At 35.7% G+C, this 144,179-nt stretch overlaps 2 protein-coding genes and 1 long non-coding RNA gene across 7 annotated transcripts; 2 read left to right on the top strand and 1 right to left on the bottom strand.

Annotated features, from left to right (window-relative positions):
- The first annotated feature begins 42,430 nt into the window (after positions 1 to 42,430).
- CCNYL1 (cyclin Y like 1) lies at positions 42,431 to 100,573 on the top strand. Of its 5 annotated transcripts, none has more exons than XM_074298899.1 (11): positions 42,431 to 42,841; positions 43,714 to 43,883; positions 67,521 to 67,595; positions 71,631 to 71,665; positions 74,668 to 74,768; positions 79,704 to 79,739; positions 80,941 to 80,992; positions 92,787 to 92,906; positions 94,854 to 95,020; positions 97,215 to 97,377; positions 100,203 to 100,573. In XM_074298899.1, exons 3-11 carry the CDS (start codon positions 67,529 to 67,531, stop codon positions 100,317 to 100,319), a joined length of 858 nt encoding a protein of 285 aa, XP_074155000.1. In that variant the 5' UTR covers positions 42,431 to 42,841; positions 43,714 to 43,883; positions 67,521 to 67,528; the 3' UTR covers positions 100,320 to 100,573. The 5 variants fall into 5 exon arrangements, with proteins under 5 accessions (XP_074155000.1, XP_074154999.1, XP_074155001.1 ...); XM_074298898.1 differs by lacking the exon at positions 42,431 to 42,841 and adding an exon at positions 42,858 to 43,030; XM_074298900.1 differs by lacking the exons at positions 42,431 to 42,841; positions 43,714 to 43,883 and adding exons at positions 42,995 to 43,030; positions 61,441 to 61,518.
- A 4,497-nt stretch (positions 100,574 to 105,070) lies between these two features.
- Positions 105,071 to 115,679, bottom strand: FZD5 (frizzled class receptor 5). Its single transcript, XM_074298894.1, has 2 exons — positions 115,047 to 115,679; positions 105,071 to 114,748 (listed from the first exon to the last, which is right to left on the bottom strand). The coding sequence occupies exon 2, from the start codon at positions 114,474 to 114,476 to the stop codon at positions 112,698 to 112,700; it is 1,779 nt and encodes a 592-aa protein (XP_074154995.1). The 5' UTR covers positions 114,477 to 114,748; positions 115,047 to 115,679; the 3' UTR covers positions 105,071 to 112,697.
- A 416-nt stretch (positions 115,680 to 116,095) lies between these two features.
- On the top strand, positions 116,096 to 122,642 carry LOC141560536 (uncharacterized). The gene is made up of 2 exons (XR_012487741.1): positions 116,096 to 116,475; positions 120,359 to 122,642. It is a non-coding gene; the product is annotated as an uncharacterized LOC141560536 (long non-coding RNA).
- Positions 122,643 to 144,179: the final 21,537 nt, after the last annotated feature.

Here is a 144,179-nt window from a genome sequence, read left to right as displayed (position 1 = left end):
TTCTGTCCAAAGTCTAGGGATTGCTTTGCATCACTGAACAACTGAGAGGAACCAAGCTTTTCATAGTTGATTGCCAAAAGGTTTGTGGCAGCCCTTTTCGTAGTGGCTAGAAACTGGAAGATGAATGGATGTCCATCAATTGGAGAATGGTTGGGTAAATTATGGTATATGAAGGTTATGGAATATTATTGTTCTGTAAGAAATGACCAACAGGAGGAATACAGAGAGGCTTGGAGAGACTTACATCAACTGATGCTGAGTGAAATGAGCAGAACCAGAAGATCGCTGTACACTTCAATGCTGTATGAAGATGTATTCTGATGGAAGTGGAAATATTCAACATAAAGAAGATCCAACTCACTTCCAGTTGATCAAAGATGGACAGAAACAACTACACCCAGAGAAGGAACACTGGGAAGTGAATGTAAATTGTTAGCATTACTGTCTATCTACCCAGGTTACTTATTCCTTCAGAATCTTAATGTGCAACAAGAAAATTGGATTTACACACATATATTGTATCTAGGTTATACTGTAACATATGTAAAATGTATGGGATTGCCTGTCATCTAGGGGAGGGAGTAGAGGGAGGGAGGGGATAATTTGGAAAAATGATTACAAGGGATAATGTTATAAAAAAATTACTCATGCATATATACTGTCAAAAATTTTTATAATAAAGTGACTTTGTTTTCAATAAAAAAATCTTTTCAGAGCTCTCTAAAATCAGCTTGTTTGTTATTTTTTAATAGAACAATAATACTCCATTACCTTTATATACCACAACTCATTCAGCCATTCTTCAAATGATGGGCATTTACTCGTTTTCTAATTCTTCTTTGTTACCACAAAAAGAGCAACTGAAAATATTTTTGCATATGTTGATCCTTTTCTCTCCTTTATGATTTCTTTGGAATACAGATCCAGTAAAGGCACTGCTAGGTTAAAGGGTATGCAGAGTTTTATAGCCCTTTAGGCATAGTTCAAAATTGCCCTCTAGAATGATTAGATCATTTCACAGTTCCACCAACAATGTATCAGTGTCCCAGTTTTCCCACATCCTCTCTAACATTTTTCATTATCTTTTCCTGTCATCTTAGCCAATAAGAAAGGTGTGAGGTAGAGGCCACACTGTTTAAAGATCTTTGATGATTCCTACATAAAAGACTGATTTTTGTAATGTGAATTTTTCCCTATCAAAAGGTGGATTTTTTTTTCTTTTGTTTCTTAAAAAATTTCTTTTAAGAATATCTGTCTGGGAGCAGCTACATGGTGCAGTGGATAGAGTAGCAGCTCTGAAGTCAGGAGGACCTGAGTTCAAAATTGCATCATACACTTATATACTTCCTAGCTGTGTGATACTGGGCAAATCACTTTACCCCAATTGCCTCAGCAAAGAGAGAGAGAGAGAGACAGAGAGACAGAGAGACAGAGAGAGAGAGAGAGAGACAGAGATCTCTTAGTGTGTCACTGCATTGTTGGGTACAGTCTAATGATGGTTGATAATGTTAAAGATGTATGAAGGAATGTGATGTTATAGAAAAATCCCTGTCCTAGATATCAAGAAAGTAAGATTTGAGACATGGCATTATGAATTGCTAATTTTATGGCTTTAGTCAAATCAATTCAAAAAATTCTATTTCCAGTATCAATAAACTGGGATAAGAATGTTTCCATTAAAAGAAAACCTGCCTTAGTATTAACGACCAAAAATATTAAAGAACCCAAAGGTAAAGCAGATTCCAACTCCTCAGGACAAGAGAAAAAACGAATACATGGTCTTTGGGCTATTTTTAGTTAGATCAGAAACTTCTTTATGTTACTTTGAAATGTCTAAGCCCTTTGAGTCTATAAGATTTTCAGTGCAAATCTTACACTCACTCAAAAATAGTAAGAGATTTCCAGTTTGCTTTTGAAACCACACAATAATTGCAATAACCTATCACTTGTTTTTATTCATGAGATTAATTTTTAGAGGTATAACTAGTTTCAGAGCCAGGAAGATGGGGGTTCAAGTCCTGCTTCTAAACATATAGGCTGTAGGACTCCCAAAAAGTCACTCAACCTCTAAGGTTAATAGGCTTTCTTTCTTTCTTTCTTTCTTTCTTTCTTTCTTTCTTTCTTTCTTTCTTTCTTTCTTTCTTTCTTTCTTTCTTTCTTTCTTTCTTTCTTTCTTTCTTTCTTTCTTTCTTTCTTTCTTTCTTTTCTTTCTTTCTTTCTTTCTTTCTTTCTTTCTTTCTTTCTTTCTTTTTTTTCTTTCTTTCTTTCTTTCTTTTTCTTTCTTTCTTTCTTTCTTTCTTTCTTTCTTTCTTTCTTTCTTTCTTTCTTTCTTTTTAAATAGCTTTTTATTTTCAAAATACTTGCAAAGATAGTTTTCAACAAACCTTGTGTTCCAAATTTTTCTCTCTCCCTTCCTCCCACCCCCTTCCTCTAGACATCAAGTGATCTACTATATGTTAGATATGTATAATTCTATACATATTTCCACATTTATCATGCTGCACAAGAAAAATCAGATTAAAGAGAGAAAAAATTAACTAAGCCGATTTCTAAGACAAGAATTTTCAGAGAAGGTGCTATCCTATGCTGGCAAAAGGGAGGTTCCTTATCTGAGGGTTTTTTCTAGCAATGAAATCAAAAGTATTCTATAATTCATATTAAGAACTCTGAAGAATGATATCTATTTTGAATATGTATACACTAATTTTAAACAAAGTAGAGATGTTTTTAGTCACACAGTCTTACAAAAATTTATATAAAATATGTGCACAAGAAAGAAACTGAAATTGAAATTAAAGATAAGGGAAAACATTAAACATATACTAAACAAACTCTAAACATCAATATAGATGTCTAAGGAAGGAAGGAACACCATCAAATTGATACAGAGAAAGCAGACTACAGCATGAACTTTGAAGGAAGACAAGTTAAGTGATACATTAGCTTATGGTATTCTGATATATTTCTAAGCCACCAGTAATTGGAGAGGCACATATTTTAAAATCATGTTTATTAGCACATTAAAATTATAGCTTAACAGGTTTAACTTATGTCTTGGGGAGTGGGGGAAAGGAAAGAGGGGAAATAAAATTTGGAATACAATGTTTTGCAAAGGTGAATGCTGAAAACTATCTTTGCACATATTTGGGAAAATAAAATACTATTAAAAGATTTTTTAAAAATAAATTATAACTTAAAAATTACTTCAGGAAAGTTTCCAGGATAAGTTTTTGTTGTTTTTTTAATTTTTTTCTTTTTAAAGCTTTTTATTTTCAAAACATATGCACAAATAATTTTTCAACATTGACTCTTGCATAGCAAGCCTTGTGTTTCAGATGTTCCCCCTTTAACCTCCACTCCCTCCCCTAGATGGCAAGCAATCCAATATATATTATACATGTTAAATACAATATGTGTAAACATATTTATACAATTGTCTTGCTGCACAAGAAAAATCAGATCAAAAAGGAAAGAAAATGAGTAAGAAAACAAATGAAAGCTAACATAAATAAAAAGAGTGAGAATGCTATGTTGTGATCCACTTTTAGTTCCCACAGTCCTCTCTCTGGGTATAGATGGCTCTCTTTGTCGAAAGATCATTGGAACTGGCATCAGTCATCTCATTGTTGGAAAGTCATGTTTATTAGAACTGGTCATCATATGATATTGATTTTGCTGTGTACAATGATCTCTTGGTCCTGCTCATTTCGCTCAGCATCAGTTCACGTACAGGCGTCTCTGAAATCATCCTGCTGGTTGTTTCTTACGGAACAATAATATTCCATAACATTCATATGTCATAACTTATTCAGCTATTCTCCAACCAATGGGCATCCACTCTGTTTCCAGTTTCTAGCCACTACAAAGAGGGCTGCCACAAACATTTTTGCACATATGAGTCTCTTTCCTTCCTTTCATATCTCTTTGCAATGTAAGCCCAATAGAAACACTGTTAGGTCAAAGGATATGTATAGTTTGATAATTTTTTGAACATAGTTCCAAATTATTCTCCTGAATAACTGGATCCATTCACAGTTCTAGGGTAAGATTTTGATACTGTTACTATATCATGCTGTTATTATACCCCATCGACATTCTATGGAAATGTGAGCCTATTCACTCTCCTTTTCTATGAATTCTAGGTATTTTTTTGAAAATGTATCAACAAAAAAATAAAGAAAAGAAAAAAAAAAAGAAAAGAAAATGTATCAATAATTCAATACACATTTATTGTATCTAAAATGTACAAGACAATTTTCTAGGTACTTGATAAACAAAGACCAAAATAAATAAATTCTTTCCCTGAAGGAAGTTATATTCTAGGGGAGATGATCATCTATCTGTTGTTGGAAGAGATGTCAAAAGCCATCCAATCCAACTGCATAATTTTGCACACAAAAGAATGGAGAATCAGTGAGTTCTAGGGACTTGTCAGAGATGCAATTTGAATCCAGGTACATATTTTTTTAGCTACAGAGTCAGGTTTTTTTCTATAGAACCACATTGTCTTCATGACCAGAATTGAAAGTAGATGGTTCTTCAGCTCTAAAGGAGCAACTTACAAGATCTTGGTCTTAGAAAGATGACAAAGAAAGATGAAAAGATGAAAGATGAAGGTTCAAGAGAGTTAATAAGAGCTGCTAAGTGTGGAAATTGGAATCCCAGCTTGTATCTCCACGGGCTCCAGCTTCTTCTATTCTATGATACTGTCTTCAGAACATAAAGCCTGGAAGTGGGCACTTACACAGCACATTTTATCTCATTGTGTACTAGCTTCTTGCCTTTGGGGTAAGAAGTGAAAATGCTATCCCATTTCATCAGGTTCCCACTTCCCTTTTCACTCTCTTCTTTACTGTTTATAGTCTGCATCTGACTTTATCATTCAACAGAAATTGCTCTGTTCAAAATGACCAATGATCTTTTGTGAAACCTTATGGCCTTTTTTTTTTTTTTTTTTTTAATTCTTGAGATCACTCTCTGCTCCTAGATGCCCTCTTCTCTTTAGGTAACATTACTCTCTCATGTTTCTCTTCCTGTCTGAGTAGTAGAGTCTCATGTACCTTTGCTGGATCTTTGGTCATATATGTTAAAGGGTCCTCTAGGGTCCTATCCTGGATCTTCTCTTCTCTGCTCCTATGATTTAATTATCTTCATGCTGATGATTCCAAGTTCTACTCATTTAGCTCTAGCATCACCTAATCTCCACAATGGCATCTGCAACTGCAAATCAGACATCTCAATCTGGATGTCCCATAGGCAATATAAGTTCCAGATGTCCAAAAGTGTTTCCACTCAAACTTTCCCTTTTTCCTAACTTCCATGTTATTGTTGTGGGCTTCACCTAGACTTGCAATTGGGGTGTTATCCTTGACTCCTCACTCTCTCTCAACACACCACCATAATTTTGTGCCACAGTCTGTAGCTTTTACCTTTACAACATCTCTAATAGCTGCCATTTTCTCTCTTTTAATATTGTCTCCATGCTGGTGCAGGCCCCATCACCTCATGGCTGAACTGCTGAAGTAGCCTGCTGGTTGGTCTTTCTGCCTAAAATCTCTATCCATTCTAATCTGCCCTCCACTCAGCTGTCAAAGTGATCCTTCTAAAGGACACATCTGACCCTCGGTCTCTGCCTCTGTCTGTCTCTCTCTCTCTGTCTCTGTCTCTGTCTCTGTATCTCTTTTGTCTGTCTCTCTTTCTCTCTCTCTCTCCTCTCTCTCTGTCTCTGTCTCTGTGTATCTCTGTGTCTCTATCTCTTTCTCTTTCTGTCTCTATCTCTGTCTTTCTCTTTGTCTCTCTGTCTCTGTCTCTGTCTCTCTCTGTGTCTCTCTTCCTCTCTCCCTTCTTCTCTCTCTCTCTGTCTTTTTTTCTTTCTCTCTCTCACACACACACCAACACAATAAACTTCAGTGGATCCCTAAAACCTCCATGATCGAATATGGAGAACTGGCAATCAAAGCCCTTTGCCATCTGATTTCTCTCTACCTTTCCAGTCTTTTTACACCTTACATTGCCACTCCTCCCTACACTCTGTGATACAGGGATGCTGGCCTCTATTCTGTTCCTCATACAAGACACTCCACCTACATTGTCTGTCTCTGGAACACTCTCCTTCTCTGCCTCCTGGCTTCTCTGGTTTCCTTCCAAGTATCAGCTAAGTACCATCTTTGACAAGACATCTTTTCTGATCTTTCTTAATTCTAGTGCTTTTGCTTGATGTTCCTCCTCCCCCAATTTATCCTGCACATAACTTGTGGGTGCACACTTGCATATTGTCTGACTCATCGGACTGTGAGATTCTTGAGAACAGGGGCTCTGTTGCCTTTCTCTCTGTTCCCATCACAATACCTGGTACTTAATTGGTGCTTAATAAATACTTGTTGACTGACATAAATATAAACATAGTATATACACAGTAATACAAAATATATACATAGTAATACAAAGTAATTTCAAGCGAGCAGTTAATAGTTGGGAGCATCAGCAAAGGCCTTGTTTAGGGGGATTTCTGAGCTTTGTGTTGGAGGAAGCTAAGGTTTCTCCATGGTGGAGGTGAGGAAGAAGTACATCCCAGTCCAGATAGCCCATTTGGGCAAAAGCACAGAATTGGTGGTGAAATGTTATGCATAGGGAGCAAGGAGCAAACTAATTTGACTAAAACACAATGTTGGATGGGGAGTGATATGTAATTAGTATAAAGTTGTAGATGAAAACCAAATTATAAAGGCCAACTGGATTTTGCATTTTATTCTGAAGATATAGGGAATTTTTAGGGATTTTGTGTGTGAGTCATATATGTCAACAGGAATATTGATTTGGAAGCTGTGAGGAGAATGAATTGGAAAGAGAAGAGACAAGGCAGGGAGATAAATTGGGGCATTATTGGAACAGTCCAGGCAAGAGTTCATCAGGCCTGAATGAAAGGTGAGCTTGTGGACATAGCAAGCAAGGGGGAGGTGTGAGTTCTCATAGCAGAGTACTCAAGTCAGTTAAATGTTGGGTATAATTTATATGTCCTCACATTAATATTACGTGGGGCTTGATTACCTCATAAAATCATAGTTATAGAGGTATAGTTTTAGAGGAAACACTCAAGGAATAAGTAGCCACAAGGTCAAGTCCTTGGGAAGATTCCTCTAAATTCCTTGGGGGCAAGAAGCTGTCTGTGTTCTATCAGTATGTTCACTTGCCTCTAGCAGCAATCGATCACAGTGTAAGATAGTACTCAAGGGCTATCTCTGTATCCAGGGATATTGGCATATCTGGAGACAACTGGAGACACTGGAGACAACCTGTTCAGGGCATGACATTAAAGAAAGCCACAGAGTGCTTCATCATCAATAATGTTGTATTAAATTGAGATAAATGTTCATTGTCCTTGAGAAAGTATTGGGCCTTAAATATTTAGAAAAAAGACATAAAATCAGTGTCACATTTCAAGAGACACCACATGAACCCAATAGTTCTAGCTGTCTCTCTCTCTCTCTCTCTCTCTCTCTCTCTCTTTAAATATAATGGCATTCTTAGGAGACTAATTCTAAAAGGAACATATTTGAACATGCAATGACATTTAAAACAAAAGGGCTAGAGAAGCATAAATGAAGAGGAAGCATTGTTAGAATTATACTTCATCTAAAATATATATCAAAACATAATGTTAAAAACAACTTATTTAGAACCTATTATTTTTGGCATCCAGACACACTGCTGTAAATGGTGTTGCCTAGCAAAATAGAGATATATGTGATCTCAAATTCTTTTTCTTTTAAAAATAGCAATTATTAACAGAGGCAGAGAATTAAAAAAGAGACTTAAATTTGTCAAATGTATTTGCCATTGTCCCAGAGGAGGTCCTTTATGAAGGAGAGATCCCTAATAGGTGGGGCAGGCTTACAGATACTTCTTTTTGTAAATGACATGGTTCTATTAGCGTCAAGCTTCAGAATATTCTAGAACCTCCTAAGTGAGATCCACCATCATACAAAAGAGTTTGGACTAGCACTTTCAAAAGGAATTCAAAAATTCAAAAGGAAAATGCCTTTTGTTCAATGTGTAATAAAGTTCGAGCCTATTGGGCTTGATTTATTAGTGTAAGTATATATACACACATATATACATATATACATGCTACCTCCACTCTACTCCCCTACATACACACATACACACATACATGTAAAGGTATCTGTGCATATGTATATATGTATGTATGTATGTATAAATTACACATACATCTAATATAGGCACTGCCTATAAAAATGAATTTGCCTAGAACTACATAAAAGGAAAAATAAGCTATATTGCATTTGTGAAATCATATAATACTATTAATAACCCCAAGCTTCACCTTGAAACAAAAAGCCATTTTTGGTAACAAGTAGTGTGACAGGGCAGAGAAGGCTGTCCTTGGAGTAAGAAAGAACTGAGTTCAAGCCTTATCTGTGAAACATATTGGTTATGTGATCCTGAGCAAATCAGTAATGACCCAATGCCCCAAGCAAATTACTAAGTCTATATATTACAGACAAATTGACAAACTACATTGTTGGAGGGAGTTTATACACTGGGAAGACTCCACATTGATGAAATCCCAATTGTGGGACAAAAAAACCAAAAAGTATTCTGGTAATGCTTTATGACTATGTATCATTAAATACCATAATTTCTGAGAAATCAAAATTGCAGGTCACCAAGAGATATAATATGGCATATCACCTACCAAGTATTATATGCAAACATGGCATAAAAAAATCATCCAAGAGATGTATAACTGGGAAAGGAAAATAAAGAGTGAAGGGTGGCTGGTAAAGTTCATGCCATCTACATAGTATTAACAGACTTTTTCAAAAGCTTCAGCATATGACGGATCCCACATACAGAATTTATGGGAAGATGTGAACAAAATCTCAACAGATGGAAAGGAATAAATGGATTATGATTCCTATAGAAGAGAATGAAGCTCCAGTGGAGGAAATGTAAAAATAATCTAATTTCTTATCAATGACGGTTACTGCATATTTCTGGTGTAGATGATCTGGGGAATGCCTCTTAAATTCTATGATTTTTCAATCTCCCACTATCATTATCCTGAAATCCTTATTCATGCTAAAACTACATGATACCTCAAAAACTTGTAGATGAGTTATTTTATGATTATTTTTAAAAGTAATATTCCTATTTCACTCAGACTGAAAAGGGAGGGGACTACTCATGAGCCCAATTCCCATAACTAATTGGGACAGAAGCTTTTACTTTTCCATCACAGAATTAGTATGGTTCACCCTTCCTTGGATAACTTGCTTGCCATTAGATTGTAAGATCCTTGAGGGGAAGAGTTGCCTTTTTGCCTCTTTTTATATCACCAGCACTTAGCAGTGATTGGCACATAGAAAGTACTTAATGTTTATTAACTAATTGAATGATTGATTTGGTGGCCTCCCTGCTCCTAAGGACTCCAAATTATTTTAAAATCAATGAATAAATGCTGAAAAAATGTGACTTGTGCAATACTAGTAGGGCAGGGTTTAAAATATTTGATGGAGGCAAAGCACAGCTGGTTTTCCCATCCCCAATTTCAGATATCATTACCAAAAGATTTTTCTCCCAAGTAGTTTGTTTTACATAATAAGCACTTACACTTTGAGACTGGTTGCTATTTTATTCTTGGCAATGAAATAAAGGGAAATTAAGATGTTTTTAGAGTTGACAGTCTTCTGTTTGAATATGAATGCCAAGTTCCTCTTAAAATTATATGATCTAGATAACATAGCAACTGTGAGGGAAAAATGAAGTGAAGAAGGGCTATATTAGCCCTCTGTCCTTATTAGATACTTGTACACAAATTTTGAGTGAGGATTCACAAACTTTTACCCTGTGGTATTTTTGTTTCCATTACCATATTATTGATATTATTTATGAGAGTGAATTATGTCTTATAAGGCAAGAAACATCCATCGATCCTAATCCCTTAAAAAGAACAGATTATGCCCAAACAAAATTGGATCGTATATGTTCAGAACCTTTCATTTTCCTCCCTCTAAATCATCCTTTAGATGAATTCAACATAGTTGACTAGTGACTAGCTTCCTACAAAGTTTAGGAAGAAAAATATTGAACATATTGAGTTTAAGATGTCTACTGGACATCCTTGACGAAAGGCACTATTTTTTGCCTAGTGTTTAGCACAGTGTCTGGCACAATAATGTTTGTTAATTGATTGTTTAAAAACAAAATAAATTAGTCACTTCTTACAAGAAGCCTTTCTTGATTTTCTCATTTATCGCGCTGAAATTACACACACACACACATACACACACACACTGCTGCAGGAAAAAATAAGTAATTTGAAGATAGGTCTGTGTTGGTTTTGAATTCTCAAATGGGGTCCTGGAGAATGGAATGCATTTGAAACAACTCAATAACAAAATTTCCTAGCACCTCGGACGGAGGCACTGAGCCTTGTAGGGCACTTATTAAAAAAAATTTAGTAGAGGGGGCAGATAGGTGGCACAGTGAATAGAGCACCAACCTTGAAGTCAGCAGGACCTGTGATGTCAGACACTTAACACATCTTAGCTGTGTGATCCTGGGCAAGTCACTTAACCCAAATTGCCTCAGCACAAAAAAAAAAAAAAAAAAAAAAAAAAGAAAAGAAATAAAGAAAATTTCTTTCACTGACCCAGCCCAGACCAACAACCTGATTAGCCACTATCTATTCTTCCTTTGTCCTCAATGAGCTGCCTTCCTTTGTGCCATTAGTTTCTGTGGGCCTTGCCTCTAGTACTGCCCTCTAATTGAATTCCCTGGCTACCATATTATTGATTCTCATGAAACTTTAGCACCTGCAAACACAGAGATACAAGGCTTTATAAAGAATTGTATTTGAAAAGCTTCAAAACCCTGGCAACAAATTTTTTCCCTCCCCTCTCTTAAAATAGAGATTTGGATTTTCACCCTATGAGTCTTGAGTGGGAAAACTGTATTTGGGGGTATTGTTTCTTAGAAATCTATTACACAGATAGATAATTGCCGGGAGGAAACATAGATTTTTTTCTTCTCTGTGGAATCCTTGAAGGAAAATGAGGAACTAGAGAAAATTCTTTACTCAGGATATATAATCAAAACCTATTTATGAGATCACTCAGAGTTCACCTTGGGATTAAAGCACTACTCAGGTTTTCCATGTCACACTAAATTGCCAAGTTCTTTCACTTCTGGGCTACTACAGGATAGGAAGGAGCCAGGAAGTCAAAACCCAGATGATATAACACTACATCCTTGGAGTCATCAGAAGTTTCCAGGGAGAGCTCTGGAAAAATGTTTTCTGGAATGGCTCCCTTTGGGTTCATTAAGTTTCCACCAAACCTGGCATATAATAAGTGCTGAATATTTAAATACTTGCTGATTTATTGAGTAAGATTCATTTTATTTCTTCTTTGTTTTTCTAGTGTTTCTGGTCAAAGTAGAAGCATTTTAAATAATTCTAGATTTCACTGAGTAGACTTTGTAGTATTTCTAGGATTGGTACAATTTTGTACAACATTATTGGTAGATAGAAGCATCTGGAGAACATTGCTATTAATAATGAACCATCTGCTTGGATTCTGAACAGAACATTTACATGTCACCGGTGAGCATTTAGCTAAGCATATAGGTTATCCTGCTTTATACTTTGATTCATATTACTAAGTATTCAGAACATGAACAAAATTATCTCTAGTTGTGTTTGTCCTCAAGTTTTGTACTATTTTAATAGTACAAGTAAATTGTACAATTTAATAATCTAACATTAATAGTACAGTGTTCCCTAATTGATAGAGAGTTGGTATTGGACTCAGAAAACCCTGCATTCAAGTTCAGCCTTTGACACACAGTCAGTTAGTCAACAAGAATGAAGTCCTTGCTATGTGCGTAAAGTGCTTAAACTGGGGATACAGAGAAAGGCAAAAACATATTCCTTCCCTTCAAGGGGAATTCATTCTATAATAATTCTATAATACATTCTAATGTAGAAAGAGGGGACCCAGACAAGTCAAAGAAAAAAAAGGGAAATGACTTGCTTGAGAACAAAATTGGTTTGAGGGATTTTTTTTTTGAAAGTCAAATGCTCTTTAAAAATCAATCATACGCAGAATGAAATTAAATATTATTTATGTTCTCACTTATGTAACTAGAAAAATATAGTCTTCTTGGGAAAATTGTCTATAAAACTTTCCTTCTTTATATTTAATTATTATTATTCTATCCTTACTGAGAGCATAGAGGATTTTCTTTAAATCTTATTTTTTCTTATAATAGCATCTTTATATAGATGGAAAAGTTATAATAAGGATCAATATTTGCCCTTGATGGTAATGATCACTGAATCATTTCTAATCTTTTCCAGTCTTATGGAATCTTTCCTTCTTTGAGAAATCCTGAAAATAAGTTCCTGAATAGACTTACAATTATATTACCTCTAGGAAACAACTCTCCTATATATATTTATTTAGGTCCAGGTATCCTCCCTAACTTCAGCTTTTTAAATACGTGACACATCTGGTACTGAGAGTACAGATTTGATATTTCAGCTATTATCTGGTCTATTTTGACGACACTTTGTCTTGTTTTTAAGCAATCAATTAACAAACATTTATTAAGTATTTACTATGTGGCAGACACTATACTAAACATTAGCCAAAAAATAGTGCCTTCCATCAAGGATGTCCAGTAGACATCTTAAATATGTTCAAAATTGAATTATTTTTCTCCCTAACCTCTTTCCACATCTGAAATTCTACATGGCAACACCATCTTCCCAGGCCCTCAGTCACACAACCTAGGAGACATCTTGGACTCCTCACCGTCTCTCACTACAAGATCTAATGATTTCATTTTTGAAACAACTCTCCAACATGCTCCTTCCTCTTCCTTAACATTGCCCTCACCCTAATACAGGCTCTCATCATATTATTGCTAGATTACTACAATAGTCTGTCAATTGGCCCACTTTAAGTCTCATACCACTTAAATCATTCTTCATTCAGCCACTAAAATGATTTTTCTAAAGTGTATGTCCAAACATACTCCATACCAATAAACTGCAGGACTTCTCTATTGCCCTTAGGATTAAATACAAAATACTCTGTCATTCAAAGCCCACCATAATACAGACACCATTATCCCCATGTACCTACCTTCCAGCCTCCCTTCACTTTATTCCTCAATGCATATTCTTCAGTGACACAGGGTGTTCCATGAATGACACTTCATTTTTCAGCTCTGGACAGTTTCTCTGGCTATCTCCCTCATTTGACATATTCTCCTTTCTCCATTTTGAATACGGATTTCCCTGGCTTCCTTTAAGTCCCAACTAAAATCCCATCTTTTCCTGGAAGTAAAACTGATCCCTCTTAATTCTAATCCATTCCCTCTGTTAATTATTTCCTAATTATTTTGTATATGTCTTTTTTTGTACATATGTGTTTTCATATTTCTTCTCTCATCAAATTGTAAGATCTTTCAGGACAAAATCTGTCTTTCCTTTTCTTATTTGTCTCCCCAGAACTTAGCATAGTGCCTGATGGATAGTGGGTACTTAATAAGTATTTATTGAATTAAATTGGAGTCTAATTAACATTTTTTAATCTTGATTTAGTTTCAGTATAATTTCAGTATAATAGATTTCCTTTGTAATATTTTGTTTTAAAACATTATTTAAAAACATTTTATTCTGACAAGGAGGTTGATAGGACTTCACTACATTTCTATCAAAGAGATCCATAATACACACAAAAGCTAAGAATCCTTGCTCCAGAGACTGTCTAATAAAAAATATCTCCTTTTATATTTGAGGACACTGATGCTTTCTCATGATAAAGATGACCAAAATAATAATAGGTCGAATTTACACAGAACTTTAAGATTTACAAAGTAGTTTATGGATTTTATCTCATTTAATCCACACAACAACCCTGGAAGGTAGGTGTTATAACTATTCTCATTTAACATGTGAGGAAACTGAGCCTCAGGGAGAGATATGTGTCATATAATTATTGGGTGCTAAGGGGGGGAGCATTTAAACTCAGATTTTATTGCCCCTATTTCCAGTGCACTATCTGGTGTACCACTTGCTGCCTAATCTTATGGAGAAGACTTTGTTAAATGATTTATGTTGAATACATATAATTTTTATTTTGTTAAGATATATCAAACATGAGGGTTTTTAAAACTAAGTAATGCTGTGTAAATTTTATTTTTTCCCTTTAATTTCATTCATTTAATCTTATTTTCACCCTAAAATTAACTTAAAGTTTATATAGTTTTAGAAACATAGTGAAACTTTAAATTTGCTATATGTTATAACTTCTCCACTACTAAACAGAGTTTAAAGGCAATTTGTGTGAAGGAAATTATTAAGTTTATTTTTATAACAACAATGTACAAATTTTTAAATTTAGTTTAGTGAGCAAGTTTCAAAGATTGAAAGTTCCTCTCTGTCCCCAGGTTCTAAACTCTGAATGATAGCCTTCATCTTTGCCCTCTATTACTTTCAGATTCCCACCCCTACTTCTGCCTCCACCCTGTCCACTTCCTATTTTCACTCAGCACATGTGTCCTTGGCCAGGCCTTTCTTGGCAGGACTGGACCAATGACTGGAAGGCATATTCAGTATTCACTTAGCTAATCCTTTGTCCTTACCCTAAACTTAGGGTAATGTTAGTTTACTGAAATTAGAATGTAAAGCAGAAGTGTAGTCTAAAATAATCATTTTAGGGAACTATTGGGGAATATCTAGCAGTATGCAAATAATTTTAAACTATTCTGGGTTTTAGGACTAAGCTAACTTACTACTTTATAATGTGGGCATATTGTAAATGAAATTAATTATAAATTACAAGTATTCAATGAATATGGGAATTAGACTCTAAGGTTCCTTATGGTTATAGAATTATGTGAGTCTATAAAACCTTAAAACAGAATAGTTTATAGTCTTAGGCAGCAATAAATGACTAGGGCTAACATGCAAGAGAGTAATATAATTTTTATCAAACTATGACAAAAGTTACCACATATTAGTAGTTACATTATTGTTATGCCATGCCAATAAATGTCAGTGTCTATGATGTGTTAGGTTGTTTTCCCATCTCTAGTAAAGTAGCAAAGTGATGTTTATTTTTCTATTCTGTCTTTTCAAAGATTTATAACTTTTATTCCTATAATTTTTGCATGTCCCAGTACTTCAGCTGTGCTGATTTTATTGTTATATAGGAGGTTTGTACTGAGTCATCAGCATATGAAGAAGTGATAGATGGGCATTAGAAAGCAGTTGGCTCATGTGGAAATCCATATAGATGCATTTCATGAGCAAGAGAGACAAGATTTATGAGAAGAGAGTCAGTGGTGAGCATGAGAATTGTAAGAGAGAGAAAACAAGTCCTGAAACAATGTCAGAATGAGAGGTTAGGCAAGACTTCAGAATTCTGATGGGATCAAGAACGCCTTGGTTTGCAAGCTTGGTTGCAGCTCTGTGATTTGGGCAACTTACCACACTTTCATTTTCCTTGCTGTCATAGAATGATAATAGCTACCTCTCCCTTTCTTTTTGGGATGTGCTAAGGGTAAATGAGATAACAGATGTAAAAGTTATTTAAAATAGGGTACATATAGAAATCTAGGTGCTGACATACCCAGAGAAAACCACAAATTTATTTTTATTTTCAAGAAGAATAGTTCTTAAGAAGGGCAAAATGGTTCAGTGGAGGGAATCTTGACTTTGGAATCATAAAGCCTGGCTCTGTCATTTATTTATTACCTGCGTAACTTTCCAGATCACCTCTCCTCTCAGTTTCCTCATATATAAAATGAGAGTGTTGGTAAGAGAGCTTCAAAAATCCCTTCCAGCTTTAAATCTTTACTCTTAAAATCACCCTCTGATACATATATCTTTTTTTTTTTTTTTTTTTTTTTTAACAAGGCCTTTGACTTTACTGATATTGGTAACATTCAGTGAGGAAAGGAACCAATGCAGACTAGCTTTTTCTCTGTGCAGAGAAAAGCACAGAGAAAGGAAAATGTTCTGACATATGGGCTACTTAGATCCAGAGGGTAGAGCAGAGTGTGGGACCTGAAGAGAAAGGTGGCTGGAAGCTAAGCAAGGGCTATTTCTTTAAGAATTCCTTCGGATCTTGCTGAGATTCCTGCTTCCCACTGAAAAGAAGCCCACCCAATAGTCCACCCAGCCTCTGAATGAGTGGAGGGAAAAGAATGAATAGGGTATTACAGGAAATATAAGGAAATAGTAGAAACACAAATTATCAAAAGAAAAAGTGAATAAAAGCCTAATTTACAAACCTAAACCAATAGGTAGTATCCTAAAAATGGAGATGAAGTGGGGAGGGAAGGGGAAAGCAGGGCAATGAATAAAGCCTTCAAAGAGAAATAAAAAGCATGTTGAACAAGCATTATAAAATAAAGAAGAGTGAATATATATTCCCTAGTGAAAGATATAATCCTGTGGATTCAAAGATCTAGACGGTAAAGAACAATTGCAAAAAATTCCAGAATGGTTCAGAAGTAAAATAAAATTCATAAAAGTAGAAATTAGGAATGAATTTAGATCTGATAATAAAGCTTTCAATGCACAAGTTAAAACAATTAGCAGAGTTGGAAAATTGAAAATATGGTAGAGAATTTTTCTGAAAAAATAGAAGTTGTGAGCAAATAACAGATGTGGAATACAAAAATACTGAATTGAAAGAAAATTTGGCAGAAGAGAAGTAAAAGACAACTACATTAAAAGTAACCAACACTAGCCTTACTTGCCAACTGAAGTAAAAAATGTCAGCCAAAGACAATAGCAGTTTAGAATACAAAGTCATTATAAAATCTTATGGAGAAGTAGGATGGAAAATTATGAACAGTATTGCCTCATAAAACAAAGAAAAGCAGTGGATATGAAAACCAATTTAAAGAAAGCTTAGTGAGAGATCCAAATGTTAGTCATGTGATGTAATTCAATCCTGTACAATTCTTCAAGACCCTGTGACTATATTGTCTGTGGTGCTTTCTTAGCAAAGATAGTAGAGTGGTTTGCCATTTTCTTCTCCAACGAATTAAAGCAAATAGATTTTCAATGATTTACCTAGGGACACACAAATAATAAGTATCTGAAGCTGGCTTTGAACAGAGGTCTTCCTGACTCCAGACCCAAGCCATCAGATTGTGCTCACCACAAGTCAATCTCCCCCCTCCCTTACCCTCTTCCTTTTTTTCTTTTCTCCCTTGCTTTCCCCTTCTCTCTTCCTTCTTTCCCTTTCTTTTCATCCTTTTCTCTGCTTGTCACAGGTGAGGACTCCACTACACATTTTAGGACCTATTTTGAGGAAGGCCCAGGTATCTTCAAAAGACTGAGGAAAGACTATAAAAATGGCCTAAACAACAGTTAGGAAAAGAATGAAGGAAGTGAGATGATTGAGTCAAAAAGAAAAATGAGTGGGATGGGGAAGAATGTGATCATACTGTAAAAATATCTTTAGAGTTACTTATTCATAGTAATCACTGAGAGAAAGAATACATCAAGGAAAACTGTGCTGATATCCTAGAACCAGAGAGTAAAATAGTCATTGAAAGAATCCACAGATCACTTCCTGAAAGAGGCCCCAAAATAAAAACACCAAGGAATATTGTAGCTAAATTCCACAATTATCAGAAGTAGGAAATACTACAAGTAGTTAGAAAGAAATAACTATTGAGGAGCCACACACAATCAGGATTACCCAGGACCTAGCAGTTTCCACATTAAGGGAGAGCCTGGAATATGATATTCCAGAAAGCAAAGGATCTTTGACTACAACCAAGAATTAATTACCCAGAAAAACTGAGCATTACTTTCAGGGGAACAGATGGACAATCAATAAAATAGGGGCTTTTCAATAATTTCTGATGAAAAAACCAGAGCTGAACAGGAAATTTGATCTTCAACCCAAGACTCAAGAGAAGTTTTTGGTAAAAGAAAAACAACAACTATCATTTGGGGTTGGAATTTTTTTTTTAAGGCAATTGGGATTAAGTAATTTACCCAGTGTCGAACAGCTAATATATGTTAATTGTCTGAGGCCACATTTGAACTCAGATCCTGCTGAATTCAGAGCCTCTATGCACTGAGCCATTAACTGCCCCAATAGCTATTTTTTTTTAAAGGTTAAAATGTTTACATCTCTACATGGGAAGATGATACATGTAACTCTTAAGAATACTAGATTTAGACTGATGCAAAGGAAGTGTAAATTAAGAGTTGGGGAAGCATTTTTGAATGACTCGCAATTTGGAAACATTTGTCTACAAGAGATTTAGAATCTCATTTATTTGAATCTATTAGAAACTGATGACTCTCTGACAGTAAATTCTTCCCCTTGTCTGGAATACTCCCTCATTATCCCTTTTTATATATACCAATTTGATCTATCAATCAATAGATACTATTCAGTACCTACTGTATGCTAGGCTGGGAATGCGAGTACAGAGAATGAAACACTCTCTAATGGGGGAGATAACAAATACATATATAAAAAATAGACTGAATAAATATAAAATTAATCAATATGAATATACAAAAAGAAGTTCTATGCAAGGGAGTTTGGGAGGGAGAGTACTAATAGTTGGGGAAATCAGTAATAGCTTCTTACATAAAATGGTGCTTGAAAGGAGTCTTAAAGGGAGGGAAGGAGAGAGAGTACATTCCATGCATGTGAGACAGTTGCTGCAAGGGTGGAGATAGGAAGTAGGATGTTGTATATGAAAAACAGACAGAAGACAAGTTTGGCTGGAGGGCAACTAATATCCAGTGTACCTAGACAGACAGGCTAAGGCCAGGTTGGGTAGGGTTTTAAAAGCTATTCAAAGAAGTTTATATTTGATCCTAGAGGTTGGTTGAGTGGAGGGAGTCACATGGGCAGATCTGTTTTTAAGGAAAATTTCTTTGGCAGGACAGTATAGGATGAACTGAAATGAGAAGAAATTTGAGACAGTGAAACCAATGAGGAGGATGTTCAGTAATCGAGGCAAGAAGTGATGGAGTCCTAAATAAAGAAGTCGAATCCTGTAAAACTCAATTCCAATCTGCCTTTCTTCTGGAAGCCTTGCCTGACACCTTCCCATTCCTCCTTAGGAGCAGTTTTCTCTTTCATATCTCACATAAGTCAATTCAGTACAACTCAATTCAATTCAACAAGTATTTATAAAGAGTCCTATCATATACAAAGCCTTTCCTGATACTAAAAATACAAAGAGAAAAGCAGCATAATCCCTCAAGAAACTCATATTCAAATGGAGAACTACACAGAAAAGTAAATGTGAAGTCATTTGAAGAAGGAGTCAGGGAAAGAAATCCAAGCTATCTTCATAAAGGAGGTAGCTTAGAAGAAAGATAAGGATTTAAGAATTCTGAAAGAAAGAGATAAAAAGAAATTGCATTCCAGCAACAGGAGATGCCTTAGACAAGAACACCAAGGTAGGAGATGGAATGTCAATTTGAGGAAACAGTAATCCATTAGTGTAAATAAGGCTAGAAGAGTAGTTCTGAGGCAGATCAATCAATCAACCAGCATTTATTAAGCTCTTATTTTGTGCCAGGCATGGTGATTTATACAAGTTTTAAAAGCCAGGCTGAAGAGCTTGTATTTTATCTGAGAGGCAATAGAAAGCAAAGGTTTTCAAGCAAGAGAGTGATGGTCTGAAGGGAGTGGTTTAGATCCTTGAATCCTAGATTTTCATTGATTATGAGCTGTTGTGAAATTTTAAATCAGATGGCAAGTCTTATTTGGTTGCTGTAACATGAACTGATTTGGGCCCACTCTCTGGGAGCTGGACAAGGCACACCTCTTCCCTACCCCTTCCAGGGTTCTCAGGGACCTTGGGAGATTTGGAGTACCTCTTTCCTCTACCATCAACTCCAACCCCCTTTGGCTGTGTTCACCCCTTTCCCTTTCACTCATTATTTTTAGGGGATCAATAACTAATGCCCTAGTTCCATTTAACAGCTTAAAGGTATCAGTGTTGCGCTGACTGTGAAACCCAGATTATGGATTGACAAAATACCAAGGAAGGTTCCACTTTTTTCATACTTTAGGATGTTAGCTTCAAAATCTGAACTCTGGAAAAATGGTATACCAAGGAACCCTCTGAATCTTTCCTGTTGCTTCCCTCATTCATCACTGAGATTCCCAAGAGCCAAGAGAGTATAATTAAAGTTGGTAGGCCATTTTGAATGCTTCTGCAACCAAGGGACCTCCTTTTCCATCAGTTACAGAATACCTACTCATACTCCAAGTCTTCTTTTTCAAGGCACTTCCTTACACATTATCACAATTCTCCCAGAAGCAGCTTCCGAGCATCCCTCATGTGGAGATATGCCATCTCAGGGGGTCTGGACATACTCCAGACATTCATTATATTTCATATAGTTCATAGTAAATCATTTATTTATAATTCATGAGTATATTATATATATACTTATAATTCATAAGTAAATCAATTCATTTTAAAAGCTTTCATGTGAATTTGAAGGGTATCAACCTCAATCTCATTCATATAGAAGATAACTAAATCTCATAAAGTTGAGGTATCTACTCCATTCAGCAAGAAGCCTGCTCAGTGGAGTTATGATTGAAAGAAGGAAAATCTGGTCATGAACTATCACAGAATCTTTTAAGTTATTGCAGTTACTTTAGATGAACATTGATTTGTGTATCAACATCGATCAAATGAGATAATATCTGTAAAGTGCTTTGTGAATTTTAAAGTGCTATAAAATGTTAGCTATTATTATTGGAAATAATGATTTATATCTTGAATAATTCTGCACTAAACCATTTTGGTAGGTTAAATAACCTTGAAGTCCTTTTCAATATTACCTACCCTTAATTTATTCTATAATTTGATAGAAATTTCATGGTAACTTCATAGGACCCTATCTTTAGATAGAGAGAAACCTAAGAAGTCATTTGTATTGTCCAAATCTCTCATTGGATATCTAAATCCAAAATCTTTTTACAGAAGAAGTATCTGAGTCTCAGAGAAGTTTAGTGTTTGTTCAAGGTCCCACAGCAATAAGTAGATGGATTGGACCTCAAATTCAAGATTATACTCCAAATCCAATACTTTCCACTCTATCACATAATCTCTCCTAAAAACAGTTTTGAAAAGTTAGTTGCAAAAATACCTACCCAACCAAAACCATTTGATCATCTCTAATTGTAAAACTGTGAGTATCTCCTTTACCCCTCCAACTGTGTTCCATGACAAGGAAGGAAGGAAGGAAGGAAGGAAGGAAGGAAGGAAGGAAGGAAGGAAGGAAGGAAGGAAGGAAGAAAATAAACATGTATTGAGCACTGCTATATTCCATGCACTGTGATAAGTACTTTACTGACAGTATTTTATTTGATCCTCACAACTATCCTGACAAATATATGCTACTATATATTGTCCTCATTTTTTGCATTTGAGGAAACTGAGGCAGACGAGGTTAAATGACTTGCCTAGGATCACACAACTAGTAAATCTATGGGGTCATATCTGAACTCAGGTCTTCCCAACTCCATAACCAGATCTATTCACTGGTAACACTACAGACCAAGAATACAAGCTCACACATGCTTCAGTTAAACCAACAGAATACTCACAGAAATACAAATTTTCAGGAAAATTTTAAAAATGAAATCAGTTGAGCTTATTTTATTAAAACTGATGATGGATTTCAGGGCCTGAATAGACAAACACTCCTATTTCACAGACCTGTGCTATCCTTTTTCAATAGCAGGAAGACAGTTAAAAAGTCATCACTAAAAATTAGTAATATGATAAAGAGGAGCAGGCAAATGTAGAATGCAAATGTAGAGTTTTTAATGTCAGTGTTCCCTCTCCATATTTTCTCACTGCTTTCTCAATCATTAAATACAAGTATTTGCAGGGACTTAAGCATTATGGAATGTCTGAGTCCTGTGGTTTGTGATAGATGAAGACAACTAGATAGAATTCAGAGACAGCATAACAAAGTTGCTGAGCTGGATGAAAGAATTGAACCTACCTTTTAAGTCTCACCTCCTGCTACTTTCCTTTAAAAGCTTGTACTACAAGGGCATAGAACTCTTTCCAGACTAAGCCCCCTACCTAAACTCTCCAGGTTCTTTCTCTCCCTGACTGGTATTTGTTTTCTCATTACATCTGCACACATGCTGATTGATTGGTATAATTCTCTAAAGATGTGGCCTTGTAACTATAATTCATTTTCAGGGTCCTATAGAAATCTCTGGTGTAGTGAAATGCATACATACATTTATATCTATCTCTATATATACATAAACACACATTTGCATTTATCTCGTTATTAGTGATTTCAGAGCATTCTTTCCTATGGATTGTTAATAGTTTTCAATTCTTTTATTACATCATATTTCTTGATCAATATTGGTTGTCTATATATTAAATACCAAACTCTCCTACCTGGGAAATTTGATGCAGAGATTTTCCCCCCATAGTTTGCTACTTTCCTTCTTAATCAGGATGAATTATTTTGTTTGGGCAAAAGCTTTTCAATTTCATACAACCACAGGCATGAGGAAACAAAATGATCATTCTTTGAAAATGATATGATGGAATACTTAGAGAATTAATCAACTAAAAAAACTAGTCAAAATAATTAACAATTTAGTAAAGTTGCAGAATATAAAATAAATTCACATAAAGCTTCAGTATTTCTATATATTATCAACAAAGTCCAGCAGCAAGAGATAAGAAGAGACATTCCATTAAAAATAACTGCAGGCAATATAAAATACTTGAGAGTCTACCTGCCAAGATAAACTCAAAAACTGTATGAACACAATTACAAAACACTTTTCACATAAACAAAGTCAGAGCTGAACTAAAAAAAAATTACTTATTCAAAGTTCAAGCTAACATAATAAAAACAATAATTTTATCTAAATTAATTTAATTATTCAATGCCATGTCAATCAAATTACCAAAAAAAATTTCTAGAACTAAGAAAAAATAATAACATTCATTTGGGAGAACAAAAGACCAAGAATTTCAAGGGAATTAATAGGAAAAAATGTGAAGAAAAGTGGCCTATTTTTTTTTCCCTTGAGGCTGGGGTTAAGTGACTTGCCCAGGGTCACACAGCTAGGAAGTGTTAAGTGTCTGAGACCAAATTTGAACTCAGATCCTCCTGAATTCAGGGCTGGTGCTCTATCCACTGTGCCACCTAGCTGCCCCAAAAGTGGCCTATTTATATAAGATCTCCAACTATATTATAAAGCAGTAATCATCAAAACAATTTGTACTGGCTTATAAATAGAGTGTTGGATCAGTGGAATAGATTAGATATATAAGCTACATAGCAGTGATTAGTAGTAGTTATCAATAAATGACTAATTTACTATTAGTCATTAGTAAATGTCTAATAATCTAATGTTTGATAAAAAGCAAAGCTATAAGCTTTGAGGACAAGAACTCACTATTTGACAAAAACTGAAAAGTAGTTTACCAGAAACTATGTATAGACCAGTATCTGACTATATAGACCAAATGGCTACTTGATTTAGATGTAAAGGGTGATATCAAAAGCATATTAGAAGATCATGGAACAGTTTGCCTGGCAAATCTATGGATAAAGGAAGAATTTGTGACCAAATGAAATAGGGAACACTAAGAGATATAAAATGGATGATTGTAATTATATTAAATGTGTGAAGTTTTTTGCACAAACAAAACCAATGAACCCAAGATTAGAAAGAAAAAAGAAAATTGGAGAACAATTTTTATAGCAAATTGTCTCTGATAAAAGCTTCATTTCTTAAATATAGAGAAACTGAGTCAAATTTATAATGCAAGTTATTCCTCAATTAATAAACAGTCACAGAATGTAAAGTATATGAACAGGAGTTTTTCAGACAATCAAAGTGATCTGCAAGCATGAAAAAAAAAGTTCTATATCACTATTGATTAGAGAAATATGAATTAAAATAACTTTGAGGTACCACCCATACCTATCATATTGGCTAATAGGACAAAAAAGGAAAGTGAAATATGTGGGAATGTGGGGAAAATTGGAACACTAATAATGTACTATTGAAATTTGAAGTGATCCAACCATTCTGCAAAACAATTTGGAACTATGTTCAGAAGACTATAAAACTGTGCATATCTTTTGACCCAGCAATATCACTACTAGTCTATATTTCAGAGAGATTTAAAAAAAAAAAAAAGGAAAAGAATCTATTTGTGTGGCAAAGAATTGGAAATTGAGGGAATGCCTATCAATTGGGGAATGGCTAAGCAACTTGTAGTGTATGATTGTAATGGGATACTACTGTGCAATAGGAAATAATAAGCAGAATGATTTCAGAAAAACCTGGAAAGACTTACACAAACTCATGCATAGTGAAGTGAGCAGAACCAAGAGACCATTGTACACAATAACAGCACTACTGTATGACAATCAATTGTGAATGATGTAGCTATTCTCCGCAATACAATGATCCAAGTTGAGGCCAGTTCCAATGATCTTGTGATGAAGTGAGCCATCTGAAAGTGGATCATTATAGCATTTTCACTCTTTTTGTTGTTTGCTTGCATTTTGTTTTCTTTCTCATTTTTCCCCCTTTTGATCTGATTTTTCTTATGAGGCACAATCACTGTAGAAATATGTATAGAAGAATTGCACATGTTTAGCATATATTGGATTACTTGCCATTTAGGAGAGGAGGGTGGGAGGAAGGGGGGGGGGAATTGGCGCACAAGGTTTTGAAAGTGTCTATGTTGAAAAATTATCCATGCATGTGTTTTGAAAATAAAAAGCATTAATAATAATAATAATAATAATAATAATATACCATTAACTTAATCATCAAACTTAATTAACCAAGAAGGCAAAAGCAGAATAATCAAAACATAACCGTCTACTATAAACTATAAACCCAAGTCACACTCCCCCTCCAATGTACACGATAGTCATGGAGAGAGGATTAGAGTAAACATAAATGTTCATAAAAAACCGAAACAGTAGGAAATACTAGTATTACTAGTTACAACCTAGACTGAATACCTGCATGTCTGTAGTCTGTTTAGAGAACAGTGAGAATGCTCCTCTTGTCAGGTCTGCTGAGCATCATAAAACCATTTCTCTGATATTTTGAACCAATGAAGCAATGTTGAGCTCTTTTAACTAATTGTAGCCTTAGGGATCTTCAGAGCTTTACAGATTTGCTTCTTTGGCTAGGTATTAAGGCAGCATGACTTTCTCTTAAGGGGAAAAAATTCCCTTTCAGTTCTTTTCTCTCTAGGCTTCGAGAGGATTTTTTTCCCTTTCAAGCCATGAAAAGTAATAAAAGGCCACAGAAGCAAATCTCTGGGGAACTTCCCTTCTCTCAAGTTGTAGATGACAAGAGAGCAAAACAGCCTTTGCCAGCAAGCTCTTCCCACAAAACAGGAAGGCTGCTTTCTCCAGCCAGCTCCACACAGGTCAGCTTTGTCAATGACAAAACCTGCCTTTCTTTATGCAGGTGTGTTCAACTCTACTTAGCTTCTCTGTTCCATATGTGTGTTCAATGACTTCTCTCTTAATATTCCAGCTCCAGTTTCCATGTTCTGTCTTTCGTAAACAACATTTTCTCTTTCCCTTCTTTGAGTTTTCTCATCTGATTTCCTAACACCCTTCTGCCTCCTGTCATGTATAGGGAACTACTTCTCTCTTGGCATGAAAGCCCCTAAAACCCATATTTCTGTCATAAAGCATGCAATTAATTAATATAGAACGTCCTCTGTAGTACCCCAAAAGTTCTTTGATTTGGGATTTCCCCAAAATAAACTCCAAAGTCATGAAAATCAGATTCAGATTAGCTTCTGGGACACAATGCACTGCAGCCAGATCTTACCTCAGTCAGCATTTTTATCTTTCCTTTAATTTTTATTTTTATTTGTAATTTTTGTTAATTAAAGCTTTTTTTATTTTAAAACATATGCATGGATAATTTTGAACATTCACCTTTGCAACATCTTGTATTCCAAATTTTTTCTCTCTTCCTCCACCCCCTCTCCTAGATGGCAAGTAATCCAATATATGTTAAAAGTGCAATTCTTCTATACATATTTCCATAATTATCACATTGCACAAGAAAAATCAGATCAAAAAGGGAAAAAATGAGAAAGCAAACAACCACAAAAAGAATGAAAATACTATGTTGTGCTCTCTCAGTCCTCTCTCAGGGTGCCAATAGTCTCTCTTCATCACAGGACCATTGGACTTGGCCTGAATCATCTCATTGTTGAAAATTTTGGCTAAATTTTTAAATTCAAATTTATTTTATTTTCAAATCTGCATTCTCTCTCTTACCCCCTTTTCATCTTGCCATAAAAGATGGGAAGCATATTGTTGTTCAATTATTTTTGTCATGTCTGTCTCTACATAACGACATTTAGGGTTTTCTTGGCAAAAATATTGGAGTGATTTGTCATTTTCTTCTCCAGCTCATTTTATAGATGAGAAAACTGAGGCAAACAGGGATAAGTGATTACTCAGGGTCACACAGCTGTTAAGTGTCTGACGTCAGATTTGAACTCAAGAAGATGAGTCTTTCTGACTCCAGACCCACATGGCACTCCAGCTGCTGCTTCATCTGGCTGCCCTAACAAACATGTAGCTGATTCTGTCCATCATTGATCATTTGGAACTGAATTAGATCTTTTCTTTGTTGAAGATATCCACTTCCATCAGAATATGTTCTCATACAGTATTGTTGTTGAAGTGTATAATTATCTCCTGGTTCTGCTCATTTCACTCAGCATCAGTTCATGTAAGTCTTTCCAAGTCTCTCTGTATTCATACTGCTGGTCATTTCTTACAGAACAATAATATTCCATAACATCCATATACCTCAATTTATCTAACCATTCTCCAATTGATGGGCATCCATTCATTTTCCAGTTTGAACATTTATTTTTAAGGAGAATCTTTTTTTTTTAATAGTTATTTTTCCAAATACATATAAACATAGTTTTCAGCATTTATTTTTGTAAAACTTTGTGTTACAAAAATTTTTTCCCCTTACATGTCACTTCCCCAAGACATCAAACAATCCAATATAGTTTAAATATGTATAATTTAGGTTAAAAAAATTTTTTACCACTATACCATGATGATAGGCCCTCAATAACAGTTGTTGAATGAATAGATACATGGATGGATGACAAAATATACCTTAACTAATGATTAGTTATACAGTTTCTTTTAAAGAATCTGTGTATCCTATTTCAAAGGCTCATTCTTTTTGTACAGCAAAATAACTACATAGATATGAATACATATATTGTATTTAACTTATACTTTAACATATTTAACATGTATTGGTCAACCTGCCATCTGGGGGAGGGGGTGGGGAGAAGGAGGGGGAAAATTGGAACAAAAAGTATTGCAATTGTCAATGCTGAAAAATTACCCATGCATAGATCTTGTAAATAAAAAGCTATAATAAGAAAAGAATCTGTGTGTCAAAAGAAAAATACTTTACACAGTACATCAAATTAATCAAGCCTTATAGATGGGGTGTGTGTGTATTTAAGTAGTTTTTATTGAGGATTTTCTTTTTTATATATCACAGTAATTTCTGGGAAATACTCCTACACCTCTTTTTCCTTGACAAAAATAAGCCCTGACACTTGTAACAGAAAGAGTTTGGGAAAAACACCCAAAGTAGCTGCCCTATCTAACAATGCACCCATCTTTCTGCCCTTGTTTCATGTCTGCTGAAATAGAGGCATGTTTCATTATTTTCTCTCTAAGATCATCCCTGGCTTTTCAAACTCAAGAGTTTGGCTTCCATTTAGTGATCTATTCCTTCACATTGTTGTAATCATCATCCATACCATTCTTTTGGTTTTGCATATAGCACTTTTCATCAATTCACACCCATCTTTCAATGCTTTCAAATGCATTTCTCATGTTCATGATTTCTTACTACCCAGTAGTATTCCATTATGTTCATTTGCTACAATTCATTCTGTTTTACCCCCATCAGTTGACACCCATTTTGTTTCCATTTCTTTAACATCACAAATTACTGCTATGTTATAACAGATGTATGCAAAAAAGATTAAAAGTAAATAAAAATGTCTGTAGGTTAGGATAGTTGGAACAATCTAGCAATATTAAAATAAAAACTCTAAAATAATTCCTTTAATAGTTATGAAAAGGAAACTCAAAATGAATTAACAGGAAAAACCTAGCAACTATTGAGATCTTAAATTATTTTTTAAAAAATTTATAATCACTTTTTATTTTTCAAAATATATGCAATGATAGTTTTCAACGCGCACTTCTGCAATCTTGTATACCATGGGTTTTTTTTTCTCTCTCTCTCTATCCTAAACAGCAAACATGCCAATATAGATTAAAGATGTTCAATCCTTTTAAACACATTTCCATATTTACCATGCTGCACAAGAAAAATCAGATCAAAAAGGAAAAACAATAAGAGAGAGAAAAAAAATAAACAAGCAAGCAAATAGCAACAAAAAAGGTGAAAAGACAGGACAAAATAGTCTGTGACTATAGAGATATAGTATTTGACAAACTCCAAAACCCCAGCTTTTGGGATAAGAACTCACTATCTGACAAAAAATTGCTGGGAAAGTTAGAAACTGGTTTGGCAGAAACTAAGCATTGACCCATACCTAACACCATATGCCAAGATAAGGTCGAAATGAGTTCATGATTTAGACATAAAGAGTTAAAGTATAAGCAAACAAGAAGAACATAGGATAATTTACCTCTCAGATCTGTGAAGGAAGGAATTTGTGACCAAAGGAGAACTAGAGATCATTATTGATCACAAAATAAATGATTTTTATTATATTAAGTTTAAAAGTTTTTGTACAAACAAAACTAATATAGATAATGTTAGAAGAGAAACAATAAACTGGGAAAATATTTTTATATGTTTGAGATAAAGGTCTCATTCAAATTTATAAGAATTATAAGAATTTGGGGCAGCTAGGTGGCGCAGTGGATAGAGCACCAGCCCTGAATTCAGGAGGACCCAAGTTCAAATCCGGACTCAGATACTTAACACTTCCTAGCTGTGTGACCCTGGGCAAGTCACTTAACCCCAGCCTCAAAAAGAGGAAAAAAAAAAAAAGAATTATAAGAATTCAAGCCATTCTCCAATTGATAAATGGTCTAAGGATATGAATAGACAATTTTCAGATGAAGAAATTGAAAGCATTTCTAATCATATGAAAAGGTGCTCTAAATCACTATTGATTAGAGAAATACAAATTAAGACAACTCTGAGATACCAGTACACTTCTCTCAGATTGGCTAAGATGACAGGAAAAGATAATGACATATGTTGGAGGAGATGTGGGAAAAGTGGGACATTGATACATTGTTGGTGGAACTGTGAACAGATCCAATCATTCTGGAGAGCAATTTGGAACTATGCTCAATAGATTATCACCCTTTCACCTAGTAGTGTTACTACTGGGCCTGTATCCCAAAAAGATCTTAAAGGAGGGAAAGGGACCCACATGTGCAAAAGTGTTTGTAGCAGTCCTTTTTTTAGTGGCAAGTGGATGCCCATCAGTTGAGGAATGGCTAAATAAGTTATGATACATGAATGTTAAGAAACGATCATCAGGATGATTTCAGAGAGGCCTGGAGAAACTTACATGAACTGATATTAAGTGAAGTAAGTAGAACCAGAAGAATATTGAACACTGCAACAGTAAGATTATATGATGATCAATCCTGACGGACGTGGCTCTTCTCGACAATGAGATGATTCAGGCCAGTTTTTATGATGAAGAGAGCCATCTACACACCCAGAGAAAGTCTGTAGGAACTGAGTGTGCATCACACATAGCATTTTCACGCTTTTTGTCATTGTTTGCTTTCATTCTATTTTCTTTCTCATTTTTTTCATTTTGATCCGATTTTTCTTGTGTAGCAAGATAATTGTATAAATAAGAATGCCTATATTGGATTTATATATATTTTTACCATTTTTAGCATATATTGGATTAATTTCCATCTAGGGGAGAGGGTGGGGGGGAAGGAGAAGGAAATTGGAACACAAGGTTTTGCAAGGGTCAGTGGTGAAAAATTATCCTTGCATGTTTTGAAAATAAAATAAAAAAGGTGAAAATACTATATTGTGATCCAATTCAGTTGCCAGTTGTCTATCTGGATGCAGCTGGCTCTCTCTATCATAACTCTACAGAAATTGGCTTGAATCATCTCATTGTTTTAAAGAGTCAAGTCCATCACATTTGGAGATCCCAAATTATTAAAGCACAATATCTTCAGATTTTCTACCACTTCCCTATGATTTCAGCCTTTTAGAACTACAAACTTGAACAAATGACTGCAAAATTAAATTACAAGAGACACGGAGCTTAAGTACAAGTAGAGCATAGCAGTGTAGTCCACAGACAGCTTCCAGTGAACCATGGCCATTGAGTCATTACAGGAAGGGCAGTGATAAGGTATAGTCTTCCATTGGTTTCCTGAAGGTTGTTGCAATAATCCATAGATGTCAAGCTATTCTCTGTGGTGTCATCTCTCCATATTTGTTATGTATCTTTTTTTCTGGAATGTGATTAATTTAAAAATCTATGCATACATGGTTAATATGGAAATATTTTTTGCATGACTCTACATGCATAACAGGGACCACCATAGCCTTCTTAATTGTTGGGGGAGGGACTAGAAGGAGAAAGAATTTAGAACTCAAAAATTTTTAGATGAATGTTTTAAAATTAACTTTTAAAAACTGAATGACAAGCTAGATTTCTCTGGGACCATGCACTTTTATTTTTTATAAAATAATTTTTATTGATATCTTTTGTTTTTATTTATTTCTAAATATATTTTAGCTTTTGCTTCTCCTCAGGGAACCATCCCTTGAATCAATAAAGAAAAGAAAGAAGAGAGGGAAAAGGGCAGTTCAACAAGACTAATCAAAAACATCAACTGAATCTTACAGTATAAGCATGTATACCAAAGACTATCTAGAGTTTCCCATCTCTAAAAAGAAATTCTTTTTTTAGGACGAATTTCATTATCATAATAATTCTAAGTTTAGTTTCTTTTGTTGTTTTTCTTTCTATTTACATTCATGTAGGCATTTTGTATTCTTTCTGCTGGTTCTCTTCCTTCACTTTGCATCAATTTATATTCCTTTTCACTTTTGTAATATTCATTCACTTGAAAAATTTGAAAAGGCTAATTAGAGAGTTCATGCTTCCATGTCCTCCCTCCAAAGCTGGTGTTGGGGTTTTTTTGTTGTTCTTTTTTTCCACTCTACCATACATTATATGAATTGGGCAGGTTACTTACCCTCCCTGGCTGTCAATCAACACTGGTAAAAAAGAAGTATTGGAGCAGACCTTCTGGAGGTTCCTTCCATTGTAGATCCCCATGATCTCTATATCCTGGAAAAATCATAAAATCATACATTAAACGACCAAAAACATCTTTTCCATTTCTAACTCATGATTTAATGTCTGCAATTTAGTGGCTATTGTCAGAAGTAGGAAAAAATCCATCTGAGCTAAGTGAATGTTAAAAAAAAAACAAAAAAACACATAATACATTGAAAAAGAAGTCAATGACCTGACACACTAGAGATAAGAACCTGACTTCACCATCTTGATATTCTTTTTTTTTTAATATCAATTTTTGGAAGCTTTTATAATCTCCTAAGATAATAATTTAGTTAAAAGTAATTTGAATCAATTTCCAGTTATATAGAAGAATTAGGACCAGTATCCTAAAACATTCTCTTTCGGCATAAATATATTTAACATCATTGAGATATTAAAATCTATAGAAAGTATCAGGGTGCCTCAGAGATGATGATGATGATAAACATAAAATTATTGTAATTACACAATCTTAGAAATGAAACGCGGTCCAGAAATCATTCATCTAGTCCAAACTAAATCCAAGCAGGAATATCCTCTACGGCATGCTTAACAGTCATCTAAGCTCTGACTGAAGTCCTCCAGTAACACCTCATATATGTTCTTGTTGCTCAGTGGTTTTCAGTTTTGTCTGACTCTTTCTAACTCCATTTAAAATTTTCTTGGCAAAGATACTGGAATGGTTTACCATTTCCTTTTTTCCAGCTCATTTTGCAGATGAGGAAACTCAATAGGTTTAAATAATTTGCCCATAGTTACACAACTTATAAAAAACTTGAGACAAGATTTGAATTTGGGAAAATGAGTATTCCTGACCCCAGGTCTGGCACTTCAACCACTGAACCACCTAGTTTCCCCTGCCTGGCACATAGCAGATGCTTAATAAATGCTTGATTCATTGGTGGATTTATAGGGACTTTATTAACTACTGAGAGAACTTGCTCCCTCCCTTCCTCTTTCCCTTTTTCCTTCCCTTCTCTTCCCCCTTCCCTTCCTTCCTCCCTCATTAATTCTTTCTTCCTTGTTATCCTTCTTCTCAGAAGGTAAGTCACATGACTCAGTCAGTAGAGCTTTGACTTTGTTTGGAATTTGTGGAATCAAAATTGGAGGATTTACCTCAATCTAAATTTAAGTCATTTCCAATCTAGAATTTTCATTGGATATTGTCAGATCCATAAAAGTGAGATATCAGAAACTTGTCCTGTATCTGAAAAGATCATTTGATGTGGGACTCTGTACCTGAAGCCTTAGTCTTAGGACTTCATGCTTGAAATACATGCAGTTCCTAAGCACTTACAATCTGGTGTTTGATGTTGTATCAGTTCTCAAGTCAAATGTGAATGTCAAATGCAAATCATAATAGGCTAGGCTAACTGTCTACCTTTACTTTTAGAAACATCAATCAACAAACATTTATTGTGCTAGGCATTATGCTAAGTGCTGGGAATACAAAGAAAACTATGAATCTGTTTACTACCCTTTGGGAAAATTACAGTAATATTATAAATGTACAGTAGTTATCCCCTTATTTCCAATGAAAAGACATCATCTAAAGCTAAAAGCAACAAAATGGCATGTAAACCTCAGGGGGAGGAATACAAAAAGAATATATTCTAACAGAAACTCACTCATAGAATTTTCTCCTTAAACAATTTGAAATATCATTTTAAGAAGTACTATAAGAACTTACAAGTACTATATTCAATGTCTCTGCAACAAATATTAACAATTTTAATAGAACTTTAGAAAAAAGGCCACAGAATATCCTTATGCTTATCTTGTAAATATTTCATATTTTATATATATTTATGTATGTACATGATATCTCCCTTGCTAGAATGTAAGCCCCCTGAGGTCAAGAACTACTTCATTTTTGCTTTATATCCCCAGGACTTAATATCTGGCATATTATAGATATTTAATAAATGTTTGCTGATAATAATGTTTGGGACAAGAAGAGTTACTTTTTGGGTGAAAGTGCCTAGTCTACATTTCCCAAGAGATTGTATAATATAGCCACAGAGCAATAGTGTCACCAGATAAAGACTACATGACTTTAAAATATGGTAGCTTTAAAAAATGGCAGAGCCACCCAAATAAGCAGTGCCTACAACAGCAGCCCACAGGCTGTAATTGGAGTGGAGAGCCCAAGGGAAGTATGTAAATATGTGTGGTCACCATATCTCCAGACCCCAGAGACTCAACAAAAACCTGACAGGTTTAAAGCAAAACTTTGCAGTATAGTAAAGCTTCAGCAGCTCCAAACCTAGATCAAGAAGCTTCAGCAGAATTCTGTGGGACAGAGATGAATATTTAATCTCTAAGCTTATAAACCAATAACAAGCAGTTACTACTTATGAAAGGTAATTATCCAATCATGAATTCTGAAGTGATTGGGTTCTTTTCCCAATTTTTCTGGAACTGGGGAAAAAGAGTGGGCAAATTTATATAGGAATGTTCCTGTGTTATTATAATTATGTCATATAACCTAAGTCCAGACCTGTGATTGTAATTCTATATAATTATAATAATAATGATTATATATTACAAATCAAATATACATATACTTGTGATATTGTTAATAAAATCAGAATAGACTACCAAAGTTCCACTTAAACAACCTCTATATTACCAAATAGGCTGCCAAGTCAGGAGACATAAGGCAAAGGCAAAATTTCACATTGTAGGCATAAGTGTCTTCCTAACAACCATACTTTCTAGCTTTGCCAGTCAGGTACATAGCTTTTGGATCTGCCAAATGGCCAGATTTTCATTGTTCATGTGTATTTAATAGAGAATGTTCGTTTTTATGGCATTTTTCATCCTGAAAGAGTTAAAAAAGTGGTTCTATGGGATTACATTTCTTTTGGCTTGCTAAGAGGAAACAGAAATCGAATAATTAGGAAGAAGTAGTGTGGGTGTTCAGATAGAACCCTGGAATCTTGGTGTATGACAGTTGGGACCAGGGAGAGCTGGCAGTTTGAGGACGTGGCTGAGGAAACATGGAGTTTGATGTTTGGATATAGGATATTTTATTATGGGGTAATCAGAAAGAAAGAGAAAGAAGGGTACATTACATAGAATCAAGAAGAGTAATTGAGTGAAATTTAGTAAAGGAAAAGTTGCAAGAAAGTTTTAAATGATAATTATTTTATTTTATCCTACTTATTACCTAAAGTGACAAAAACAAGTAGATAAGGAATTGATAATAGCAGGAATTTTCTTGGGAGGATTGCTAAGAGATTTCAAAGAGCTAAAATAACAGTGAAATATGAAGATGTTCAGTAATGGTGGCAGGAGTCAATGGCAAAAGAGCTGGGATCTGAAATCAGCCTTTAAGATTTGTGCTTATGTCAAGAGAAAAATTTGTCCCCTACCAAAAAAATGGAAATGAAGTAATAATATGGAGCTCAATTGTGGAAGCTCTTGGTGGAATTTGTTGTAAGACGAAAAAGTTTGGTTATCGCTATTAAAGATTAGGAAATGTCAGATTTGACTTAACAGGATTAATTGTGTATAGGAATGTTTATTTGATGAAATACAAGATTTGTGGGTTCATTAAAGTGGGTGCTTCCTTACCAGTCCAAACTATATCCCAACCAAGCCTTCTCTTCCTCTGTGATTCATTCATTTCCTATCATATGTCCTTTCTGGGACAACTACCCAATATCTTGAGGAACTTTCTCTGGCTCTCTTGACATTATGGAGATACCATTGGAGTAAATCATATTCTGATACTACTTCTCACTACTGAACCAGTTCACATCTACTTGATATCCTTTACACTACTTCTGGCATGTAATTCTTTGTTAGTAATAGGCTGAAGCTTATTATGCATCCATTGTCCTTTTGGTTACTTGCCACTTTCAGAGACTTTTATTATTCTCTTGTTCAAAGTAAAATATTATCACTACTCTGGTCATATTACTAAAAAGCTCTACTAGCTATCATATAAAATATAAATTCTTTCTGTTTAAAAACATTTTTTCAACCGATTTCAGCCTATTCAGCCTATTGATTTCATATTTATTCCTCCCAGAAATTCTGCATTCCCATCAAACTGGCCAATTTGTTGTTTCCTATATATACTATTCCATCCCTCTATCCCTTTGCACAAATTTGTTCTTGTATCAAGAATTCTCTCCCTTCTTACCTTTGCCTCCTGGAAGCCCTTGCTACATTCAAGGTCTAACTACAATACTACCTACTTCAAGAGGCCTTTTTGATTCCCCTAACTATTAGTGGCCCCACCATGCTCTGCCCCTCCATCATTTTGTATTCATTTTTATATATCATGTGTCTACTTACTTATGAACATGCTATATCTCTTTGTTGAATGTAGACTCCTTGAAGGCAAGAGAGAGTCTGGTTTTTTTATTTGTATCCCCACTGCCTATTATAGTTCACAACAGGTAGCAGGCAATTAATAAATGGTAATTGAGTCATTATTTATTGGAAGAACATTTGTGGCAACAAGCTGAATCTTTGTTTTAAGGTGTAGCATGGAATATATTCAATTTTGTGCCCAATTTATTGTCTTAAATGCAGTGTCCATAATATAGATATAGGGTTTTTTGTGTAAGTAGTATATAGATATATGTGTATATGTATGTATCAAAATGTGTATATGTGCATGCACATAGATATATCTATGAATGCATATATGTATATGTGCATGTGTTTATATATATGTATATACTTATGTGCCAACTCAATGGGTTTTCCACGCAACTGCAAATTGTAGTCTGTACATTAGGAATTTTTCATCCATTTGATAGTCCTAGGTGAAGAATTTGGCTGAAATCTTTTCAGGGGTTATATATTTCATTTTGAAGGCTCTTCAATGTTCTGAGGGCTTGATGTAATCAATGCCATTCATCCACAAATAGGAGCATCAGAGGGCCTTACCACTAAAAAGCCAATCTTTCTTCTATTTGAATTCTATGCTACTATTCTCCATAGCAGTGGAAAATAAGTCTGGTGAGGTTTAATATCAATAAGTAGTCTTATCAAACTTATCTTTGTTGTCATGTCTTCAAGGATCCTTTATGGTTTTGACATATACACGAGAGAAATCATGTTGGAGAAGAGTCTTTGAGGTTGTGTTTATTCTTCAGAAAATACTTTTTTTTTTACATAGCCAGCAAAAATCACCGTAGGTCTTATATTTTTTGTTCACCTTTTTCATCAATTATGTGAATATAAAGATGTGGAATATATTTTGTGAAAATATTTGATGTATGTTTAGATTACATAAAGATGGGAAAATAGAGATGAGTGGATAATTACTGATATTTTAATCATTTTGTGAGTAATAATGTTTATGATTTTTCTAAGTATTTGATATTTTTATGCCCGTCCTATTATTCATATGATCCCCCGATGACTTTAAAATTGTGTTACCTCTGATACAGAATTCTTTTATGTATACTTGATCTAATCCAGCTGTTTTTCCTAATTTTTTTGTCTGTAGTGCCATTTCTGCTACCCCATTTACCACATCAGTACTATGATGACTGAGTCCAAATGCAGTATCTCCACTGCCAGAAGAAAGAAGAAAATAGTTTTGTCACAGAAATTTTGACAGATCATTTCCATTTTTGTCTATTTTATGTCCTAATTTCTTCTTTGTATAATATGTATCACTAGGAAAATGCCAATTTTCTTTTACTTGGTATCCATTTTTTGACCCATTTTCTCACTCATTCCCCTAAACCTTTAATTTACTGTGTAAAGATAGAACCCAGTCACAAAATAGATTGAACTAAGAGTTAGAGTGTTCTCTGGGGGACATGTGGAAATCTGTGGTCTTCCAATCTATCTTAGGGCCTAAAGTCCCAGAGAAAAAAGAATTGTTTATATGCCAACTGCTGCTTAAGAACAGAGATTTAGTTACAGTAATTTTAATAGGTTCTATTGTGAAATGGTGATTCAGGTGAACTTGATAGCAGGAGATAAAAGAAGGCTTAGAATGAAGAAAAAAAATGGAAGGAATGTTTCCCCACACCCATTTTGTCATTAATTAGTAGTATTTGTTAGAGAAGAAACTAGAAATTTGTTAAAATAATTTATATACTTAATTGGTTTTATATAGTCTTATCCTTCTCTGAGATAAATAACTGAATAATTACTTGTTTAATAGCATTTTAATATCCAAAATGGCTATTTAAACAGTGGGAAAACAAGGATTGAAAAAGCAAAAGTGAGAAACAGAAAGGGAGCAGAGGCACCAAAATGAAGGAGGAACTGGAAGTATATTAACATCACACGTGAGATGGAAATTGGCTAAAACACAAAGTCCCAATGTTGTACTTACTATCAAATAGTAGATTTCTGACCACTTTCTTCCCATAATTCATGCTACTTGTGCAAAGATGAGAAAAGACCAGTTCAGGGGACTTTTACCTCCAGGTAACCTTGTGGCTTCTCCAGGGTTAGAATCCAATAATACATTTGTGAACTATAAAATGTAGTTAACAAAAGGCAAAAAGGTAAAAAAGGATATAATTACTGAAATTATTTTTTAAAAGGAGTACCTCCACTTCTGCATTCACTATTCTAGAAGAGAAAGACATTCCTGAAGGGGAATAGGAATTCTGATAAATTTTCTGATGTCGACTTCCAATAAGTTAGACTGTATACCTCAAGTGACATGAAAACCAAACAAATGTTGAACTCCACCCCCTTAAAGGAAATCAATCCTACTATATAAAACTGGTGCCATTCCTACAATATGCTCCATAATCTTTGGTCTTGTAGTTAAATTTAATTCAACAATAGCATTTAGTGAGCCCCTCCTATATATATTAGGAACTGGTGATTAAAAAAAAAACAACACATTTTTTATCTCAAAGAATTCATATTCTACTGGAAAAAATAGCATATACACTGATAAATAGTTACAACATTTATAAGGGAAATAGAAAATACTTTTAAAAGGAACACTAACATTTCGGGATATGAGGAAGAAGTGACACCTGAGCTTGCTTTAGGTAGAGACAAAAGGAAACTAGTGGAAGAAAAATATTCTGTGAGATAGTGTTAACACGTGGGGGACAATCTGTGCAAAGGTACATTTGTGAGAAAAAGAATGCTACATAGTAACTGGAAGTCTGGTGGTTTGGCTGGATTGGTGAACACATGAGAGATATTAATGGGGGCTCAATCAAGAAAGATGATAGGGGTTGGATTGTCAAGGGTTTTTAGATGCCCAAAAGAGAAACTTATTTTATCAAAGAGGTAGCAGGTAGCCACTGAGGTTTCCTGAGCCCAGACATGGTCAAACATATGCTTCAGGAATATTGTTTTCAGAGCTATGTTGAGGATAGATTGGAAAGGTGAAAGACTGGAGAAAGGAAGGCTAATTGGGAAGCTATTGCAAAGGTCTGAGAAGTGATGAGTGTGAACCATAGTAACTATGTGAATAAGAAGAAAGAGATAGATGAAAGAGATTTTATAAAGGAAGATTCAATAGAACTTGACAAGTGGTTGAATAAGGGGAGAGGCAGAGAAAATGGACAAGGTCTTTGAGGTTTTGTAAATCTGAGTGATTCTAAAAATGGTGGTACCTTCTACAGAAATTGGGAAGGGAAATGGATTATGCAAGGAAGATGAATTCTGTTTGGGAGACTGAATTTGAGGTACCCTATGGGACATCTAATGTCCTTTTAATTTCTGGTGGAAAAATTATATTTGCATACTTATGAAAACATTTCCTTTGAGATATGTCATTTTGTCTATATTAGAATGAAATTAAGGGTGGGAACAGACTTCTAATAGTTTAGAGAGGCCATCACAAACACATGGCCAAGTTTTCTCTCTGGAATTTAGAAGACTCTGTTAATAAAATAGAAACTGAATTATCTCGCCACAAGATACTACATTTGTCGCCTAGACTATTATTGTGAAATGTTTCAGAGTTCTATTTCTGAAGAGATGAATATGGTTGGAATGCATTTCTCAAACTTTTTCTCTTGTCAAATCTAGTGAATTTCTTCCTCCCCCTTGCTGATTTTCCCTTTATAAGATAGACTTCTTTTGAAGAGGCTGCTGTCAAGCATGCCTCTGGGAAAATAGGGGGAAAATGTTAAATAATTGCTAGAAAAAAGATTCCAACTACAGTAAAGTGGTTGCAGCAAAGGCTTCCTTTTAACATCAGTAGGAGGTAACATATCTCAAGAGCAACAAGGATATTATAAGGGCGGAATAAGAGGAAACAGTAAAACCTGTTAAGTACTGGAAATAAAAAGCTTCGGATTTATGGTGGGGAAAAACAATAGAAAATTCATAAATCATAAGGCAATAAACAGTAAACAGGAAGAGTACTTGGTTTCAGGCTTTTCCTAAGGAAGGCTAAAGGAAATTCCTAATCCTTGTTAAAACTGAATGGCAAAAGCAGCTCCTTGAACCTGAAAGTCTCCTTTAATCGTACCTGCTTGTTTTGTCTGTGACTGAGATAAATAGCATCTTATAAAGATGGCATTACTGAAGAATTTGATTCCCAGATACATGAAGTCAGTTGTCTTAACGTTACCTGGGACATGAAGTAGCTGAGTGTGGATTTGAACTCAGGTCCTCTAACTCCAGGACTATGGCAAAGGTCTAGGAATCTGGGACAAAGATAAAATTCCAGCATTTTGAAGGGAATTTGAAAGACCATTTAATCTCCCCTTTACTTCAATCAGGACTACATTCAACCTCCCAAGAGGTAAGGATCATTCTCCCATTTCAAAAGAATTTCAAAAAAGAAATCTATATATAATCTACCTCAATTCATGAAGTTTTTCATAATAAGAAGCTGGTCTTGGCCACTTGACCTATTTCCATGTTTAACAACTTTTCACTGTTGTGAAATTGTTCTTTGTATGTATTAACCTAAATTCTTCCTTTGATGATTGGATGCTGTTTCTTCTGTCCTCTGAAATAATGAAAAAAAAAAAACTGATTACAGTTCTGTTTTCCATGGGAATGCTATGAAACTGCATTTCACAGCCTTTTCTTCTCTTACTCTATAATCTCAACTCTTTTTGCTTTCCCTTAGAGATCCTATTTTCAGACTTATTAATCATTATGACAGCTCTCATATAAACCCTTTCCACTTCTCCTATAATGGGACATGATATAGTAGTAAAGGTTTGTACAAAGCTGATTGTGTACTGTATTCTTTTATGCATTACAGGATCATACCTTTAAAAACAACTTTTTTATGATCTACTATAACCCCTATTATTTTTTTCTATACTTGCTCCCATTGCCACTCTTTCCCATTTTATGAACTTGTTTTTCCCCAAAAGCAAATTTCATCTTTTCCTTTCTTATAATCTAAATTGAGTCTAATCTATCCCACCACCATTTTGCTCCCATTCAAAGCCAAGTCATATTCTAAGTTAATGAATTTTCTCTCTGTCACTCAGGTAATCTATAAAGATGTTAGACTACATTGGACTCAACATATCTCTTTTTCCATCAAGCAGATAACAAATTCAATAAACACATAAAAACACTTTCCAAATATAACACATAAAAACACTTTCCAATCATGTCCCACAATCCCTCGGTGTCCCTGAATGCTACATATCTGTATGAGTGGGAAAAGTTCCCTACACTGATGAAATCACAGTGCTAGAATAAAAAATAAAAATAATAAAATTTATGCTTGTACCAGGCTCTTTGCAAATATTATGTCATTTGATCCTCAAAGCAACCCTGAAAGATACTAGATACTAAAGATACAACCCTAAAACATACTAAATATATACTATATATGTACAGATAGATAGATAGATAGATAGATAGATAGATAGATAGATAGATAGATACAGATATACTAAAACAATCCCATATTTGTCTAAGACTAAATTTGAACTCAAGTCTTCTTGATTCGGGACCCAGTGTACTCACTACACCATTGAGGTTCAAATGAGATAACATATGAAAAACACTTGGCAAACTTTAATATGTTGTATCAATATTATTTACTGTTGTTTGTTGTACTGTCACAACAGCAACAGAGTATTGACATAAAACTCTTGTTAAAGTGAAGGTAAATTCTTTTTCTTCCTCTCTGATCTATGAGATTTGACATTTTATCATAAAAATAAATTAATCTGACAATATTTTATGTTTATTTTTAATTTTATTTTTTCAAATACACATTTCTTTATGAATCATGTTGGGTGAGGAAAATCAGAACAAAAGGGAAAAACCATGGGAGAGGAAAAAAAACAGAAAAAAGTAAGCATAGCAATATTTAATGTTTATAAACTCATGTTCTTGATTTTTTAATTTTTAAAATTTTTTTCATGTTCTTGATTTTTAAAGGGCCTACGATATGTACTAGAATTCTGAAAAAAAATCTATTAAGCTACAATTGTCAAGACTTAAAAAAAAATAAACTCTTGAATGGAAGTCACTGGGTCTTACAGATTTGGCTATCTCTAGTTTATTAAAACTATCTTCTTTTATTCCAGCTTCACTTTTAACACTTTCCATTTATTTGATGTCTATTTCTAATTTTCTCATTTGAAAAATCTAAGCACTAATTCTTTTAAAATATCTCACATTATCCCTTCACTTTCCATCTATTAAAGGTAACATTATCCTTTAAGGGAGGGGTGATTGATGTCTAATGTATATCGTTTTTAAAAGTTCCTAAGCATTATCAGATTTTCTTAGCCTTAACCCCATTCTCTGAAGGATATCTTTAAATAATAAGCCTAATAAAATCAACTTTCTTAAAATTCACCTTTCCCTTCCTCCCATTTTTTTTTCTTTTAAAATATCCTTGAAGAGGAGCTAAGAGCAGCTGAGTTTGTCATTTCTTCTTAAGTCCACAGTCCGCCTTGAAATCTTCAGAATGACTTTGTTTACATTGGTCAATTCCCAGGCATCCTTCCCGGTTTGGGGATGAGAACACGTGCCCATTTTGCGGATGTCCCCGTGTCCAGTCGAGGCTGGAGAAGTGATGGTTGAGGACTTCAGGAGTGAGGTACTCCCGGGCAGTGAAGAAAGTCAGCAATGATTGGCTCCTGGGGAGGGGGGCCAGGAGGGAGGGGAGAATTCAGCAATGATAAGCGTCAGAGAGTGCTGTGAATGAAACGTCTGTGGGTCTGGAGCAAGTTGGGAACCAAGTTACAGCCAAATCGGCAGAAGCACATTCCCAAGTGCGAGTCCCCCGGAGAACGCCCCCCTGCCTAACATCTGGATGAGAAGAAATGGACTTGGTCTCTGAGGATGTGAATTATGAATTGGGGGGTTGTTCTTTTCCCCTTTGAGGGCCTCCTGGTTGGGGATGGAGTAGATTAATGGATTTCTCGATTCCCGTTGGATCGGAATGCCTTCGGGAACTCTATGATTAATAGACAAACACTGTGACTGGCTAGACTAGGTCTGGGAAAGGAAACGGAGATGGGGAGGGGCAGAGGCAAGGGGAGGGACAACGGGAGGGGGAGGGGCTGGCGGAGCGGGGGCCGCCCGGCGGTGACTATGGGGAGGTCTTTGTGAGTCACATGATAAGAACTCCGAGGGGGAGGGAGTAGAAGAGTAACTCTTCTCTTGACTGGTGCCTAGCAACCAGGTGACTTAGAGGCGCTCCGTGGTTGGCGGGCGCCGGGTTTCCCAGCTTCTCAGGGCGTTTTACCCGGGGAAAAGCGAGGGAGGAGGAAGAGGAGGAGGACGCGGGCGAGGGAGGGGATCGAGCCGAGTCCAGCCCAGCCCTGTGGCCCGGGCAGCGGCAGTGGCAGCGGCCCCTCCTGTACCTCGCGTGTTCCCACCCCTTTTAAATGAGCCCGATCTGTCCGTGCCCTCACAGAGGAGTAGGGTGGTAGGAGGCGGCGGCGGCGCGGGAGAGAAGGCGGCGGCGGCGGCGCCGGGTGTTGCGGTCTGGGCGCAGCTGCTGCCGCCGAGCCCGAGCGGAGCCGCGGTCCTCCGGCGTGCGGGAAGGGAGAAGCGGCGGACCGCGGGCGGACATGAGCCGCTCAGCCCGGGCATAGCTCCGGGGCTGCCCATGCCTGGCCCCGCCATTGTTGGGGGAGGGGGCGGCGGCGGCGGCAGCAGCACCGGCGGCGGCGGCGGCGGCGGCGACAGCTAACCAGCCTCGGGCGGGCGGACGGGCGGCAGGCAGGCAGGCAGGCAGGGCGGGCGGGCGGACAGAGAGAGCCGGGGGCGGCGCGGGGGTGAGCCGCAGGACGCGAGGGCCGGGGGGCCGAGGGGGTGTCCCATGGGGAACACGTTGACCTGTTGCGTGTCCCCGGATGCCAGCCCCAAACTCAGCCGGGGTGCGGGGGCGGCGGGCCCGGAGCGCCGGCTGGATGCCTACGACGCAGGGGCCGGGGACGCGGTGCTGGCGGCCGCAGAGCCCAAGGAGACGGACTCGGCGGGAGGCGAGGGACCGCACCTGCAGCACATCAGCGACCGGGAGTTTCCCGACGGTAAGCCCCCGCGGCCCCGGGCTGCTGTGCCCGGGCCGCCCCAGCCGTGGGGTCCGGGGAGAGCGAACCTCGCGCCGGAACCCTCCCCCTGCCCCTGAGGTGGCATCCCTCCCCTTACACGTGGGTGAGAGAGGACGAGCCCGAGCTTCCGTGTTCGGTGCATCTACCTGTGCTCCCTTCAGGTGCCCAGGTAACGCCTGGTAGCTTCACGAAATCTGCCTTTTCCCCCTCCCCCCATCCCTCCTACACTAATTTTTTTTTTTTTTTAAACTCATTCACTCTCCCCGCCGGTAAAATCACAATCCAATTGTCCCCAACTCTTGTCCGTTTGTCTGCTTGGTCCAAGTCGGAGCTGCAGATGCTTCCGAAAGAAACGCTTTATGTGGCCCTGGTTAAGGACTTCTTGAATGAATGTAGATGATGGATTGTAAACTTTTAGGAACTTCCTTGCAAGTCCAAATCTCAGCCCACTTGACACCCCCACTGTTGAGCTGCAAATAATCCCATCTATGAGCCCTGAATAAATGCAGGTGATTGATTGAAAACTTTGAGAAAACGGAGTCAAGTTAGAATTGGGCTGAGAAAAAAAAGTTTGTCCAGGTAAAATCTCAGTCCACCTGTCTCAAGGTTGAGTTGCAAAAGATTGGCCTCTAGATAATCACGTCTCCTTCAGAAAACAAAATGAGGCGCCGCAGGTCTACGAATCCGGGAGCCTTGCCTTCGAGCCCTAATTCAATACTAGTAGAATGAACGTAGATTTTAAACTATAAAGTTTTTGGGAATTGAAAGTCAAATTAGGGTTTGGCTGAGAAAAGGTTGAAAGTGGCCGAGGCTGGTAGCAGTGAGGAATGGTGTGATAAATTAGGCTGATCCTATCTGTGTTAACATTGAAGGAAGGAAGGAAGGAAGGAAAAGGTGGGGATAATAGTTTAAAATAAACAAAACATAGCGTGTGAAATGTCACTGCTCCTGCTGGACTGACGGCTGTTGATAACATAAAGGAAATGAGTCCCACTGAAAGGCCCACTTTGACTTAGCTGTTCCATTTTAGTCTGGTGTAATCTATCCATATCAGGTTATCTATATACCCACACATGCTATAGTACACTAGAGGGGAGTTGGCCATAATAAGCTTAAACTTAGGAAGTTAATCTTTATTTTTCCTTAGCTTTTCTGCCCTTTTTGAAAATTTTGATTAATTGAACCTAGATGCAAAATCTTATGATGATTTGTAATTATCCTTATACTTTGGAATTTCTGAAATCCCCCATTTCCTCCTGACTTCCCAGAAAGAATTATCTTTAACTGTGTTTCTATCCCACTAGAAACTTCCAAATTTTGCCTCTAAAACAATGCTCTTACTCTGTTTTGAAGGATAACCCTCATCCTTTTTGTTTCACATGATAGTTTTGCTTACACAGCATGGAAGGAATTAATTTTCAAGTATAATGAAAAAATAGACCATTTCTTCTGGAAGTCTGTGAAAGGAATTTAAGGAGTTTTCTTGACTGTTTCCTCTTTTTGCCTTTTTGAAACTTGCAGGAAAGCATCCTAGCTCCATAAGGGGAATGTATTTTCGCGGTTCAGTTAGTATACAAAACTCTTATTGTCCCAGTTGATAATGTGATTTCTTTACTACATTGAAGAAACAATATTTTACTTCTGAATAGGATTTAATGGGTTTCTTGCTCTTTCTTGATCCTTATAACCTTATTTATCCCCGCTTGCAGACACTTATTAGGCATTCTGATGCCTGTTGATATGTTCTTTCCCATGCAAGGGAATGAGCCAGAGTGCTAGAAGTGCTCTAAACAAGGTCTCCCAGTTTCTTTTGGGGCCTTATAGATTTATAATTAGACATGAATAAATTAACAGGAGTTCTGTATTGTTTGTATAATTATAATAGAAATGGGTGTTTACTAAGTTAGTCTGCCCTAAGGCAGGTTTGTAATAGAACAAATCATCTTAGAAACAAGATAATAGTAATAATAGTTTAATCTTTATACAATTCCTTCAAGTTTTTAAGGTGCTTTACATAGATTTATCTCTGTTGATCTCACAACAACTCTCTTAGGTATCATTGTCCCCATTTTATAGATTAGGAAACTGAGAAAAATTGTGAATGGCCCAGGGTCACACAGCTAGTAAGCATCTGAGGTCTAGTGCTCTGTTCCCTGAACCTTCTAGTTGATTATCATATCTCAATTATGTGACTTAAACCTAGCTTCTATAAAACTTCAATGGCTTATTAGACAGTTCTTAATCAAAACAGTGAAAAGTATTAATATACTTACATAAAAAATATTAATGAAATGTTCACATCAAAATTGTTTTAAGAACTTTACTACAATGTGTGAATATTATCAGATAATTTTTGTTTTTGGACCTTGGTGTTTTTTCCTTTGCAGGAAAATCATTTTGGGAGAGTAGTTTGTATTCAGTCTAATTTGCTATCTGTTCAGTATTGGCTTGAAGATTGAAGTAAAATTGAATGATTGTCATGGAAGAGAGTAATCATTTGTGAATTATTTTCCTTTAATTTCTTAATAGGTATGAAAAGCAAATACAAACTCTTAATATAGTTGAATTAATTTGAAGTAATATGGTGCAATGGAAAAAATGTATTTGGAGAAAGAGCTAAGTGTTTAAATTCTGTTTCTGCTACTTAATTACCTGGATGAAGTTGATGGAGTCTCTTAAATTCTTGGGTCTCCATTTCCTCTTCTCCAGATTAAAGAGTTTTTTGATTAAAGGTCTCTCTTAATTCTAAATCTGTAAACCTATAGATACTGTACTTTATGCATAGTTTCACTGTATGAAATACATTAAGATCATGAACTATGTTGAAATGAAAAAGTAGACAATCATTTTATCTTTGCTCAGCTGTCAGCAACATATTTGTACACCTCAGAACAGTTAAGAGAAATTTAATTTGAAGAAAGTACATGATGCACTCACATTTTTAAAATTATCTAAAGAGACTCCAAAAATTTTTTTTTAATTCAACACTTAATACTCAACACAAGATGCTAGATTGTGACAAGTTACCTGCCCAGCTTGGAGAAAAGTCAAACACATAGAATTTGCAAGTCGAAGACAACTTGGGAAATGAAATCTGGTTCAACTCTATGGTTCATATAAATGATAAATCTCCCAGAGATGAAGTAGACATCATACTCAGATTGGGAAAAACTGGGACTACAGCATATTATAATAATATATCCATTCAGATTTTGTCTAATACATCATAACATCACTTTGCAGATAGGAAGTGGAAGAATTCAGTTTGACATGGCCCAGTGGCTGGAGAGCTGGCCCATAAATTAGGAAGAGATGGGTTCAAATGCCAGCTGTGATCCTTGCTGGCTCAGTGACCGACCTTTCAGTGCTCTAGGGAGCTTTTTAAGATTTGTAGACAAGACACCTGCCTGCGTATAGAGAGGAGGGTGCTTAATCAGGTGTGTCTGTGGTACCTGAGAGAGGAGCAGAGCAAATAGATCAGCTGGCTTCAGACAAATTCTGGCATTTGCAGAGAAGGTGCAAACCTTCATTAGTAGAAGGGGTTTCCTCACCCAGGGAGTTCCCTATACTATAGAAATCGGAGATCCATTATCTTTTCTGGCCATTGTCCTTGGAGTCAAAAGATTTGGGTTTGCATTGTATTCCTTCCATTGTTAACTATGTGACCAATATTTTTTCCATTGCACCATATTACTTCAAATTAATTCAACTATATTAAGAGTTTGTATTTGCTTTTCATACCTATTAAGAAATTAAGGGAAAACAATTCGCAAATAGTTACTCGCTTCCATGAGAGAAGTCAGACCCAGCTCAAGTGACTGAGAACAACTACAAATGTTCTTTGAAATGGCTACTCATGATAAAAAGCAAATCACGGCAAGGCAAAATTCTGACCCAATGTGCTTGTGTAAAAGTACTGGTATGTAAATTATTTTTGTTTAGTCATTTGAGTCACATACAACTCTTCTTGACCCCATTTAGGCTTGTCTTCTTTTCTTCTCCACTTCATTTTGCAGATGAGGAAACCGAGACAGAGTGTATTGACTTGGGCAGGTAACGTAGCTAGCTAGTAGACAAGACACCTGCCTGTGTATAGAGAGGAGGGTGCTTAATCAGGTGTGTCTGTGGTACCTGAGAGAGGAGCAGAGCAAATAGATCAGCTGGCTTCAGACAAATTCTGGCATTTGCAGAGAAGGTTCAAACCTTCATTAGTAGAAAGGGTTTCCTCACCCAGGGAGTTCCCTATACTATAGAAATCGGAGTCCATTATCTTTTCTGGCCATTGAGGCTGGATCTAAATTTGTAAAGAGGAGTCTTCAAGACTCCAGACCTACTGTACCACCTAGTGAAATAATCATTGATCGATAATCAATCATTAGTGATTATTGATATTCATGGCTAACTTCATATGGTACTTACTGTGTGTGTGTGCAAGGCTTTAAGCTAAACTTTTTGCACATTTGTTTATTTGATCCTAGGATATAGCTGCTGTTAGTATGCCCTTTTTATAGAGAAAGAACCAAGGTAAACTGAAGTGATGGGACTTTGCAGGGTCCCATCACAGCTAATTAAGCATTTGAGACTGGGTTTGAACTCCATCAAGTCTGGTGCCCCATCCACAGCATTGTAGAGCCAAGTGAGCAGACTAGAGAAAAGCAAAGCCTTTTGCCCAGAAGGTCTTAAGTCCTTCAAATAAGGACTGTTGAAAATGTTTTCATCTATATCTGACTTTCTTGAAGCTAAATTAGTTTTTTGACTTTTAATCAATTCTCCAAAAGTGATGAGAAAAACTTAGCTCTTTCAATACTTGTCCAGTACACTCAATTTTTGCGTTGTCCTTTAATCTCCATAGATACAAAATTGAAGCCACACATAAAAAAATGCCTACATTTCCCTCAACATTTTAAATTTTTTCACCTTATTTTTAAATGATCTGTTTCCTTGGAAACTAAAATTGAAACAGAATTATGCCATCAAATACATCAATATTCTTTTTTGTGATGAAGAATTCTATTATGTTGAAAGAAGCCATATGACCAGGGTTAGTAGTTCTGTGTTTTGGTCCTTGCCAAGGATACATTTAGGGATCATAAACCAAGTTTGTAAATTTTCATGAGCTCCTCTTTCTTCAGGTAGAAAATGAAGTTTGTGAAATATTTCCCCAGTAGAAGTTGTGGCACATTTCAGCAAAGACGTCTTGCCTTTCTTTCCCCTTTTTAAGCTCCTTCCTAATACAATGTCATAGTGTTTCTTGGAAGAATAAATAAAATAAGTGTAATTGAAAGTGTTTTGTAACTGTAAAGTATTAACATAAATACTACAATTATTTATCCCAATTCATTCTTAGAATGCCACTTTGTTTCTTTTAAAGAGATAGTATTTAGCATGTATGCTGTGAACTTTCTAAAATTTTTCTTCTTTTAACCATTAGTTCATTAGTTTTTCTTTTTATCCCAGTGTCATAGAAATATCACTGATGGTGTATCATTGTCGTGCCAGACTTATGAGCTTACATGAATTTAATAATTTTGGACTTGATAACTTTGAGATTCATATTGATAGAAATCTTGGAATCTTGTAGTTTTTTTAATTTAAAATTTTTAAAAAATTTTAATACACTTTGTTTTATGAATTATGTTGGGAGAGAAAAATTAGAGCAAAAGGGGAAAGGATCTTGTAATTTTTAAAGGAAAAAGAGCTAAAAGTTACGAGTGCCTTTTCTGACAATCTAGTATTCCAAGCAGTTGTTGTTGAACAAAAAGAAAAATAACAATGTTGGGCACATTTTTTTTTTTACCATCAGTTCACACTTTTCAGTATAAGTAGTCTATAGTCATAGTAAGCAAAATGAGGTTGAGTTTTTTTTAAATCCCCACATATTCAGTGTTTGAATCTCTTTTAGTTCTTCCACAACCCATGATGACAGAGAGAACTGAAACATTTGAAAAGTGAACTTTACATCTTATATCTTATAATGTTAGTTAATTTGATTTTGAAAGGGTATGCATAAAGTTGCAGTAACAAACTTTGTCTTGCATTTCAAAGATTACAAAACTATATGTTTTTAGAGAAAAAATAGGGGAGGGAAAAGTGTTAAAAGTGCTATCCCCCCATGGAGGTTGTGGGCAAGGCAGGAAAAATCTCATCTCCTTTTCCTGAACTAGACCCATCAGAAAGAAAAATGTACAAGTCACCATCTTCCTGTATTTCTAGTGACTAAATAAAAGATAACTCATTTCCCTCTTTATAGACCCTTCCTCTTGATCTCATCTTCATTGCTTTATAGATGACTTTTAAAACTTTAGTCAGAATTCCCATCATGCATTGTCAGCTGCTTGCTAGATATTGCCATCGCTGCGTGTTCATTGGCATCTCAAATTCAACATGCCCCAAAATCCTCTTCAGTCAGCTCGCTAGCACTATTAAGAACCTTCTAAGTGCCAGATATTGAAGAAAGAAAGACAAAGAAAGGTGGAAAAGCCAGTCCCTGCTGGAAAAGGGCAGTGAGGTTGAAGTGCTGTGGATGGAGCACTGGATCTGGAATCAGGAAAACCCAAGTTCCTCATCTGTAAAATGGGGACAGTAATAGCATTGCCTTCCAGGTTTGTTGTGAGGATAGAATGAAATAAGACTTTAAAGCACTTTGCAAACCTTAAAATGGTCTATAAATGAAAGTTACTGTTATTTACCCTGACTCCCCTCCAAACTTAACCTGTTTCTGTTGAGGGTACCATCATCTAGACCCTTAACTACAGAAAATCCTGTTTGTGTGGTTCTAGGATGTAGGAAAATCCATTTGCTTTGCCTGGCTCCTCTATCTCTTCTTCTGTAGCAGCCTTAACTCAGGCCTTCATGTCCTCTTAAGTTCTTTTCCATACCACTGCCAAATAGTTTTCCTAAGTTATATGTCTGACCCTGTCACTTTCTTGGTCATAAATCTTAAGTGATTACTTATTGTTTCTAGGGTGAAATGTGAACTTTTCATCTGCAATTTAAAGCCTTTTCTAATTTGGTTTCAACCTACCTTTCCCATTTCTTTTGACTTTCACCTTACTCTCCCCCTTCTTGTAAATCTAGACTACTCCTTCCCTGGTAAGTTGCTTCCTGAACTTTCTTGGAGTCTATCTCTTGTTTCTTTGCCTTCTAACAATTTCCCTTTGCTTCTTCCCTCTAACCTAGAGGAAAGAATTCTACTTCTACTTCTCTGCATCTTCATCTGCTCTAGAGTTTCTCTGGTCACTATTGCCTCTGAATACTTAATATAATCTCATTGTTAGTTGGTTAATGTTCCTCATCATTTTACCTTGAATTTTACTTTTCTTTGTAGCCACTTCTTAGAACAGGAGTAGTTTCATTTTTGTTGTACTATCCTTATCCCCCTGTATTTATCAGTGTCTAACTCATTAGCCATTTTGAATGTTTATGGAAGAATGGAAATTATGTATTTCCTATGCCTTTCTACTAAGACACAAAGTGACCAGTTTTTTTGCCCTTTGCACATTTAAATTTTGTTCCCAGTACGTAGTCAAGTAGATGAAAGTTTGAGGTATCTTTGCAAAATGTCTCCTCCACCAAACCAATTTATCTGAAAAGAAAATGTGATAAAGAAACCAAATTCTCTTGTGAATTTAATTTATGGTTTTGTTTTGTTTTTTTTTTTCCCCTAGAAGGCATTAGAAAATTTCTTCAATTAAAATAAGGTATTTGTGGACTGGAGATGAATATTACCAATTTCAGTGTAACAGATTTTACTCATGTAGGAGGAAGACACTAAGGTGCCATGCTAGATATGTTGGGAATAAAATGATAAAATCAATCTTTGCCCTAAGAAAACTTAAATCTAATAGGTATTTAAAATATGATAGATAGGAGAATCTCTATTAAAACCCCAAAGTATATCTGAGGTTTTAAAAGGCTACGCCAACCAAACTCAAGCTTGGGTGGGTCCTGCCAAATTGAAAAGGCTTATTGTACAGTTCTCATAGGATTGTGGATACATCCTAACTAGGAAGATCGAGTGGAAAGGTTGATAATAGAGAGCATCTGTGCAGTTCTTGGCCAGAGTATCATGTTTTTGGCCTAGTGATTTTAGAAAATTATATATATTTTTTTCTTTTCCAAATTTATTTTGTTTGAAGAAACAGAAAAAGAAAAATTGAAAAGCAATACAAAACAAAATGAAACAAAAGAATAAAAAACATTATCATGTGCCCAGCAGAACATCAGAGAGGATTCAAAATATATAATAACAAGTACCAATTTAAGATATATATTCATAGAAGAAATTATATTAATGAGTGTCCATCTTTAGAAAATTATATTTTGATCATTTAGTTTCCTCCCTAGAAGAATGAATGAATGAAAATGCAAGAAATAACTATTGATTATGGTTATCCAAATCAGAATGGGCATGGATTAGTGCATAGATTATAATCTCTGCAGTTAAATAACTGGAAAATGTCTAACGGATTTTAGAAAAGTGATCTTCTTTTGTCTCATTAAAAATATCTAAAATAACTATCAGTAGCTTTTTAAAATTGCCTTTAAATGTACCATTGAACATAATTATTTTTATTTTAGATTTTAAAATGAAGGCATTGTACTTGGGTAGACTTCTTTAAGTAGACTATACATTTCAAAAAAGATCTTGAACTCCTAACTTAAAATAGTTTTCAATAAAAACTAAGGACATGGGGAAAGAAATTACATCAAATTTTTTCAAAAATGGGATTTTCTTTATTTCTTTTTTTGCTGAGGCAATTGAGGTTAAGTGACTTAACCTGGGGTCACACAGCTAGGAAGTGTTAAGTATCTGAGGTCACATTTGAATTCAGGTCCTCCTGACTTCAGGGCCAGCACTCTATCCATTGTACCATCTAGGTGCCCCCAAAATGGGATTTTCTTAATATGATTTTACTGTGCATTTTTTTACATTCAGTTTTTCTTATTTTTTCTCAACAGTGAATTCAGTTAGTTTTTTATTAAATACCTGCTATAGGCTATACCCTAAGTTCTGTGGTTTAATGAAGTAGAGATTTTAGATAAATCGAGCATTTGCTAAACATTGATTGTGGTCAGTTTTGTAATAAATGGACCAAATAAACATTAAGAGCCCTACTCTACATAGAGTATTGTAATACATGAAGTATAAGAAGTAGTCCTAACACTTAGTGAAGTTGGTTTAGTACAGGGATATCATAAGCAAAGTGATATGCAAAGTTCAGGGTAGAAAAGGCTATGACTGGGACATACAGAAAATGTCTTGGAGAGGATTATGTTTGAGCTAAACATTAAAGGATAGTGTCAAATTTGCAATAATAATAAATGGCAGTAGTAGTATTTGAAGGTTTGTGGGGAAAACATGCTCTGTTAATGCTCTGTTGGTATGCATATAAATTAGCACAATTCTGGAAAAATCATTTGAAATTATATGAAAAAGTTCTTATCTTTTGACCCTGCAATTTTACCACTGGGCATGTTACCACAAAAGGTCAGAGATAGATGTCATGTGTAACAAAATGATCATCAATAGTGTGGGAGTTCTATGAACTAATTGCAAAATGAAGAGAACAGGTCAAAAAACTATATACAGTGACTACAGTAATATGAAGGAAAATAGCACTAGTTGACAGTTGAATTGAGATTAAATGCATTAATATTAGTTTCAGAGGAAATATATCCCTTACTTGGTAAAGATGCAGGTCATACCAGTGCAGAATGCTCCTATAAACCAGATTAGGTTGTCCATTAATTTTTTGTTAGAGGGATGAGGTTTTTTTTTCTTTGGTGGAGAGGAGGAAGGATATGGGAAATGACAAATGATAAAACTCCCTTAAGGAGCTTTACATTTTTTGAAGGATAAATTGAGGGGAGTGATATGAAGATAAGTAAAGGTATATAAGCATTAAATAATTGGAGTGGATGGGGTGTAGGAGAGGTCTCAGTAGCATTTGAGCTGAGCTTTGAAGGGAACCAAAGATTCTGAGAAGTTGTGTTCTAAGGCATGGGGGAAAAATGAGTATAGAGGATGGTATGGCCCAGTTCTTGTGAAGGGCTTGAATTGCCAGAAAGGAATTTTATTCTATAGGCAATAGGGGATCATTGGGACTTTTTGAGCAGAATAGTAAGTATCATTGAGTCCTGTGGCTTAGAACCTGACAGATGTATGCAAGTAAGATCGAAAAACTAGGTAAAATGAGGCCCTAATATTAAAATGCTTTTGCAGCATGTATTCATTTGAAGTTATGAGGACTTGGACAAGGGGGGTGGTCATATGAGTATGGAAAAAAGTATAGTTTCAAGAGATTCTGTGGAGAATTGATAGGATTTGAGTTAATTGAATATGGGAAATGAGGAAAATTGAAGAGCCAAGTATGTTTTCAGGGTTGCAACTCTAAGTAACTGAAAGAAAGATGTTATCCTCAAAAGTAGGGAAGTTAGGTAGAATAGTAAGGTTTTAAGGGGAAAATAATGAATTCTGCTTTGGATTTTTTGATTTTGATATGCCTGCAGCAGTGGTGTCAAATCTAGACAGAAAACAAACCCCTGCAGGCTGCATGTTGACATGGAAAAAAAAAAATCTATGTTTTATTTTCACTTAAACATTTCTCACTTACATTTTGATCCAGTTCAGGCTGCACATTTGTGAGCAGCAGGGAATTTGCTGTGACAGTCAGTAGGAAATGTTCAATTGGTGATGGAACCAGAACTGTAGAAAATAATTAGTTGAGGATATAGAGCTCTAAGTCATTTGCCCAAGTTGAGTCAGCATTGGTTAAGCACCTATTGTGTGTCTAGGGAGAAGACTAATTCTTACCTTCTTAGAGCTTACAATTTAATGAATAATGAAGAAGTGAACATGAAAACAACTGTTCACAGTAAAATATACAGGATAAATTAGAGATATAATCAACATGCACAAGCATTAAAGGAGTGTTTTGTGAAAACTGAATAAAGTTAATTTATAATTTACTTTAATGTTATAGGCCATTTTCAAGATAATTCAGGGAAATTTCTATACCAGAAGTAGTTTAGTATAATATAGTATTCACATATTATAGATAATGAATGTTACCTGCATTTAATTTAAACTGCCTTGTTTCTTAAGCTGTAATATATTTACTAGCTCTGATACAGATTTATTTATATCAAATAGGGATTGGGATATAGCATACTATCATTACTATAGGGTACTAACAGAGAGGAACTCTTTTAATTCTAAATAATAGTACAGAAATTGAAAAACAGCAGTTTGAAATCCTTTGGTTCCATATGGAGAAAAAAAAGCAAGAATCAATTTCATCTTTTGTCTTTTCTTTACTCGGGCTAATTAAGTAATAGTTAAAACAAGGTGTCTATTCCTACTTATTAATAATCTAGAGTTAGTTATAGCACACCATACTAATTACCTTTGTTAAACAAATAATTTTACATAGTAATCCCTTCTTTTTAACTTAGACCCATTAATTTGGAGTTTTGAGCATTCTTGCTGGGTTGAGATTTATATGTCTTTTCTAGCTAGCTAGCTTTCTGACTCTAGTTAGGCTAAATAAACTCTAAGGTTATTTTCAGCTTTTAAAAATTTTAGGAGCCTATGATTTATTTTAAAAACAGTCTATAATTCAGACAGACTTTCCACCTCAATTATATTTAGGGATTATCATAGGGTAAGAGGGAAATCTTGACCTGTGATTTCTTTGATGTAAGAGATTCCCTCCTTGTACTCCCTGAGTACAGAGTACAATATTTTCTTCTGCAGTGGGCTTAGAGTATTTAAAGCAACTTTGAGGTTCAGCTTTTGACCCATCAGATTGTCAAAGTTGACAAAAAAAAAAAAGTGGCACACGATAGGCTTCAGAAAAATAGGTATATTCGTATACTGTTAGTGGAGCTAGGAATTGGCCTCTCTTTTCTGGAAAGCAATTTGGACGTATGCCTCCCCCCCACCCCCACAAATTTACTAAACTCAACTAAATTTTTATCCAACAAGGCCTGTTACCAAAAGAGATCAAAGAAAGAAGAAATGGACTTCTATGTGCATAAGATATTTTTATCAGTTCCTTTTATAGTGACAAAGTACTGGAAACTATGGGCGTCCTTATCATTTGGAGAATGGCTGTATGATGGACTAAGGGTGTAGAATAAGATACGTATTTGTTGTTAGACATGTCTAGTGCATGAATTTGTTTTTGTTTTGTTTTGTTTTGTTTTGAAAGTGCATGTTTGTTATAAGGGTTTTTTTGTTTGTTTCAGTTGAGGGGGAAAGATAGGAAGGAAAGAAAATTGATTTTAATTGAAAAATTAAATCTAAAGTAATTTTAGGGCATTGCTGGGACACTGATTTTCCTGTGGTTAATCATTTGGTCAGTTTCAAAGACAGAATCCAGATTTTCCTGATTACAAACTGAACACTATATCTACTCTGCCAGAATTCCTTTCATTATACTGTTAAATTGGAATTCTGTATAATAGTGTATAACTGTTATATGCTATGCATTATGGTATTATACTTACTACTTAATGTACTTCCACAAAAGGTAATCGAAGAAACTGTTTTGTGACATGGAATTGATAGAATTCTGGTCTGTAATAGTGTAGTATGTGCCTAGATAGATTCTGTCAAGCTGGGAAGACTGAATATGAACATAGTGAGAGACTTTGCCTTAATTACATACACTAGCTAAAGAGGTTCATTGAATGGTTTTGCTTTAATTCCTGTTACTCTTGAAAGTGATTTTTAAAAATACAATTCTGTTAATGCCGTGACTGGCAAAAGGGTTGAGGGTAATATCCATTCATTGAACATGTGAATGTAGTAGATTATTGCGTAATAATGATTAAATATGAGAAACTCCGAGAAATATGAGATTCTTCATATGAACTACCTCACAGCGACATAAATTTTTTATTTTTTTAAATTAAAAAAAATTTTTTTTGACATAAATCTTAAAGATAAAAGCCATAAGCCCAAAGAATAATATACACAGTGACTATAATAGCTACACATTATAAACAAAGACAACTCTGCAAGAAGACTAGACTTTGAATAATTGTGATAAGCTCTTGGTCTTGTGATAATTGTGATAACCTCCTTCCTCTTAGTCAAAACCTGGGATTATAAAATATAACATTGTCACTGTGTGCAAATTCACTTTTATAAGCTTTTAAATACAAATTTAAGTGTCCTTTTTTCAGTTATTTATAAAAATAGTTTTATATTTGAGCCACTGTTGAATATGGAATTTATAAAACTGATCGTTATTAAGGGTATCTAAGTGGGGTAATAGATAGAGTCCTAGGGCTATAGTGAGGAAGACTCATTTCCCCAAGTTTCAAATCTATCCTCAGATATTTAAGAGGTATGTGATTCCGAACAAGTCACTTCATCCTATTTGCCTTAGTTTCCTCATTTCTTAAGACGACAAAGACGAGCTAAAGAAGGAATTGGTAAGCTACTTCAGTATCTTTGCCAAGAAAACCTCAATTGAGGCCACAAAGAACAGGACTGAAAAACAACTTGTTTGATCTCCAATTTGTTTCAGTATACAATAATAGATCACTGCTAGCAATGGCTTTACTGTATGAAATAAAACAAAAGTTAATTTACGAATTGGTAAAAGAGTAATCGGCCCACAAGCTTTAATAAAAGCATCAGTTGTATGCTTTTATTATCAGTTGTATGCTTTAATAAAAACATCAGTTGTATGCTAGACACTCAGCATGTGGTTTCTCCCTTCACAGCATCTCTCCCATATTATTCCCTTGTTTCTCTATATTCTTACAACTGCTTTCCTGATGAAGGTTCTTATCACCTCCTGCCTAGAATGTTTCCAATGTCTGCTGGTTGGTCTTTCTACCTCAAGGATCCCTATTAATGCCATTCCCTCTTACCTTCCATTCAGATTCCAAAGTCACTTACCTACCTTAAAGTGCAGATCTGACCCATCTTATCCACCTTTCATCCACAACTCAATAAACTCCAGTGACTTAACATTAATTTCAGAATCATATGTAAAATGGTCCACCTGAGCTTTTCCTAACTTTTCAGGCTTCTTCTACTTTATTCCCTTTCAGTTAGCTCTGTGGTTTAAATACACCAGCCTACTTTCTGTTCTTCACACATAGATACTTCACAACTACTTTTTTTTCTCTTCTCCCCTCTCCCCAATATTCTACCTTTTCAGTACTTCTCTACTTCCTTTAAGACTTTAGTCAGGTCCTTCCCCTTCTCCCATTGCCTTCCCTCTGAGATTACCTTATATTAACATTGCATATATCTCTGGTATTACATATGCATGTTATTTGACTCCTGGCAGTGTCAGTTCTTTAAGGACCTGGATGATATTTTTGTCTTTCTGGTGCCTAGTACATGGTAAACTGTTAAATTCTTGTGGACTAAATAAAAAATGCAAGTATACAAATAAGATTGACTGGGGGGTGAAAAGACAACTGGAAGAATCTGAAAAACCCTTTGAAAAAAGACATGGGAGCTAAACTTTGAAAGGAACTAGGAGCTCTGTGGGGCACCTGGGGCAGCGAATGGATGGGAAATGGAATGTTGAACTACCAAGTTGGAAGCCAGATTGTGCCTGGTTTTTAAATAAATACCAAGGAGAGCAGTTTGTTGTTTCTCCTAGAAGTAATGGGAAACCATAGAAACTATGTGATCAGCAGAGTTGTGCATATAGGCCCATGCTCTAGGTTATCATTTGGGTTTCTATATTGGAGAGGGAGGAGAATGGGATTCAAGGAAAGTAGTTATGTATAAGTATAAAATAATGGATTTAGATTTGGAATTAGGAACTTGGGTTCAAGTGTAACTGTCTAGAACCATGGGTAAGTCACTTCACTTCCAGATCTCAGTTTCTTTCTCATTAAAAGTGAGAAAGCTAAACTAAATGACCTTCAAATGCCCTTCCAGCTCTGGCTCTGCATTTTTATAGCTCTATGGTATGCTCTAAAGCAAGGAGCCAAGATTGGGAACAACACACGAAACTAAGGAATCACGTAGAGGCAAACCAAACGAAGATAATATCCAGAAATGAGTGTCCAAATGGGCAGCTGTGTATATTTGGCTCTTCTCCTCCTGACTGCTTTGTGTTTTGTCTCTAAAGTTGTCTAACTCTTTTCAACACACCTATCTCAGATAGGAAACCTTTTCTGAGCTTCCTGATGGGATATACACTAACTCTGGGGCATGTCCAGACCTGGGTTATGATTATGATGGTATGGAAATAACAAAGATTGTGTGTGAAGGGCTGGTCAAGTTCCCCTGCTTCCCCTAGTCACTTTTTCTCTCAGGGGCTTCTGTAAATGTGGATTACTTGCTGATTATCATGGATAGAAGTTTCTTCATGAGGAGCCTACTTTACTTGTGCAATTACATTATATTCACTCTTCTATACCTCTACTTCCCCATCCCTTTAAAGAGAAATAGATTTTATTTTCTTTGAGGCCAGGCTTGGTCAATAAAATTAGATTCATTTGTGATTTTTTTTTCTTTTTTTTCCATATATACTATTGCTACTGTAAATTTCATATTCCTGGTTGTCCTTACTTTACTTTGTTTCACTTCATCCTATCTTTTCCATTCTAAGTTTCTTCCTGTGACTTGGAAAAGATTACATGAAAACCCCAGTATAACTACGTTTCCACTTTTTTCCTACAACATCTAAACTTGCTATCAAATCAGATTATAGTTTAATAGTTAAGGAGTAAATGAAAGGGGTCTTAAAATGTATTTTTCTTTTCGTTACTCTTTTTTTTGGGGGGGGGAGGCTGGGGTTAAGTGACTTGCCCAGGGTCACACAGCTAGGAAGTGTTAAGTGTCTTGAGACCAGATTTGACCTCGGGTCCTCCTGAATTCAAGGCTGGTGCTCTTATCTACTGCGCCATCTAGCTGCCCCTTTTCATTACTCTTAATCATGAATTCCCAATTTTTCTTAAAACATCAAAGTAAAATTTCTGTTTTAAGAAAAGACGACATCAAGGTTTTTAAAGAAAAAAGTACAGTACTTAAAAATTGAAACAGTATTTTTAAAATTCCTTTTTTCTCCTCGAAAATTTGCTGGATTTAGTTGTCAGTGTTCTCCTAACCAATAGGTGATGAAACTAAGAGTAGTGCAGCTATTTGTTATTGTTGGCTTATTCACCTGGGAAAAATTTAATATAGAAAGAAGTGATTTTTACCATTTGATGATGGCTTAAATTTCCATTGTATTAGAATGTTAATACCACAAGTGATCACAGTGTCAGTTGTTAACAGAAGAAAATAAAAATGTTACTATGGTTTTGAATATTGAGACACTTGTAAATTCATATGCTTAAAAAGTTGATTTTGTAGCAAAGAAAATGAAATTAGATCTTGGTATCCGTACTCATTAAAAAGTAAATCTTATGTAGTTGTCACCTTGACATAATTTGCCTTTTTTCCCTACTTAACAAAGATTAGAGATAGAAGATAGACTCTTGAGTTGATCTTACCCTTTTATTATTCATAAGCTTAAATATATTGATGTTATTTATGTAAATAAATATGCAAATTATACATAAATGATTCTCTTTTTTTCTTATCAGTCTTTTGATTTTTATTGTAACACTTAGAAGTCTCATGATTGATTCATTTTCAGGCTCTTAGGGAATCTCTGGGGTAATCTTTTACCACTTTCTCTTCTAAGCTATTCTTCCAATTCTTCTTCAAGAACCTTTCTCCATTTTTTAATCTCTTCATTTTACTTCATATTACTTTATATAATATATTTTACTTTACACATATACTTTACATTACTATATACTACATAAATGATAAAAGTCCATATTTTTCTTAACACTCTGCTTGGCATTACTGTGGTTTTTCTCAATTTCCAATCTCTAGTAAAAATTTTTGATACTGGTGGATGTTTTCATTTTTCTCAACTTTTCAGCTTTAATTTCAGATTTGGGAGGTTTGGGTGAGGGCCAGGCTCTGCTCCTCTGTTTTTGAGTGGGTAGTTAGCTTAAATTTTTTCTTGCTTTGGGACTCCATCTCTCTGCCCCACCCAATTCACTGGCTCATCACTTCCTCCTAGTGTTAAGTTAACTTTTATTTTTGGGCCCTTTAGTTTCTCAGGCCTGCTTTCTACCTCCACTCTCCAACACTACTAGGCTCTTCAGGCTTTCTTAGGGGAGCCCTCCACGCCTCTACTGTTGTTGCCTCTGTTCACAGAGCCTTGCAGGCTGTCCTGGTTTGCTAAAGTCTTTTACCAGAAGCTTCTAAGCTTCCATCTAGCTTCTTATAATAATTCTTTTTTGTGGGTAGTCAGGTTTAAGTAACTTACTCAGGTTCACACAGCTATTAAGTGGCAAGTGTCTGATCTCAACTTTGAACTCAGGTTCTCCTGAGTCCAGGACCAGTGCTCTATCTGCTGTACTACTTCTGGAATGGAAGAAGTCACTGTAGTTTCTCATTAGATTTCTTGATAATTATTCAATCCTAGTATAAAAACTTCAAGATTTTCCTAGAATGGGAGTTGAATATTTTACATCTCTTTCTTGGCAGGAACCTCCCTTGAAATTCTTTTCTTACCCAGTGAAAGCTACTAGGTCTTCAGTAAATATGATCTGCTGAGACAAGAAAGTAAGTTATGATTTTTTTGTAGTAGTCTTTTTGGAGGTTTGTCATATTTGTGATTTAGTAGAAATTAGCTACTTGTTTTACAGAGAGCTAGTCAGAGCAAGTTGAACTTGATTTTTAAGCTTTCATTAATGAATTGCTTCTTCCTAAATTTGCTTTTTTACTTAATGGTAATGTTAAACTTCTTAAAAGCTTTCCTTTGAGAATTGTTAATTGAGCTGTAGGTATGAAAATAAAAATTTTTTGTCAGCTATTAACCAAAGTTATTTTAAACATGTCCTCCTTTAGTCCTGTCTTTTTAGATCATCCCTTAAGTATCTTTTAAATATAACTATTCATGAATGGTCTTTTCTGCTTTATCTCCTCGATATACCTGATTGTTGATAGGTATAGAAAGGTACTGTAATTTTCCTCTGATCTAAATACGTATTCATATATTGTTGAGTGCCCTTGGTCAACAACATCCCTTAGAGGGATCCGAAGAACTGCTCTACTTAACTGCCTCAGTGAATGGATTTGGACTGGTTCAGTTTCAGATAATGCGTTATAGCAGACAGCTGTTGTAAAGGTCTACTTTCAGCTGAGGTTAAGTCCAGATCTCTAGGGAATCTGTGCTAGGCTGAAATGATTCTAGGGTCACCCAGGGACTCAAATTGATTTTGAAGGAGTCCTGACCTAAATAAAATATATAGATTATTTCTTCTGTATTCCCTTTTTTTTTTGCCAACTTGAACCCAAATAATGGCAGGACTATACAACGCCATGGTATCCTATATTAATCCTGTTTATGTACTGGTGCTACTTTCCAACCACAATCTTTTTGTAATCTATAGTGATTAGTATTAGCATAACATTTTCTGCTTCTGTACCTGGGAATGCATGCTCTAATCTCATTCACTTTTTAGAAGTTTTGGTTTTCTTCCCTGTTTTAATTCAGGTATCATTCCCTGGAAGCCAAGCCTCACATAATTTCCTTCTAGTATTTTGTGGGTTTGGGGGAAAGTGTTCCCTTTCCCTATTTACCTTCTTCCCCTTTCCTCCCTTCTGCTCACTTCCCTTCTCCCTTCTTCTCTTGCTCTGTACATCTTTTTGTCTTTCCTTTCTCCCTGTCACATTGTTTCCCTGTTTTTCTTTCTCTCTCCCTCATTTCTTCTTCACTTCTCTCCCTTCTCTCGATTTCCCGTTCCCCTTTTTTCTCCCTTACTTCCTCTCCTTCCATTCCTTTTCTCCTTTTCCCTGCCTTTCCCTTCCCTCCCAAATATGCATATTTTGTAGTTACCTTTTTTTTGGGGGGGGTCCTCCTTTTCATCCTCACTGTTGAAATAAGCTCCCTGAAGGCAAGTTCTGTTTTCTAATTTGTCATTATATTCCCATCACTAGCAAAGCACTTTATATGTTAGGTGTTATCTTAACAGATTGAATGTGGTAATCCTAACTTTCAGAAACTAGATATTGATGTGATTTGATAAGAATTCTTTTTAAGGATCCCAGGAAACTAATTTTAATAAATCACTGTGCAGCTCTTCCAAATTCTTACAGCACAAATTTCTGGTGACTTTATTATTATTATTATTATTATTATTAAAGCCTAACATTTAACAATCCAGCAAATTGTTTATGGCTTTTTTTGTGCTAATACTGTCTTTTGTGGGTATGTGTGGGTGTCATTGAATGCTTAGCATATGTTTCAGTTAAGGGGGCATGCTTTATACTTGAAGTTTTATTTCTTTTTCAACTTTTTTTTCCCCCTGAGGCTGGGGTTAAGTGACTTGCCCAGGGTCACACAGCTAGGATGTTTTAAGTGTCTGAGACCAGATTCGAACTCGGGTCCTCCTGAATTCAAGACTGGTGCTCTATCCACTACGCCACCTAGCTGCCCCCTTTTTCAACTTTTTAATGAATTTCACAGTTTTTGTTTTGAAGTCAGAAGGTATCAGTGTTCTCTTCCACTCTTAATTCTACTTTGACTTAATTTGTTATCTCTATCAATTAGCCTTTATGAACTTGTTTATATTTTAACTTATACCACTTCTGGGGTTAATGGATCTTCAGTGTTTGTTACTTACACTTGAGTAATAGCTCCTAATGTTTCAAATTTTGGTGAACATGGCAGTGTTGTTTTTATATTTATAGATGCCATTTCTTTATACTGTCCTTGTCCTACCATTTGTCTTTGGAAATTTGAGGGTGAGGCTTAAACTTTTGGTCTCTAGACATATGGAGTACTCACCGTTGCCCTTGTCTGGGTCTTTTTCTTATATATATATATATATTTTTAAAGTTCTTATTGATATATATTTACATTGTTTATGCCCCCTTAATGTATTTTAGTGTTTCAGTTGGTGTACAAAACTCTGATTTAAAAGTTTGTCCCAGTTGGTAATATTTTTTTTACAACATTGAAGAAATATTACTTCTGAAAGCCTCTATATTGCCTTCAGAGAGCCATCCCTTATAATAAAGAATTTTCTTCTAAAGAGGAAAAATAAGAAAAAAAAGTTCAATAAAGGCAATACATTTTAAAAATGATACTATATTCAGTGTTCCACAACTATTAACCTCAACCTCCACAGTTGGAGGAAGCTCTTTATGGTTTCCATTTTATGTTGATCTTGAAATTTAGCAATGAGAAATACAAATGGTATTATTTCAAGGGAGGATTTAGGTACAAGTACAACATGGTTTTTGTACAATTAGAATAAGAATCTTTGGTTTTCATTAATCTGATAAATGACTAATTTTTTTTTTAAACTGCATTCATACTTGTTCTTGTTTACTTATTTTTAGATTCTTTTTCTAGCGTTTGGATTCTACTATCACATCCTTGGGTCAACAGTTTTTTCTAAAAAATCAGATTTATCTAAATCTCTTAGTTAAGATATGTGTCATCCATACGTGAACAAGAATTTCCTCTATAAAATGCTCAACAAGTGATCATCTACTGTGCTTGAAGTATGACTCCAATAAAAGAGAAACTCATTGCTTCCCAAGGTAGTCCATTCCACATTTTGAACTGTTCAAATTGTTAGGTTCTTTCTTATTTTAGTACTAAATCTTCGTCTTCACTTTTCACTCATTGTTCCTAAGCCTGTCTTTTGGGGAAAAAAATACAACAAATCTAATTTTGGTACTTGACCATCCTGTTTGCCTTCTTGTGGAAAATATATCAGTAGCCTTTCTAAATGGTAACATTCTGAATTAGACAAGATTCCAGATGTGGTCTGTATTAGAACAGAAAACAGTGGATATTATGTCTTTACTGGAGAACAGTGAATATTTTGCCTTTCTAATGCAGCCTCGTTATAGTTCTAGCTTTGGAATGTCATCTTATACTTTTGACTCCTATGGAACTGAAGTCTCTTAAAATGCCTGCATCTTTTTCTAAAATGTTCAGCTTAACCATACTCATTCCATTTTTTAAGATGAAATTGATGTTGTTTTAACTTTAAATGTAAGGTTGTATTTATCCCCTCGTAATTTTATTTGATTCAGTCTAATTTTCTAGCCTGTGAAATTATTTTAGTATCCTGACCTTAATTCAAACTGTGAACTGTTCCTCTAGTGTCCAATGAAAATTTGACTGGCTGTGTGATTATCTTTTTTCATTGGCATCCTCTAGTTTTAGTTGCCTGTATATATTGAGAGCTAAAGTGATTTGCCCACAACTTCAGAGACCACATGTGTTAGAAGCCTTCAGCTCTGGGTTGTTTTTTTGTCTTTTGATGCCAAGATTATTTATTCTGCTACGCTATTGAATGTACATTTTATATAGTTTTAAATCAGTTTAAAATGTTTCATTTGATGCCTTTATTCATACTGATGTATTATTCTTTGATAGTAAAAGTTCAGTTCCTTCAGTTTACTTAACATCTATTTAGTTGTTTGCAGTTATTATCTATAGTTGTTTTGTTTGTTTTGTTTGTTTTGATTATTGTGGCTATTAAGCATAGAACAGTGAGTTGGTTAAATGGATGGAGCATCAGGTTTGGAGTCAGGAAGATCTGAGTTCAAATTCAGCCCCAGGCTCTTTCTTACTAGCTGTGGGACTCTAGTTGACTACTTATCAGTCTCAGTTTCCTCTTTTGTAAAATAAACTGGAGAAGGAAAAGGCAAACCACACCAGTATCTCTGCCAAGAAAACCCTCAATGGGTTCATGATGAGTTGGACAAAGCTGAAACAACCAAACAACAAAAACAAATTAGGCATAGTGCTGACATAAATATTTTTCGCATAGATTTTTTTTCCCCCTTTATTTTATTTCTTTGAGATATATTCCTAGATAACTTGGTTTAGTGAATTGATAGAATGTTGATCATTTAAGAGACCTGGGCTAATTATTTCATATCTCAGTTCATTTCTGCTAATCTGTATTGGTAAAATAAAGACGTTACTACTGTTTATTCATGCTCACATAGAAACTACAGCTTTTTATGGATGTAGTGTGTTGTCTTGTATAAAATGTGATGAGAATTATTAAAAATAAAGTTTTGGTGCCTAGAGTAATTTATGATGGTTCATATTCAGGGAGGTCCTGCACTTCCTAGCTCCCCAGTTGTCAGCATAAGCCTGCATGTGCTCTTTCCTGTTTACCTATCATTCTTTTATGTTGCTAATAATTACTTCCATTTACATAGCAGTTCAAAAATGCTTTTCCTTCATCTTTTGTGGTTTCTTCAAAATTCTTAAATGCTCTTTTTGATAGAAACTATATTGCCTGGCTCAAAATAATTGATTACATTCAAAGATCATAATATTTATTAAAAATTAGACCAGCGTGTTTATGAAAATGAGAGTCATGGGTCTGAATTCCCTTGGAACCTTTTGGTTTTCAAATTGTGTTTTCATTTATTCAGCTGTCATTCTTGGACTATCTCTTCTGTGCATTGCATGACATTTTACTAGATTTTGTGGAGATTTTGTGGATATATAGTATCATGTCATCTGTCCTCAAGAACATTTAAGCTATAAAATGTTAAATATTAATTTATACCTCAAGGCAGGTTATGATTTGAGTGATATAGGCATTAAAAATTAGCAACCTTGCCACTTTTTGGTTACAGTGGTCTTTCTTAATGCATATTTAGGATAAATATGAGATTTTAAAATATGATAATCTCTTTTTTATCCTAAATATGCATGTTTTTTAATATCATGATCTAAGTAATCCTACTGATTCTCTTAATTTTGTTTTCTCCTTTTAGACTGTTTAAAAGATTGGTATTTGAAGTCTCTTGCAAGTTACTTTCTTTATGTTAAGATGAGGAACATGGTTCTATTGTATTTCCAGTTTCTATCTGGTCATGGTTTTTAAAATATTTTTCCATATTTGAAAGGTACTTCCAAATTCACTCCCACCCGTTTGATTTTTGCCCTGTAGCCTTGAAATGGTTACCTAATGTATTGTTAATTTGAATGCATGATGTTTTTGTTATTTGGGCAAGTTGGTGCAGTAGATCTGGAGTCAGGAAGATCTAAGTTTAAATGTGTCTCCAGGCCTCTCTGACTCTTACTTTCCTATGAAGATACTTACTGACAATACTTGCCTCACAAGGATGTTGTACATATTATATATAAATCTCTTAAATTTCTAGACTTCCTCTGGGTTATATACTTTTTAAGCTTTTCAATTATTAAAATTCTTGTAAGTTACTTTTTAATGAAATAACTAATAAATTCAGGGTTTTTTTCTCCTGTCACAGTGACCAATTTTTAAATTATCTGTATTATGTAATACATTGGCCTTGTATACGAAATTTTTCTGCCAATTTCCTTGTAGATTATTACATGTGTTATGATTATGTGACTTAATTTTGAAGTTTTTCCAATGTTACATGTTTTTATCTCAATCTCAGCCTGGGCAGGTTGTCTTTTATATATCCCCATTATTCCATTTTTATTGGCATTCTAATTAGGGATGACTTTTTTAAAAATAGTCAGCAGATCAGTGCATTTAAAAAGACTTAGGGATCTATCTCATATTTTTCCTTATCATTTTCTTCAACAGATTTAGCCATGGAATCAAACCCATCTGATCATCCCAGAGCAAGCACAATATTTTTGAGCAAATCCCAGACTGATGGTAAGATTACTGCATCATTTTCTTAGGAGACTAATTAAGACCACACTTTTTCTTATATAGGTTGCCTATTTTGGGCTGGGAATTATATATATCATGTATTCACAATTATAGATTAATATGTATAGACAACTTTCATGCCAACACTGAAAAGGAATATGGTTTATTTTGTTTGCCACTATTTCCATGTACACATTGCTGTAGATTATAAAGTACCTAGTCTAGCTCTATCACTTTATAGGTGATGGAATTGGATTGGATCACATCCACCCTGGATCCTTGGGTTCTCTGTCCACCATGCCATACCTGCCTCTGTTAATCAGGGCTTTGAGTAAAAATCAATTTGTGTTAACTATTTCACAATGCCAGTCTGTCTTCATAAAGCAAACTCATTTTTAAAGTAGCCATGATTGAGGATTTTTTCAAGCTAGAGGACAGCCAATATAATCTGCTCACATGGGAAGTAAACCCATGATTTAGGCCTCATATAAGCACCATGCTGTGGTCAGCTGAGGTTATCATGGCTGACATGCATTGTGACCACTTGAGATTATGATGCTTTAGGGTCCCTTTGTCATAACTAAGAGTGAGATGCCTCATCCTCCATCTGTGTTTGGTAAAGAAATTTCCCAAGTTGGGGTGGTAAGGTGGAGCTCTAAGTATTCTCACATCTCAGATATGTTAACCCTACCATCTCTGTCACTAATCTCTGCTTGAATTTTTTTCCTGGACTTTCTTTACATAATACAGTTGAGACATAATAGGATTTTTCAAAATGTTTTTTGAAGTAAATTGGAAAGTAACATAAGGTAGAATAACTTGATAAAGGATACATAGGTAGGAAGTTGTCTCTGTGTCTCCTGATCGTATTTTATGGTCTCTGACCAGCTTTAATTAGATAGGTAAATATCATTCTTCCCTTTAAGATGAAACTAATCTCCACATCCATCCAGTATTTTATACTGTTAAACAAGCTCATTCTGTGTAGTTACAATTGGTTGTACCAATCCAATGCCCCAGTGTCAGTCTTTATTATGGTTCCCTTAACCAAATATTATTTGATAGCGACTTCAGGTCTTCTATAGCCCTATATACGCCAACAAGCTAAATCTGAGCTGTTCAACTAATGCTTCTTGGAGATAATAGGAAATTCTGAATTTTTTAACTTCCCTGCTATTTCCTTGCTTTCCCTAGTTTTTTGAGATGGTTGTCCATGTGAACAACTTGGCTAGCATATTCTTGAAGTATGATTTATCTTATCAAAATCCTTCTGATATAAATGTGCTTTTGTTATCTAAATCAGGGAGACATAAAACAGAGGGAAAAAAGACTAATATCTCTAATATTGACACTTTTTTTTTTAAGTATTAGCAAAGAGCCACTACACATGTTTAAAAAAAAATTATTCTATGAGCATTTTCTACTTAGACAAGGAAACTATAAACATCATAGACCTAATAATAAAATTTTTATCAGATTTTTTTTTTTTACAAAGTCTTTGATAAAATTCAGTATCCATTTCTGTTAAAACATTTTTTTCTAAAGCATATCTGGGTGTTCGCCAGAAACCTCTCAAATTTCCCATTGGGAATGGAACCATGTTAAAGTGTAAATATTTAACAAAATAAATAAATATACAATGCAACACAAAAAAAAAGGTTAATTTGAGGTTTACTAAGGCAATATTCAGCTTACAGGGATCAATTCGTTAACAGAGATCAATATGTAATGTGAATAAACTAGAGACCTTTCCAGATAGGCTCAGAGATGAAGCAAGAGTTGCAGTATCACTACTATTATTTGATATGTAATGCTAGAAATGCTAACTATCAGTAAGAAAAGCAAAGAAGCAAAATAACTTAGAAGCAAAGAAAAAAAATCACTTGTTTAGTTAGAGAACAGAATCTGTTATTAATAGATGCAATTAATAACAATAAAGTTGCAGAATATAAAATAGGTAGGCATAAAAAAACCAAGCATTTCTGTATATTATGAACAGAAAGGAGAATGTATGTGTATATTTGAGGGGAAGACATGCACAGAAATTAGATATATACACACTATTTACAAAAAAAATTGGATTTAAAAATGAATAATGAGTAGTCTGAGCTGGTATAATGAAAATGATAATGCTACTTAATTTATTATCTGATCACTGCCATAAAAATCAAAATATCAAAAGGTTACTTTGTAGAATTAAAATTTATCTGGAGGAAATAAATGGAAAAGATAGGGGACCTAGCAAGAACCCAATCTCAAGATAATATTAATAAGCAATCAAAATGATTTGGTATTAGTCAAAAAAAAAATAGAAAAGCATTTTAGTGTAATGGATTATTAAGTAGGTCACAGAAAGAAAGGTGATAGCTTAGGGTTCTGTAAATCTAAAGATCTAGCTACTAAGGTAAGTACTTATTCCTGGACAAAAACTGTTAGGAAAACTGGAAATCAGGCTTTCAGAAATTAGGTACTACCTTCCAGGATAATACTCCAAATAGGTATTTGATTTGTATATAAAAGTCATAGCACAAATTAGGATTGCAAAGAAGAAATTAACTATCTGATTTATAGGGGGATATTTCTTGATCAAACAAGATGAAGGATCACAGAAGACAAAATGGACAATTTTGAATATATAAAATTTAAAAGTTTTTGCAGAAATAAAACCAGTATGATTAAAATTAGAGGAGCGACAGCTAGGAAAAAATATAGTTTCAGAAAGTTTCTGAGATAAAGATCTTATTTCCAAGTTGTACAACATATCTCAAAAAATCTTAGGGTAGTTTAAAGCTTATTAAAGTTTAAAACAGCACTTAAACTTTTGGAACAACTGATTTTAGGAACTGATTTAAAAAGATTTATTTTCCCTAGTTGGTAAATGGTTGAAGGATGAGAACTGGTAGTTTGCAAAGGAAACTATCAAATATGTTGGATATAATAGTAATTAAGATGAAACAGTTCATTTTGTATCATTAAATAATTACTGTGATAATTATTGTACTTTAGAAATGGATGTTTCTTAACATGGACTTTAGGATCATAGGTTGAAAGCTAGAAGAAGGTGAAGAGGCCATCAAGTGTGATTCTCATTTCTCAAATGGATCGCTGCTGCCTAGGACAGGCACCTTGCCAGAGGTCATATGGATAAACTTGTATGTGTATACTCTGCCTGTCTGAGTAAATCACCTGAATTGTTCTTTCTCAAAGAAAAAGTAGTTTCCTTTTTTTTTAGGAACCATTGAGTAGTCTTGCTCAAGAGAAAAAAGAGTAGGAAAATTAAATGAATGGAAGGTTGTAGCTGTCACATAGCTCCTTTATCATCATCGCTTTGGTTTCTACACTGCCCCCAGCAGCATGCTAGACATTAGGAGAGTACCAAGGAACTGGGTAGCCTTAGTGCCATTTCATCTACATAGACATGAGTAGTACAGGATTGTGTATCATGGAGGATTTAATTGAAAATACAATGTTTTTAACTGTTTCAAAAAATAATTTATTTAATTTTATAATAACAATGTAATATAGAACCATTGAATGACTGGGATATGTAAAGCATGGTAGCAGTGAATCAGCACATTGGACTTTCAGTTGTTGAACTCAGAATGGGACCTTTTTCTTCCTTTCTTTTTTTATGATGCTGATGAGGAATAAAATGTGAGAAAGTTAAATGGCTTTAATTGCTAACCTCATTTGTTCTGCCTGTTTCTCTGAACCTTTTTGTATATGTATCAGGCTCCAGAGTGAAATTGATAATGTTATTACAGATTTCATTTTGTGAGATCCTTTATCCCTGTGGGAAAGCTTATCTTGTCTGGTAATTTTAGAATTTATATTAAGGACTACAAAATGGAATAAAATATCCTGCATACTATGTAGAAATTAATATGTAGTGAAATTAATTTTACATATAAAGTGTTTATATATGTGTGTATACATGTATGCGCATGCATGCGCATCTCCAAATTAACTTTCAAATTTCACTAACTTTTTCAAGCTGAAGATAATGGAATTAATCAGTTAATTTGCTTTTGTTCTTAGTGAGAGAAAAGAGGAAGAGCAACCATATAAACCATGTAAGTAAACACAGTTCAAGTTAAGTTTTTTTAAAGAATTAAGTAACTGAAAAGTAAACATATAATTAACTATACCATGATCCCTAGCGAACAAAAATAGGCTAATATTTAATATTATATTAACACTATTTTTGCCTGTGAGTTATTCTGCATTTCTTACTGATTTTAATATATTAATAGATATATATATATTCAGAGAGAAATATTTTTGATTCAATATTTTTTCAGTTTTAACATCCATTTAAAAGTTGAATTTCAGCCAACATTCTTGTACTTTAAAAACATGTTGAAATTAAAAATGCAAGATATCTAGATAAATCTTTGACAACTAATATAAATTTTTATATGTGGATAAATTTTTTTTCTCTTTTCTAAAATCTTAGTTTAAAATATTCAACCTGTGTAAAATAATTTGCATTAATGGTTTAAATGATGGGAATTTTGCTTGCAATTTTTTTGGTAAGCTCTTGAATTGGAAACTTAGACCAAAAAAGAATTATAGCATTTAAAGAAACTAAAGAAGATAGTAATATATAGAAGTTTTTAGTGGAAGGAGTATTGAGTTTAAGTTGATGCTTGATTGGGAAATATGGTTTCAAATTATGATCTTTACAATAGCTGTTTATGGTTTTTATCTGCTTTTATACCAAAGGCGCTTTTTTCCAATCTATTTGTGCCAGATACCCTTCTTTTCCTTATTCTTCAAATATCTTAAAATTTTCTTGAGAAATTTGTACTAAATGAGTTGAGATGATATAAGAACTCTCCTAAAAAATTAATAAGCTCTCTACATTTTGTTAATATACTTGTCCTTGTTACAGAAATCTGTTTCAAAATGTATACAGCTACAGTAAGGCAGGTAGGTAGAGAGAGCACTTGGCCTAGAGTCAGGAAGAGCTGTTTCAAATCTAGCTTCAGACACCTAGGACCTCTCTGACCCTGGGCAAGTCACTAAATCTCTGCCTCTATTTCTTCAACTGTAAAATAGGAATAATAATAACACCCATCTCCCTGGGTGGTATGACGATCAAGTGAGATAATATAATCAGAGTGCCAGTGGAAGGCTGAATGTTGGGCTCATTTATATCATCTATGAACCAGAAATAAATGTGTACTTCCATTGACTCATCAGCTCATCCTACCTTTCCCAAATATTTGCTGAGTTGGACTGCATTCGTAATACCCTATTACTTTGCTGTGGTTTAAAAAAATAAATAAAAGGCTAGATATTGAATCTTTGAGCTAATAGCTTGGGAAGAATATGAAAAATAGTGACTATTTTCTTGTATTCCTTTGGATGTGTTGATTCTCATGACTCTCCTCACCAGAAGTTTATTACAAGACTTAAGAATATGGTTATGGCCCAAGTTTAACCATTTCCTAGTGTTTAACAACTTTGCTTGGGATGGATTCAGCCTAGAGACAAACAGGTGGATGACTTTTGTCCTACGGCTTTAGGAGTTGGAGACTGGTCCTGTTATTTCTTTTGTTTATAGGGTTGTGTGTCTAGGGGAACTTCAGGAGTACTTGATGGAAGTGATTTTGAAGTATTATCTTTATCCTACTTAGTAACTTTAAAAAGATCATAAATGAAAGCATTACAAGTATTTGAGATTTTTTATTTTATTTCATAAGCAAAATGAATTATTTTTCCCCTCACTTATTAAAAACTAAGTTATGTTAAATTTAAACATAATCCTCAAATAGAGGATTATTTTCATCCCCTTTTCTAATTCATCTATGAAGAAAATGATTCAGGTATAACTTCAAGCCAAGAAACAAAGGGAATAGTAATCTTATTATTAAAGCAACTGGAGAGAAGCATTTTATCAGTAACTTACATGTTGATTATCCAAGATTTTAGTTAATTTAAATGTTACAAGAGTTATCTAGAAGTACTACCAATATCAGGATAGGACTAGACAGTTATGGTCCTCATTAAGTTTATCTGAAGTTATCCAGAAGTACTACCAATATCAGGATAGGACTAGACAGTTATGGTCCTCATTAAGTTTATCTGAATTGTAAAATGTTTTCAAAGCAATGCAATTTTGTTAATTTTTTAAAATATACACAATACTTGTTAAAAAAAAAAAGGTAACAAAGTATGCTTTGCTATAACTATATATAATATATGCAAAGTGCATATTATATAATGCACTAGTGCATATTATATCCCAGGCACTGTGCAGATATTTTGTGACTGTTATCTCATTTGATCCTTCCAACAACCCTGGGAAGGAGAAACTATTAGCTTTGTTTTACAGTTGAGGAAATTGAGGCAGACGGTTAACTGATTTGTCACATAGTTATTAATTGTCTGAGGTCATTTTTGAATTGGATCTTTGTGACTCCAAGCCTGATTCTTTGTGTACTCTGCTCCATCACCTGAGAGTTTAAAGGGAAGTTGGCAAAGAGAGGAGTAATTCCCAGTGAGGTAAAAGGACTTGCCCAGGATTACCTGGCCAGTGTGTGTCAGAGGTGATTAAGGGCAGCTGTGTGACTGTGCTGCCTATTGTTTCTTATTCACTACAATACAGTGCCCCTCTATGAAGTTTATCTATTAGCATCTTATTGTTAGGAATATTTACTGTATCAGTCCATATTGAATTGTTACACAGAATATAAAAATAAATTTTCAACTTTTTAGTTAGTCCTAAAAAAAAACCGCAAATCTTTTGTGTGTGTGAAAAGACACAAAAAAGGAGACACTAACAAGTGATTCATTGATTCTCTAACTAGTTTAAAAATACTTTTCAAGTAAAAATATTATAATTTGTTGCTCATATTTCTTTAACTCCAAATTTTTATGTCTTTCATGCATACATGGTATTATCATCAATATAAAATATATCATAATTTTGTATCAAATTTTAAGGAATTTATTTGCATTTGGGTGTGTGTCTTACATGTATTTTCATGTTTTGAAGTTGTAATCTGTAGAGGGAAAATAATTTTTAAAATTACCATGATAATTTCTTTTTATTTCCTTTCTCCTTCAGTTGTCTCCAGGGCAGCTCACTAAAAAGTATAGCTCATGCTCAACAATATTTATAGATGACAGCACAGTCAGCCAGCCTAATCTCAGAAGCACAATCAAGTGGTAAGTACAATTAAAAAGTGATAACGGTTGAGTAACGGATCACACTTTCTTCATGTCAAAAGCAAATTTGGAAACTTTGAGCTCAAGTCAATTTTAGTCACTGAATTGACACTCAGTAGCTTGTTTCTCAGAAACTGGTGTCAGCTTCTAGTTTGATTTCTTAGACCTTAATGTGGATATTTATTTACTACACCTTAATGAATGAAGAGGAAAAAAACTAAGGTATCACAGAAAAATCTTATATTTGATGCTTTATATTATTTAAATAAACTCAAGCATTGGGAAAAATGAGGAAAATGCTTTGATGTTGAAGGAATTTCTGGACAAGCTTATCTTTTAATTTCTTTTTGAAGGACTAAAAGGAGCTCACATTTCTTTCCAGGTTTCTTTTGGAAGAGATGGCTTGTCCCCCTGCTGGCAATACAGTGTAGTTGCCTTTTTTATTTCATTGAATTTCTGATGCTCTTTTTCTTATAACAATTTAAACTTCCATTTTTTTTTTTTTAATTGGCTTCCTATATCATCGTTCTAATTTGAAAAAATAAATTTGTGGTGGTAACCCTGTATATTTCTAAGGTCATCCAACTGGGGCTTTTATTTTTCCCCTATCTCTAGGTTAGACATGAGTAGAGCATGAGACATTTTTTTTTTACTTGGGAAAAGTAATTCTCAAAATAGTAAATGAAGATAAGAAAATGCAATTAGTCATTCACTGTAGTTATGTTCTGATAAAGAATATGCATATTCTGGTTCTGAAAACTATAAAGGAGCCTTATGCCAAGTATGCAGTCAAAGGTACTTTAGTAAACTATAAGCATAAAATTCCCCAAACAAAAAGAATCTTCTCAAAGAAATCTTCCTGTTTAGTATGTTACCCTCACTTCAACACTGAATGAAAACTCTGGGTACACAGTAATAAAACTGCATACCTATAGTGAAATGTTTATCGTCCATCCCATTTCTCACCTATTTTTGCTGCAATATAGTCTCTAGCAGAAAATATATTCAGATTTTTTGGTTATTACATGCATTAGAATTCCTCAAGGTTAGGGAACATCTGGATCTCATTTTCATACTTAGAGGGGAAAAAAAATAAACTCCTTCCAAGTTGCTGGAAGCCAAAGTGTAACATTACCCAGGAGATCCCCCTACCTAAATATTCCTTGTTACCTTATGCCTTCCAAAAGCTTTCTTAAAGTTACCATATGCCCATGTCGTATACATTTGTGTGTGCAAACATAATGATCACAACACACCTCCTCTCCAAACTTTGATACTATTGAGTTAAATTCATAACTATGTTGATGTTGGATAAAGTTCTTACTGTTTCTGTAGTAAAGAACCAAATTCTGATGTTTCAAAAATTCCATAAGTGGGCTTCAATTTTTAAAACATAAGTAGTTTAAAAAAATATTGCCGAAAAAAAAATTGTATACTCTGGCTAATAGAAACTCTTAGGAGGAGAATATTTTCTATCATCAAGGTTTATATGTCTAGGTACAGAGTTTTATACTAATAGTACTTTCTCTCCCTCCCACCCCCATTTTAATTAACACTGAATCTGAAGCCATCCTTTAGATGAATAAAATCCCTTTTAGTAACAACAGCTGATGACAGATGATCTTTTAGTTTTCTTTTACTTTGCTAATATTCAAAGGTAGAAAGTAGAAAAACTTATTTTTTGTCCCCACAGTCGATTACTGTGGGGAAAAGAAGTAAAATAATTAATAAAATTCTCAGAATAAATAATATGGAAAAAATTAACTTTAAAATCTTTAAAATTATCTTTAAAATCTTAGGTTAAGGCATGAGAGGGTTAGTAATGCTTCAAAGAGTGATTTTTAGGAAACTGTTGCAAACATTTCCAAAATCCAGTGCTTGGGAAAAGGTATTCCTTAAAGATAGCTTTTAAAATTTTTCAGTAATCTTGAACAGTCTCCTTTATAAATAACTTCCTTCCTCTCTTTGATCTGCTGAGAGTAAATAGAATACAGGTAAGAGGTTTGATACGCATTGATCATGTAAAATTTGATATCTTTATAATCAGAATATTTAATATTAAGCTATTTAAAAAGACACATCAGGGTTTAAAAAAAAAAAAGTGTTGCCAAGATAATTTCTGGCCAGATTTGGGAGAAGGGAATATTAATCAACTTTGTAAGTTCTTGGTTTGGGGTACCTCCCAGTAGAGAAATTGAAAGCATAGAATCCAACTTTCTATTTTGAAAGTAATTCTTTTTTTCAGAAGTTTTTTATGCTTCTCTTTCACTTGATTTAACTTGGTATCAAATGTAGCTTCTGGAAATGCTCAGGCCTCAAAGGGCCAATCCTTGTCAATTTTGCTTAGTGACTTTTTATTTTAAGTAGGTTTTTTTTTTAAGCTAAAGTAGCTTAAATGCTATCTTACTGACTTGGATACACTCTAGAAAAACCAGATAACAATTTCAGAGCTGGGAGGGACTCTAGAAGTTTAGTTCAATTACCCTAATTTGCAGAGTTGGAAAATAAAGCCAGGGAATGTATATGTATGTATCAGGAGATCCAAGATCATGGCAGCTGCTTGAATAAGAAAGAGGCCAATCTAGTACCTAGCATGTTTGACTCCCAACCTATTTGCTACCCAGGATTGTTTTGGTTTTTACCTTACTAGGACTTTCCAGTATTGTGTGACCAAAGGATAGGACTTCTGTGCAAACTGAATTATTTTCTATTTTCTACCCAATAAGATTTCCCATACTACCCTTTTTTATTAGCATGATTAGTATTAATTAGTATTAGTAGAAACAAGGATTCTAAAGTTAAAAATAGATCTACATTCTTAAGTAGAGAGTATTTTTACCTGGGGTCAGTGAATTTTTTTAATAACTATTTTTTGGGAATAATTAGTTTTCCTTGTAATCCTATGTCTTGTGCATTTAAAAGACATTATTTCAAGAAATGGTTCATAGAGTTCACCAAACTGCTAGAGAAAGAGGTCAGTAATGTAGAAAAGTTAAGAATACCTGCCCTAAACATTAAAGATTAACATCATACAGAACCTGTATACAAATAATTCAGACATTTAGATAAGTAACAGAGCAATGATACATGCTAAACCTAATTTATATTGTGCTCCTCACCATTCACTGAAAATAATTGGAATAGAGCATTGTGAAATGGTCATTTCAATGACTTAATAGGAAGTGATTCAAAATTAGTAGGGTAACTTTTCAGTATATAGACTTTTGGCTTATTCATCTGAGAAAGAAAGGGTATGGATAAAAAGAGAATAATATTTCAAAACAATCTTCTTTAAGAAATTTAGAAAATTAAGAGATTGTGTAAGGCACAACTTTTAAGCATTTTTAGTGCCTAGGAACAGATCACTGCATTAAGAACTAGGAAATACAATTCTTTGGGATTTCCCAGTTCTAAAAATGCTGTGCATTTTTGTTCTAGACTGGAGACAAGGTAAACAAATATTATAAATAAATATCCTCTAGAATATAAATCATATTTCAGAATAGTGATATATTTCATGATAACTTTTTCTTTCAGCATTATGAACTTAAGTTGTCTTGTGGAAATATTTATAATTTGTCAATCTCAAATTATATTATTTCAGAATACCCTTTTCTCTCTTGGCTTTAGTAGTAGTAGTAGTAGTAGTAGTAGTAGTAGTAGTAGTAGTAGCAGCAGCAGCAGCATAGCAAGCAGTCATACCAACTAGGAATCACTCAATAAAGATGTATTCATAGCTTCATTGAAATTGGGGTGATGGTTGATCAGGGATAGGAAAATATAGGAGTGATGACACTTTTCCCCCTGAACCTCAAACTTCCCTTAAAAGTATTTTAAAAAACCTTTTTAGGTTAGTTTGTTACTTTTTCATAGAATTTTGAGTTACATTTAAATGCCTAATTTTAGTACAGTAAAGTTTTGCAAATCCAGATTCCACTAATTTTAAAAAAGTAATTGGAATAGTGCCAATACAAAAAGAGTTTATTGAGCAAACTAATAATTGTAAGCAGGATTTCAGAAAAGGTGTTAAAATACTTACTAGATTAAACTATGTTAAGATTGTTTACCAAATATACCTTCAGAAAACTAATATTATTATATGTTCTTTAAAATAGCTCCCTGAGGAGAATACTATAAATATATCATAAATTAGCACATTTTTAAAAGTAGTAAATGATTTTCTTAAATACATTTAAGCTAATGCATTTTTTAAAATTTGTTCTTTTCCCCCTAATTCTTTTTCTTTTTAAGCTTTATTTTAGATCCTGAAATCAAATGGAAGATGTCAGTAGTTGTTAATAAAAGTTAATGTATGAACAGTTTCATGCTTTAGTAGACAAGTTTATCCAGTATTCTTTCAAAATAATTTATTGACTGCTTGCCATAAATTTACATTTAAATTTTTAAATTTGATAAATGCTTCATTTATCACTGTAAATTTCATAGAAGCTTCTGTCTTCTATATTGAGCCCACTTAAACGTTTTTTGCTAATTACATAAAATGAATTTTAAATGACTTTAGTAAATCTTTTGTTACTTGCTATCTAGTGGTAGATAACACCGAAATCCTTAGGGAACTGGTTTGGTAGTGAGGGAAGGATACTTTTTCAATGTTTAACTGACTTATAATAGCTATTTACTTTAAAATACATAACTTTATACAGAGACATAACGCAAGCACATGAAGTGTGGAATTTTCAGCATTTATGTATTGAATAAATTGGGATAGTCATAACAAAATCTTATTTTGAAGTTTTTATATTTTTTCTCTATAACCCAGATAGACAAGAAAACTGTCATTATAGTATGCTTAAGAATTAAAGTATTCCCACCCATAGAATTTCATGATTATTTAAAATAAATGCATTGTAAAGAAGAGATATCCAGTCAAGAAAAAGTAATATGTTGCTATAAAACTATCTTTTTCCTCCACAGTGTGACGTTAGCAATATACTACCACATAAAAAACAGGTGAGCTCCTTTACAACTGTACAGTTATTCCAAGTTGTCACTTTGCATGTGTCTGGTTCATTTTTAGGGAAATAATTAAAGCCAGCTCTGTGAAAACATAGACAGGCTTTCTTACACTAATAAAGAGGGAGGGAATCATTTCTAGTTTTGCCTTTGACATGCTTATCTTAAATATTTACAAAGAGATGCTGTGCCTATAACATGTATTCACCACATTCAGAAGTATGAAAAGGAAGAATTAGAAAGTGATTACAAATTTAATACAAATTTTTTCACTTCATTTATCTTAAGGGCCTATTAGCATAATTGTAGTTAATAATTTTTAATTAAATGGACACACTAAGTTGGTAAGGCAAAACTTTGAATGATTTACCTGTCTTAAAATTTTGTTTTTAAGTACCCTGTTGACTCAGCTAGAAAAGTAGTTTGCCTCAGTGGATCAGGAGGAAGCTGGTCAGATCTGGGAACAAGTCCTGCCTAATTTAATAATTATTGGCTTTGTAGGAAAGTTCCTTAACTTTTCAATACCCCAAACAACTATTAGTCATCAAGCATTGTCCTCTCTAGCTTAGGGAAGAGAGGTGAAAAGGGTTTACTTACATCAATGAATAACTCAGGTATGGACAAAATAAAATTGCTTCAATGAGATGTAAGAAGAATAACATAAAAGCTGGCAAAGGAAGAATGGGAAGAAATCCCTAAATGTTTCATATATTTTTAGAATTTCTATTACCTAACATTTTTTTTTCCCTTTCTAATAAGCATTAAGGTAAACCCTTACAGACACTACTGTATTTTGTAATTGGGAATGTTAAAGTTTTGAAGGTTTTGTTTTTGTTTTTTTCATTAAATTAAAGGGGTCGTGGTCTCAGTTTAATATTTAATGGTTTTTGCCTATTAAATAGGGCAATTACTTTCAATTAAAGAGATTAAAATATATAGAGGCAGCAGTTGGCAAATCTTGTTATAATCTTTTATCCTTCATACTTTGAGGTTCTAAGTCTCAAAAAGAATAGAGAAAAAACAATGTTAGAATCCAGAAAGACAGTTTACAAAACTACATATATATATGTGTGTATATGTATATTGCTAACTATGTTAAACTTTAAGCTTCTTCCCACCCCCAATGGCAGATAATTTACTAAGTTCATAACTATATTTCCTGAACTAGTTTAAAAAAATGCATGCTCTTGTTTTATAGAGATTCAGATAGATCCTTGGATATTTTTGATGAGAAATCCCATCCACTCACAGTAAGTGTCTTTTCATGAGGTTGTCTTTTTTTTTTATAAAATCATGTGGGGTTTTTTTTTTTCCTATTATCTGGTGTGCATTTAAAGAATAACTATTTAAAAATTCTAGGTTAGGAGATAAAAGTTAATTTTCTATAGCTCTAAACTTGAAAATCTTGTACCTATTTTGATCAAAGTTATGGACAGAAGAAATGATTATCTGAAATAGCACAAAATAAGAATGATTGTTGACACTTTAGGGTAATTAGTAGTTCATGGTGAGTACTAAATGCTCAGATAAGAAAATATCAAGGAGCATATTTTTTTCTTTATGCTTATGAAAACTTTCGGAACTTAAGTAACAAGAGAAGGTATTAAACATGCTTTGTTTGGCAAAATTGGTTTTAAAAAGCTGCAACAACTCTCCTTTTAAAAGTTTACACTATGGGATAAAGATGATATTTTTAATAAGTAAGCACTTAAAAATAGTATATGATATGTTAGAAAACATTACATTTATTACATATTAGAAATATCATTAAATAAGTGATAGTCTCTTTAGTTTAGAAAGATATTTAGGTAGATTATTAGTAAGGATTTTAAAAATTAACATGAAAAGCTGAATCTATTTCACATCTCCTTGACTCTGCCATCATGATATAAAGAAGACAGAAAGATTTAGAGTTTTAGTCAAAACAATCTTGCAAATTCAGAATATTTAAATTCCTCTTAAAATAAATTCCTCCAGTGACATCCTACAGCGTGAAAGTCAAAATTAAGTCACTTGATGGTAAATCAGAAATATTTTCTTATAACTTTAATTATTTTGATCAATGGATTAAAAATCTGATCATAAAAGTCTGTTGTCTAGCAGCTATACATTTTTTTTTTTAAACTAGATTGACTTTGAGAGAATTTCTGCACTAAATTTCAAAGGTGGTAAGCCACACACATCACAACATTAAGAGAAGTATAAGAGTGGTTTGATTACAAGCAGTTAATCTAATGAAACTTTAATAATGAGGTGTGAAAAGTTCTGTGGAAGGACTTACTATAAAAAAATTTTAGGGTGGTACATTTGCATTGTACCTCCCCATTTTCAGTAGATTGTTTAAGCAGACCATCTCAATGGTAAGTGAAAGCAACATAAAGACGTTATTTAGATGTCTGACAATAAAGGTAAATGATTGAAGAAACCATTTAGGATAAATTTTAATAGGCTATCAAAAAGCTTTTGAAAATGTTAGAAGTTATTTATATTGAGAAGATTGATAAATTAATCTCTTAGAATTACTGAAACACTTATTACAGATAAATTATTGGAAAAGAAAGTTGTCTTAGGCAGAGATTCAAAAAATTTGTATTGGTAAATTTTAGGTTGTCTGAACCTTGCATTGCTTTAGGTGGGTCTTGTATTATTGTTTCTTTAATATTAATTGAACTTGGTTACCAGAAGAGATAATAAAGGAGTTTAATTTTTAAATGGCATTGCTGGGTTTTTTTATTTTTAATTTTTAATTATTTCTATGGTTCTTAACCAGAACAGCAAGTTAAATATTTTTATTCTAAGTAGGAAAAGTAATATAACTTTTGGGGATGGGTAGGGAGGTAGGAGGACATTAACGCAGAAATCCTAGTCCCATTTTTTTCCTAAGCCTAGTCCCGTTTTTTTCCCCCAGAAAGTAACTTTTTCTAGAGTGAAATTTAATTGGACATTTATATATTTGGAAGATCCTTTAGGAATAAATTAGGATTACAGTAACCACAATTTTATTTCCTAATACTTACGGTCTTTAACATTTGTATGTCTCCAGATTGAGTGCCAAGATTGTCACCTTTCTGTCTTTGTATCTTTAATGCTACTTTCTCCAACAAAAAACATAGCAATCACTGTCTTTCCACAGTTTAATCTGTAACATGTATTTCTTAGAAAAATCTTAATTACTTTTAATTGAAAACAGGCCTTCCTATACTTAAGACATTAAATAGAATGTTTTCTGTCTTATTCTTGAGCTGAGAAAATTATCTTTTTTTCTGAAGGATATAGATTTCTGAAAAAAGTTTAGGATGCTCAATCTTTCTATATTTGTAATATATGTTTTAAATACTGAACAAGAGACTTGAAAATCCATACCAAATTTTATGTTCTCTACTCAACTTAGTCCATCAAACTGAAAGACCAGTTTAAATTGAATGGTTACAATTAATTATACATCTTTCTTTAGCAAGGCAATTTAGAGTAATAGAAGGTTGTATAAGACTTTCTAAAGTTTTCCAGGTTTTATTTGTGCACAAGTTTTATAAATTTCTGAAAACTATTTTATTGTTTTCTAAAGATAAAAATTAATTTTAATTATCTGACAACTCTTTATATGAGAATCATAATTATAGTCCCAGGATACCTATTAAAACTGTAGCTTGAACATTTTAATTGTACTCTGAAAATGCCCCCTTAACTTTAGTGGTTTTCCTATTTCCTGTTAGGCTGTTTTCCTTTTAAAGACTTTTTCCTTAACTGGGTGATGAGTTGAAATGAAGAATCCTTGACCAGAGAGATCAGGAAAGATGAGAATAAAGTAATTGGTTACCTTTGAGAAATTTCTAATGGAATTGAAAAGATAGAAACTAATTTTTGGTGTATTTAGGAAAATAAGTAATAGGAAAACAGAAGCAATTTGGTAGATAATAAATTTATTTAAAAGGAAGGCATAAGATGTTGGTAAAGAATTTATCTGGGTCAGTGAAGATTTTTTTCTCAAGCAGAGGAGAAATGTAATTGTGAATAGGGGAGAAAGATTACTGGATAAGAGAAGATTAAAGTCATAGAGAGAGCTAGAATAATCATTAGTAGGTAGATATTTAATGGAGTTTACCCAGGGGAGAGCCTATGCTTGCCCTTTTTGCTTTTAAAATTTTGTCAGTGAATTGTGTATTTGTCAGTGTGCAAGTGTCATGAAGCAAAGGAGGATAGTTAATATATTGGCCTTCAGAATATAGGCATCCAGAAAATACCAAATGGATAGAGCAATAGAACAAAAAATAAGATGAAATTTAATAAACATATACTCATTAGTAGTTGAAAAGAAGTTTTTATAAATGTCAGTCAAACTCAGCAATTTTTGTTATAGAAAGCATGGTTACACTTGTAGTTCTAGTATTAATCTAAATGAAACTAGAAGGTATGTTTTTGCTATAGAAAACTTAGTTACATATGGAGTAACTTGCCCAATGTTACATAGTGTTGAGTGCTTGAGGTCTGATGGTTGACTATCTACTGCACCATCTAGCTACCTCTTCTAGTATTATTATAAGTAAAATTAGAATAGGTATACTAGCTATATATTCTAATTTTTTTTCCTATCCTCTATTTTCCCCCCTTCAGTAAAGGAATAATTGTTTTCTTCTTAAATTGTTACTAAGTTGAAATTAGGGCTCCTTTGGGGACCAACTTGTCAATTACATGGAATTGGTCCATTAAAAAAAAAAAGATATTCCCAATGATGAAGAAGGGTGGCATTTGGAGATCCCTTTTCTCTATATCGAAGCCCTATCCTGAATTGAGCTTCTTTTTACCCTTTAGAGATTATTTTCAGGTGGTAGAAATTAAAAGATGGGTAGAAATCAGAAACAAAGATAAAGACCTTTTCAAGACAATAATTAATTATTATATTATTTATGTTATTAATATAATTATATTGTATTATTATACAATAATTAACATGAGAAAAATAAATTTAGGAAGAGTGAGAAAAGAGCATTATTGCCTCTCTAACATAAGGTTTTATACAAAGCAAGTTCCCTCCACCACTTTTTCTTTTCTTTTTTTTTTTTTTTTTTTTTGTCCAAGCTGGACTTTATCCTCTACTACTCATTGTTAGAAAGCAGTTTTCATATGTGAAGGTCAACCAGGTTTTACTCTTGAAATTATGTGTGCATGGATGAATTATAGAGATACTAATTAATTTATTTTTATAGTATTTTACAACTACAGAAATAAGTTTTCTTTTAATTTCATTCCTATTCGAAATAAGGTGGCTGTCTTTGTTCTCCTGGTTTGCTCATAGTTACAAAGCTTTAGTAGTTAGAATGAGTATTAGAAAGTTGAATGTAGTACTATACTGTTTATTTCAGTTGATTCTATAAGAGAACATGGTTACTTGGGTTTCTGGAAAATAATTTTATATTTTAATAGACTTTGATTTTGTCAGTGGGGCCTTCTTTTCATAGAAGCCTAACTACTTAAAGCTTTCATTGCCACATACTAATAAATTTATGTTGGTCCTTGCATAACTGGATGAGTCACTTAACTGGTATCTTAAGATTTACCAAGTACTGCTTCATTGGAGTATGAGCTTCAAGAATCCAGTTTGCTGCCCAAACTACTTGGGTGCAATAATTGACACTTCTATAGTGCTGTGAAAGGGCTTTGCAAAGACCCTTTTTATAATTTTTTAAAAATACATGCAAAGATAGTTTTCAACATTCATCTTTGCAAAAAACCCTGTGTTTCATATTTTTCTCTTTCCCTCCTCCCCTAGACAGCAAACAACCCAATATAAGTTAAACATATGTAATTCTTTTAAACATATTTCCACATTTATCATACTGCACAAGAAAAATCATGTCAAAAAGGAAAAATAATGAGAGGGGAAAAAAACAAGCCAACAACAGCAAAAAAAAGAAAATACTATGTTGTGATCCACATTCAGTGTGCATAGTTCTGTCTCTGGATGTGGATGGCACTTTATCCATCAGAAGTATTGGAACTGGCCTGAGTCATCTCATTGAACATCATATAATTTTGCTTTTCTGTATATAATGTTCTTTGGTTCTACTCCCTTCACTTAGTATCAGTTCATGAAGTCTTTTCAGGCCTTTCTGAAATTGGCCCATCAAAAAAGCCCTTTTTATTCATTCTCACATAAGATGCTCAGATGAGAAAACGGAAGCTGTGACTCCACAATTTCAGAAGCAGGATTTAATGCAGTCTTCCTACTTCCAAATATAGCCCTGCACTTACTCTTGCCTTATTATTTCATCCCACTTCCCATAGTGATGTATATATATTTTTTTAATGCTCTATTTAATGTCTACTATTTTGAAATAAATTTAGGTTAAATGATTATTATTTTTAATAATATGATAGTTTATGTTACATAGTATTTTACTATTATAGTGCACTTTCTGATAATCTATCATAATCCCATGAAATATTTTGAGGAAATTGATCTTCACAATGTTTAAAGCAAAGATAATGACTCAGTTATTTTCTACAAAAATTTTAGTCAGTATAATGCAGTTACCACAAAAGGGAGTAGGGGAAAAAATCCAGAAATGTCTTTAGCCAACATTTAATGACCTTGTAAAGTGGAGAGGGAAAGACTATATAGCTTGGAATATAAATTTATTTGTAAAACACTATGGAGGAGGAGGATAGTTGGTATCACTTCATAAACAGAGGCCAGGAGACCTCACTAAAGCCACATTGAAAACCTTCACCTGGTTTGTGCTGGGTGTTTCTCCAGGCTTATATTTTTAGCATTTAACGAAGTCCAAGATAAGTTGTTTAGAAGGACATGGTGTGCATGTAAGGCCCATTTTTGTCTTTTTTTTTTTTGAGGCCGGGCTTAAGTGACTTCCCCAGGGTCACACAGCTAGGAAATGTTAAGTATCTGAGACCAGATTTGAACTCGGTTCCTCCTGAATTCAGGGCTGGTGCTCTATCCACTGTGCCACCTTGCTGCCCCCTAACACTTGCTTTTTTGAATACCTTTTGTTCTTAATACCACAGAAACCATTATTTCATGTTAATCATATTCCCTGACCTGGTATGTTCCTTGAAGAGCACACTTTTTATATGCAGCTATTTCACATGGTTTCTAACAGTAAAATACAGAACGCAGAGTTGGTATTAAATTTTTATTGAAGTTGAATCTGAATAAATGGGAGTAAAATCTATTATAAAGAAGATTCAAAAATGACTAATGTATAAAAGGATCTTAGTAAAGTTTTAGAGATACTTCCATTAATAAGGTTAAACTATTTCAATTATCCCAATGAAGTGTAGCTTACTGGCTACAAGTGTGCCTTTAGCTAGTTTAAGCAATTAGTGTTGCTATAAAAACTTGATTCAATTAAGACTTTAATAATTCACAGGTATCAGCTGGGGAGAGCAGTAAAAGTTTTAATGAGATATAAAACCCATTGTTGTGTGATGGTTAGTTTGATATTAAATTTCATAACAAAGTTTCTGTATTAAAAACAAAATCCATCACGTTGGTGAAGAAGCTTTCATCAGTTTGCATATTTAAATAGGTTCATAGATTTGGGACTCCCATGGGACCTTACATACAGATCATAGAATAATAAATGTAGGTTAGTTAGGCCAACCCCCTAATTTTTATAGATGAGCAAACTAAGTCCCTCAAAAGGTCAAAGGTGCAGAGCCAAAATTGGTACTCCTTCATATTTCATTCTCTTTCCACTGTACTGTATTCCATAACTGACAGATTCTAGTGTTCCTCATCTATGCCTCTGATCCATTTTATAGTGCCATGATATTATTTTGAGAAGAATAGGAAGTAACCTCGATTCCTTAGTGTTAGGAATATTGCTGCCTTAATCATAATAGGAAGTCTTTTACCACCTTATTTAGGTAGTGCCACTTTTCAGATTCTATAGCAAATAAAAAAAATTTAAAAGAAACAAATTTAAACAAAGAAAATCATAATCACAGAAGCATGGGCCACGAAAAGTTATGAGGGTCCTGAGATAAAATATCTCTTCTAGGTCTGTCTCTTCTACATTTTCTGGGTGATCTTTTTGCTCCCCACTTTCACAAATGAAGGTCCTTTGAAATGACTTAGAAGATGTGGAAGATCCTGGATACTGAGCATTCTTGTTTGTCGTTTTGAATAACCTTTGCAAATAGATCTAATTAGTCTCTAAATACTGCTAATTACAACCTTTTTTACTCTCATAAAATACAGAAAGGGAATAAGAATAAGCAAGGGAATAGAATAAGCAAGCATTGGCTCACTGATATTTCTTGAAAACCTTCAGTGACTCCTTATTTACCTTTAAGATAAAGTAAAAAACTTATCAGCTTAGAATTTAAAACTTGTCACAATTTGATTTGAGCCCATTTTTCGAGATTTGTTTCGTATTCATACACTGTGTTTCAGCCAAATTGTCCTGCTAGCTCTTCTCTTACTTTGTATCCCATCTCCTTTCTATACCTTTGCACAGACTGTCCACCTTCATCCATACTCAACTCTCAGGTGTCACCTATCATAGGAAATCTTTTCTTAATGTTCTAGTTATTCTATTCTCTTGGAAAAAATCTTGGATTTTTTTTTTTTTTTTTTTTTTTTTTTTTTGCATTTACTCATCTGTTCAAGTATATTTCAACCTTTCCCTTCCCCAAAGTAAGCCTCCCAAAGTAGTCACTGTTGGGGTTGTTTTTTGGTTTTGTTTTTTGTTTTTTGTTTTTTTCTAACCACTAATAGACCTTTAATTAGTTGCTTAGTAAATTGAATGAGAAATCTGTTTAGTCAAGGAGCTTTACTATTCAAATGCAAACCAAATCCCTGAGCTCCCCAAGAATAGTTTTGATTAGAGTAAGGAAAAGACCTTGGAATATGATGGGAGGAGAGGGCAAATGTGGACAGCCAGAGGACATAAAAGTGTTTAATGTACAGATGAGAAACTGAAACTAGAACAAGTAAAATTGGTTCCCTTGCCTAATGTTTTCTGGAACTCAGAACATTTTTCCTCTCATTGAGTTAAGGTCAGAACTAATTTAAAAGGCTATAAACTTCAGCTTTCCCCAGCTAAGCCTAATTTCTAGTCTAGCTGAGGCTAGGTTCAACTTTTTTTCTGTTGGGAGGAGGACAGGAAAAGGAAAAAAAGTATACATCCACATATCTCCAATTTTTTTTTTCTTTTTATTTATAGTATTTGAAGGATTTCTCTATTTGAAGTTATTCCCTATAAAGGTTTAAGAGCTATTCCTATTTTAATGCATTATTTGTATATAATATCCACATTAAAATACCTATACCTATATCTAGATGCCATATAGCCAGCTCATTCCCAGTTCATTGAGAGTTCTTACTGATTACACAGACCTTTGAAAATTATAAATCCAAATTAATCCCCAAAGTAGGTTTTTTTGAGTTATGTTTTGCCACTACATTTGATACATGGATGTGTATCACATAGTAGTGTATTCAAATTAAGAAAATGATAGTTTTTGTTGGTGCTATAAATTTAGTTATGTTTTATTTTATTATATACATAATCCCAGTCATCTGTATTTAGGTGACTTGTGACTGTTGACCAACAGGATACTTTCATCCTTAAGTTCAAGTATCTAACAAGTGAGAGATTCTGGGATATAGGAAGAGGATTTGCTCCCTCTGCTGTCATTATTTGTATGACATTGAACAAGTCACTTTACCTCCATATGGCTGTTTCACCATCTGTTAAGTGGAGTTGAATTAGGTTGTCCCTAAACTCTCTACTGTCTTTATTGATGTTTCTATAGTTTCTATAGTTTTCTATAGTTTCTCTACCTGGCACTATCCTCACAACTCTGGGAGGTAGATTATCTTCATTTTACAGATGAGGAAATTGAGAAAAGCAGCTTACTAGGTAACTAGTAAATATCTGAGGCTGAATTTGAACTCGGGTCTTCTGACTTCAGGTCTAACATCTCTTCACTATATCACCTGGCTGTGCCAAATGAAACATTTTTGGGATTCCTTTTTTATGTTCAGTAAAAGCTATTATTTTCCAGTATTTTACTAACTCAGATGCTTTTACAAACACTTTGACAAATTTGTTGTTTCCCTTTTAACCCACATAGATCTTCAGTCTTAATAACTCGGACTAATACATCACTTTGCATTAAACTTTGCAAGATACAGAAAGTAGTTAAAAGTTGGGTCTGGAAGATTTTTTGCTGTACCTCCAGGAAAACTATTGCTCACTTTGGAAATATATGAGGGATGACCACTATTTTCTAAAATTAAAGTTTCTCTTATTCAGCAAACCTTTATTAAATATCAGCTGTGTACAAAACACTGGGTTTAGGCACTGGAAAAAAACAGTGAAAAATTGAGATGAAACTTAATTCCCTCACTCTCACAGAGTTTAATATAGGTATTGACCAAAAATTTATTATGTGCTTATTTTTCTAAGTTTTGAGGATACCAAAAAAATTTTATCTAAAAATTTTGCTCTCAAGGAACCTAAATTCCAATGGGGGAAGTGAATATCATTAGGGAGTTGTGAGAAATTCAGTAGGGAAGGTCATTAGGATTGGAATATTAGAGGTCTTCATGGAAGAGGTAGCATTTGAGTTGGATTTTAAAGGACAGATAAAAATTCAGCAGGACTGAGAAAAGCTGAGTATATTCCTAGACATGGGGAAAGAGAAGAGTCATTGAAAATGTGTAGAAGGTTGGGAGAAAATTAGGGGATCAAAGAAGTATAGAAAATTATCCCTGATGAAGATTAGAAATTTCAAAGGATCATGGGATCTTTGAGCAAAAAGGAAGCTTAGGGAGCATTTAAGCCAATCCTTTCATTTTTTCATAAAGGAAATTGAGACTCCAAAAGATGGAATCAAATCCTGGCTTGCTCTTTCTATTCTACCACACTACCTGCTTCTGGGAGTTAAAAGAACAGTGACTCTCAAAATAGTTGAGGGGATTGATGTTAATAGACCTTCATCACTTCATTGAAGTGGAAGTTAGGTTATCAGGAAGGGCATGAGGGTGGGATTGGCAAATTGGGTAGTCATATAAAATTGATGGCTATAATAGAAAAAATTTGAAGCCGTTATCATGGGGGATGAGATTATAATAATGTTAGAATTGTCCAGCCTTGAGGCAGCTAGGTGGCACAGTGGATAGAGCACCAGCCTTGAATTCAGGAGGACCAAAGTTCAAATCTGGTCTCAGACACTTAACACTTCCTAGCTTTGTGACCCTGGGCAAGTCACTTAACCCCAGCCTCAAAAAAAAAAAAAAAAAAAGTTCCAGCCTTGTTAAGTAAGGGTGGTCTACTTGATGTATATATTAGCTTCATTTAGTGATTTTTTTTTCCAGTGATTCATTAATATCAAAGTTGGTGGGATTCATTCAGAAATGAGAGCTTATACTGTTGGGGGAGACAAAGTCACAGAGGCAAAGGATTCTAGTATGTAGTATATAAAATATTAAAGCTAAACATGTCTGAGGTTCCATATTAAATTTCCCAAAGAGGAAGTGATACAAGTTAGCTAGTAGAATAAACTTAGAGGATTAGTTCTTAGATTAAAATTTCTCAGGTAAAATGTTTTTATAGATGAAAATTTTGGGTAGAAAACTTCAAACTACTTGATAAATGATATCTCAATGAGTTAGAAGCTCTAACTTTTTGGACCTCCCCCTTTCTTAGTCCGAGGCCATCCTTGTCTCCATTGTCACTCTTTCAGGTGAGTTTATATAGTGATTCAGAAAATGTAAATTTGCATTTCTAGCCTTATTTCTCTAAGCCTACATACTTTTAACAGGTGTTCCTTAGTTTTGCCAAGGTTATGTGTGCATTTATGTGTATACTCTTAAGTAACATTTTATAGATCATTTAAACATTATAACCCTAGGATAAATATAAAGATTTTTTAAAAAAATAGATATTCAATTGATAGCCCAGGGTGAAAATTGAGTTAATGTTCACTTCCTTACTGTAAGGTTTATTACACTGTTCATTATTATTATACTGCTCTTTTGGAACTAAATGTTCCCTGGAATGGGTTTTACCTCATGAATACTTTATGGCACTAGTGAGCTATAAGGCAGAGCACACCTGCAGCCTATTATCTGCCTGCTTCCTAAAAGTTAATTCTCAACTGAATTTTTGTATTGATACCAAAATGATTAGGTAGTTATAAAACAGTGCTATGAGAAATTCAGTGGGGAAAGTCATGATGGGATCCCTCCACCCCAACATGGAAAAACACAGAACAAAAACAGATTTCTTTCTAAGCTAATGCTTTTGTTGTTGTTGTACCCTGATTACTTATGCTTATTTTAAAACTGTTTTGATACTTGGGTAAGAAATATAAATAAAAGCTCAAATTCCTATTCAAACAATTATTGAATCTTTGCCTATGCAGAAAGCAGGATGTAAGATGGTAGTGGGCTCAGAAAGTAGAAGAGATGGGGGGGGAGGTATAAGTACAAAAGAGTGAGTGTATGTATGTGTGTGTGTGCGTGTGCACGCGTATGTCTGTATGTACGCGCATGCTCCAAGATAGAGAAGGGGGAGAGTTCTATCATTGGATTATCTATTGGCGTTTGAGACTAGGTGAGCAGATCTTAGTAAAGGTCCTCAAGCTTGGTTTTCAATTCTTATTATCTAATGTTTCTTTTTTTAATATATCATTGTTCTACTCTTATGTTCTGCAACTGTAGGCAAATGCTCAGGTATGCTGCTTCATCTTCTCCTTTTCATCCTCAGGGTCCAGACTAGTTTTAGGGCAGGCTCATCTTAGAGTGAATTTGAACCTTTAAATTAATCCTGGAATTGGCCTGAACTCCTTAAACTCTTGGAGCAGGGGTGGCTGAGGGGCCAGTGTGGATCTCCTAAGGACACTGGCCTTCAGGCTTTGGTGAGATATAAGATGCAAAATTGACTCAGAGTAATATGGAAACCCATACTCAGTGCACTCACTAGAACAGCTGCACATTTTCTTAATAAGCATCTTTTTTAAAGGACTTCCTTTTTCTTCTATGGGCACTAAGTGGCGGTGTTGGGTTTTTTGCAGCGTGATGATGTTCCTGATGATTACTTCAAGCATGACCCCGATCACAAGCATATTTACCGATTTGTCCGGACTCTCTTTAGTGCTGCACAACTAACAGCAGAATGTGCAATAGTCACTTTGGTAAGGTATTTCTCCTTTTGAAAGGACTTTTTTATTCCTATTTTGTATCCATATTGTATGTCTTGTTTCATCATATTAAAGATAAGATCCTTAAATGACAAAACACTAGTCAACCAGTCATTGAAGGATGATGTATACAATTTTAAAATAGTCAGTGTGGTGGTCACTAACCATTCGGTTAAGGGCCAAGACTCCCAGTGGTGAAAGTTAGAAGATGGAGAAGGCTGCGCTAGGGTATAAAAAAGAAACTTTTCACCTTTGTGTTTGATTCAGGTTTCAGATAGTTGGCAGTTCTATCACAAAACCAGAACTGCTATTGAAAGTGTCAAGAGACACCCCCTCCCCCCCAAAGTTGAATGTACACGGGAATTGAACTACTCCATAAAATGTTAAGGCCATAAAAAGGCCAGCCAGAGGAGGCTGGCAAATCTGGGCTCTCAAGTCTGGTAACTTTCACAATCATTAAATGTATTTTTTTGGAGTTGTTTTTTGTCTTTATGTATAGTGCTTCAAATAGGTTTGTGTATGAGCATGTGTATACACATATACACACATATATACACATATACATATCTATATATGTATACATTAGAGTGTGTGTAGGTATATATAAACAAATACACATACATATATGTAGATAATGTATTATACAGGCATGTAACTGATGGAGAGGGAAGTCTGTCTGTGTAATTCAGCATATAACCTTGTCTGATTCATCTTGTAAAACACAATCTTGTGAAGTGACATTGGTGGTTCAGTGACTGGTATCACTTCTAGTTCATGTGGTATTAAGTATTTTGTGGTGAGCTGAAATAAGCAGGTAAAAATGGTAACTTGGGGGAAAGGGAGAGAATGTTAAAAAGGGCAATTTGGACATACTTTTTAATGGATTGTTTTGGTAGGCAACTTCAAAGAACAATTGTTCTTTCACTAAGCACCACAGAATCCTTTTGTATTTATTATCTTTAGTGTCACACTGCAAAGTAGCCACTGGGAGGCTCTCTTGACCATCAGTTTTCACCCTTAAAACCCAGAGAAGCATTCTAGCTTCCATTGAAGCAAGCAAAAGCAACTAAGTTCTTCCCTTGTTCCATAGAGGATTATATGGGTGTAAAATTCTAATAGCTTTGCATTAGTAAGTCCTTAGTAAATATTTGTTCAATGAACTTGAATGTGGCTTTTCAATGCTGTTCATTTTATTAAAGATGATATTGTTGATCCATTGTATGTACCGGTGGAAAACGGCTGCATTTGCATTAGGAAGACCCAGGTTTGCTTCAGGTTCTGCCATTTATTTGACTGAACAAATCACTTAACCTTTTGAAGCTTTGGTTTTCTCATTTGTAAAATGAAGGGATTGGATTAACCCAAAATCCCTTTTGCTCTAATCTTTTACAATACTACTCTCAGTAAGGTGCATTCTTCCAATGGCAGATTGGTTGCACTGAGCCATCCACCTTTATGACCAGGGGTACACATTTTGAGCTGGCTGATTTTGGGTGTGCAAATGCAGAATGAGGTGTGTGAGGATGGAATTTCAGACATCCTTAGTCTTTGTTCTTTATATTAATAGCTGAGCTCAACGTCTGCTCATTGCAACTTTAGTGTGACCAATTTGTCAAACAGTCTTCAACTTTCCCAAAACTAATTGATATTTTGCTTTGGGTGTAGATATTTTTTGCTTCTATGTCATAACTAGAACATTGGTAGAACCAATAGATTTTTTCCATAAATTGTAGAAATTTTTTTGGTACAACAGTTATGAAGTAAGGCTGTGGTAAAATTATTTGAAGCTTACATAATTAAAACCAGTTTTTAAAATTCACTTTTAAGAAAAAAGGTTAGTAAAATGGAGTTTTATTTTCCTGAGCTAACCAGTTGCCTGTAATAACTTGTCATTGTACTTAGACTAAACTAAAATTAAAGGCCAATGATCTGCTTTTTCAGGTTTACTTAGAAAGACTTTTAACTTATGCTGAGATTGACATTTGCCCAAGTAACTGGAAAAGAATTGTTTTGGGAGCCATTCTTCTTGCTTCCAAGGTTTGGGATGATCAGGCAGTTTGGAATGTGGACTATTGCCAGATCTTGAAGGACATTACAGTTGAGGACATGTAAGTTGTAAACTTTCTACCTTTTTCCAACTGTAAAATAAGAATTATTTATATAATATTCATTTTTAATTTTTTAAATGGTCAGAGGACCAAGAGACACAAGCAACCACATGTATCTTTCCTATCTCAGAATCCTTTGGTAATATTGTGACTATATTCATGGGCCATTTGTCTTTTTCAAAAGTGGTTAAGTTATTGTAACTTAGATTTTTTGGGGGGGGGTAGTCACTTGTAATAGAATAGGAATTAAGGCTGGACCTATTTTTCTTGCTTCCATTTTGCTTCCTAAATCAGTTTTTCAATTGCTCTAAAAATAATTTGATGAAATTTTCATTTCATTTGCTATGAAATACTTGGAATAATTTTTCAAAATTTGTTTACTTTGTGAAGTAAGTTATGTCTTCGAAAGAGGAAATAAGAGAACTAAGTAGCTGTTAATCAAATTCACTATATATATATATATATATATATATATATATATATATATATATATATATATATATATATATATATATAAAAATGATATGTTGTTCATGCTTTTGCCTACATGTTTGTTTAAAATCAGACGTGATGCTGTGGGTGTAATAACTTTGTTTCAATGATTAAACCTCTATTAATAGACATGTTAATCCTATGAAGTACTGTATCACTACACAATTAAACTGTATTAAGATAACAAGGATAAAAGAAATCGTGATGTGCATTTTCATGAAGTAAATCAAACCCTGATCAACTCATCATCCAAACATGATGAGATTTACATTTCTATAGGCTTACCCATTACATGAACAGGAAATTAATTTTTCCAGTAGGTTTAATAGGATCCAACATGACAGAATAACAAAACACAAAGCTTTGCTCACATTATAGCAGCTTTTCGCAGAATGAACCATTGATTTTTTTGCATTTATTTTTCTCTCCAGTGAGCAAAATAGATTACTTTAAAAGCTTAAAAGCCTTATGACTTAATCAGGAAGTCTCTTTCATTCTGTTTAGGACATTTTTACTTTTGTTTAAAAAAAATATTAAAATCCCTAGCAAAAGCAGCAAAAATTATTAATATATATATTTTTTTCATTTGCTCACCTCTTGTGAACTTGTGCTAGATCTAGGCTTGTTTACTTTTAGGAAGATATGATAACACCCTAGACTGTCACCATTTTTCTTCTCTGTTATTAGATTTGCTGCCTTGCTATCTGTACAGCTTAACATTCACAGAGTATTTTACTTTAAAAGGCAATAAAGTCCACTTCATTAAAAAAAATTTTTTTTTAAATAAATGCTCATATTTTAAATGGCAGGAAGCTTGCCTTTCTATGACACAGAATGATTTACATCCCAGGCTTCTGGTGGACAGTGAAACACAAGACTACAATTTCCAAACCCTGCCTAGAGCATGCGAATGCACTATCCCTGCCTTGGCCATGGCTCATTTTGTGAAGTGGGTTTGGTATGAGACAAATTTTATCTTTGATCTTTTTTGCTTTTCGTTGATGAAAAGAGTATTTTCTCCTGTAGCACTGACCAGGCAATATGTGTTGAGATGAGCAAAAACTTGCATTGTGCCCTTTGAGGGGGAGGGAGGAAAAAATGGGCGTCCATCTCAGATCTAGTGCTAGTTATTTATTTATTTAATATTTTGGAGATGAATCCTTGTTGCTTCAAGAGGCTTTTTTTTCTTAGAGATAATAGCAGTAGCTCTTCATAGATCCATTTGTTGCCGTGGTGATATGCCTACTCCTTTTGTTGGTCTGCTTCTACTTCAATAAACCCCTTCCTGTTATCAGCCTGGTGAAAATGTCTGCAAGTTCTTCAGAGCTAATAAACAGCATACATCATTCCTTTCATCTGATCACTATAGTGAGGCCTTATGAGAGTGAGAATGGAGTATGAATTGTCCAGCTGCACTAATGGAACTCTGAAGAATGAGCCCCCTAAGTCAGCAGCATGAGAGCACAACAGTGCCCTAACCTTTTGCCCTCGATATCCCCAACTGAAAGTGTTGAGATTCAAAAAGGACCATAAATAACTGTACCTTGTTTGAACATTAAGTGTATTAATCCAGCTGGTAGCCTTTATTTCAAAATAGAATTTAGAATCATCCTGGTAGCTTAGAATGATATTTTTAAAAAGTAGACTGATAGTTTGAGTAAAATTATTGAATATATTGTGTTTCTTCTCTAATCTCCTCTAGGAATGAGATGGAAAGACACTTCTTGGAGCTCCTACAGTTTAATATTAATGTTCCTGCCAGTGTTTATGCCAAATACTACTTTGACCTTCGCTCCTTAGCAGATGACAACAACTTGAGTTTTCTGCTGGAGCCTCTCAGCAAAGAGCGAGCACAGAAACTTGAGGTAAAGAATATTGGAGATGTGCTGAGTTGCAGTTTTTGTTACTGAAGAAAACTGATGATCTGTTGCTAATTATATTAAGAGATAATTAGAAAAAAGGAAGGCTTTTATGTTAGTATAGTGAAGCGAGTTTAACTCTTTTTGTCTTAAGCATTTCCTCTGCTGCTTTTGTGGAAAGGAATGTACAAAGGACAAAATTTACAGATGCTGACCTTGAGGATCATAGTTCAAATAAATGTATCAAAGCAAATAAATTTGAAACTTAATTTGCTTTTAATGATTTCTTTGTTCTGAAAATTAACCCACCCTATTATAAATAAATATGCAATCACAATTTCTTGAAATTATATTCTGTTACATCTAAGTATCTATAGAGCTTATTCTGGTGATTGCTTTTAATTCAGTTTTTTAGAATTTTATTTAAGACATTAGTTACAATCTGTTCCAATGGACAAAAAGCCCACATTGATATGATCTCAATCATTGTTGATTTAAACTAAGCTTTCTCAGATGTATCAAGGAGGAAGTATTCAATTCAGCAATCATTAAGTGCCTTTTGTGTACCTGCCTGCACAGAGAACAGGAAGGTCACTGGACTTGGCATCTGAATGACCACCAGAGGTGGGCCCTTGGCTCTGCTCCTGACTTAACTGGGAGAATTTGCACACATTTCTTAGTTTTTCTCGCCCTCAATTTCCTCCTCTCTAGTAGGAGAATATTAATAATATGTCATCTATGTGAACGTCAAAGACAGGATAATAGGACAAACTTCCCCAACACTTTTCTCTCAGAAGTATAAGCTTATGGGTCCAATTGTGTACAATCACTGTTGCTTGGTTTTGATTGGGGAAGGAGGACATTTTTATGGTCATGAGCCATTTTCACATGTTCAGTGTATTAATAAGAATTATAATGCATTAAAAACCAAGGATTTTCATAGGGAAAATTTAAATTGAATTTATACCATTCAAATCACATCAGGTTTTTTTGTGTGTGTTTTTTTTTTTTTTAAACTAAACAGAGGACTATAGTCTAAAACATTTGATAAAGAAAATTCCTGCTTGCTTCAAACCATCATCTAAAGCTAATTGGCACAATATACTGTAATGTTCTAGGCCTCAATGTCAAGAGTGCTCACCATAGAATCAAATTATCCCCATGGAATGTGACATAGTTCTCCCTGAATTTGTAGTTTCCGTGCTCCTTTTGTGTTATAAACCAAACCACAGCCAAATAATATTTAACATTGACTTTTTTCTAATAGAAGCTTCCTCAAACTCCAGGTCAGGACCAATTTATTAACAAAATGGACAGTTGGCATTTTATTGCATTTAGCCATTTTTTAAAGATAGGTTTTGCTCTCTATCTAAATGGATTTCTTTTCTCTCTTCCTATTAATTCCCCACTTCCACTGAAAAAGAATGAGGAAAAAAATCCTGTAACATTCATAAGTCAATCAAAAGAAATTCCTTCAATGACTATTTCCAAAAATCTTTACTCTGTTCTTAACCTTCTGTGTGTGGCTAAATTCAGCCACACATATTCCAGATAATACGATTATAAAGTATCAGGCCTTTATATAAATCCCATATGAAAATTCATCTGGTTAATTTTGAACTTTTATTAGTGACACATTAAAGCCAATTTATTATTTGGAATGAGTTTTTTTTTTTTTTTTTTCCCCTAAGAAGTGGGAAGGTGTGATGAACAGGAGTTAATAAAGCATAATCCGTATAGCATGCATTTCATTATCTTGGACCCTCATAAACACACTCTTTGGGAGGTCCTCCTTGCTATGGAACTTCATTGTAAGTAAAATCACCTTTTACATACTTTAAGTATTTCCATAGAATCCAAGGTAGACATCCTTTATTTTTAGCTTTCTCCAGTTATTAGTACAGTAGTGAATTTTCTATCTAAAAATGGACAAATGTATTCATTGAATTTACACAAATATACATGAACCACTTTTTTTTAAATCATTAAGACGTTTATTTTAAAACAATTCTTCCTCATACATATAATTTTATTTATTAAAGATGAAAGCAAATTTGCAACATGGATATGCTTGTTTACATAAAGAATTATGAATCTATTGTTGTTTTGAATTTATGTAAGATAACTGGAGTTATTTGTAGTGACTTGCCCAGGGTCACACAGCAAAATAAGTATTAAGTGTCTGAGGCCAAATTTAAACTCAGGTCCTGCTGACTGCAGGGTCAGTGCTGAATTTTTTTTTTTTTTTTAATTTTATAATTATAACTTTTTTTTGACATATGCATAGGTGTATGTGTATATATATATATATATATATATATATATATATATATATATATATATATATATATATATATATATATATATATATATATATATATATATATATATTTTACAACATTATCCCTCGTACTCCCTTCTGTTCAGAGTTTTTTTCCTCCTTCCCTCCATCCCCTCCCCTAGATGGCAGGCATTCCCATACATATTAAATATCTTATAGTATATCCTAGGTACAATATATATGTGTAGAACCGAATTTTGTTGTTGTCGTTGCATGAACCACTTCTAAGGAGCAAATCAGGTAGTGATAAGCTAATGCTTTGTTTGTTTGTTTTTTTAAATGATATTTCTGACAGGTTTGAGTTCAAATTTTTTTTAATAGCTGTATTCCATTCTTTTTCCTAACATTCTTTCCAGCTACAAAGGGTGTTTTGCTGTAGCATATAGGACAGAAGCCAAGAGTCCTAAGTCGAGGTTCTGTTCTCTCAGAGACTAATGAAGAAAGAGGCTTTGACTTTCTGAAGCCTTGATTCTCTCTGTTCCTTCTCTAGGCTATTTCCAGACTGTGCGAAGACAAATACAAAGACTTGTCCAAAGCTGCCATGAGACGATCTTTCAGTGCTGATAATTTAGTCGGTATTCGCCGTTCTAATGCCATCCTCTCCTGAAGGAGAAGTGAGGTGCGATGGGTCAGAAAGCCAGAGTCCGCAGAGAGTGGGGTAACGCTCCCTGCCCGACAACCAGCACGTGGTGGTTTCAGCGAGAGGAAGGGCACTGACTCCAAGGGACTCGGGAACCTGAGGATCACACTCCATAGGAAAGATGGGATCTTGTCAAAGCAGCACATTCTCCTGTCCTTTTTAATGTATCCAGAGGTGCAAAAACAAACTTTATAATGAAACTTCCTGAATCCCACCCCACACACAGATGTTTGCTTACTGTGTAGGCCTATAGCTGTGAACTATGTAAGTTTTTTTTTTTAATTAGTAGTTTTCAATTTTAACGTTTAAACACTAACCATGTGACTCTAGTTAAAAAGTTCCCTCTACCTTCCAGCCACTCCAGAAACTTGCTGCATATGCCTTTTGGAGTCAATGCAGTATTAACCTTAGAACACGGGACTCTTAATAAAGCATCAAGCCTCTTAGGAGCAGATACTGTAGCACTGATCAGCACTGAACAGTTATTCCTCCATACTATGTTACTATTAATGCTGCTAATTACTATTAGCAATCAAATTAAGCTGCTGGGCAGAGTGTATGCTGGCTCTGGATCACCACGTCATCCTAGTAAATAACAGTGTCCAGGGAGTCTTAAGTATTGGGTTTGTGAGCAAAGGAATTAATACTGGGTCCATGCTGCTTGTGAATTATGGTGCTTCTCATTTTGTTCCTTTTGCTCCTTCTCTGGAAAATATGCAGACTATAAATTATTTTTCATGGATTTAAGGAAGTGGGTTAAAACACTTAAATCTTCTAAACATGGTGATCCAGTGATTAGTATAATACACTATTTCTGAAGTTTTATTTTCCGAAGCGCCATCATGATATATTTACAATGGAGTTTACAGTGCAAGATAAGGTTTTTATCTTTGGTTTCCTGAAATTTCTGCTTCTAGATTTGGGAGGGTTGGAGGGAAGAAAGGGGGAAATGATAGGGAATTGGATTCACAATGAATCTGTAATGAATTAGAAAAAATTGGACTCAGTGATAGTGATAGATGATTATTCTGTTCCTAACATATCGGACTTATCCAAACTTTTTAAAACTTTATGTGTAACTTAGATGTAGTTACAATTTTGTTCCTTCTCTTTCTTGGTGTCGAAAGAGAAGAATTAATCACAAGGTCAAAACAAAACATTATTTTTAGTTTTCTGAAGGTGGGGAGAGGAAGATTCAGGAGATTGGTGTCCGTACCAACCCAAACTCAAAATAGATCTGAAACATTAGAGCATATTCATAATTTTTACCTGTCTTCTCCCTTCTCCTTTATGTATAGATCCTGGGCATTTTGCCCAGTGAACAAAACATTTCTGGTCTAGGAGTCCTGTATACTCTTCTCCCAACATAGTAATGCTACATAATAAACCCACAGATCTGCGTGCTGCAGGTCCCATTGTTGTCAAAGGAAAAGAGCTATATAAATGATAAATAATGGTATTTTTAATATTTCAATCTACCAACTCCAGAAACATGGTTTATGGAGTTTGGAGCTTGGAGCTTCAGGTATTGATTGCAGTTTTATTTTGAAAAGAATGCTACAACTTCAGGTGGTTTTTCTTTCTCATGTTTATATTAAAAGAAAAGCTAATAATAAACTCTATTTTAATTAAAATGTGGTTAGTGTGTTTTGTACCCTTTTTTGGACCTTATAACAAAACTTTGACATAGGAGTTTTAAATTCATTTCCTTTCATTCTTTGGACCTAACAGAGGGTTCTAAAAGCATTTTCAAACTTTCAGTATGCTTCTCCACAAACATTCATCTGACTCATTACTTATAATTAGTTCTTACAGGCAGACTGCATTTTACTTCTATCATTTTGCAAATGAAAATCTTGTTTTTTATGTAAAATGTAAGAGGTAGAGATGAAAAGATTTGAAGATAGTTTGGTATACCTTTTTTTTTTTTTTTTTTTTTTTTTTTAAACAAGTTGGAAGAATGGATTGAGATCCTTTTTTTAGCATTTGAATGGAACCTGGAGGCTGTTTGGGTCCTATTCCCTTATTTTGAAGATGCACTTAATGAGGCTCAAAAGTCCAATGCTTTGCCTGATGCAGGTGCCTCAAAGTCCAGCCATCTTCCCACCCTCAGCTGCTGTGTTTTGACCAAGAGATCTTCATGCTCCCAAAGCCATAAGAATGTATTACAGGATCAAGAATAAAGAACCAGCATTTTAAAGATCAGATCCTGTATACTGCATGGTCCTGTTAATTCCAAAGCATTTTGATAGGCTTATGGCATAGCCCATAGGATTGTTAGTCTTGCATGTCAGAAGACCAAAGATCAGATCCTGTATACTGCATGGTCCTGTTAATTCCAAAGCATTTTGATAGGCTTATGGCATAGTCCATAGGATTGTTAGTCTTACATGTCAGAAGACCTAAGTTCAAATCTTGCTTCTGACACTTAGTTGTATGATCATCAGCATGTCATCAAATTTCTGGGATCTACAGTTTCACCTGTAAAATTGTGACAATTTATAGTGCCTGTTTCATCAGCTTTTTGAGAGGTTAAAGTGAAACCTTGGAAATTGCTTTGCAAATTATATAGTATTAGATAAATGCATTTGTTATTAAAATAGCTTTAATCTGTGCAGAGAAAATGAATGAGCTCAATGAATTATCTGATGTCACTGTTAAAGCAAAGAAAGTTTTCAAGGTATAAAATTTGCTCATGAATCAGAGGTTTAAAATGTCCTAGAAATAAGGAATTGTAGAAAGTAGGCCATTGGACTTTTAGCAGAAATTGTGAAAAGCCATAAAGAAATTTCCTATACTCCTACCCTAAAGAAATTGGTGTTTCTGTTTCTATCTCCAAAATCCTATTTTAAATTATTCTTTTGATGTGGAAAATTGACCTAATAGCATTAGATTTATTTTATATGTTTTTTTTTCTCATAGCAAGAGGGGATAAAAGGGTTATGTACCCAGGAAGCACACAAACAAGAAGTTGAATTTCTTTTTAAAGATGCCCTTAGGAGATTTTAGAATATTTTTAGAGCTGTTGAGTTTAAGAAATCATCACTAAATTATGATATTATGCCTTCTTGCTTGGTGCTTAGGGTGGCTGAGGACAAATCTGTGAATCAACAACTGATGTAGTTGGACTAATGATTGGTAAATGGCAAATCTTGGTAAATTGTTATTCATCTATTACATTAAAGAAAAAAAATTTATGACATCTATACAGTTAAAAAAAAATACAAAATCAAATAAGGTAATTGATATTCCAGTACTCAATTATCCTATATGATGCTGTGTTTTTCACATGGAATTATGAATTAGTTTGACATTTTCAGGTTTTTTTTTTCAATGACTAGGAGAAGAGTGGAGATAAATAATTATATCTAGTCCAAATATACATTAAGCTCAAAGAAAAAGAAATGGCCAAGTTCAGGTAGGCATTAGTATGAGTAGCATTCAAATTAAAAGTGAGTCATTTAGCACAATGATATTTTATTTCTCTTTTGCTTTATTTCTCAACAGGAACAGAACCATTTACTGAAATGGATTTGGGTAGGTGGGCTCTAGCTTATGACTACAACTCTACAAATCAGCCAGGTATCATGGAACCTAGAGAAGATGTAGTAATATTGACAGACTTCCCAAGGTCCTATAGCTGGGAAAGGTATGATGAAGTAAAAAAAAAAAAAAAAAAAAATCTCCAGAATATTTTTCTGTAAAATGTTCCTATAATCTCTCAGAGTATAATTTGGGGTTGTATCTATCTGTTATCCTGCACACATGCTTTCCTATGAAAATGTATCTGAGATTCAATCTAATATCAGAAGAGGATGAGTGACTGAAATAAGGGAATTTGTTTCTTGAGTGTTAAAGCAATGGATAATTCCAAGCCCTTATCAAATCTTCAGCATGACCCTACTAATAGACTTTTATTTTACATTTCTGCTTGTTACTACGTTGTCCTCATATTTCTGGACAGCCTGAGTCCTATCAGAACAATTCAAACCTAGGACTGTAGTTAACTTTATTTAAAAAAAAAAAAAAAAGATGGGGGGCAGACATTCCCATTTAAACCCAAGTGTTAATGTTATCATGAACTTGCAAATTGTCATTAGCTGGATAAGGTAACAAGTGTCTCATATATTCTCACTTTTCAGGAAAGAAACTTGGATAATGTATCCAGCCTATATTCCTACTAAAAGTTCTCACCCAGCCCTTCTTCCTAATGACAATGACAAAAAGTTTATATGTGTTCTCTTAATCCCAAAGCTGGGATTTGGGGATTTTTAAATACAGAGCTACCTGGAAAAAACACTAGTTACCTGCTGGGAAATTGCCTAAACTTCAGTGTAAGTTTCTGGGCAGAATCTTTAGCTGAAATCCAACATGTCAACAAAGTAGGGATTAAATTACCCACAGGTTAAATATTCTGCCCACCACTTGCTGACACCATCCAGCCTGGTTCTTTATGAGAATGAAATTTAGAAGGTCCAGAAGCCCTTTAGCCCAGACTTAGATCACAGTCACAATCTGTTTAGTTTCTAAGGCAATTTTAAATGAAAATTATTTAAAGTGGGTTTAGCAGGTGAGAGAACAAGGACTTCAGGATTGGCATAAATGTCAAGGACTTGGATATCAACAAGGCTATCTGGAAAACTAGAAGTGTATAGAAATTTTAAGATAAGGCTACATATATAAACAGTATTGCTAAGAAAACTTTGCAAACCATGAAATGGAGTGATTGATTACTTTTATTATTATTAAAATATCACTATTTTTGAGTGTGCGATTAGAGAAATCATTAGTCCAAGGAAACCCTTGGATGGTAAATTATAGGGCAAAAAAATTGAGTTAAAAATCAGGAAACTGTACAAATTAGTACTACACAATTTAGTAATGTACACATTATTGAGCTTATTTTTAAATAAACAAATCAGTTATTTACTGTTAATTATGTTTTCATTTGTTAATCAGTAACTGCCACCCACCCTAATTTCACCAACTTCTCACACAGCCCCCCCATAGCTTCCTAGAACTCAAGCTTTTCAGTTCTTAATCATAAATTCTGTTGTTCTCTATCTTCCCTGCCATTCAGTTCCTCCCAATGTATATTGGGGTATGTAATCTCTTCACCTGATTTCTTTGTCCTTATAGCCTTCCATGGCCTCTGGGTTGATACATTCCTGTTAGCTCCATTTTTCCAAATTTCCTTCTACTGAATCCCAAAGGAATGTTGATAAAAGGTTTTACAATTACAAGTCGAGTCATTTTTACTACTATAACTTTGGACAAGTCACCTCACCTCTTAAAACTGTATTTTCTCATTTGCAAATTGAAGAGTGAACTATATGACCTCAAGAAATGATTTCTCTGATGTATCCTTATCCCTAACTTCACATCTGTTATTATTCCTCCTGTTCTTTTGCCCTTTTCTCCTTTCAAAGATCTGTTTTTCGACTCTCAAGCTAACTTCTCCCACTATTGAATGAATTGTTCCCCCATTCAACCCTCATTCCTGAAGAAGCTTACTCCTATGTCTGTCCTTTCCTTCTCTTCCACCTTGGTTCCCCCAATCTTTATAAAGATTGCTGCTGAACTCTCTAGTAATTACTTTATTTGTTACTTTTAAATGATATACTTCAACCACTGTAGCTTCAATCCTTGAGTTTCTATTTCTTCACCCCATTCTACTTGAAATTTCTGGAAATCTGAAGTGATGTTCCTGCAACTTGAAAAAGCCACTTTCATTCTCTGTAAAAATTATCACTGGACCATCTATCCTTTTCCTTTCCTACTACACTTTGTTGAATTTCTTACAATATGACTTTACTCTCTTCTTCCTGAACTCACACATTGACTCCTCCTCATCCCTTAACTGTGAGCATTTCAAACTTATACTCCCCCTAATGCTAGCTGTCACCTCTGCTTATGATTTTCAAATCTTATCTCTAGTCACATAGAATGATTCAATTTAAAAACTAGAAAGAAACTAAAATCCTCATTCCTGCCCAGTCTAGTAAATATCTTATGATTATTAAATTTGTCATTTTAAATTTTATTTATTTAATACATTTATTAAATTATTAAAAAGTGATGTTCTAAAAACCAACCCATTTCTAAATACCTCCCTAATTACCTGACAAAGGAATAGCCTAACCCCTCCAGAAACTTGGTTCAAAATGAACCTTTAGTTCATCTTTCCTTCATCCATGTCTACACAGTAAATGATGTGGTTTTTGAAATGCTTCTCATCTATAGTCCTTCTTTTTCACTCTTCACTGTCACAGAAATTTGTCTGTCTGATTCTAGGTCTTCCTTTTGAACTCACCCTGCATACTCATAGATTAAATGTCACTTCTCAGAAATCACTAACAGCTTCTCACTCATGCAGGGCTAACACTATCCTCCTCCAACTTAGTAGTCCTCTATACTTCTGATATTTCTGTGACCTCAATTAGGCAAGCCTCTCAACTCTTCTACCGGACCAGAGGTTGGACTAGATGATGGGCCTCTAGCTCTAAATTTTAGGAAACCATGAACAAACTTACACCTACTCCCACATCTTTTCGTGTGCATTTCTCCTTGTCCTTTTCCACTCTTCTCTGCTTGGCCAAATCTTACCCCTCCTTTAAGATTCAGCTCAAAAGCTCTCATCCATCTCCTTCCTCAGCCTTTCCATGCCTGCTCCAACGTACATCAGTTGTCCTGCCTTCCCAGTTTTATACCTTACACCCCATCACAACTCTTAGATTCAGTGTTGGCTATTCCATTAACAAGATACTCCATTGCTTGGCTCTTGATAGTTTTCTCTGGCTGTCTTATATGCCTGGAATGCACTCCCTCTCATCTCTACTCATTGGCTTCCTTGAATTCCTTCAAATCCCAATTAAAATCTGACTTGAAGGAAATCTTTTCTAACCTATTGCCTGCCTTCTGCTAATATTTCCTGTCTATCCTATATAGAGCTTGTTTGTACTTAATTGTTTACATCTTGTCTCCCTCATTGGTTTTTAAGCTCCTTTGAGAGCAAAGATTATTTTTTGCCTCTTTTTTGTATCCACAGGGCTTAACACAATGCTTGGCATATAGCAGGGGTTTAATAAATCTTGATGGACGTGACTACATTTCCACATAAGCTCTTTTGATATTCATACATATCCTGTTTATTCTGCCTCACAAACTAGATTTTAATCTCTAAGGACATTGTTTTATACTTAATTATCCCCCAAAATTTATGAATCTATAAACTTGCAACTACTGCCATTTTTTTGCATATGCATTAGGTAATTCTTAGTACAGCTTTAAGCTTTAATAGCTTGAAAAATGCTGATACATATTTGAATGTAGCATCTACCTTATCTCCAATATTTCCAGTGCTATAATCATAGGTGGTTTTTGGTGCTTTGGTGAGGCATCTGAGAAGTGATTTGTCCAAGATCACATAGTATTTTGAGACTGGACTAGCCTTTAGATTCTAGATCTATGTGTTCTCTCTCCCTCTTTATTTTTTTTTATTCCAGTTCACTGTTAGCCTGAAAAATGCAGCAGAAATAAAGTGGAAGTCTTATTTATCGTGAATAGTGTGAAGATTTTTTTTTAATATTAAGGATTCTAAAGATCGCTGCGGTTTTGAGCCTTCATTGAGACATAGTTAATTTTTATGTAAAAACTTTAGCATGAATAAATTTTTAAATATTTCTTAGGGACAATCTAGTTCTAGAATGACCAGTAAGATAGGAAAAGAATTTGAGAAATCGAGTCAGTTTTGATGAATAAATGTACCACTGATTTTCCTAGAAAGCCCCCTATCTTCCAAGGAGAGGAGAAATCTCACAGCATCTAAATTTTTTTCCTCATTTCTTTAATGGTTTTTATTTTGATCTACAATAATCAGGAACAAAGAAAAAATAAACATTTCTTTGTTTTCTCATAAATAACTAATCTCCATAATTTTATAAAATCTCAGATGATTTTACCTTTTCACAAATATAATACATACAAAAAAATTTTAATAACAAAGTCAGCAATTTTAAGTATCTGGAGACTAAACAACATAAAACTGTTTTGTCTACTGAATACAATTCACAAAATAACCACTCCTTAAGTGATGGATTGAGAATTATAATCATGTTAACTTTTGGATCCAAGTTGATTGTCTGCAATGTAGAACTGCTGCCAGAGATGAGTGGTTCTCCTATTCAGTACGATTTGATTTGTCAGGATGACAGTTACTGTATTGAATGAAAGAGGCACTATACAAATTACATAACTATTAGAGAAATTACTTAATGCCCTGGACTCAACAAACTACTGACTCAGCATTTTTGCCTCATTTGGCTCAGTAATTAATTCACCTGCACCAAACCCGTATCAAAGGTCACTAAATCTCTCATATATATAATATATATTTATATTATGTATATATGTATATATAGACATATATATATAGATATATACAACACACAACTACAAAACAAAATTACATTTATATAGTTTGTAACATCTGTCTCAAAAAGACGTCCCATACACTCTTGGTTAAAATGGATCCGAACTGGTAGAGCTTCCCATCCTCTTTTCTCATCCTCTTAAATTCTTGATAGCTGTTTTACCCCATAACCCAGATAGCCATTTCCTTTGAAGTTTTGTTAAACTTGGCTTTCAACTGCCTTCCTTTGGAGTAGACCAGTTGCTATATTCCAGGCTGTCTGAGAATTAAGAAAGGCAAAGAGATCAGGAAACTGTCCAGGATACCCCCCTCTCCCCAACCAGATGTGTGAGATATGTATTATTGACAGTCCTGATTACAACAAATATTGTTTCAAGAAATGGATTTTCAATCTCTTTTCTGTCTCTCATTCCTCCTCTAGAAAACAAAAGTAAACAAGCTCCTTTTAAGCTTCAGGTAGCAGTTAATTAAACATACAAGTAGATTTCTTAATTTTGGGATTCTTTCTGTGCATGAGAATGCTGTTATTAAGGTCCTATGTGTGAATGAACCATGCAGCCAGTAGTACAAAGAGTACAGCCCTGGCTCAGTGTATTGTAATGAATGTCCACTTTGTAAACTGTTTTGCATCCTAAAAACAACAGAGAACACAGTTGGGAGACTAGTTCACATATTCCATAGAAAGGGGAAAAGCTTTGAATAGATGACAAACCAAGAAGGCACCTCCTAGTAATTTAGATCATTTCAAACTGTGATAACAGTATAAAGAATTTAAATTCAAAAGGATTTCTGAAAACTTGTCATCTTAATTCAATACCTGGGTCATTAACGTGACAATTCTGCCTCTCTGAGTAGCTTGCTTAGCCATTAGATCCCTAATTTATAGTGCTTCAACTTGAACTAAGCAAAAGCTGCTAGGCATAGCTGCAATAAACCCCTGTTTCTTGTGGTAAAGGAGCAGAGGTGCTGTGAGATGGGGGATGGCTGACTGGTGTCCCAAGGAATGGATTTGAAACGTCGAAATTTGCCACGTACCCACAAAGAAGAGAGAATAGCACAAGACTCAGGAAGTTTTGTCTCTTAAAAGACAAAAATAGCTTTTTAAGGCAACTAACAAAGAATAAGCATGAGTAGTTTTGAGGATAGAATTTATCTAACAGCAGCAAAACTCTTACCTGTGTCCATGAAAAGTGCAAGAAGGATGAATTAAATCCTGTATGTACTGTTTGGCTTCAGAGACATTTTGCCCTCATCTATAGTGAAAGCCGTTTTCATTTACTAGGTTCAAAACAAAAACCTTTGAGAATCTACCTTAGATTGGCATTTTTGCAAACTCTCCAGATTTTTTTCACTTTCTTCACCTCATTTCCACAATCTCCATTCCTACACAAAATATAAAAGCACACAAATCCAACCAAAATTGGAGACAATTTGAACTAAAGACTAATGGATATAATGTGGAAATGAAATTGACTAGTAGCAGGAAGGAAATTCCAACAGAGTGATCAATAAAATGCTCTTCATATCAGTATGAAAGGGATTTTGGCTCTAAGGAAATATCTCCAGAAGAATCCAGAATGAGACATTAAAAAAGAAAAAGAAAAAAAAAAGAGGTACATAGCAATCGTTCCAAATTCTGTCCCCCCTCCCCCCCAACAAGGAAAAAAAAACCCAAAACTTTTCTGGCTACAGTCAAGATTTTCCATTATGAGGTCTAGTCTTCACAATTCAAAATGACTTTTAAGCCCTTCATTTCTAATTTTCTCTCTTCCCCAGGTAAGAAATCACCTATATAGACTTGGAAGCTAATTGCAGTTCTAATCACAAGAAAATTGTGTTTGGTGCTTCAAAAAATATAATTTTCTTACAGCTGGAATTCTGAGGACAGACTCATAATTCTCCTACCAAACTCAAGTTTTACTCAGACAACCCCATCCACATTGGTTCCCATTAGGGACTGTGTGCCTTTGACATAGATTTCTTCACTTTACCAATATGTGTATATTTAATGTTAGTGCAAATAATAACTGAAAGGTCCAGGCCTTCCATGTGAAGAATTTGCTTCCTAGGCAACTAGAGTAAATTTCATTGCTTTGGGTATTTAGTTTACTCAAATTCAGCTCTCACCAAGTTTTGTTTTAAAAGGAAATCATGAGTAGTCACCCTCCCTACTCCCCTAATCACCTCAATGGCTTTTGATATCAGTGGTAATTAGATTGGGAAAGCAAACATGGACTTTTGAAACTGCCAAGAAACAAAACTGCAAAGTTTGTCCTTTTCTTACCAGACAAAACCTTTTAGATGAATATTGGGAGAAGCTTGCTGAAGCAGTGGCTGCCCAACAAGCTACACTGCAAAAGAAAAGTGGAGTCTGTGGAAGACAATTTGAAAAATAAGCTAGTTGGTTATCAGAGGCAGTTTGGAAGTCAATCAACCTTAAACTTGTCCAGAAATCCTGGACTTTGCTATTCTATTCTACCTCCACACTCCTGGAATAGATGAGGTTTCTAAATTTCTTTAGATCTGGGAAGACCTGACTACCTGCCCCAGGGGACCAAACTGTCACTATCCCCAGGGAAACCCAAGGGAGGGGGGTGGAGTGAATAAGATGCTGAACCTAAAGAGATGCTGCTAAATTGCAGTGCTTACTGAAGGACAGACCAGACATAACCAGGCCCCTCTGAATGACCCAGAGTCAAAAGGGCAATCTACCCTGTAAACAGAGGAAAAAACAACAAAACCCAAATTTGGTAAACCAGGAGGGTCAAGGTTAAGACTCCATGGGCCAAATCCCTCCCCCTTGCCCTCTCCCTCCCCCTTAAATAGTATTCTGGTAATGCACTAGGTTTAGAAGGAAAACATTATGAATATATAAAAAAGATTTTCCCCACTCCTTGCCCCCCAAAAGATAAAGATGCAGTTTCTATGTGGCAACCACCAAACTAAGGACTTCCAGGAGTAGAGATGACTTAACTTTTCCTGGCATTAAGCAAATTTCCCTTTTAAAATAAGTACAGCACTTGAGTTTAAGTTTCTTCCACTCAGAACCAACAGCTAACAAGTTTCACAAGGCTTGAAAATTAGAGCTCAGCCAATTCCCACATCTCCAGAAGTTTACGCCAGATGGTTTATGGGAACTACTTTTAACATTAAGGTTACATATTGTCTCCAGAATCAGTCCTAGAGAATGGGATGCAGCAAAATGAAGCTCAAGAAACAAAAGTTGCCATCTCCCCTGCCCACAGCCATGTCACTTTGGAAGACCCTGAACACAAGTGTCAGGGCACTTCCATCTGATTTCGCACTTCCCCAGTTTCAAGGAACATCAACCACACAAATACATGAGATCGCCTTAGAGACACAAGAATACTTTTGTACAGGTGTGGCTTGGAGATCTATTTCCCACTCCCTCCCTCCACCCCGCCCCCTTCCATACACACACACTCCACAGTCAGATGTCCAAACTTGACCTGTTCACATTAAAAAAGCAAAACAGATCTTTTTCAGGGCATACCAGGCTAGAAACAGGTTCATTATAAAATAGATACAATTGAACTTAATTATAATGCCCCAAATCAGAATTTCTAAAGCCAGCCCTCCCTCTTCCCCAAAGCCAAGGTAGGGTCCATTGCCAAAAAGCAACTTGTACCCACACAGGATTGAAAATGAGAAAATTTTTTAAAAATTATATTTAAAAACAAGGTCCCTGCAGAAGTCCTGGGACTATTTATCGTGTTCCACCTCAAAATTGTCTCTTCTCCCTCCTCCCAAATTCCGAAGGGAAGCAGCAGCAGCAGCAGCACCATGAAGTCAAAACAAGTGACCTGTTAAAAAGCTACCCAAATCAGTTGCTGGAAACAACTCGCCCACCTCCCGCGGTTCCGCGCCTCCCACACGCAGCCAGCAGGGCGCTGCTACACGTGAGACAGGGACACCTGCTTGTGGTAGGCGGCGGCGCCCGGGCAGGGGGCCCCGGTCCTGCAGCCGGTTAGAGCGGCGCTGGCCTCCGCGTAGTCCCGGGCGGCCGTGGCCCCGCCTGACTTGTGGCCCCGCCGGGGGCGGCAGCAGCAGCGGCTGGTGAAGCGCCTCCAGGACTCCACAGTTTTCCCCGACCAAATCCAAACCCCCGAGGTGATGCCCACAAGTAGGCACATTAAGTATTTAAGCATGAGCACCCAGTACTCAGGCTTGGCCCGGGGCTGCCCCGGCTCCCCCGCGGGGCACTGGCAGGTGAGCGCCCGCTCCCAGCTTTCCCGGGAGTGCTGCTCATACAGGTAACAGGCCACTACGATGCTGGCCGGCACCGTGTAGAGCACGGAGAAGAGGCCGATGCGGATCATCAGCTTCTCCAGCTTGTCCGTCTTGGTGCCTCCCTGCTTGATGACGCTGCGGATGCGGAAGAGAGACACGAAACCCGCCAGCAGGAACAGCGTGCCCGTGAGCAAGTACACCACGAGCGGGGCCAGCACGAAGCCCCGCAGGTAGTCCAGGTTCTGGTTGCCCACGTAGCAGATGCCGGCCACGGGGTCGCCGTCCACCGCGCTCAGGGCCAGCACGGCGATGGACTTGACGCTGGGGATGAGCCACGCGGCCAGGTGAAAGTACTGCGAGTAGCTCGCTATGGCCTCGTTGCCCCACTTCATGCCGGCCGCCAGGAACCAGGTGAAGGAGAGAATGACCCACCAGATGGAGCTGGCCATGCCGAAGAAGTAGACGAGAAGGAAGACCACAGTGCAGAGCGCCGGCCCCGTGGTCTCGTAGTGGATGTGGCTGTGCTCACGGTTGCAGGCCACGCTGGCGTGGCCCATGGCCAGGCGCACGAGGAAGCCCAACGACACGAAGAGGTAGCATGCGGACAGGAAGATGATCGGGCGCTCGGGGTAGCGAAAGCGCTCCATGTCTATAAGGAAAGTGGCCACGGTGGTAGACGTGGACACGAAACAGAGCACGGACCATAAGCTGATCCAGAAAGTGGCGAAGGTGCGCTCGTCCGGGCTGAAGGTGGGCTGGTAGCAGGGCACCGCGCAGTTCAGTACCCGGCCCGTGCGCACCTTGTTGAAGAGCGGGTGCGTTTCCTTCACGATGGGCACGAAAGGATCCCGGCACTTGCAAACACCGCACTCCCCGCCAGAGGACGCCGAGCTGCGCGGGGCGGGAGGCGTGGGTTTGCCCGGGAAGGGCCGCGGCGGGGCCGTGGTGGCTTCGCTGCGATTATAGTCCATGCACAGGGTCTCGGCGTCCCCCAGCACCGGGAGGCGGTCGCAGTTCATGCGCTCGGGCCAGGCAAAGCCGTACTGGCGCATAAGCGGGGAGCAGCCTGCCTTGGCCCGCTCGCACACCGAGCGGCAGGGAGGTAGGGGTTTGGGGTAGTCCGGCAGACAGATGGGCGTGTACATGGAGCACAGGAAGAAGCGCAGGTCCTGCGAGCAGTGGATTTCCACCAGGGGCCAGAACTGGTGCACTTCCAGCCCAGCCTCGTCCTGGGTGTCGTGGTTGAACTGGTTGGGCATGTGCGTCAGGTTGTAGCCGATGCCCCTGCACATGGGCACCGTGATTTCCTGGCACACTAGGGCCTTGGAGGAGGCCTCTCCCCGCCCCACCAGCTGCGCCAGGAGCAGTAGCAGCAGCGACAGCAGCGGCGGCGGCGGCGGCCAGGGCAGCCCAGGCAGCGAGTCCAGCTCAGGGCGAGCCATCTCTGCCCCTCTCCCGAATCACTCCAGCTCCGTCCCCTTTCTCCTTCACCCTCCTAGGAACCGAGATTGGCAGCTGGAACGGGAACACTTTTCTCAGTCCCGAGGAAGGCTGGTTTCTTCAGTCTTTCAACCTGTTAGTTTCTTTCCCTTTTATGAAATCCCTCCAAAAACAAGCTGCCACGAAGCGGCTCCGGCGCCGCTGGCTAGGCTTCAGCTTCTAGCCGGCGCCGCTCCGGGGATGGCAGTGTGGATCCAATTCCGGGAGCAGTGATCTTAAAACAAAAATCACACACACGCACACTCTCGTTATTAAAGCAAGGAAAGCAATAAACTAGTTCAACTGTCCCTTAAATCCGGGAGTCAAACTCATTAATCTCCCCCACCTTCCTCTGGGTTCAGCGCCAGACTAATCTAAGGCTCCCAACCTCACAGCCCTCCTTCCCTCCACCTACCCGCCCCCAAGAAGAGACTCAATGAGAATCGGACCCTAAGCCTGGGCTGGTGGGAGGCGGGGGGGGGGGGTTAAGGGGGAATATGAAGCAGACTAAGGTCAGGGGCCAAGCAACTCACCTCCCCGAACTGCGGCCGCCTGCGGTCCTGGGTCCGGAACACTTCGCTGAAAACCACAGGAGGAGATTCAAAGCTGAACCTGGCCCAGCGAGGTTCTTTCAGATTCGCAAAGTTGGACAGTAATGGAAACGCCGCCAGCGGCGGCACATTGCAGCAGGTGTGCGCGGCAGCTCAGGGAGAAGAGCCCGCTCGAACCCTCTGCCTGAAGAACCGGCTAGGCTCGGACTCCGGTGGAGTCTGGTCACTCTCCCTCGCCAACGACTCCGGGTTCTCCTCCTCCTCCCCGGCCGGCCGCTCCCCGCATGATGGGCAGGCAGGGGGCGGGGCGCAAGGTTTCAGGGTCCCCGGACCCGGCTCAGGATTACTTCACCTGGGCAAGGGAGGTTATAAGTAGAGGAACAACAACAGGGATAAAGGTGTCTCCCTCGCTTGGAGCGCTGTGTCCGCAGCCCGTCCACTTACTCGGGGCTTTGGGATTGCACAGGGCAGTTACGGGGATCTGCGCGCTTTCCTTTTCTTCCTTGGGGCTCACAGCTAGGAGATTCCGTGTCAGAAACTCTCTCTGTGCAGGAAGCACTCCGCTCTCTCCTCCCGGCGTCCGGCGCAGCCTTCTCCCGGCCAGGAGCAGCTCCCCAGTTCAGGCTCCGGCTCCGCCCCCGCCCCCGCCCCCGCCCCCGCGCTCTCCTCCACCCCCGACTGACACTGCAGCCCAGGAACCCTAGCCGCGGGTGATCGGCCTCTCCACCCCCTCCCCTTGTCACCTGCCTCCTAAAGCACGACCAGAAGCCACGCCCCCTCATCTCGGCTCTGCCCATGGCCACGCCCCCTCCTAGGGGCAGCACATGCCACGCTTGCTCCGAGTCTCCTCCCTCTGCCCCACAGCCTCGGCCTCCGGGTCCGGAATTGTGCAGTCCGGACAGCACTCGCCCAATCCCCAGCCTGGAAGACCACGGTGGGCGGAGCTATGCTAATTTTACAGTCTTGAGATCCCGAGCGGGAAACCCTCCAGATTAAATTCTCCCCTCCCTCTCTCCCGTGCCCCACCCCCTGATTTGGGGCTCGCTCTTTGCTTCCTTACTCCCAGGCTCAGTTCTGGCCGATGCTGGCTCTGAGGCCCTGCGGCTCCCCTCTGGTCATTCGGCGCCTTCCAGAACCCAGCCTTCACAAAGACTAGCCCCTTCAGTGGCGCACGAATGCCAACCTTCCCTGGCCTGGGAAGGAAGTAAAAAAGCCACACGTCAGGCCTCTAACAGCTGTCTCAACTCGCGATCCGGGCGTTAGCGTCCAAGCGCGGCAGAATAAACCTGCCTCGCCGCACACGTGAACCCGAGCCTGCGTCCGGGAAAGCTAACAAGCCGGCGCTGAGACGGCTTGGCGGCTGCCAGAAGAGGAAAGGAAAGTATAATCAGGGAGCTGTGACAGTGGGGAGGTAAGGAGTGGCCCCCTCCCCCCGCATCCCCGCCAGCGCTCTGGAGGGTTAAGCCGCTCCCCAGCCCCCTGCGGGGGTCCTGCGGCGGTGCACAATGGAACTGGAGGCTCGGGACGACCTGCTGCGGCTCCTGACTGGTCTTATAGTTGTTTAGCTCTCCGATTAGGTTATTAGACTGCAAGTTTTAAATGTCCTTAAGACTCCTCCTTCTCCGCAGTGATAATTAGGGAGGAACACGGAGGTGTTTAGCATGCCTGAGATGTCTTTCATTCACATGCCGAGAAAGAGGTAGTTTTCTTTTTTTTCCCCATTTTGTGTCCCTCCCCCCCTTCGGAAGGGGAAATCGGACTGAGTTTATCTGGTCCTTCGGTAATCTCCATGCCTTGATGTCTATCTGTAGAATGGGAGTAACTTTCCCCTCTCCGGCTCCCAGTGAAAAAGAGCATAGATTTTTGAACTGGAGGGGATTTCAGAGACCATCTAAAAACCAGAATTCTTCAACTGGGAAAGAATCATCTCCCTCTTTTATATATTCGCACACATGTCATCTCTCCCTCTCTCTCTCTCTCTCTCTCTCTCTCTCTCTCTCTCTCTCTCTCTCTCTCTCTCTTTACATATATATATATGTGTGTGTGTGTGTGTGTGTGTGTGTGTGTGTGTGTGTGTGTATACGAATTGCATGCACATTCCTACCTAGAGAAATTTATACAGACACCAATAAAGAAATACACATATACATATTGATAATTACAAGGTATCAATATATGTTTCAATGTAACTTTTTCCCTTTCATGCGTTTAAAAACATTCTGCGAAGGGATCCCTTGGCTTAAGCAGTCTTGAGTCCATGACATCACAAAAAGTTCTTAAGGAATCCCGTTCTAGCCCAATTTCCTAATTTTTCAAACGAGGAAACCAAAGCAAGATCTGGAGAAGGGGCACCAGATCACACAGAGGTAGAGGCAAGCTTCCAGCTCAGATCTTCTAAGTCCAAATCCAGCATCCTCCCCACTGTCCCAAACTCCTCCCCCCCCACTCTGTTATTAATAAAATCAAAAGTCCTTATAAATGCTTACTAGGAAGCAGACACTGCTAAATGCCAAGATACAAAGAGAGATACAAACAAAAATGGCTCTGCTTTCGAAGAGCTTAGGTTCTAATGAAGGAGACAGTTATGTATCCATATAAGTGTAAATAGGATACAAGGTAGCTTTAGAAGGCACAAGCAATAGTAATGGAGGGAACTGGAAAAAGCCAATTAGGCAAGATTGCTTTTGAACCGAGTCTGGAAGAAGCTGAGGTTAAAAAGGGAAAGCAGCCTACACATTGCATAAGAGGGCCAGTAAGGCTGTGGGGTGGAAGGAGAGAGAACTGAAAGAAAAAAAAGGACCAGGTTGTGAATAACTTGTAGATTTCAGTGGTAAACATAGGAGTTCAAATGTGATGTAGGTGATTCGCAGGAACGATTTTGAAATTAGGAGATGACATGGTCACATCAGTGCTTTTGAAAAAGCATGTTGTATATTGTATTTAATTTATACTTTAATATATTGGACATGTATTGGTCAACCTGCCATCTGGGGGGAGGGGGAAGGAGGGGAAAAATTGGAACCAAGGGTTTGGCAATTGTCAATGTTGTAAAATTACCCATGCATATATCTGGTAAATAAAAACTATTAAAGAAAAAAAGAAAAAAAAAAGAAAAATAATGTTGGCAGCTATCTAAAGGATGTGTTAGAGTAGGAAGAGAGACTTGAAACAAGGAGAACATTTAGGAGGCAATGATTTAGTCTAGGCTAAAAATCGTGGGGAGTGTGGCTAGAGAGAAGGGGATGGTTTAGAGATTTTGTGGACATAGGAATTAGGATGTCAGAAGACATCATTGAGAATTGTAGGGCCTGATAATAAATTTTAAATTGTCCAAGATTGGCTATAGCACTGGAATTGAATTCTAGGTACAAATCCTACCCAAATGACTTTTGGGTGCTTCATTTTGCTCATTCATTTTTATCATAAGAGAAATAATCTCTAGTTTTTCGAGTACTGAGAATCAAAAGTGGTGCCTCTTTGAGCCTCAATTTGTCCATGAGTGGTCTGGATTAGATGTATTTCCGAGGAGATAAGGAAAGGGTATGTGTGTGTGTGTATATACACATATGTGAACACACACACACACACATACACACACACACACACACACACATATATATATATATATATATATATATATATATATATATATATATATATATATATATATATATATATATATACATATATGCATGTCTCATCTCCCAAGTGCCAGGCACTTAACAAATATCTCAGTTGATCTTCACAAAATCTTTGGGGTATTTTTTTTTCCCATTTTATAATAGAGGAAACTGAGACAGAGTGACATTTAGTTAGTTAAGTGTCTGAGGCCGTGGGGCAGTTAGATGGTATAGCAGATGGAACACCAGCCCTGAAATCAGGAGAACTTGAGTTCAAATCAAACCTCAAATCCTTAACACTTTCTAGCTGTGTGACCCTGGACAAGTCACTTAACCCCAATTACTTTGACCAAAAAAAAAAAAAAAAAAGTGTCTGAGGTCACAGTTGAACTCAGGAGACATGCCATCTAGTTACCTAAGTGGAATTGAATTTAAAGGACTTATAAAAATTACTCCAATAAAGATGAGATCTATACAAGTATGGAACTATATATATTACCATAGCCTTAGACCAAGAGAACAGAGAGTTTAAGTCCTTCTCTCCCACTTACATCTGTGTGAGAATGAGCTCTTTCATCTCTCTCAGACTTTTTTCATTTGAAATTTTTTTCACTTAATCGTATTTAATTTTTTCCAATTATATGTAAGGATAGTTTTCAACATTCATTTTTATAAGATTTTGAATTCCAATTTTTTTTCTCCTTATTTCCTTTCCTTTCTTTTCCCTCTCCCCAAAGCAGCAAGCAATCTGATACAGATTATATATGTACAATAATTTTAAACATTGCTATTATATTTGTAATGCCTACCTTATAAGATTGAGGATCAATTGAGATAATTGAGGTGTTTTTAAAAACCTTATAATTATTACATTTAATTTTTTTTTTTTTTTTTTTTTTTTTTTTTGTAGCGGTAGGGTTAAGTGACTTGCCCAGAATCACACAACTACTAAATTCAGATTTGAACTCAGGTATTCCAGAAGTCTGGTGTTCTATCTGCTATGCCATCTAGCTTCTGCCTTATTGTATTTATCCTATGGAGGAGCATATATGTTGTTTCATATGCAATTTGAATATTACATAATTATGTTTTTAAAAAATCCAGGCTCAAAGTTAAGCAGTTATAAACCTCCATTGCTGTTTATGAAGGAAGCATAAATAACATTTTCCAACTTTTGCAGCACAGCCTTCATTACTGAAGTTTCTACAGGTGTTTATATTTTGAATTTTGGAAAAATTTTGAACTTGACAAGTGCAACAATGTTAAAGAGAAGAGAATGTTTTGCTGTAATTGAAGAGAGCAGTAGCAATCAAGGGAAGAAGGGAAGAGAAATATTATTCAGTGGAAAGTGTGTGGAGACCGAGTCTCCCAGCAAATGGGAACTATGTCTCATCCTGAGTTCTTTGTAGCAACTTCTGCTTTGTTGGGACTGGACAAATGTTAGTAGCTAATAATAACAACAACAAAAAAAGTGAAATAGGAGAATGGTAATGACTCTCCTTGGAATTTGGCCAAAAAACAATTGTGTTCATTGGTTTGGTTTTGAATGAAAGGGAATAATGGCACCTATTTGTTTGCTAACCCTACTTTCTTTCTTCAGCTGTTCTTTAGAGGACTTCTGTTAGAATACCAATCCAGCTTAGAGTTTTTAACGTTTTATTCTTGCTTTTTTAGATTATCTTCCTCCTGGTGGCTCAAGGAAATTCGAAGAGATATCTGAGTAGGAGAGTATTAACCCCTTTTTACAGATGAAGAGATTGACACAAAGATGACTTAACCAAAATCACTCACTCGTTAAGCTCCCATTATGGAACAAAACAGAATTTGTCTCCTGATTCACAAGTTGCTTTTCTATGAAATAAAAAATACTAAATTCTAGTAAATATATTAAATATTAATTTAAACATTGCCAGATATATAAGGACAAAGAGACTAGAGTAGAGAGAGTGTAAGAGTTAAGAGTTAGGAATACCTGAGTTTGGATCCTTCCTCAGTCTCTTCCTACCAGTGTGACTCTGGACAAGTCATTTAACTTCTTTTTGCTTTAGTTTCCTCATCTGTAAAAGGAGAATAATAGCATTAGCATCTAGGATGCTTGTAAAGATCAAAATGAGTTGACATTTGTAATGAAGTTTAAAGCATCATTACAGTTATCATTACATCCACACAAGACAAATTTGTCAATTAACATAATAATTAGTGGTTTAATTAATGGTTTAAGGGCTTTTCATTTTTATTCTCATAACAATTGGAGGTTGATGCTATTAATTATCTCCATTTTACAGATGGGAAAACAGGCAGACTGAGGTTAAGTGAATTATTCAAGATAAACAGCTAACAAGTATCCAAGGCCATATTTGAACTTTGGTTTTCCTGACTCTAGGCCCAGCATTATATCCACTCCCTCTATACCTATACCTAGCAGTCTCTAATATCATTTATTGATTAATAGTAAGTGTTTCATTGTGTATATGTAATGGTGTTATCTTTCAGGTTTTTAAATACTGATTCTTGATTTTTGTTATCAATTGACCATCAATATATTTTAAAAATTCCTATTTCTTTAAAATAGCTAAATTTGAGCAAATTGTAATCCTATATTTAAATTTCACCTTCCATGTTGACTAGCTGGGTAGCTGGACAAATATTGAATTAAGAATCACAGGGTCAGGAGGTATCTCAGATCCAAATGGCTTAACCTACACTAGGCCAAAAATATTTAAAAAGTCCTCTCTGTAAATACCTAAGTGGTCATCCAATCTCAGCTTAAAAGCCACCAGTAAGAGGAAAAATAACCATCTCCCAAGGCAGCCTGCCACTTTAGGAAAACTTTAACAATAAGGAAAATATGTCAAGCCTAAATCTGCCTCTTTTGCCACTCTAATCCTGAATTGTGGAGCATAACAGAACAAGGTTCATTTTTTTCAGATATCTGAAGATAGCTCTTGCCTTCTCCCCATCACTACCAAGTCTATTCTTCTCCAGTCTATATATCGTCAATTCCTTCAACTAGTTGACCGGAAGATAGTATTTTCTTCAGGTAATCCCACCATCTTGACCAACCTCCTTTGAATAGTCATCAGTTTATCAACATTCTTCCAGAATGGGGTGCCCAAGCCTGAATGCCATGTCACACAGATGTGACATATAATGAATTCTTCTTGGACACAATTTGGATCATCACCAACATGAGCAGTGGCAGCAGCAGTGTTCTTAAAACTTCAAAGTTTGTGGAAATCCTATTAAATTTCATCTTATTCAATCTCAATGTTACTGTCTGTTGAGATACTTTTAGCTCCTAACTTTGTCATCCAGAGTTGTTAGATAACTCTTTTAGTGTTGTGTAACTTAAATTATTTGATAAATGTTCCAGATGTTCTTTCTCCAAGGAATTGATAAAAATGTTAAACAGCATAGATCCCTGGGACACTCCTCTGAAGTCCTGTTTCCTGGCTGATATCAAATAATTCATGACTACTTTCTACTAATTCAGAATCCATGTCACTTTCCTATTCTGAAGAATCATTCCATTTTATCCACAAAAATTGTAGGAAGACTTTGTCGAATGCCTTTCTGAAACATGGTAAACTATGTCTGCAGCCTTCACCTTTGTCTATCAATTTAGTAACTTTGAAAATGGAAATCAGGTTTGTCTATATAAAGCCTTGCTGACTCTTTTTTAGATTTAAATCCCTTAAATTATCATTTTAATTTTTTTTTTTTTGGCCAGGAATTGGAATTAATCTTTTTAGCCAAATCACATAACCTAGTCTTAATTTTCTCATCTGTAAAATGGGGATGATATCTGGTCTACTTACCTTACAGATTTCTTATAAGGAAAGTATTTTTAAACCTTAGAGTGTTATAGAAATGGGAATTATTATCATGTCACTCTGTATGTATCTTATTCAAATGTTTTTGAAAGTTCTCTATTTTAGGACTGCAAGGTTGTGTAGTTTATCTCTGATATCTTGACTACTGTTATTGGTTTGACCATTTTCTTTGTACTATAGAATGAAACCATTAGATCCAGTTTTTTTCCTAAGATGAGACCATATATGAAATGTAGCTCATTTCTAGGCATTTTCCCCCCAGCATCATTAGCTATCTCAATTACTCTTTGAGATAAGTTAAGTTTAGCAATGACAAGATTCAGTTTATCTTACCAAGGTTTAAAGTAGAAAAAAAAAAACTAAATGTCTATCAATCTCACAAAACCACCTCTTTTTTTTTACATTTCTAGATTAGTTCTTGTTAATAACATATGCTGAACAGTTCTAGATTTCCTCTAATTATCACTCATCTCATTCTACTAAATATCAATACCACAATATAGGCAGAGAATATAGAAGGGATATGAGAAGAAACATAAAACGGTAAATATCATCCTGGCCCCTGAGGCAGGAAGATCTCTGGCAAAATGGTGGCAATGTGATCATAGGCAAGTCTTTTCACCTCTCAATGCTCTTAGGGATGAGTATCCTCAAAGAGTTTCTTTTATCAATGAAATCCAGCCCATTCCCTTTCTCCCTATTAAAGGGATACTTCTTTTTTTTTTTTTTTTTTAAAGTATCTTTTTTTTTCATACAATAAGTGGATCATTTCAAAGGTTTATCTTTTCAAATGCTTGCCTTTGTTTTTCTTTTATTTTAATAGAGATTTGGGGACCATTTTTTTTCCTCCCAGAGGAAGGCAGAGCATTGTTTCATCCCTGATGCAGATGTTTGGTGCTTCCTGCTACACTACTCTACTAGGTTGTTCTAGAGAAAGTATTAAATCATGTCAATGTACAGGAACCTACTGTGAAGGTGCCCTGAGTTGCATCTTGAAATTGAAATTGCATCTGAATTTGTTTATGTTAAGGGTGGAGAGTGGAATGGCACCCTAAAGCCATAGAACTGCTTCTAAATTCAATAATGCTTTTCTAAAAAGAGGAAGACATTGTGTAGGGGAGAGCACTAAGCTTGGTATCATGGGAGAAGTATCAGATTCCTTTATTTGTCTTTTTCTAGCTTTTTAACAACTGACAGATGATTTAACCTTCCTGGGCTTTAGTTTCTGCCCTTCTGTAAATTAGGGACCAAGGCCATGTAGCATGGCTATACAGAGTTGTTCTTGGAGGCAGAAAGAACTGGGTCAAGTCCCACCCTTTATATACCCCTGGGCCTAGTGATCTTAGTCAAAGGACTTCACTTTTCAATGCCCTAGACAACTTTTTAAGGTTACAAATAATAGAGCAGGTATTTATTTGCACTTATGGAGGAATTTCTCTCATGAAGGACTCTACAGGTCCAGTTGTTTGTTTTAATTGAGATATATCTCTATTTACTTCAGATCATTAACATCTATCTACTCTTTCGGTTCCAGCTACTCAACCAGCTTCAAATATATATGTCTCTCCTATTGGGTAGCCAACACTGTTCCATTCTTCCCCTCCAGATTTATTTATTTATTTATTTGTTTGTTTGTTTGTTTGTTTTTAATCAGGTCAAAGAGAAGATTCCTTGCCTCAATTGCTATCTACCTTTAATCACTGAATGGGTGCAGCCTCAGTCAAACTGAGACCTATTGAAGACCTTAGTTTCAAAAGACCAAAATCTCCCATTGCATCCTGGGTCTTCTCCAGTCATTCTGATCTGTAGCTGGCCCTTGGACCCAGATGGTTCTGGAGAGGCAAATGAGGCAGCCCTCCCTCACTTGTGTAGCCCTCTCTCACTTAAATCCAATTCACTTCCATGTCATGGCATCTTCTCCCTGATGTCACGGTCCTCTTCAAGAACAAAGGACACACAAAAATTTTGTCTACAAGAATTTCAGAAGGTATTTTGTTAGATGCCTTCTAAAATCTGCCTTCCTTTTTGTCCATCACTTTAGAAGCTCTGTCAATGACTATCACAAGGCTCAAATAGGATAATACATGCAAGATAAAACACTATAAATGTCAATTAGCATTGTGATCTCCACTAATAAGTGATAGCCCTGTGTCTGGCACATAGTAAGTGCTTAATAAATGCTCATTGACTAATAGTGTGCCTTGCTTGTGAACATTTATTAAATATCCATTTATTACTAAATGGATGGAGTGACCTTGGACAATTGCTTTATCAACTAAAGAAGAGGGAATTAATTAAAATAATTGATAAGGACCCCCCCAGCTCTCACATCCTATGCTCTAGGACCAAAAAATCCTCACTTTGCCACTTATCACCTATTTATCATTAAGCAAGTCATTTCAACTATCGGGGACTCAATTTCCATATTTATAGAAATGGGGTTGGTTTATATTCCCTTTGATGTGTCTGCATACATGAAAAAATTAAATAACAGATAATCTGAAAGTTAGAAAAAATATCAGCACTATAGGGCCATATTCTGAGATAGATCATGTCAAAAAGAATGATTTTTGTTAAATCACTATAAGCTATTTAACCTGGTCTAAAACTGTCAGGCAATGTACTTTTAGTCTTCATCAAGTTGTTAAGCATTTATTAATCACTTACTGTGTATTGGACACTGTGCTTAGCCCGGAGGCTAACAAAAGATGCAAAGAAAGATAAAAATATGATTTCTACTCTCAAAAAGTTATAGTCTAATAGAAGTTATATTTTAATAGAAGAAGAAAGGTAAAATTTCTACTCTCAAAAATTATATTCTAATAGAAGAATAGCAGCATCTAAAAAAACTATGTAATATATACAATATTTCCAGTATAAATAGATTGCTATTCATCTTTCATTCTCAAAGAGGACCAAATGTATTGGATTTAAATGAAGCAGACCCTTGCAAAGTCTTCAGCATTTCTCTTTTTCAGAGTCCAGTGTCAAGACAGTCAGAAAGACTGGCAATGGTGATGTAAATGGAAGGTAATTTTCAGAGAATAGACACTTGAAATGGCAGCCAAGCTGAAGGCTAGGAAAAGCCTCTCAAAGAAGTTTGGATTTTAGCTGAGTTATAAAGGAAGCCAGAGAAAGCAGGAAGCTGAGATGAGGAGGGAGAACATTATGGTACAGAGGAGCGCCAGTGAATTGATCCATAGTTCAGAGATGGGATGGCATGCATGAGGGAATAGCAGGAAAGCCACAATCTGGATTGTGGGGAATACAGAATAAGATGGTGAATAGGTAGCATGGGTTGTAAAAGACTTTAATTGCTCATTAGAACATGTTCTATTTGATCGTTTGAGCCAACAGAGTAGGGGGTGATGAAGTCAAACCTGTGCTTTAGGAGAATCACTTTAGCAGCTGAGCTGAGACTGAATTGGGATGGAGAAAGGCTTGAGGCCATATCAATACTTCAGTTATGAATTGGTAGGGTCTAACCCCAGAGCAGTAATCACTGTGAGTGGAGAGAAGGAGATACACAGGATAGAAGTTGAAAAAGCTGAAATAAGACTTGGAATGGATTGGATGTATGGGGTAAGCCGAGAAAAGAGAGAAAGTTGTGGGTTTAGGTGATTGGAAGATAGTGGTACCCTTGATAGTGATAGGGAAGTTGGGAAGAGAGGAGGGGTTGGGGAAAAGATAATGAAATCTCTTTTGGGGCATGTTGAATTTGAGATGCCTATGGGGGCAGCTAGGTGGCGCAGTAGATAGAGCACCAGCCTTGAATTCAGGAGGACCCGAGTTCAAATCTGATATCAGACACTTAACACTTCCTAGCTGTGTGACCCTGGGCAAGTCACTTAACGCCAGCCTCAGAAAAAAAAAAAGAAAAAGAGATGCCTATAGGACATCCCTGGCAGCAAGATGGCAAAATGGATAGAGTGCCAAGCCTAAAATCAGAGGGATCTGAGGTCAAATATGACTATCTGTATGATCTTGGACAAGTCACTTAATCCTGCTTGCCTCAGTTTCCTCATATGTAAAATGAGCTAGAGAAGGAAATAACAAATCTCCTCAATATCTTTGCTGAGAAAACCCCGAATGGGGTCATGAAGAGTTGTACATGACTGAAACAACTTAACAGCAACAGCATCATGAGACATCTAGCACAAAGTGTTTAAATTGGTGCTCAGGAGAGGTATTAGGTCTAAATTCATATATTGATGAATTACCCCTTCCACATTGCAGGGATATGGAAGCTAGAAAATCCTACAAAATTTTTTTTGGCTTTCCCTTTGTATCAGAGAAGTCTGAATTATTATGGTATTAAAAATAAAATATGTTGATATTATACAATAATATACATATCTTATGCATTTCTGAGTTTCTGAACTTTTTTCCTGTTATCTCTGACCTTTGCATGCTATCTGTAGCTTCTGCAAAAATCCTACAAATTTTTATGTAATTTCTTTTGCTGACCCATGAACAACCATGGAGAAATATGAAAGGGATAACTATATTACTTTTTTTCCTACTGGTCAAAACTGTCATATCCTTCAAAAAAATCTAAAGTCTAACACCGAATTCAAGGCTTTTATTTATCTTTTTTTTTTTTTTTTTTTTTTGGAGGGGGCAGTGTTTCATATACAGTACAGTAGACTAAATAAGGCAGAAGTGGGCAGTAGAGAATAATTCATTGATGTCATTGCTATAGGAACTCCCAGTTGATAGATTGTAAATTCGGTCTGTGAGCTCTGTAATTTACGGTTTTAGAGGGGTTGCCTTCAGAGATCACTTAAGGGTGAGGAACCTTGAACCCAGATTTTCCTGCCTAGAAGGTAGGCTTTCTACTTACCATCATGTTACATCTCTCCTATCTGCCATAATTCCTACAATCTCAATCTCACAGTACCTCCTCGATCCGCCTTCTTTTCCAACCCTAGATGATGAGGTGGACAACTTTTTCCTTTTTGCCTGACCCAGTTGGTGATCAACTTATGCACAGAGGTTCTAGGACCGGGATCCCTTTCATCCTCCATACTTTTATCCTATTGAGGCTTGCTGTTGATGAGATGCATGTGAAATGTCTCATCTTTTAAAACATAAATCTTAGACATTGATCTTCATATCCTGCTGCAGAGGGTTCCCCAGGTCAATTGTGTATGGTAGAAAGAGTTCCTCCTTTTATCCATTTTAAACATGCGTCTCTTTCATCTCATCTCATTCTCTTGTTCTTTCCCAAGGAAAGTGAGTTTGGCTTTGTGGATACCAGACACAGAGGATTGAGTGGAGACCATAATCTTACTTTGTGCTGGCTACCCAAAAGGCCTTAGGCACACCAGGGAGAGAGGACTATGAGCCGATGAGTTAAAGGTAGGAAGGGGCTCCATTTTAATTAGTCATAGATTTAGTTCCTAGTCATTTGAAACCTCATAAAAAATTCTGCAACAGGCAGTTGGTGCTTTTTACATTACCCTGATAGGTCCTTAAAAATTAAATTATGCAAAGCCTTTCAGAAATGTGTAGTAAATCAGTGTTTTGTCACAGTCTAAGAGACCACTGTGCATTTCAGCTCAAGATGGTCTTGAGGCAGGGAGGAAAGAAAGGCCTATTAAAAAAAAAAAAAAGAAATTGTCATTTTACTAGCAGTAGGAGGACCCCAACTAGGGCTCAATTACGAATCCGATCTTGCTGTGAATGTTAAGTGATCGTTTTGGCAGCCTAATTTCTCCTGCCTTCTGGCTGGCCCTTTCTGTCTCCTTCCTTTCATAGGCCTACTTCCAACCCTGCATCAGTGAGCACAATAATAATAATTATTATTATTCCAGCACTGGATCTCACAGCGGCACTGCTGTGCCTTTGTGGTGTACTAACTTCCCTGCCAACCCTGATGAAGGTATAATGGAAGGGTCGGCTGGTGGGGCTGTGGCAACAATTTCAATCTTTGCAAGGTACTTTAAAACACCCTAGAAAGGTGAGTTGTTACGACCAACATTGTTACAATTATCAAATACACTTCGGAAACCTGTTTTTTGCTTTTTTTTTTTTTTTTTTTTTTTTTTTTTTTTTTACTTTTCCAATTTTTGCCCTTTCCAGAGCTTCAACCCAGCAGGACATCACTTCTTTGGCTGAGACAGCAAGCTTGTAAAGATGAAGAAAGATTAAGGCCTTCCTAGTCACCTAATATCCTAAGGCTTAATCTTTCCTTCTTCATCACTTGGCTTGGCTCTCTATGGAGAAACATTTAAAAATCCATCTCTAGTTAGTAAGGAAGTGGTAACTATATAAAGATGCAATAAAATTCCTCTCTTGTTTGTACAATGGAATAGCACAATGGGAAGAGTCTTGGATTTCATATTAGAAAACTTGATTTTAAGTCCAGCTCTCCTTCTTATAATGGTGGAACTTCCCTTGGGCATGGTACTTAATTATTCTGCACCTCAGTTTCCCCTCTATAAAGTAAGGTTATAATAAAGATTTTCTCTCTGTCTTCTCTTTCTCTCTCCCTTCCCCTCCCTCTCTTCTCTCTCTCTCTCTCTTTCTGTCTCTTTTTCTCTTTCTTCTTCTGTCTCTCTCTGTCTCTGTCTGTCTCTGTCTGTCTCTGTCTGTTTCTCTCTTTCCATTTCTCTAGCTCTTTGTCTCTCTCTCTCTCTCCCTTTCCCCTCTTTTTCTATCTCTCTCTGTCTTTTTCTCTGGGTGTCTCTTTTTTCCTTCTCTCTCTCTCTCTCTCTCTCTCTCTCTCTTTCTCTCTCTCTCTCTCTCTCTCTCTCTCTCTCTCTCTCTCTCTCTCTCTCTCTCTCTCTCTCTCTCTCTCTTCTTTTTCTGTCTCTCTCAGCCTGTCTCTTTCTGACTCTGTCTCTTTCTTTATCCTTTTCTCCTCTTTCTCTGCCTCTGTCTCTCTGTGTCTGTCTCTCTCCACTCTTCCTTTTTCTCTCTGCTCCTCCCTCCCTTCCCTCTCTGTCTCTTTCTCTCTCTCTTTCTGTCTGTCTCTCCTGCTTCCTACTTCCTTTTTTCTCCTTTCCTATTTGCCTCATGAGCCCCAAGTTAAGAATCCCAAGACTAGATTATCTCAAAGTTGCTTTCAGCTCCAAATGTATACCTGACCATAGGGTGGGATTTGTGGAAATATTCCCTGTCCTTCCATGTAAACTCCACTATTGTTGACCACCATGCATTGCTGCTCTTGGCAGTTACTAAGTAAGTTAGTTAATAAGGAAAGAAAAGAGGAAATTTGCTTTCTTATCCATAAGTAACTAAGCTAGGCACCTCCCCCAGTTTGCTTAGCCTCTCCTTCAGTGGTTATAACTTTAAAATATTCTTAGGAAAGGAGACATTATAAAATAGAGGGAAGATTTCTAATTCTCTAGGCACAGTATTGGGGTTCTGATCCTGCCTTTTATGCTCATGATAGGTGAATTATTTAATTTCCTTGAGCCTCAGCTTCCTTATCTCTAAAATGGAGGGTTGGGTCTAGATCAGAAGTGTCAAACATGAGCCCCTTGGGTGCCATGTAGCATACAACACTTCAGTGATGGCAAACCAGATTAAAATGTAATTGAGAAATATTTAACAAAATAAATAAAAATGCAATAAAACATAGAACATGTATGTTAAAATGAAGTCAACACAGAGAGATATTTTGGACTAATTGAAGGCCATGGTTTCTGTTTGAATTTGACATTACTGGTCTAGTAATGGCCCTTCCAAGTTTCAATATATGAACTTAGTGTCATTAAATCTACTACACTGTGTCCTGTTTCCCTGAATTTTTCTTTCTAATATCAGGTAGGGAAAATTCTTTTTAACTGTAGTCTTAAAACAGACTCAGAGAGTTGAAGGGATTTGCTTGAAGACACATTAATAATTGTCAAAACTAGGATTCTACTACTTGGGATAATGATAATATGAAATCTAAGTTCTTAAAGGCAGGGACAATTTTTTTGTTTTTGTTTTTATTGACAGACTATAACAGGCTCTTAATATCTGCTTGTTGAATTGAATGTCAGTCAGTAACCTTTTATTAAGTATTATGTAATAACATGTCAGACACTATGCAGAGCACTGTGACACAAAAAAAGGCCAAATATAGTCTCTGCCCTCAAGGAGTTCCCAGTTTAAGGAATGGAAAATTCCTTTGTATCATGAAATAGCCGATTTTTAAAAATAGCACTTTAGTATTAATAAAATAACTCTAACCACTGTGAAGAGAACAGGTCAAGCTATGTCTCAAGCTGTCTCAACTCACCTCGATTGCTATTCATTAAATACCCAATGAGCAAGGAACCACTGTGGTTAGTATCATTACATATGTTGAATCTTTCATGTTTTGGATCTTAATCATATCTCCCCATTAGAAGGGTTCTTAAGTGATCATGTAGGGTCCCCCTTTTATTTTGCTAAGGGCTAGGACAATAAGATGTTGGCCTATGATGAGTAAACGGTAGGGCTAGTATTGACTAAATACTAAAACTTAGGTCTTCCAGTCCCATTCTAGAGCTCTTTCACCAACCCACACTGGGTCACTGCTCATTTCAAGGGCTTTCAAGAAGTTTGGTTATGGTTCAGAACACCTTATAACCACTTCTCCCTGTTCCCCTCTCCTGTTTAATGAATGAGAAAATTGTAGGCTACTGAGGATAAATGATTTAAGTGAGTCTCCAAAGCAAGTCATTTGCGAAACTGGAATGTGAACTTGATCCTGTGGCTCTGGTGCCCAAAGTTTTGAACGGGTACAAGATGGTGCCCTCCTCCCTTGCATTCTAAGGCGATGATTTTTAAGGTTTCTTTTGCAAGTCTCACTGTCGTTTGGACATATTTCATCCTTTCCTCCCTCAGTTGGGGTTTAAATAAATAACAGATAGAAATAGTCAGTTACTGGGGCTAAATTTAAAAACAGCTTTTTTAAATGACCAGTGAAAGCTATCAGGCAAAGCCCCTCAGAGGTCTGTTTTGCTCCAGGAAGCTGCTCTGAATGTTAGAAAGACAAACAAAGTGAAGGGTATGTCACTTTAAGATGAGTGCTGGCCAGCTGCCAACTTAAACCTGGAGTGCTGAATATTTTCAGATCTTTCCTGATTCTTTCTGACCATTAAAAACTCAAAAGGCCTTTATGCTGAAGAAGACATTCCCTACCTCTTTTTTTTTTAAAGAGCTAATGAAGATTCAATTAGAAAGATATTTTCATTTCATCAAATTACTCCAGTTTACTAAGAAGCATGTTTTATGTAAAGAAATGAGTTTTTGCAAGAGAATTAAAGTTTATTTTCTCTTCCAAACAACTCAATAAGCATTTGTTAAACATCTACTCTATATTAGTCACTAGGTTAGAGACTGGATTTGCCCAAATGAATATCTTGAGGGTACTTGGAACTCTGCACATCACACGATGAATTTTTCCTTATTCCTCCAATCTTGCTTCTCCTTCCCTGTTTTGTTAATGGCATTATCATCTTCCTAACCATACAAACTTAAAATCCCAGAACAGTCTTTGGTCCCTCACTTGTCCTCATCTTTTATGTTCAACCACTGCTAAATTCTACCAATTCTACCTCCACAATACCTCTTCCATGGATCATCCACGTTCTTCTTTCCATTATTACTTCCAGCACAATCACCACCACTGTGGCCAGAGTTCAGGCCTTCATTATATTATTACAGCAGTCTCTTAATTGGTATCCCCACTGTCAGATCCTTCCCTCTCCCTTCCAAACACATCCTATTACCAAATGAACATTTCTAATGCTCAAATTTGATTGAGTCACTCATCAGCTCCCTATTGCCTATCAAATCAAAGAAAATCTTCAGCCTGGAACAAGATCCTCCAAAACCTTGAACAAATTTACCTTCATACTAGTCTAGCTTTAGTTTCTTCACTCCAGCCAAAATGGACTTCTTGTCTTTCAACTCTGTTCTTTGCTCATTCCATTAAAATAGCCTGAATTCTCTGACTTTCTCCTAGCTCTTAGCCCTAACCCATTTATAATGCTCTATCCTCTCATTCTTGAAACCTAGTTTGTTTTTGTATCTTTTTCAGTGATCTGTCAGGATCTTATGCAAAGTACACTTAATAAATATTTGTGTAATCATAGAATTTAAATAGTTCTAACATTTGGTAAACTGTAATCCCAAAAGAGCAAAACTGCAATAATAATATCAATAGATCACAACCAATTTTTTATCTATATACTTGTACATATTTTTTTTTTTTTTTTTTTTTTTTACTGAGGCAATTGGGATTAAGTGACTTGCCCAGGGTCACACATCTAGGATATGTTAAGTGTCTGAGACTAGATTTGAACTCAGATCCTTCTGAATTCAGGGCTGGTAATCTATCCACTGTGTCACCTATTTGCCCCTATTTATGCATGTTTTAAAAATCAATCCAGTATGAACTGAAAATTTTTGAGCACAGGGGCATGGTGAGACCCAAAATACTTTAATCATGATCACTTGCAGAGAACTTTTGGAAGTTATTCATTCTCAAGAGCCATTCATTCTCCAACTGATAAATAGTTCAAGGATATGAACAGGCAATTTTTTTTTCTAAAGAAGATATCCAAACTATTTACAGGATATGAAAACATGTTTTAAAGCACTAATAACTAGAGAAATGCAAATTAAAGCAACACTGAGGTCACAACTCAAACACATCAGATTTGTAAAGTTGACCAAAAAAAATGTTGGAGGAGTTCAGAAAGATCAGGCACATTAATGCCTTGTTGACAGAACTGTGAATTGGTCATTCTGGAACTTTGTTCCAAAAGTTACTAAACTGTGATGTGAATCAATTTACCCTTTGATTCAGGAGTAATACCACCACTAGGCCTATCACCCAAAGAGCTTGAAAAAAGATGGAAAGTATATAGTATATACAAAAATATTTATAGCAATTCTTTTTGTGGTGGTAAAAAAAAACTTGTAATTCAAAGGAAATTGAGGAATGGCTGAACAAATCATAGCATATCCATATAAAGGAATATCATTGTGCTGAGAAAAATGAAAGAATAATTTCAGGGAAACTTGAGAAGATTTGTTTGAATTGATATAGAGTGAAATAAGCAGAATCAGGAGAACAAAGTATATAAAAACTTTATAAAAAGATACAACTTTGAAAGATTTAAAAGTGCTGATCAACACAATGAACAGCAATTCCAAGGGAGTGACAATAAAGACCACTTTCCAAATGATAGAGAAGTGATGAACTTATAGTACAGAATGACATATGATAGATATGTATACATATACATATACATATATACATATATTTTATATCTGTCTGTATAGGACATGGTTAATGTTAGAATTTGCTTTGCATTTTTGTTAATTGAAAAAAATAAAATTTAATTTAAAAAGAAATTGTTCATTTTTATTAATTAGTATTTAATAAATGTGTTCAGGAGAATTATAGCTCCAGAATCTATGAATAATATGAAAAATAATGTAAGATGAAAATAATCCATATTACAAAATGACTAAATTGCTTTAACATTATATCAACAAGGAAAGAAATGAATTCTGAATATATAAAAGAATAATTACAGAAAAGATTGTTCTCTCTTTTCTCAGATGAGAGAGAAGAAAGGAAATGAATATTAACTATAGAAATCAAGATTTAGGAAATGTACACAGAAGAATTTGGGGGCTCAATGATTCTTACAACTGTAGTGAAGGAAACATTGAATGTGCTGGATGGTGTATCTTTCTCTGGAACTTGTTTTAAAAGAAATACAGCTGACTTTGTTTAGGCAAAACCTGTCAAAAGAAAGGATCCAGATGTTGAAGACAAGTCCTTCCATAAGATTGGCACTTCCCTGTCTTCATGCCCTAGGGTCTTTGCAAGTCAATTGGGAAGGAGCAGGTCATTAATTGCAACACAACTTCAAAATTTCACATCTTTCTCCCTGCCCTTCTTCCCCTGGAATGGGGGGGGGGTCAATGAAATATGACAGTATATATTTATGTTTTCAGCATTGATTTGAGTATATAGCATTGAGGAAAGGTCATTGTACTGAAAATCAAAAGACAGGGTTAGACTCCTCTGCTTGAATACTTTATACTTCTGTGACTGTGAGCTAGTCACTCAGCCTTGCTAAACCTCATCATTTTTCATCTATAAAATGAGTAAAAAACTTACACTATCTGTTTCATAAAACTATGCTTTCTAAAGTTTATATAATTCCTATATATACATGTATATATATATGTATACACACATATACACACATATTAATGTATATAATGGTAACCATCTCTAGGGCAGGGGAAGGGAGAGAAAGAGGAAAAATTTACATGATAATATTATATATTTAAAATGAATAACAAGTTGTATATAATAGACTTGTAGCTTCATGTATAACTCTTTTTAAAATTTTTATTACATTATAAAAATGCTTGTTTTATTTCATAAATTAAAAACAATTTTTTAATTAAAAAATTAATTAAAATTTAAATTTAAATTTAAAAATAAAAATAAAGTACAATGGGAATGTTCTGCAGTACATACTATCCATTAGGCATATTGTAGGATGCTTCAGGATGAACTTAATTCCTTTGAACCTCAGTCAGGTTTTATAATTTTGTGATCACTTTGATAAAATCCTTGTAATTTTGTGAAAGGATTCACTTAGGTCACCTGGTCAAGCAGACAATGGACACCAAATCTATGGGCTCTCAGTCCACAGATTTTTCCCTTTTAATGCTAAAATTGAGCTTTTTGAATCACTAGAGAACATCACTTACTAAAATGATTTAGGATAGTTGATAGATAATCTAATTAAGACATGTCAGTAATTGTAAAAGCCATTAAATAAGTGTAATCACCCATCTCTAAAATCAATATCATGATCATTAGATTGATTAATACCTCAAAATGTTTCTGTAAGAAAAAGTGATTGTAAACCTTAAAGTGCAGGCCTGAGAGTAGAGAAAAACTCTCCTTTTTTCCCTCTTTGCAGAGATAGGGCTTTATAGTTGTAGAATATTGGTGCATATGCATGGTTGATGTATGGGTTGATTTTGTTAATTTGATTTTTTTTCTTTTTTAAAATTTTTGTCACAAGAGATGGCTCTTCAGTCAGAGAAGAGGGGAAGAGACTTAGAGATTAAGGTGATATTAATGCATTATTGATGGAATTGTGAACTGCTCCAACCATTCTGGGGAGCAATTTGGAACTATGGTCAAAGGACTATAAAACTGTGCATACTTTTTTGACCCAGTAATACCACTACTAAGTTGGTATCCCAAGACATAAAAAACAGAAAGAGAAAGGACAAAAATATTTATAGTGTAGTGACAAAGAACTGCAAATTGAGAGGATGCCTGTCAATTTGAGAATGGCTGAACAAATTCTAGTATATAATTATAATGGAATACTACTATTATAAGAATAACAGGCAGAATGCTTTCAGGAAAAACCTGGTAAGACTTACATGAACTGATGCACAGTGATGTGATCAGAACTAAACTAACATTGTACAGAGGAACAACAATATCATAAGGTGATCAATTGTGAATGACTGAATCATTCTTAGTGACCAGTGATCCAAGACAATCCTGAAAGACTCACAATAAAATAAATTCTACCTCCAGAGAAAGAACTGATAAAGTCTGAATGCAGATTGAAGCATTCTATTTTCTACTCTGTGTGTGTGTGTGTTCTATGTTTTCTTTCACAATATGACTAATATGGAAACATGTTTTGCATAATTGCATATCTATAAGCCATCTCAAATTGCCTACCATCTGTGCAAGGAAAGAGAGAGAGAATTTGGAACTCAAAAAATTTTAAATGAATGCTAAAAATTGTTTTTATATGTAATTGGGAAAAATAGGTTAGTGTTTTTAAAGAAATTATTATAATATAAAGACAAAAAATATGAGAAAAATAAGATCAGAAAAGATTTAGTAAGTGATATAAAACAGTCTGCATGGATGGTGCTGGGATTAGTCTGTAGTGGTAAGCTGCTTCCTTTAATATGAAAAGAAAGAAACATCACCACAAAGCAATTACAGGGAAGGGTTAAGATTTTTCTTCTAGATTTGTGGGATATTTTAGCTTTTTCTCCCTTAACCCATAAGTGTATCCTTTGAGTGTTGTCTTGAAATAATGCAATCTAAATGCTAGTGATAGCACTCTTATTGTCCAATTTCATGTTCCTAGAATATCAGAAACCTACAAAGAGCTATGATAAAAAAAATCAAACAAACAAATAACCATAATATCTTATGGGGAGTGAGCTTATTATCATCTGAAACAGGCAGAGAAACAAGCAGGTCGAAGGTTACCCTATTATCTTCATTCCAACTTTTTACTTGGGCTTTCTTAGTTTGTTTAGATTCCACACAGGATGTGATGGACCTTCCAGCAATTTTATTCTGGCAACTGAAGAGATAGGATTAAGGAGAAAAAAAGTTTTCCTACGAGAAATTGCTGTTGGACCTGGCATTTCTCATATAGGAGTGTTGTTTTTCTGTTTTGCTAACTCTAAAGATATGAAAGCCAATAGAGGAAAATTAAAGAGGAAAGAAAAGGAAAAAATAGAGAAGAATAATGTTTTGTTTTCATTTCTCCCATTTGTGTGCATGTGTGTGCATGTGTGTGTGTATATGTGTGTGTGTATATGTGTGTGTGTGTATGTGTGTGTTTTAATTGGGAAAACATATTTTCCCCCTTTTTTGTGGATCCTCCATACAAGAACTTCCCTTGTCCCCTTTTCCGTGTCTTGTCTAGCATAAGACAATTGGGGAAATTTAAGGACTCCCCTCAGAAAGAGAGATCCAGAAGAGAAAGGCTTTCCTTTCCTTTTGAGTCAATTACTGCAAATTTTCTGCAAGCCTGAGTGTCTTCTCATGTTCTTTCAGATTTCCTTCTTTTCAGAATGATGATCCTGATGTCATTTATACCCTCAATTTCTGACTTCTCTCTTCCTAGCCCAGAGAATCATATTCTAAGAAGCCATTAGGATGCTTGTCAGCATTCTCTACTATTTATCTTATAACTGCAGTCTTGTTACCAAGGTCACTGATAATGGAAATGCCTCCTGTCAGGACTGACCTCCATTGCTGATGAGGTCAGGGGATATGTAATAGAGAGAGACTGGAGTGTCCAAGAAGGGATCTGGACCCAGATTTTCAGGAAGAGATGAGTAAAAAAACTTAAATTTGAGGATAAGTTATAGCAGACAATGAAACATTGAAAGAGCTTTGAAATGGGAGTCAAGACCTAGGGTTCTGCTACTCAGAGTTGAATGACTTTGAAGGAGTCATCTGACCCCTTTGGACTTCAAATTCTGCAAATATAAATAGTACATGCTCTATTTTGGCTACTATCCCCACTCCCACTGCCTCTGACTCTCTCCTCTGATTCAACAATCCAGTTGAATAAGGTTTCTTTTGTGTGCCTTGCACATGATGACAAATTTCAGAGAGCTGTCTCTCCCTCTCCCCTGTTAATGTCATCTATCTCCTCCTACTGATTCAATACAGATGACTCCTAGATCATAGTGAAAGGAAGTACCTTTGTAAATATGGTTTTGGCAACACGTCCACGGAGAGTGCATTTGCTTTAGCTAAGAAATAAATACTATAATGAGTTTGCAAATTAAGAGCCTATGATCGTAGATTTAGATCTGAAAAAGTCATCTATTCTAGACTCCTCATTTTACAGATAAGGTCATTGAGTCTCAGATATTAAGTAATGTGTCCAGGGTCACATAACAGTATTTGGGACAGGACTTGAATCCTGAATTTTGAGCTTTACTTCCAAGATCATAATGTTAGTCCACTTTACCCCTACTGCCTCTTTATTAATCACCATCTTCCCACTGAACTCCACTTCTACACTTCCAACTGCACACTCTATGCATCCCCTTGGATGGTGGATTACCATATGCCCTTATTTCCAACTCTACTACTTCCTTCCTTCCAGTTATCCAGGCTCAAAACTCTCCCACTTGGCATTCAATTACTTGCCATGTCTTGCATAGTCTATCTCAGCAATATCAGTATGTGTTTTCCTCTCTATTCATTCAATCTATTGCCATCTTGATTCAGACCATTATTACCTCTCAGCAGGATTTTTGTATTAGCTTCCCCATTGCTTTCTCTCCCTCTAGCCCTCTAATCCACACAGGTTCCAGAATAATATTTTAAAATAGTTTTTTTAATTTTCCAAATATATGCAAAGATAATTTTCAACATTCACCTTTGTAAAACCTTGTGTTCCAGATTTTCTCTTTTCTTTTCCCCTCCCCTAGATAGCAAGTAAGCTAATATAGGTTTTCTAAACACAGAATAATATTTGTAAAGCACAAGGAAGCATAATCCAGTACAGGAGTCAGAAGACTTCAGGTCACAGCTGATTCTGCTGTTTTTCCCTGTGTGACTTGGGCCTGTACACTCTTTTCCTGCTCTGAATTTATGATCTTATGATCAATGAAAGTGCAGATCTGTTGGGGTACATAGTAATGAATAATAATGCTAATAGCTAACAATAAATCTGAACTCATCATTATGTTACTGTTGTTGTTTTTTTTAAATCAACCCAGGTAAAAAAATCTCTCAACCTATCACAGTAAAGCACAGATCCAATATTACTTTCTTGCTCAAAAGCTTTTCATGGCTCCATATTACTTATAAGACAAAATATAAACTACATAACTTGACATTTAAGGACCCCCATATGATCCAGGTTCAAGCTATTTTTTCAACCTTTTCAACATTATTGTCCCTCATGAATTCCATTTTGTTTAAACTGCTATTTTCTGCTATTTCCTGATCTTGGTCTGAATTCTATTTATTTCTGCCTATTGAAATCTTTCATAGATCTTTTTTAGGTAAGACATACCACCACTACCAATAATAGGAGACTCTTCCTCCTAACCTTAAAGCTGGGATTCAGGAAATCTTTAACCATGTCTCACTTTACTTACTTCTCTATGACCGCTCCCCTCCACAATCCTCTTGTCAATATTGCCTTTCTGCACGAATGTCCTCATTCCTACCTTTCTCTACTTCTGGAGAATATCAGTTTCATACAGAGAGAGAACTATAGAAACTGAATGTGAATCAAAGCGTAGTATTTTCACCTTATTTGTTTGTTTGCTTTTTGTTTCTCATTGATTTTTTTTTCTTTTGGTTGATTTTTTTTGCACAACATAACAAATATGGATAAAAATATGGATTTAAAAGGATTGTATGTGTATAATCTATATTAGATTGCTTTCTGTCTTGGGGAGATAAAAGGGAGGAAGAAAAAATTTGGAATACAAAATCTTGCCAAAAATGAATATTGAAAAAGATCTTTACATGAAAAATAAAATATTATTGAGGAAAAAAGGAAGGAAGGAAGGAAGGAAGGAAAAAAAGAAAGAAAGAAAGAAAGAAATGAAGAAGAAAGAAAGAAAGAAAGAAAGAAAGAAAGAAAGAAAGAAAGAAAGAAAGAAAGAAAGAAAGAAAGAAAGAAAGAAAGAAAGAAAGAAAGAAAGAAAGAGAAAGAAAGAAATGAAGGAAGAAAGAAAGAAGAAAGAAAGAAAGAGAAAGAAAGAAATGAAGGAAGAAAGAAAGAAAGAAAGAAAGAAAGAAAGAAAGAAAGAAAGAAAGAAAGAAAGAAAGAAAGAAAGAAAGAAAGAAAGAAAGAAAGAAAGAAAGAAAGAAAGAAAGAAAGAAAGAAAGAAAGAAGGAGGAAGGAAGGAAGGAAGGAAGGAAGGAAGGTCCGGCCTGGCCCTTCCTGTCGGCCTGTCCTTCCTTCCTGTCCGTACTTCCGCCCGCCGCACCCCCACATTCTCCCTCTCACGATCATACCGCTCCTGACTCTGAAACTACCATTTGAGGCACCTAAGCAAGTCACTTCACCTCTCTGTGCTTTCAATCACATAAACCTGAGCATTTGAAATAGCTGATTTATAAGGTCCTTTGGAGGCCTAAATTCATGATCCAATGATTCTAACTTGCCATTTCACCCCATACACTTATCTTTGCAGAAATGTGATAATAATAAAATTTATAAATAATATTTTAAAATTTATAAATAATAACATAATAAAAATAGCATTTATAATCAATATTTGTGATGTGCCTTTTAAACTTTATTTTTCTTGACACCTTTTTTTAGTCTTTGTTTTCTTTCACAACATGACTATTATGGAAATGTTTTGCATGATTACACATGTATTACCTATATTGAATTATTTGCCTTTTCATGAGGGAAGGTGGGGAAGGAGGAAGAGAGAGAATTGGTACTCTAAGTTTTAAAAACAAATGTTAAAATTGTTTTTATATGTAACTGGGGAAAAATAAAATGCCAAATGAATAGTTTTTAAAAAAAAAGAAAAATATTTCTGATACTAGGCATACATATGGTGAGACTTATTTAATTTATATACTGACTAAGTGGAGAATCATTGCAGGACAGGTGTTCACTTGTCCCTGATCCTGTATTCTCTGAGGTGTTTTCATTAATGTTGTCTGACTTACATCCCAGGGAGTGTGCCTTGTGACTCATGGAGCACAGTACCACCAACACTGACACTCTGTAAATGCTTTATATCATTTAGCAATTTTTGCTTTTTGAACCAGATTTGTGATTTTAATAATTTCTCAGTGAGCAAATTCCTCTACCAGTGGAAATAAATACCTGCTTTGCAACTTATAATAATAAAAAGTTGCTTGAAGGTACTGAGAGGTTGATTTCTGTAAGATCCCTAGGACAGTGTGTGTCATAGGTACAATTTAAACTCAATTCTTCTTGGCTTTAAAGCTAGCTATTCATCTGCTATGCAGCTTTGCCTTTCAGTTAATTCAGCAATGAAGCATTTAAAATTCTTCCTAATTTGTTAATTCTTAACTAGTAATAAATTGAATAGATTGCAAGACTAAGATGATGGGGAAAATACTTTTAAAAATTGATATTTTTGTAATCTGCAAATATCACATTTGAACTAACAATGTGGAATTTGCCTTGTTTTTCTTAAAAATAGAAGCAGTTGACAAATTCAAGAAGATCTCTCTCTCTCTCTCTCTCTCTCTCTCTCTCTCTCTCTCTCTCTCTCTCTCTCTCTCTCTCTGTGTGTGTGTGTCTCTCTCTCTCTCTCTCTCTCTCTCTCTCTCTCTCTGTCTCTCTCTCTCTCTCTCACACACACATACACACACACACACACACACACACAGAAAGAGAGGGGGGGATGGGATGGAGAGAAGAATAGGCTTCCTAAAGCCTAAAAGAAACATTAAATTTTGACTTAGGGAAGCTCTGAAACATCTAGTTCTATTTCCTCATTATACAGAGAAATGACCTGCCCACAATCAGGAAATAATAGAATCTGGATTCAAATTCAGGTCCTCTGATCACACAGCTAGTATTTGAATTTGAGTCTGAATTTGAACTCAGGGCATCCTGACTCCAGGAACAGAGTGCTGTCTACTGTGATACTTAGCTGCCCCACAGTAGGACCTTAACAAATTCTTGTTCACTGACTGACTCAAATAGTTGAGCTGCAAAATTGTTACTCCTAAGGCACTAATCTGAACATGCTCAATAAACATCTTTGATGGCTTCACCTCTCCAAGAAACTCCTCTTTTCTGATGTATATATATTTTTAAATTGTCTGTGTCCAACCAGTCTTTTTAGACTAGCTACAAATTGCTCACTTTCAAATTGTTGTTTGTCCTTCATTTGACAATGACATCAGGGAAGTGATGCTAGAACATGCAAGTAGATTGGATTTAAGTGAAGGAGGGCTGTGCAAGGTCACCTGCCTCACTTTACTGTGTTCCAGAAAAAAAAACAAAACAAAAAAAACCTGACTTACTGTTTGCTCCCTATACATAATCAGTCTCCCACCTCTGTGCCTTTGTCTGTCATTGGTTCTCACTTCTGCTCCATTGAATCTCTAGCTTCTTTCAACTCCCAACTCTGATACTATCTTCTACAGGATCCCTTCCCTAATCTCTCTGGTTGTGAGTCCTCTGACTCTGCTTACTTTGCATAGATTCTCTCTATATGTCTCTTTGTGTTTCCTCCAGTGTTCTGTAAGCTCCTCGAGAGCAGGTATTTTTGTCTTCATGTCCCCTGACTCTGGCAAGAACAGATACTCAAAAGATGCTTTCTGAATTTAAAGTGAACCTTCCCACACATTGCTTAATATTAATTAGTTTATTGTACTTTAGCATAACGTCCTCCTTCCCCCCTTTCGATGTGGATGGGGGACATCCTGATGTAGTGGAAAGAGCATTGTCAGAGGACCGGGGCTCTAAGCAATCACTATTAATAGTGACCTTGTATAGGTCACTTAGCCTGAGTCCCAATTTGGTTTTCAGTAGAATGGAGTGAGAGGCAGCAAGCAAACTAGAGAGCTGGTCTTAGACAAACTTGGATTCCATTACTGCCACTGATACATATTGGTTGTTAAGCATTGAGTTATTACTTAATTCTCAATGCAACATAAAATGCAACACAGTTACTGATGTGCATTGACAGGAGAGGCTTTCTTTCTAGGGATTCTTACACACTGTATATGTTTGTTCGCAAGTTATTTCTTCTTCCCCTATCCCAATGATATTATAAGGTGAAGTTAAGGACTGCCTTTTGTCATTGCTTAGCTATAGTGCCAGCCATTAGCAAATGTCTATAGTATTATAGTGTATAATAAAACTTCACCCAGTATCTCTGATTCCAAGATGGATCACAAGAATTAAGAGCCCCTTTGTCAAACTCTTAAGATTGTTGGAAGGAATAAATGACAACAAGGGTATGACAGCAATTTCAAAATTGCAAACCTCTAAAGAAATATACTTTATTATTAGGAATCTGAAAAGAAGGGGCAGTCCTGTGGAATTGGTCCTAGTCTCTCTTTGGCCAGGACTGGTTCCTAAGAGAATTTGCAGAAGAATTCAAGATCTTCAGCAGCAGAAAGATAATTTTCCTGCAGTTCTAAAGAACAGACCCCATTCTTTGCAATTTGATGGAGTATTTATTTTGCTGAATCCTTCTCCTTCGTGGGCTTCTGGAACTTAGCTAGGTTCCTGCAGCTTCTTTCTCACTTTGTCTCAAGAAAATTAACCATTCAGCAAATAAACTTAGAAAAGCTTTCTTGATGGCACATTAAGACTCCTATGGGAGTCCACCCAAGTCAGGAAATGTGAACTTGGGGCTAGAGTTATTGTGATGGTGATTATTTAATCTCCCAGTGGGGCCCAGGTGCTGGCCAGGAAGGTCTCATCCTAGATTCACACAATTGTCCAGCTGGAAGGGGGATAGATCAGCTCCTTCCCCTCCTGTAGTTCTCATGATAAGGGTACCAGGTAAAGCTAGAGAGTGGTAAAATATTTTGTGAAGGAAAGATGTAAAGTCTAACCTAGATTTACTTTGCGGGATGTACCTGGTTCTCACCTGCTAATCCATCTAAAGTGAATCAAAGCTGGTTTCCTAACAAATGGGACTTGTTGGGGGCAGGGGGGGGGAGTGGCTATGATAGAAGGAAAATTCCCTCCCTAGATCATTGTTTAGGAAACATCCCTGGCCCCAGGAGAATTTGTAATGGGACACAGAATGGATGTCATCCTGCCTCTGACATACAAATAAAAAGCTAGGGACTCTCCTGGAATAATAAGGCCATCTGGGACCCTCTTTTCAGAAGACATTCTCAAAGGCCCTCCAAAAGTAATGAATAAGGAAGG

This window comes from Sminthopsis crassicaudata, chromosome 3, assembly GCF_048593235.1.
Source record: "Sminthopsis crassicaudata isolate SCR6 chromosome 3, ASM4859323v1, whole genome shotgun sequence".
In the NCBI taxonomy this organism is placed as follows: domain Eukaryota; kingdom Metazoa; phylum Chordata; class Mammalia; order Dasyuromorphia; family Dasyuridae; genus Sminthopsis; species Sminthopsis crassicaudata.
This window is presented reverse-complemented; position numbering and strand designations above follow the sequence as displayed.

Bases quoted from the DNA above. Each gene is read 5' to 3' on its own strand.
- CCNYL1 (XM_074298896.1), top strand. From the start codon at position 43,673: ATGGGGAACACGTTGACCTGTTGCGTGTCCCCGGATGCCAGCCCCAAA. The intron at 79,740-80,940 runs GTGAGCTCCTTT...CTTGTTTTATAG, and splicing joins TACTACCACATAAAAAACAG to AGATTCAGATAGATCCTTGG. The intron at 95,021-97,214 runs GTAAGTTGTAAA...AATCTCCTCTAG, and splicing joins GACATTACAGTTGAGGACAT to GAATGAGATGGAAAGACACT.
- FZD5 (XM_074298894.1), bottom strand. From the start codon at position 114,476: ATGGCTCGCCCTGAGCTGGACTCGCTGCCTGGGCTGCCCTGGCCGCCG.